We start from the raw sequence: 124655 nt of genomic DNA, 5'->3' as shown, positions 1-124655 counted from the left end.
GTTGGTATGAAATCTCTTTAAAACCTTTGTCTATGTGGAAAATGCCTTTTGGTAAACAGAGCCCTTCGCTGATCTCTCCCTCCGGAGGAAAGTGGTCTTCCCTGACAATAGATGGCACACTTTGAGGTTTGTGACTATAGCATTTGAAGCTTTGAGGCCACACACATATATTACTAGTAGTTTGTGTGTCCAGCAGTCATGTATGTGAGTCCCTACCGACCCCTGGATGGGATAAACTAGGCCTTTGGGAGGTCGAGGCCTCAAAAATAGTCCAACCCATGTTTCTCTGCATTAGGCCTCCTGGTTATAGATCTTGTGAAGAGTGGTGGGGAGTGGGAAGGTCTTATGGCCACAGGAGATGCCTGTGTGCCCTGAGCTAGCCTTGTAGGAAAGGATAAAAAGGTTAGGTTGAAAAGCTCAGGGTGTCTTTGAGATTGTTTACAGTCCCCAGCTTGGAACTTTTTCAAGTCTGAGAATTTTGAACCCCTTCTGCAAGGTTGCACTAGAGGTGTGCCGCTGTGGCCTGACAGTTTGTATCTCCTCAAATGTTTGATTTAACTACCAGAAAGTTCCTTCTTAAGACAGGACAGGACCAAGCCTCAGAGGCGGTGCATTATCGTGCAATGTACTCCTTCAGATCACCCTGTGCTGGAGGGCTGGTTTTATGAAAGGCACTGTTCCTTCTTTTACATTAACCAGAAGACCTCTTTTTTTTTTTACCTGTTGTTCACAACTAGTTTTCTTATTTACTGTATTGGACTGTCTCTTCTTGTAGAGACTGATTTTGGCCAACATGTGGCAGTTGATACAAATGCATGTTTTATGCAAAACAAGAATATGATATCAGTTGCTTTTAAGGAATTCTGGCATTGTATGTGCATTTTTGTAGAATTGTTACTGGACTTATAATTACTTAACACCAATCAGGTTTCTGTAAAATTTAAATAAAATCAATTAAAAATAGTGGCTCTTCAGATTGTTTTTAGTCATATTTAAATAATTTCTAGTTATATTTAACCTGCTGCCCTCAGCAGGTTATATGAAAATGAGTATAATGGAAGTTATATTCCTGCCCCAGGATCCTGCTCAAGCAGAGAGACAGGTTCATTTCTCTCCTCCTGGTTTATGAGATGTGGCCTGATCTGAGGTCCTGTCAGCAGGGCTCCCCTGGCTTTATGACACCTCCCAGGAGGTGGGCTCCATCTTTCCTGTTGGGGAGCAAGGACATGGGCTTAGTGTGACTGATCTGTTTGTTCGGGAACCGCTGTGTGCAGACGGACTAGGGTCCTACGCGGTCTAAGGCAGAGGGGGGGCCTACATACAAGGCAGCCATTATTTCACAAGTACATGTGGAAACAAACCAGAAAGCCAGTGTACAGGCCCATCTTTAGCCTTCTCCCAGCTCTGGCTTCTTTGGAAATCATTCATGCTCGTGGTCAGTTAAGCTCAGGTGAATGACGTGCTCCCTACAACCCTGGAGCTGCTCACTTACCCAAAAAGTCAGGCTATATAATCATCAGTGCAGGGAAAGTACAGTTTTTCCAGCTCCCCTCAAGGACCCCATTGGAGCAGAAGAAAATTAAGAGCAACCCAAGTATAGGACCTTGACAGCGACCTAGCTCAGCTCCCTGTGGAAGATGACTTTGGTCTGGGGAATATGGGAAGTATAGGAAACCAACCTAGCAGATCCCCTGGAGCCTCCAGGCTGCCTCCCAGTTCGGCCACCGTGGAGCAGCTACCAGATGCAAGCCTTGATCTCAGGGGTCACCCCAAAACCAAACTCCCTTGTCCCCCTGACCGGCTGGGCATTAGCTAGGTGTGTGTGCTCCATGCTCAGAATCACAGGATCCCGGATTGCCAGGGGCCTGAGAGGTCACCCAGCCTCGTCTCCTCTCAGACCGGGGCTGCCACCCTCACAGAGGACCTGTGCACCCCTGGCCACTTGGCTTCCACATCTCCACGCTCTCGGTGTCCGTGCCATGATTCTGTTAGCTCTCTGCCCATCTACTTTTCTGCCATATGATTTGAAGGGCACTGACCTCTCCCAGCAGCTGGCAAAACCTTGTCAGCACTGGAGAATAAGCCTTAGGAGGAGCCAACATCCTGGGAGGCAAAGAAGAGAGAATCCAGGTGTTGGTGATGCAGGCATTGAGCCATGGGATGAAGCTTTGCCTGCAGCTTGTATAGTTAATAGACTTTTCCGTAGCAGGGAACACTTCAGCGAGCTTCGGCTTCAAACACGTAGAGTGCTCAATACCGCACATGCTTTTTTCCCAGTCACCCCTTATCCTCCCGGATCTCGGTGCATTTTCCTGTGAAAAAAGGCTCAATACCGCACATGCTTTTTTCCCAGTCACCCCTTATCCTCCCGGATCTCGGTGCATTTTCCTGTGAAAAAAGGCTAGATGCTGTCCTACAGGGACTGCTCTAGATGGGAGCACCCCTAAAAAGAGCACAGAACAAAACACACAACATATGAAGAATGGAGGAGGAGGAATAAGAAGGGAGAGAAGAAAAGACTCTCCAGACAGTGTATATAACAGCTCAATAAGCGAGCTAAGTTAGGCAGTAAGATACTAAAGAAGCTAACCTTGAACCTTTGGTAACCACGAATCTAAAGCCTGCAATGGCAATAAGTACATATCTTTCAATAGTCACCCTAAATGTAAATGGACTTAATGCACCAATCAAAAGACATAGAGTAATAGAATGGATAAAAAAGCAAGACCCATCTATATGCTGCTTACAAGAAACTCACCTTAAACCCAAAGATAAGCATAGACTAAAAGTCAAGGGATGGAAAAACATATTTCAGGCAAACAACAGTGAGAAGAAAGCAGGGGTTGCAGTACTAATATCAGACAAAATAGCCTTCAAAACAAAGAAAGTAACAAGAGATAAAGAAGGCCACTACATAATGATAAAGGGCTTAGTCCAACAAGAGGATATAACCATTCTAAATATATATGCACCCAATACAGGAGCACCAGCATATGTGAAGCAAATACTAACAGAACTAAAGAGGGAAATAGACTGCAATGCATTCATTGTAGGAGACTTCAACACACCACTCACCCCAAAGGATAGATCCACCGGGCAGAAAATAAGTAAAGACACACAGGCACTGAACAACACACTAGAACAGATGGACCTAATAGACATCTATAGAACTCTACATCCAAAAGCAACAGGATATACATTCTTCTCAAGTGCACATGGAACATTCTCCAGAATAGACCACATACTAGCTCACAAAAAGAGCCTCAGTAAATTCCACAATATTGAAATTCTACCAACCAATTTTTCAGACCACAAAGGTATGAAAGTAGAAATAAATTCTACAAAGAAAACAAAAAGGCTCACAAACACATGGAGGCTTAACAACATGCTACTAAATAATCAATGGATCAATGAACAAATCAAAATAGAGATCAAGGAATATATAGAAACAAATGACAACAACAACACTAAGCCCCAACTTCTGTGGGATGCAGCGAAAGCAGTCTTAAGAGGAAAGTATATAGCAATCCAGGCACACTTGAAGAAGGAAGAACAATCCCAAATGAATAGTCTAACATCACAATTATTAAAACTGGAAAAAGAAGAACAAAGGAGGCCTAAAGTCAGCAGAAGGAGGGACATAATAAAGATCAGAGAAGAAATAAACAAAATTGAGAAGAATAAAACAATAGCAAAAATCAACGAAACCAAGAGCTGGTTCTTTGAGAAAATAAACAAAATAGATAAGCCTCTAGCCCAACTTATTAAGAGAAAAAGAGAGTCAACACAAATCAACATAATCAGAAATGAGAATGGAAAAATCACGACAGACTCCACAGAAATACAAAGAATTATTAAAGACTACTATGAAAACCTATATGCCAACAAGCTGGAAAACCTAGAAGAAATGGACAACTTCCTAGAAAAATACAACCTCCCAAGACTGACCAAGGAAGAAACACAAAAGTTAAACAAACCAATTACAAGCAAAGAAATTGAAACGGTAATCAAAAAACTACCCAAGAACAAAACCCCGGGGCCGGACGGATTTACCTCGGAATTTTATCAGACACACAGAGAAGACATAATACCCATTCTCCTTAAAGTGTTCCACAAAATAGAAGAAGAGGGAATACTCCCAAACTCATTCTATGAAGCCAACATCACCCTAATACCAAAACCAGGAAAAGACCCCACCAAAAAAGAAAATTACAGACCAATATCCCTGATGAATGTAGATGCAAAAATACTCAATAAAATATTAGCAAACAGAATTCAACAGTATATCAAAAGGATCATACACCATGACCAAGTGGGGTTCATCCCAGGGATGCAAGGATGGTACAACATTCGAAAATCCATCAACATCATCCACCACATCAACAAAAAGAAAGACAAAAACCACATGATCATCTCCATAGATGCTGAAAAAGCATTTGACAAAATTCAACATCCATTCATGATAAAAACTCTCAGCAAAATGGGAATAGAGGGCAAGTACCTCAACATAATAAAGGCCATATATGATAAACCCACAGCCAGCATTATACTGAACAGCGAGAAGCTGAAAGCATTTCCACTGAGATCGGGAACCAGACAGGGATGCCCACTCTCCCCACTGTTATTTAACATAGTACTGGAGGTCCTAGCCACGGCAATCAGACAAAACAAAGAAATACAAGGAATCCAGATTGGTAAAGAAGAAGTTAAACTGTCACTATTTGCAGATGATATGATACTGTACATAAAAAACCCTAAAGACTCCACTCCAAAACTACTAGAACTGATATCGGAATACAGCAAAGTTGCAGGATACAAAATCAACACACAGAAATCTGTAGCTTTCCTATACACTAACAACGAATCAATAGAAAGAGAAATCAGGAAAACAATTCCATTCACCATTGCATCAAAAAGAATAAAATACCTAGGAATAAACCTAACCAAGGAAGTGAAAGACTTATACTCTGAAAACTACAAGTCACTCTTAAGAGAAATTAAAGGGGACACTAATAAATGGAAACTCATCCCATGCTCATGGCTAGGAAGAATTAATATCGTCAAAATGGCCATCCTGCCGAAAGCAATATACAAATTTGATGCAATCCCTCTCAAATTACCAGCAACATTCTTCAATGAATTGGAACAAATAATTCAAAAATTCATATGGAAACACCAAAGACCCCGAATAGCCAAAGCAATCCTGAAAAAGAAGAATAAAGTAGGGGGGATCTCACTCCCCAACTTCAAGCTCTACTACAAAGCCATAGTAATCAAGACAATTTGGTACTGGCACAAGAACAGAGCCACAGACCAGTGGAACAGATTAGAGACCCCAGAAATTAACCCAAACATATATGGTCAATTAATATTTGATAAAGGAGCCATGGACATACAATGGCAAAATGACAGTCTCTTCAACAGATGGTGCTGGCAAAACTGGACAGCTACATGTAGGAGAATGAAACTGGACCATTGTCTAACCCCATATACAAAGGTAAACTCAAAATGGATCAAAGACCTGAATGTAAGTCACGAAACCATTAAACTCTTGGAAAAAAACATAGGCAAAAACCTCTTAGACATAAACATGAGTGATCTCTTCTTGAACATATCTCCCCGGGCAAGGAAAACAACAGCAAAAATGAGCAAGTGGGACTACATTAAGCTGAAAAGCTTCTGTACAGCAAAGGACACCATCAATAGAACAAAAAGGAACCCTACAGTATGGGAGAATATATTTGAAAATGACAGATCTGATAAAGGCTTGACGTCCAGAATATATAAAGAGCTCACACGCCTCAACAAACAAAAAACAAATAACCCAATTAAAAAATGGGCAGAGGAACTGAACAGACAGTTCTCCAAAAAAGAAATACAGATGGCCAAGAGACACATGAAAAGATGCTCCACATCGCTAATTATCAGAGAAATGCAAATTAAAACTACAATGAGGTATCACCTCACACCAGTAAGGATAGCTGCCATCCAAAAGACAAACAACAACAAATGTTGGCGAGGCTGTGGAGAAAGGGGAACCCTCCTACACTGCTGGTGGGAATGTAAATTAGTTCAACCATTGTGGAAAGCAGTATGGAGGTGCATCAAAATGCTCAAAACAGACCTACCATTTGACCCAGGAATTCCACTCCTAGGAATTTACCCTAAGAACGCAGCAATCAAGTTTGAGAAAGACAGATGCACTCCTATGTTTATCGCAGCACTATTTACAATAGCCAAGAATTGGAAGCAACCTAAATGTCCATCTGTAGATGAATGGATAAAGAAGATGTGGTACATATACACAATGGAATACTACTCAGCCATAAGAAGTGGAAAAATCCAACCATTTGCAGCAACATGGATGGAGCTGGAGAGTATTATGCTCAGTGAAATAAGCCAAGCGGAGAAAGAGAAATACCAAATGATTTCACTCATCTGAGGAGTATAGGAACAAAGGAAAAACTGAAGGAACAAAACAGCAGCAGAATTACAGAACCCAAAAATGGACTAACAGGTACCAAAGGGAAAGGAACTGGGGAGGATGGGTGGGCAGGGAGGGATAAGGGGCGGGGAGAAGAAGGGGGTATTAAGATTAGCATGCATGGGGGGGAGGGAGAAAGGGGAGGGTGGGCTGCACAACACAGAGAGGACAAGTAGTGACTCTACCACATTTTGCTAAGCTGATGGACAGTAACCGTAATGTGGTTGTTAGGGGGGACCTGATATAGGGGAGAGCATAGTAAACATAGTATTCTTCAGGTAAGTGTAGATTAAAAATTTAAAAAAAAAAAGAAAGAAAGAAAGAAAAGGGGGATTACTCCTTAACAGGATAAAACTATTGGTAAATCAAAGATCAACGCATGCTTTAAATATCCTTAATGTTGATCACTTAAAGGGTGTCAGATGATCAGCTATGGAGGTACTCTTTTCTGATAATATTCCTTTCTCTTAATTAAAAAAAAAAAAAAAAAAGCAGTTACTGTGTGCTGACCTCCAATGAGTTCTGCACAGTGGTATAGAGGGCATGTCAAAGTGTGGGCAAAGGGTCTGTTTGTTTCTACGCAGAAGATCAAGGCCTAGCTTGGATACCCAGAAAATGAACTAAGATACGATATGAGGAGGAGCTTCCGGCATCAGCACTCTCTGGAGGACTCGTGCCGGGGGATGATCATCAAAAAGCCTCCACAGGGATCCGGACGATGCTGCGGTTGTGGCTGCATCCAGCCCACCGTCTCCTGGACTTGCCATAAGAAGGAGGAGGGAGATGTCTAGGCTGGCATGTGCATACAGTGAGACAACGAATTTGACTGGATCTGTACTGTTGGAACTCAACCAGGAGTTGGGAGGGGTGCAAGTTGTAGCACTCCAAAATCTCATGACTATAGACTATCTATGGTTAAAAGAACATATGGGATGTGAACAGATCCCAGAAATGGGCTGCTTTAATTTGTCTGATGGTTCAAGTACAGTTGGAAAATATCCATCATATCATAGATAAATTTTCACAAATGCCTAGGGTGCCTAAATGGTTTTCTTGGCTTCACTGGAGATGGCTGGTAATTATAGATTTGCTTTGTTTATGTCACCGTATTCCTATTATGTTAATATGTGTGTGCAAATTAGTTAGTAGTTTAAAACCTATACATACTTAAGGTACTCTACAAGAAGATATGTCAAAGAAATAATCAATCCTCCCAAGTTTCCTTCATATGCTACATCTATAGCTTTTCTTCTTCCTTCCTAATTACAAACCTTAAATAGAATTCGTGCCTCATATCGAATTTACCGAGTATCATAATTCCTCCAGGTGGTAAAGATACCTCGAGACAAGTGCTGGGCATAGAAGCCACAGGGCATAAATCTGCAAAGAAGTAAAAAGCTAACCTTTGCAAACAATATGGCTTCTCTCTCACTTACCAACTTTACATTTCCCTGTATGGCCCCGGAAGATGACTGGTTAGCCAGAGACGGGTAAGATTCCTCAAGGGAGGAACAACCTAAGACAGGCACAGTCGCAGGGGGGCCATCAGGTGAGAATTTGGGGATCAACAGAGGTGAGGCTCAGAACCTCACCCCCCCTGCTTTGAGAGAAATCTTCTGCATCCGTGGATGTCTTGCTGCCCTTGTCTAGCCTGGATTAATACTTAGTCCATAGGCACACACCTGATCATCTGATCATCTACATTTGCCTTCTTACAGCACTAAACTATGTTTTCTACCTTTATCTTGCATCTACCTACCACTTCAGCATTTTATTAAAAATAAAAATAATAATAATAATAGGAGAAATGTGGGATCAACATATAAATCAAGTACAAAAATCAAATGAATATTCATATTTGACCTGATGGTTTATAGGTCATATTGCATGATCAAAACCGAAAGTTTCTGTGATGAATGCCCTTGTACTGTTCACCATGTAAGAATTTATTCACTCTGTAAGAATTCGTTCACCATGTAAGAACTTGTTCGTTATGCTTCAGAAGATTGGAGACTGACGAGAATTAGGCTTGAGATGGATTAATGATTGTACATTGAGCATTGACCCCCCTATACTGAATTTTATTGTTGTCAACAACCATTTGATCAATAAATATGAGAGATGCCCTCTCAAAAAAAAAAAAAAAAAAGGCTAGATGCTGTTTCTGGACTTTTCTGTGGGCCTCCCATCCAAATAGTTGATCTGGTCTTCCCATAATCCCCTGGCAGGAGTGGAGGTTCTTCACGGTGTTCTCTGCGCCTGCTTGGCAGCTCGGCCGTGACACTCCGCACCCTGCAGGCCCCCAGCCCGGGTTTCTCCTCAGCCATCTTGCCTCCTGTGCGGGGCCCGTGATGTGTGTTAACTGCTTCCCTCCAACTCAGCTCCCAGCCTCCTACCCTCCCTCTCTGGCCTCTGCCTCAGGCCTCAAGACTCCCAGATGCAGCTCACCTGTAGTTCCCCAAGCCAAACTGAGAAGTTCTACAATGCAAACAAAAACAGAACCAATAGGAGATACACATATCCCTACTGGTCATATATATTTAGATGTTTTATAAGGAATTGGCTCATGTGATTACAGAGGCTGAGAAGTCCCACGATCCCCATCTGCACACCAGACACCCACTAATTCTAGTCCAGGCCCGAAGGGCTGAGAATCAGGGGAGATGAGGATGGAAGTCTCAGTCCTCGTTGAGGAGACCAATGTTCCTGCCCACACAGTCAGTAAATTCTTCCCTCCTCTGCCTTTTTGTTCTATTCAGGCCCTCCTCCGACTGGATGACACCCACCCGCACCGGAGGACCAGCTCCTTCACTCAGTCTACAGATTCAAATGCTAAACTCTTCCAGAAACACTCAGATACAATGGTTAGCCAAATGTCAGCACCCCGTGGCCCAGGCAGGCTGAAATTAAAATCGGCCATCATGACAACCAGCCCATTTATTTCTTCTCATTTCAGCCCAAGCGCTGTCTGTGGAGTAAGGCAGGCCCACTGGGGTCTGGAGGGTCCTGGGCACTACCTGACCCTGGGCTGGACAGTGGCCTGGGCTCTCCCACCGTCATGCTCTTGCTCCAACAACCTGGACTGTTTCCATTGTAAGAGGGGCCAGCCGGGAGACTGCGGTGGGGTGCCCATGTCAGGGGCAGGAGGAAGTGGCTCTCATCTCCCTCAGGAAAGCTCACGCTGGCCAGCAGGCCTGCAGCTATGAATAAAATGGGGCAGCAAGGAGGAACAAGGAGCTGCTTTGGAATGAGAGGTGCACCTTCTCCACAGTATATTCACAAAAGCTAATTTCACTCCCCAGGGAGGTTTTGCTAAACCTTCCAAGAAATGACTCCAGCTTAGGCTCCCCAGGCATGAGGCTGGGAGCAGAATGGGACCCCAGAAGGAGGATGCAGCACCTTTGCCCACCAGAAGGGTCGCAATAAACAGAGGGCAAGGGATATGTGGCAGTGTGGCAGCTGGGAGCAGCCTGAGGCGGGGCGGACCGCTCGTGCAGACATGGGTCAGGGCACTAATAGCTGCTCCGGAGCTGGAAAATGGTGCCACTGAGCTGTGGGAAGTAAAAGGGATAGTGTCCTTCAGCCCCACAGCTCAGGCCCCAGGCTCCAGCCAAGCATCAGACGCTGGCAGCAGAGCCCTGGGACCTCCCACTGGCAGGTGGGTGGCAGCAGGCAGCGAGTGGGAGAAGCCCTGACTCCTGAGCTGGAGTCAGGAGCTGCTGGGCCTGGCACAGAGTAAGTGCTCACTGTCCCCCACGAACATTACTGCCCGGCAGGTGAGGAAACCCAGGCTAGAGGAGCAGGGACTAGGCCAAGGTAACTAAGCTGCTCAGCGGCAGAAACCAGGTCTCATATCATCTATTCAGTCCAGTGAGTTTTTTTTTTTTTGAGAGGGCATCTCTCATATTTATTGATCAAATGGTTGTTAACAACAATAAAATTCTGTATGGGGGGGGTCAATGCTCAATGCACAATCATTAATCCACCCCAAGCCTAATTCTCGTCAGTCTCCAATCTTCTGAAGCATAACGAACAAGTTCTTACATGGTGAACAAATTCTTACATAGTGAATAAGTTCTTACATGGTGAACAGTACAAGGGCAGTCATCACAGAAACTTTCGGTTTTGATCACGCATTATGAACTATAAACAATCAGGTCTAATATGAATATTTGTTTGATTTTCATACTTGATTTATATGTGGATACCACATTTCTCCCTTTATTATTATTATTATTTTTATTTTTAATAAAATGCTGAAGTGGTAGGTAGACGCAAGATAAAGGTAGAAAACATAGTTTAGTGTTGTAAGAGAGCAATTGTAGATGATCAGGTGTGTGCCTGTAGACTATGTGCTAATCCAAGCTAGACAAGGGCAATAAAACATCCACAGATGCAGAGGCTTTCTCTCAAAACGGGGGGGTGAGGTTCTAAGCTTCACCACTGTTGTTCCCCGATTTCTCACCTGATGGCCCCCCTGCGACTGTGCCTGTCTTAGGTTGTTCCTCCCTTGAGGAATCTTACCCGTCTCTGGCTAACCAGTCATCTTCCGGGGCCATACAGGGAGATGTAAAGTTGGTAAGTGAGAGAGAAGCCATATTGTTTGAAAAGGTTAGCTTTTTACTTCTTTGCAGATTTATGCCCTGTGGCTTCTATGCCCAGCATTTGTCTTGAGGTATCTTTACCACTTGGAGGAATTATGATACTCGGTAAATTCGATATGAGGCACGAATTCTATTTAAGGGTTGTAATTAGGAAGGAAGAAGAAAAGCTATAAAGGTAGCAGATGGAAGAAAACATGGGAGGATTGATTATTTCTTTGACATATCTTCCTGTAGAGTAACTTAAGCATGTATAGGTTTTAAACTACTAACTAAATTGCGCACACACATTAACATAATAGGAATACAGTTACATAACTGTATTCTATAGTTACCAGCCATCTATAGTTACCAGCAGATCTATAGTTACCAGCCATCTCCAGTGAAGCCAAAACCAGTTAGGCACCCTAGGCATTTGTGAAAATTTGTCTATGATATGATGGATATTGTCCAACTCTACTTGAACAGTCTGAGAGAAATCAGACTAATTAAAAAAACCCATTCCTGGGAACTGTTCACATACCATATGTTCTTTTAACTGTAGATAGTCTGTAGTTGTAAGATTTTGGATTGCTACAACTTGCATTTCTCCTAATTCTTGGTTGAGTTCCAACAGTATAGATCCAAATTTGTTGTCTTACTGTATGCACAGGCCAGCTTAGATATCTCCTTCTTCATTTCAATGGCAAGTCCAGGAACCGGTGGGATGGATGCAGCTACAACTGCAGCAGTGCCTGGATCTTTGTTGAGGTTTTTTATGATCATCTTCTGGTATGACTCCTCCAGAGAGTGCTGATGTTGGAAGTTCTTCTTCATATCGTATCTTAGTTCATTTTCTGGGTAGTCAAATTAGGCTTTGATCCTCTGTATAAACACAAACAGACCCTTTGCCCACACTTTGATATGCCCTTTATACCATTGTGTAGAACTCATTGGAGGTCACCACAAAGGAACTGTTTTTTTTTTTTTAAGAGAAAGGAATATTATCAGAAAAGAGTACCTCCATAGCCGATCATCTGACACCCTTTAAGTGATCAAAATTAAGGATATTTAAAGCATGCGTTAATTGTTGATTTACCATTAGTTTTATCCTATCAAGGAGTAATCCCCCTTTTCTTTCTTTCTTTTTTTTTTTAATCTTTAATCTACACTTACATGAGGAATATTATGTTTACTAGGCTCTCCCCTATACCAGGTCCCCCCTATATACCACTTTACAGTCACTGTCCATCAGCATAGCAAAATGTAGAATCATTACTAGTCTTCTCTGTGTTGTACAGCCCTCCCCTTTCTCCCTCCCCACTCCAGTGAGTTTTTTTTATAAAGGATGTTGAATTAGTGAGATAATCAGGTGAAAGTACTTTGAAAATGAAAACATTGTACACCACGTGCAGGAAAGCAGGGCTTGTTCCTGTCTCTTCCATTTCAACACCAGCACAGGGCCCAGCATACAGGAAGCACACAAGAAGTGCTCCTAAGTGAACGAACGAGCACCCCTGGAGCCATGTGCACCAATACACAGGGAGGTACATGAAGAGTGAGGACAGGTGCCAGGGAGCACCGCACTGAAGAGCTGAGCCGCCAGAGGAAGCCAAGGGACAGCCGGAGTGGGAGGGCCGCGTCACAGAGGCCGGGGTGTCACGGCCTTGGTGCTGCCACCTCCTGGAAGGTGAATGGCATCCGGTGAGGTCAGACAAGGCCTGAGCCACCTGAGATGAGACAGAGGTAGGATGCCGGCTTCCCCCCACCACATCCCCTCATTCCTCCCAAATAGGACTTGCTGACGTGGCTTTCTCTGCCGTGGCACGGGCTCCTGACCCTGACCCATGCGAGGTGGGCTCTGCAGGCAAAACCTGGCCTGCTGGTTCCCTAACTCCAACTCGCGGAGCCAGGAGTGCAAGGGGCACGGAAGCTGGAGAGCTCCTGGATGTGGCCCCGCCAAAGGGAGGAACCCGGGTGGGCAGTGCCCGCTCCTTTTAGCCATGCAAAGGTTGTCGTCCATCCTGGTGTCACTGTCCCACGTGCAGTGGGTGGAGGCCAGACTGCAGAGGCTGCCAGAACTGACTGCTGGAAGCGATGCGTGAAGGGGAGAGGGGAGGGTAGAGCTGGAGGATGTGGATCTAGGGAGTCGTGGGGTCAAGATCACAGGCACATCTTGCCAGCCAACACCTGTGAAGGAGGTGGCATCAAGGGACAGGTGGGGCTGCAGGGGAGAGCACTGCTGATAAAGCAAGAGCTGTTAGGGCATGGGAGAGGGTGGACGTCAGAGCTAAGGGGCACAGCGGGGCCAGGCACCAGAGGGCGTGGGGAGGTGTCGGTCTGAGGCCCACCTTGAGAGAGTGCCCATCTGAAGGCCTCCTTTGCTTGAGAGGTTGAGGAGCAATGTCGAGCTGGAGGGGGCCTGGCACACCAAGGCCAAGCCCAGGGTCCACGGGGACTGGGGCTGTGTGTCTGTCTTCAGTTGTGCCCCAGAGTGGGGCCCTGCCCAGGAGGTGGGCATGTTTCTTGTTCATGGGTTGAGAGGTGAGCAGGGTGGGGAGGCTGGCACCTAGGGAGGCTGGGCTCTCCTGGAGTGGGGAAGTTAGAGACCCAGGTCCAGAGGAGGGCACAGGAGGGGCACCTGGATGGGGTGGTGGCCTGAGAGCAAGAAGCAAGGTTAAAGTTTCAAAGTTGGAGCCCAAGGGGACGGGGGAGAAGGTACATGGAGCAGGTGGCAGGAACCGAAGAGCCGGTGGCTGGAGATGGTCCCCAGCAGCTACCCAGGGTGATGGCCATGCAGGGGCTGGGGAGACAGAGCAAGGCTGAGCCCAGGCCTCAGGGTCCAAAAGAAATGACACGGGTAACAGCAACCAGGCTGAGTGGGACCGCCACCTGGTGGGAGCCGAGAGGGTGTCACGGGGGAGGCTGCCACGCACAATCCACGGAAAATGTGAGAAGGCGCCGTTCTTGGGAGAGGACTGCAGGGTGGGTAAGAGTCGGGACTCAGCCGAGGCAAGAGGTGACAGAGGCAGAGGGGGAGGGGAAGACGGCAGCAGGTGGGAGCAGGAGCTCCGGGGGAATCTGGAGGCGCGGGATCCAGGCAGGGGGCCCGGGGATGTGTGAGCCGCTCAGGAGAGTGGGTGGAGCAGGTAGGGGTGGAGTGGGGCCCCCAGGCACCTTCAGGCTCACCTACACTGGTACCCCGATAATTCTCAGGGCTCTGGGTGGCTCTCCTGGCACATGGATAAATGGGAGGAACAAATGCTTCTGGTTCAGTCCTGGAGGGGGAGGTGTGAATGGACCTCGCAGGAGATTCCAGTAGGGAGGATGCTCACGTGGCTGGATGGGTTCAGGGTGAGTTTCAGGAGGGCCTCACGCTGCAAAGATGGGAATGAGAGACCGTAGCTCAGAGCAGGTGCTTGGCCCAGGTCGCACAAGCCTGGAGCTGCCCTCGTTGGCATGCTGGTGCCCTCCTGGCTAGGCAGGCCCTCCTCTGCCCACCAGCCTGCCTCCCTCGGGGCAGCTGTGCCTCCCTCAGCTTCCTTGCCTTCACCAAGCTTGGCCACCATCCAGCTGAGCTCACAAGCATGCTTGGACTTGACTTTGTGAATGCAGATCCTCCAAAGTTTAGAGACAAGCTGGCCTCCTAACCTAACACTCTGCAAGGAGGTGAGGTTCACGCTGCTGAAACCTTGGAGGGGGAATCTCAACCCCAACGCTGGCACACAGGCTCAGGGCTGGCTCCCCAGGACACAGACTGAATCACAGGGGCTCCACGGGCAAGAGGTGTGCAGATAGAGGGACGCGTCAGGGGTCCCCCAGGGGAAATCAAGGCTGTGGGGAGGCCTGTGGAAAATCGTAGTGTGGCTATCAATGCCACATGTAAAGCGGCGTTGAGAGCAGGGACAGTCAGGCAAGGCTGGTGGGCGACAGAGGGCAGAACCATGCAGCTGGCTTCCATCTCTTCTGTCAAAGGGAACACACCCTTTGAGCTGGACAAGCAGAGCAGATGCTACAGTCAGGGGGCCGGGAGGATCTGGGGACCAGGAGGTCACTTCCGGGGATGCTCTCGTTGGTCAGTCTGCACAGGTGACCAAATGTCTCAGTTCATCTGCTTCAGCGCTCAGGGCAGGGTGGCAGGTTCTGGTGACTATGGCCTTTGCGGTGTCCCCTCAAGGACTCTAAAACGAACTCCCAGCGATTGCTGAGTGATCTCTGAACCCTCGAAGAAAGTAGCTGTGGCTAGGAGCTGAGTCTTTTAAGAGGCGATGTGCTGCGCGGGCGCCCTTTTCCATGCTGAAGGAGCTGCAATCCTCTAGCGGGGCATGGGCCCCAGCTTGGCACACCTGGGTGCGTGTCTCCCCAGACAGGCTGGTGGAGATGAAGGGGGGCTGGCCAGTGACGATGCCACCATCCCCCCTGGTAGTCTTACAGTCACCCTGACAGCTCACAAGTCTTTCAGCTCCAGTGCCCTCTGCAGCACAGAGCTGCTCACCAGGGTCGTCTGCACCTGCAGCTCCACTGTCTCTCCTCTCACTCAGGCTTCAACCTACACCTGGCTTCTCTCCCCATCCTGCCACCAGACCGCTCTTGTCAACCTCACCGACCTCCTCCATGGTGCCAGCTCAAAGCATCTTTTGGCCTGATCCTCCAAAAATCTCTGAGCAGCAGCCACTGAGTGAACCTTTGGGGAGGTGTGGAATCCATCCTTGATCTCATACATTTAATTAACTTCAAAAATTAATGCATGCATGTAACTTAAAAATTCAATCAGTACAAAAAGTATACTTAAGTCTCCCATCCGATGGTCCCCTTTCCAGAGGCAGTCCTGTAAACATTCCCATAGGTCCTTGCAGGTATTTTTATGTGCACACGTTTTTCACTTATCTCCTTTCTCATCTTCTCCACAGATGCTAGCGTCCATGTGCACTGTTCTGCATTTTACTTCCTTCAGTCTGTGTACCCTGATATTCCCTCCTCCTTAAGCAGCGTCTGCCTGGCCTTCTGGGGACCACCCGCTGCTGGTTTTCCCCTACCTGGTAGGCTGCCTGTGGCCGGCAGCTCCCTCGAGCTGACCTGTAGAGGCTGGAGTTCCTCGAAGTTCATTCCTGGGCTCGCACTTCCTCTTAAACCTTCCCCCAAACCACCTATTCCCAAGGCCTTCAGTGGCACCCATTTATATGGACTCCCACCAAGCACCTCCAGTGTGAACCCTTTCCCCTGAGCTCCCCCTCACACGGAAATGCTGAGTGAACACGACCCATATCACATACTCAACAGTCCCCTGGACCTGACTGCTGCCCTCTGCCCCCCGCAGGCAGTCACCAAGCCCTGTAGGTACCATACCCGATCGTATTCAGAATCCTCCTCTCTGGTCTGGTGCCATTTGGGCTCATCCCTGGACGGCCGCGCACCCTCCTGCCTGGTTTTCTGATCCTCTCCTGCTCTTCCTGCAATCCAGAGACGTGGAACGTGCAAATCTGATTACATTATACCGTTTAAACCCCTTTAGCAGCTTTCCACTGCTGTTAGAATTTTCAAAATCCTTAGCCTGTCCCACGGGGGCTGGCAGGCCCAAGCGTCCCTCATACCGTGAAGCTCAGCCCCTCCTGCCTGAGGCTCTGCCTCATTTTGGAAACCCCAGAATCCCTGCTCTCCTCATCCCTGGTCCGGACTCTTCCTTCACCTGCACTTTGAAGGTCACCTCATGGGTCTTCCAATCCTGGAATCAGTTAGGCCCCAAGCCTTACCTAATTATTCTATGTCTTTCTTCCTTGGGACCCTAAGGTTGTGTCTGCAAGTATAAGTTATTAACTTATGGATAAATGAATGTTTGTCAAACAAATGAATGCCATCCTCATACCTACCTCCATCCTCTGCATCTTATGTCCCCTTGCCTTATGTCACCATGCTTTCTGGTAAAGTCCCGTCCTAAGGTTGAGAACTTGGCCTCTGGAGCCACGCTGCCTGGGTTTGAGCATAGGCTCTGCCAACTTATTAGCTGTGTGACCTTGGACAAGTTACTTGGTATCTCTGTGCTTTGGTTTTCTCATTTGTAAAAGGGTTAATAGTATGTAACTCACAGAGGATTGAAGGAAATAGTACCCAGTTAATTGATTAAAGAAAAAACAAATCAAGTGCTTAGCACTGAATCTGGTGTATTTCTTACCATTCATTCCTGGGCAATGTCAAGCCAGCCTTCCCCTCAGCCGTCATCTCCTACTGCTATGTACTGTTCTGATTATTTCTAGGATAAAAGTCATTTCCAGCTGGAGTATAATGTTTCTGCGAATTCATATCCTTCTGCTCCTCCAAATTCCCAGAATCGGAGAAGAGCAGACTCAAGAAACGGTCCTGAAGGCACTGAGAGGGAGGGCCTCAAGTGGCCGGGGAAGCTAGCCTGAACTCACTTTTCTGTGGTAATCCACAAGGACAGAAATGAAAGCTGACTTATTCAGTTTTCTTTTTTAGATTTTTAAAAGCTCACCCACGAAAACCTTGGACTTTATTTTACCTTGATACTCCACAGTTAAATATAAGATGGTTACAAAATATAAAGAGAATTGCCTTAATGAGGCATGAAGGGTGAAATGTTAGGATGGAACTTAGTAGTGAAATGATTAAGAACTCTAAATTGTTATTTTATAGCAGTTGGAACACTTTCTATTTTGTGTATGTTTTTTTCAGGAAACTAGAATCTAGATCATGACTCTATTTCCCTTCCAAATTGAAGAATTTAATGAGCCTAAGTTTCAAAGAGGAAGAAAGCTCAGAACCTGTGCCAGGTCTCTGACACTGGCAGGCCTGTGAATCTTGGGATACATGTGGTATCACTGGCGAACAGCACTTGGCACATTCCAGGTGCTGGTTCATGTGGGTGGGATGCCAAACTTCCTATGGGGACCCCTGTGCAAGTAACTTTTGCCCAAATTTGTAAAGTGAAATCTCTCAGAAATGCCCCAATGAAATAGTAAAAAACAATGAACACGATACAGATGAAAATGTGATTATGTTCAACAAAACCACAATTTTTAAAGAAGCCTCTGAGTAAGTGAAATCCAGAAACAGGGAAGTTCACCTGGAAAACCCCCAATTCTACCCTAGAGGGTATGACTGCCTCTTTAACTGAGGACTGCATGCTACACTAAAACAGACTGTATCCAACTCAGTAGGTTCTATACAAGCCATTTATTTGAAATGCCAACTATATGTAGGATAAAGTCAGTGTTACATGCTTATCAGTAACAGTAGAAAAATAGAACCAGTGAAAACCTTTGTACAACTGTAATGATACTCAAAAGAGAAATGTATCGTTTTACAATGCTTCACACAGACGAATTCAAGTTTGGAGGTACCTAAATAAAAATACTATATATTTCTTTAAAAAACACTATGTACAATTGAAGCGTAAACAAGTTTTACAAAGTACTGGTTATGCAGGTTGTAGAAAACACTTGCATAGGACATGAAATCAGTTTAAGAAAAATTTCTGAGCCTTTAGCATTGAAGGCACTTGACTTTATACCAGTAACAGCACAACCACAAAAAATGCAGTGTTGTATAGAAGGTACCACCTCTCTGAAGTATAGATGTGGCACATAAATAGCAAGTGGAGTTCAGGAATCTACCTTTCAGCCACCCCATCTCAGAGCAGGATTCCATGCCACCTGCCCACGGAACCCAGACGCACAGTCACATGCAGGTATGTGACTTAGCTGAAAGAGCTTTTCTCTTAGACAGAACCCATGTAAACACACAAACACAAGGTTACTTGCAAGACACACACTTGTAAGTAATCTTTCTATAGAAATGGCCACAGTATTATAATATTCAGAAATTCGGAGACTGACACCCCTTCTGAGGGTTTTCTAGAAGAAGAGAAAAAATCAAGACACTTGCCAATGCAACAATTATGGAAGAGCTATTGTAATCTACACGACAAAGAGACATCTGGAACACACTGCACAACAGGGCCCACGGCAAGTAGTGAAATACCTTGTAGTGTGTGATGGTGACTCTCTTAGTAAGGTTATCTGCAATGAGGTTTGAAAGTAAATTACTCAGTAGACAAAGTAAACCATGGCAGAACCGGGAATAGCACCCATTGCTGCTGCTTTAACAGTAACTTTCAGCAAAAAGCAAAAGCTGAAACAACCAAATAATAAAAAAAAAGTGAAATAAACATTTTTCTTTGAGTTCTGTCCTAAGATAAAATCATGAATGCCTCAGAATGGCAAACAAGTATCTTACAAGGGTTTCCTGGACACATTTTCCCCTAAAAAGCAGATTAACCATTAAGAAAGTATGTATTTTGCTGTGTGGTTACTGAGACATGAACCCTTTGCCCCCAGAGGCTGGCTGAGCACCCGCTGTGGCCCCTGCATGTGCTCCCTCCCCGCCACGCAGGGACGAGGACTGCCCGCCATGTGAACTTGGACAACAAATCAAAAGAAAACCCAGTAAAGGACAGCAATTGTAATAAAAAGAAGAGGTTTTGAGGAAGCAAAAATAAGAATTAGGTGAAGTTTCATGAAGAGTTTTACTGAAGGACTCAGATATAAAAACCTCATTAAAAAATCCTTAAAATCTAACTGGTTAGTGAAATGTCAGAAGAGCTTAGTCTAGGGGCATATGCATAGAAAAAGCTAAAGGGGCCTGTTAGAAAGGGCAGGGTTCAAGAAAAATTCAAATGATTTTTCAGGAATAATTTTTGCCTTTCATGCTATTTTTTTCCCCTTAGTAGTCACAGGTGACTTTAAACTTATTCATCAAAATCACAAAACTAAAACAAAAATCTAGTAAGAACACACCACCATCATCTTGAAGAAATGTGGATCTTCTCTTTCAGCTTCAGGATCTAAATGGTAATTCCCTAAACCTCAACACAGCGGGCACCCAAGGTGGCGATTGTCTGACGGCCTGATTGTCTGTGGCCTCAAGAGGAGATCTGGTATTTTTAGATTTGGTTTTCATGAAATTTCTACACCAAGTAAATGCCAGGCCCTGTGGCCTAAATTTTATATTAGATATGTTTTTTTCTTTTTTTCTGAGAGCAATGTTACTCAGACTTCACATTTACCTTAGTACAGCATTAAAAGATTTTCATGCTTAATAGGCATTAAAAAAGATTGAATAGATGGGTTCAAAAGCTAGAGGCACATAGCTATTCAACTTACCCTATTAACCATACTTCACAATACCCATTAAAAGTCCACTAACACCTACCCTAACACACACAAAACCACGTGTTTACCTTCTGCAAGTCACATCAGTCCACAATCCCACAGAGATTAAAGCAAGTTTCTCTCTATACACATGGTTTAGCCAGATAAGCCACTAAATTATTAAAATAAAACTTCATAAATTAAACTATGAACAGTGGCCACTTGTTTTTATAATTATATTTTGGGGATGTGAAGGAATATTTAATAAATTTTCAGAAAGATGAATGATTGATATCAATAGCTCATGTTTCCTTTTTGAAAAAAGGAGAAGCAAACAGGTCAGAGCTAAGAGTTTTCTTCCCACCCAAATTAGCTCTACACAACTCTTATTTGCAGAACCAGCACAGTACAGTCTGAATTCAGAACAGAAATTTAAAACTGTATCAAAAGAATTCATGTCAACACATCTATATAAATACACATTAAGGAATATGATGGAATTAACAATTTTTGTTTCTGAAGAGACAGACTGAGATTGGCTTCAAAAGACACCATCATCTGTTATAAAGAGCTGAACCTCCTAGAAATGAGAAGAGTCCTGTTTTTCTATCTTTACAAAAAGGAGCCTCAAAGGCGACGCGCAGCCGACCTTACAGTAGATTAGTGTCAGCTCTGGGAGGTCAGCGAGTGCTCAGCATGCAGCGTCGCCGACACCGGCGGATGCACTAGCAGCAGTGAACTGGTCGGGCAGCAGAGCGCGCGGCAGGGTGGGCCGGGCACACCGCGGGATCCCCACCTTTGAGACCACCTACTGTTAGGAGTTTCTGAAATTTCAGATTATTCCTGAGTGTATATCCACAGGGTAAGGTAGGAAAAGACTGTAAGAGAAACTATAATTTTGGGAGAAATCAGAGTTGTTGACACCCAATAGAAACCTACGTATTTAAAAGTGCATGTAATTCATTTATATGGTAGCTTGTAAAGGCTCTCTAGCCCTGCATAGTTTTGGAGTGTGAATGATTTATAGTTTCATATATATATACATACACAGAAAAGATGCTCCAAACATCCTTCATATATGAGGGAATGTTCAGAAAGTCTCTTTTCTTCTAAGTGCTACGGCTGTGTGTATATGTGTTTTTAAAAATACAAAGTGAATGCTCCAAAAATGTTGAAGTGATTTAAAAACTCAAATATTAATATATTTACATTGGAGAGTAAGAAGAAAATAGTCCTTAGCTCACACATTGCCCTTCCAAGGGAGAGGATCCTAAAAGATCCTATGTGCTCGGTGGTTCAGTAAATTCCCAAACCAGCATCCCCAACGGAGTTCAAGTAGGACATGTAGTGTTTCACCTAAAAAAAGGAAAAAAAAGGTTTCTTTTTCTTTTTTGGTGACAAAGCCTTATGCAGTATACAACTGTTTTTAGGACACAAAAATTCAGACACACTTTGAAAAACATTTAACAGAAAACATATGCTTACAAACACCAAATGACATCCGTAAGACTGAAGCCCTTTTGTTTGTGTTTTTCCCACAGCGAGCAAGACAACGGAAGGCAACAAGCAGTAGTTTCCCCAGCTCGGCGTGAGAGTTGATGCTCAGAACCAGAAATCCTGTAGTGCAACCTTTAAGTGACTTTGCTATTTCCACTGTGTTGGGACTCCTGGAACTCTGCTCTCTTTAGAACCTCAGCCAGTGACACCCCAGTCCAGACCACTGGAGCTGCGGTGAGTCTGACAGTGTCCACACTGTGACTAAAGCAACAGTGTCAGCCTGGCCACAAAAGGCTTTTCTCCTTCCTGTACTTTACTGAACCAGAAAACTTCAGGATCCTGATTGGACTCCCGCTAGAGGAATGAAGACCAGCTCGCAAGATGTAGTAAAAAAAGAATGACATTAGATTCATGGAGACTGAACAACTAAAACAATTACTGAAAGGAGAGAGGAGCATTTTGATGTGCTGTTCTTTGGAATTTCTCTAATTAAAAAATAAACAGAATTATTTCATAAGAAAATACATCTTAGTGTGCAATCCAATGCACGTGGAAATTGGTAGATGAAAGATAAAATGCAAAAAAGTATGAAAATACAGTCCTTTAAATGTGGCAATAAAGTTTAACATACTGGTATAAAATCAATACAGATAAAATAAATGTACAAGTGCAAAAAAATTCCATTATTTGTAAGGAGGAAAAAAAGTGCCAGCTTGCTTGCTCTTAAAAATGCTTCCCCACACAACTGTTCAAACACAAAATAGACAGGTGCAGCATTCAAAACAACCCTCTTAAGCATGCCATGTCTAATAAACATGTATATACAAAAACTAGAGTAAAATAATGTGAAACCGAGTTATCAGCTGGCACCAATGAACTGGTCTCTAAGTTGCTGGGCTACATCATACGGGATGTTTCACATCTCAGGCACAGACGACTTGGAGGCTGCTCTCAGAGGGCAGACTTTTTGTAGAGGAAGTCCGGCTTGCTCGGTGACCTCCTTCCTCTGCTTATGGAATCTTCCCTTTCCAAATCTGTACTTCGCTGAGCTCCACGGCCCAGAGACTCGCTGTCTGCCAGTCTTCTACTGGATCTCTCTTCTGGAGCTTCAGAGCTACATGCAGAATGTGAGGGTCTGTTAGGAGTCAGCCCAAAAGTCAAGTCGGTTTCTACTGCTGTTCGTCCCCTGATGTGAGCTGGACCATTGCCAGCATTTTCTGGGGCTGCCAGAGGCAAGTCTGACCGCTGGGGAGGTTGCTCCACGACATCGAGGTGGATCGGCTCATTCTTCTGCCTGTGTAGATGCCCATTAGGAGAAAGTGGATATTCTCTCCTAGCTTCTTCTTGCTTTTTAGGAGAGGTCTGGCTAGGTAGGTATGCTGACTTTAAGCCACTTGGTGATGCCTTATTGTGGCTATACAAATCGGGACCAAAATATCCACCTTGCGAAGGGGAAGGGGTGCGTCTGCCAGGAGCAGGAGTAGAGGGTCTGCAGGCGGCATTTGAGAAGTCATAGAAATCCGGATATTCCTGCTGATTTTCTCGAGCATCTGGTGTTTGCTCTAGTGTGTGTTTCTTTCGAGATGTGTGTGTATGCCTCTGCGGAATACACGAGAGGTGCTGGGGAGGCCTTAGTCCTACTTCAGAAACTGACTGGCTTAGTTCTGTGTCTACAGCAAGTTCTGGAAGCCTCCTGTCCTTAAGTGACATCGTGGACACACCCATGGCAATATCGGGCATTACATCATTTAGCACAGGTTGTGTACACTGCAAACAAAAACAAAAGCAAGGGCGGGTTAAAAGAAAAAAAAAGTCCATAGCTCCTTCTCTGTAAAAAGGATGTTCATTGATTTTCTTTCCTCATTATAAAAGAAAGATATGCTTATTTTTAAGAATGATAAAACTACAGAAAACCATAAAGGCAAAAAAAAAAAACAAAAAAAAAACCCAAGTCCCTAATCTTCCCTACTGAGATAACCATGATATATTAGCATTTTGAAGTCTTTCTCTCACCTTTTTTCTTTGCACATATAATTTCCACAAAATTAGTGCATATATTTCTCTCACTAGTACTATTTAAATGACTGTGAAATATTCCACTATATTGATGAGTTATGATTTATCTAACCATTCTCCTACCGCTGGACATTAAAGTTGTTTCCAATTTTTCATTATTATAGTCAATACTGTAATGAACATACAAATAAATTATCTTTAAAGGGAGTTTTATGTAAAAGATAGAAGTAGTAGAACTTTTATATTATAGACCTGAAGGCCATTCTGGTAGGATGGGAATTAGTTTATTAAACACTGTGAACTTTTGTTGTTTCTTCTTTTTGGGGGACTGGGAGGGACAGCAGGGTGAGTAGATAGAAGGGTATAAGGAAGGATCGTAATTTGAACCAAGGTGTACACTAGTTCAGATACCAAAAGCTCTATTTTCACAAAGATTCCCTGAACTATTACATGTATCTCTGGCTTTTCTCTCTACTGAATGTTACAGATAGTGTGTAACTGAGTGGGAAGATTTAAATATCACTACTGCTTTTTTTCAATGTACTATACTAAACAGAAATGCACCCTCTAAAAGCAGTGCAAAATCAAGCAAAGACTCCTCGCTTAATTTACCAGCTCCTAGTGCTAGTTACTGAGGCTCTCATCAAATGAGAGCCGTGAGGGAACAGATGACCAGAGGCGGAGGCAGGCACGAGGACTAACTTTCGGCCCACGTTCTGCATGGGGAGTCTGCTACCACGTTGTTTCTGGTTACTTAGCAGTAAGTAACTTCCCCTTTCTGCCCCAACAAAGCATTTGGTGAAATAGTAGATCCTACACTACAGAAGTTAGGGGGAGAGTCTAGACATGTGCCTGCACAGAACACTGTGAAACCAATAATGTCCATCACACTGCCTAGAACCCCACTCCTTCTGCACCCCTGAAAATGAACATGAAGGTAAGGTACTCGACTGCTCCTACCACCTACACCTCTCATCTCTGTTCTGTCCTTTTCTCATTCACCTCCACTTTTTCTCTTTCTCTTCCATACTCCTCAAGTCTATGCTATCAGCTTGTCAGTATCATTTCTGGGTACTCTTGAGTCCCAGTAGGGCTCTTGGGGTCAGGGGAATTGCCTCTGATATTCCATCAACATTTTATTTTAGGTGAATTACTCAAGTACTAACTTACCACTTGTTTCTCAGTTGCTGCTGCTGCGGAGGCGGCAGCAGCTACCGTCTGCCTGCCCAGTCCTGTGGCATTGGTGCAGTCGGGCGCAGCTGCTTTCACACCTGGCAAATAGACTAGAGGGGGGCCAGCTTTAGGAGCCGTTCTGGAGTGAAAAAGCGAATGATTACAAGGGTAGGAAAATGAACGTGAAGGGTGCTGACTGGGAGGTCTTTGTTTCCAGCCTGCTTTGAGTTGGTTATGGATCGGGGTAGCCGGGGGGTGGTATGGAGGTGGTGGAGGAGGTAAGGGTGGATGGAAGGCCACAAAAGAGTCCAGATCTGTAAACATGGTTTCTGCAGTGGGGGTGCTGTTAACTCGACATCTCCCAGACTGCCTCAATGTCAAGAGTGGGCTTTCATCCCCAAAACGTTCATCAGGAAAGAACTTGTGAGGATTCTAAGAAAGATCGAAAAAAAAAAGGTTAGGACATTTATTAGCAGATTTCCTAGATGGAAATTTATAAGCTGAAAGAGAGAGTGAAGTGAGGACCTAAGAAAACCACATTCAGTGAGAATAAATAAAAGGCAAACATATCTTTCTTGGCGAGAAGTGCAAGAGAAAAATACCTTAATAATAGTATGAGAGGACAGAGTATAGTCTCTGTAGCCTAAGATACGATTACCAGGCAGAGCTGCTTAATTGAATATTCCTGACAGCAGGTCAGTAATCTCTTACAAGATCATGTGATAATGCAAAAACAGGAAATAGAATGTAATTCAAGTATGTCTTTGCTAAGAAAATAAAATTAACATTAAACATTAAAGGGAGAAAAGGTATACAATGAGGATCCTCTGAGAATTTTCTGACAAAACATCTGTACATCCTTATGTGAAATGGAAACTACAAAATACTATTCCTTACTTACTGCTTACATAGGACTAAGTTTGATTACTATTTTAGTAAACATTACATGGGAATACTTAAAATTACACAACTTTCATAGAATTTAAGATATCAAATTAAGATACACTTTAGAATGGCAAAGGGAATAGAAATGAATAGAAAACAAGACTATCTATTTTAGGAATGGAAACCATAGCAAAAAATGAAAATCAAGGACCTACAAACACCCTTCTGCTTGCCTAAGAACACCACACTGAGTTCCATTTTGAAGACTCGGGCTAAACAGGTTTGGGGTCAGTGGCAAAAAAACAATTCAATCACTTGACTAGATGAAATTAAATTATATTTTAGATTCTGATTTAGTGGCTGTGAGCAGTCGACTTCACATATTTCATCTTCATTGCAAAGCCAATGCTACTGCTTTTGTACTTAATTGCTAGAAATTAGTTTTTTCCCTACAGCTAAAACACACACACACACACACATACACACACACACACACACAAAACACACACTCATTCCTTGATTCTCTCATGCTTATGAGATTTGAACAAATCATACAAAAAATGTATTATAATATGGGGGAGGATAGTGGAAAGAAGGGAATCTGGAAGGTAGTTGAGGGTAGAATTTTCTACTTCCTCTTTCACCTCTGTTCACCTCTGTTGGGCATACACACCATGAACTTTTAGCAGCCACCACTTAACATGCTTGCTGCATATGACACATAGTTGCTTACATACAGCACCTCTTCACAACAATCCATTTTACAGATAAGGAAACTGATGCTCAGAGTGGTTAAGTAACTTGGTCCAAGTTAGCTAACGATAAGCAGTAGGGCCAGGATATGGATATAAGTTTAGATCTCACCGAAGGGCCTGTGCTCTGTCCACACTACCACACTGCCACCCACCAGGTGGGTGGGGGTGCCTGCCTTTCAGGCTTTCCAAGACACCAGAGGCAGAGAAGGAGCGTGTACCAAGAAAAAAGCAGGCTATGACGGCTCTGAAACACTGCCTGTGTGCAGGACAGGCTCCAGTTCCCACCTGCAAGAGCTCTGCAGCTGCGTCAGCAAGACCAAACTCTCTCAGGACGCGAATCTGAATTTCATAGCTGACTGTGGCGCCTTCCCCACAGTTGAGTGCATAGGCTCTCTGCACCTGCTCAGTGTGTCGTAGTTCCTGCAGCCGTCTGACCATGTCTTTCATAATGAGGAGTCGAGGAACTGGAACAAGAAAGTTTGTAGGCAAAATATCTGACAAAAAGACCACCCACTGAGCACAAGAAAAAAAACATGTTTTGCATCAGAACCTGAGGAGATTCTATACACAGTAATTATATACCTCTAATTATTTTGTAAGGTCTTAAAATTTCACTGTGCCCAAAAAGCTCTTGATAATAACAAACAGCTGCTGAGCTATAGTATTAATTCACAGCCTAAATAAAATTTTACTTGCATATAGTCTCTTCTGAATCTCAGAATATTTCCTGTCTTTTAAATAATATTTTATTCAAGTAATAAATAACTCTTTTATTCAAGTAATTTCTTGAGTCCCAACTACATATCAGAGATTAAACTTGTGTATTCGGGTGCATAGTACAAAAGTCGTGATTCCTGTCCTCAAAGAGCTCTGGGTTTACTGAAGTAAACTAAGTAAACTGGGGCAGTACTGGGCCATGAATGGTTAAGGTGAGAAGTATGCAAAGGGTTGCTGAAGGTGAGACAGGGACCATGGGCTGAGACAGAGTAGGGTGAGGGCCTCTGGAAAAAACAAAGCAAGATAATCCATTGTGGGATTTGCTTTGGCCTGCTGGGGGGCCCAGCTTGTTTTTCTGACTTTACCCAGGTGCTGCTTTTCTTCCTCCAAATGATTCGCCCTAAACAAATGATTTGCAACCTGGGCAATGGAGCAAGCAAGCCCAAAACAACCTATAAAAACAGGAAGGATGCCATCTTGAAACTTAGATTGCATTTTAAAACCCAATTAGTTAAAAAGTAAGTTACTGAACATACTCTTTAACAAACAGACAATAACTCAGCCCATCTTGGGAACAAAGGAGGCGGTCTTGAGTGATATGCTCCCAGACCAGGAAGCTGCTATCCTGTGAGGAAGTCAGAGCAGTAAATTTCTTGTAAATAAACAGAAAGACTAATAAGAAACTTAATAATGTCTCTTCAAAGATAAACATTTTGGGGCCACTTAGCAGGTGCACATCCCTAGCCCTTTGTCTCTCAACAGCCTATAAAACCCCTAGACAACGCACTACCCCAGGGCTCTCTTGACCCTTCCTGGCCTGAGCCAGGAGCTCTGTCCTCTAGCTTTATCTCTAAATAAAAGCCTCTGCCTGCTCTCCTACCTTGAGTGTTTGCGAAGTTCATTCTTTGACTCCATGAACAAGAACCCTGGCATCAAAGGGATTTGGAGGAAGGGGCCCCCAACCCATACTGGAGGTGGGCAGGAAAGGCTTCCTAGACCAGGTGAACCCTGAGTGCAGTCTTCACGAATGAGAGAAAACCAGGCAGGCAAAAAAAGCAGAGAGAAGGTTTTCCAAGTGGAAGGACCCCAGGCATTTGTAAAACATCAAGTGAGAGACAGTATGGCACAAGTAGTTGGCATGGCTAGTGGAACTTTGGGTTCAAAGATACAAGCAGGAAGAGGATTAAGAGAGAAAGTTAGAAAAATGAGTAGGAGCTCATCATGAATCACCCTGAACATCACAATAAGAAATTTAAATTGCATCTTGTGTACAATATCATCAGATTTTTTTTGAATCTTAAAATGGTAACTAGCAAGAGCTATAAATTTCTGACCTCCAGATCACCGTGGATTTTCTTACCTTAGAAACTGACACTACAGCTCTTTAGTTAAAGTAAACGTTACCTGATTGTCATAACTTTCCGGACATGACAGTTATACCTCTACCTATGGCCAATTTCCTACAACAGAATTCACAGAGCAGATCTTGGGAAACTGGATCTCTAGGAAACCACTGGTGATCACATCTGGGGGAAGATATCTAGACTCAAAGAGATGTAAGTTTATAATACTCTCCCCTAAAGGGTCTTACAGTGAGAAATACCAAGTGATGAAAAATCTGAATTCCTTTAAACCAGTGGGTTCTCAACAGGAGGCGATTTTGCCAGATAGAACACATATAGCAATGTCTAGAAACAGAAACTATGTTTCCAAAAGGTTGTTGCAAAGGGAGCTGTGTGTGTGTATGCTACTGGCATCCGGTGAGCACAGGCCAGGGATGCTGAACATCCTAAAATAAGCAGGGCAGCCCCCCCAACAAAGAATTATTTAGTCATCAATGTCAAGAGGGCCAAGGTTGGGAAATCCTGGGCACAAACGAAAAACAGCATATACTTATTACTGTGTAATACAAACCAAAACAGTCTTTATTCTTTAATGAGAACAAAGCATAATAATAGGTATTGGACTGTAGAGAGAATTAGCATATACAAAAGGGTTAAACAAAATGATTATTCATTTAAATATAAATGCCTGACGCAAGGCTACTGCCTTACCTGGAATTTCATTGGCAACAACTGAAGGAGGGCTTGACTGGTTACTGCTGATCTGCTGGTGGCTGACCATGTGACAGCACTGTGGCACGGCATTACTGACCATGTAAAGTGTGTCTGGCACATTGGACATTCTCACCATTCGTAAACGCACAAGATCTGTTTGTTCCACCATCATCTCATCTAGCACTGACTGAAATAATAATTCAGTATTAACAGAATTAGTCAACCCTTCATCTCTGTTAAATTACATTTGGAGAAAGATTACTATCTTCATCATATAAAAAGGGAATTTTTTTGGGGGGGGGATTAGTTTATTGTTTCCAATGTATGAAGGTTAAAGTTAGTGGTGAACGGAGAAAATACTCCTACCTCTTTAATTTTTAAAGAATCTTTTTGGAGCATCTCTGAAAAGAAGTAATCGTCTTCTGAAAAGTTTGCTTTTAATTGGAGTATTTGAAATTTGAAAGAGGGATACAAAATTAACCAGAAGTAAATTATACATAAAGTTACTAAAAAGAAAACATATATACATGGACTAAATATCAGATCCAACAAGAAATGCTCAAAATGTAAAACATTAAAGATTGCTATTAAATTCAACAGACCTATGAGTAAACCCATTGTTAAACTAGTTTCTGATGGCTCTATCTCAACAAACTGCAGAGAGCCAAAATGAAATTATACATAAACGTTTCCACATTTACTAGGGGCAATTATCTAACTTATGAGTATCGGTACAGCCATCTGAGAAATGGAATATTCAGGATTATCTGATTAGTTTACCACTATGGAGGATAGGTCTAGTATATTAGAGACCTTTATCATGAGACTCAACATTTTTAAAGGCCTCAGTTGTTTGAGTGACTTTACACATTGAACTTATTTTAGAAAGTCTAGACCCAACCATTCTGCTTTTCTCCTGTTTTAGAATGATTTAAAGTACTGAATTACTTAATAGGAGCTGGTTATCAATATGGTCAGTAAAATAAACTTCTCACAAATCCTTTCACAGATCTTAAATTAGCAACTCAGACAGTGAAAATGAGAAACAATTTAAGGTAACTTAATTCTATACCCAAACACACAGTTTTGCCTGTTTTCTTATTTCATAAGCTTAATGGTGATTTCTCACTTTCAAAGAGCATCAATTCCTCAAAAGGCTACCCAAAAGTTCTCACGGCTGAATACATCTAATAAAAATTACAGTACTTGACTTTCACATTACCCTATTTTCTTGGAGAATTCTTTGTTATATAATATACATATGCCAATTTATACTTGAGAAGCCTGAAATTTTGTCTTAGCTTGTGCACTTATTTTAAAACTAAACACAATTTCCAACAGTCAGCCATTAACAGAAATACGTTACAGGAAATTATGGCTAAGATGTTTTTGAAGGAAGACAAAATGTGTACAATCTTCTTTCAGAACATTTTGACCATCTTGAAGATAACAAAATACTGATAATCACTTGAGTAGAATGAAACTGAACATGATTTAAGTTATAAAACCATGCCTGATAATTAAACATTTCAGAAGTCTATCCTGGTGAATAGACAAACTAGAATTTGCTTTCACTTTCCCTATTACTGGACATTTAGGCCATTTCCAATATTTAAGTAATACCACAATAAATATATTTGTGGTTATAGTTTGTAATAAAGTTCTTCAGTATCTTAAAATGGTTTCATTACCTTTGCTTCTTCCACATAGGGAGAGAATAGCCGAGGACGAACGTATATTCCAGCATTTTTTTGCCGTAACCAGGCATTTGATTTCCCACCTTCTGTCATAGGAAGCATATCTGATGGAGGAGTACTAATCAGGCCTCTTTTCATCTTGAAAAAAAATTATTTTTAGATAGAGATTTGTGTAGTACCATAATACTGCTAAGATAAAAAAAATAACATATCTGTAAGTCAAAATGTTCAATCATTTAAAAAAATTTAGGAACATATATGAAATTTTAAAATACTGCAAATGTTTAATAACATTTAAAGGATTCCCCAATAAAAAGGTACTACATTTCCCTTTTTTCTCTAAACAAAGGTATTATTTTTTAAAACAACAGCTATATTAGTAGACACCAAGAAAGGAATAGGGGTTACCAAAGGAGAAGGGTTGGGAGGGTGGGTGGGGAGGGAGAAGGGGATTAAGGGGTGCTATAATTTACAATCACAACATAGGTAAGCCACTGGAATGATAGAACAGCATGGGGAATATAACTGACGACTCTGTAACATCTTATGTTGATAAGACAGTGACTGCAATGGAGGGGATGAGGTCCTGATAATATGGGTGAATGCTGAACCACTGTTGTGTGTACGTGAAACCATCATAAGATTGTATATCAATGATACTTAAAAAAAACCCAGCTATATTAATTAAAAATATAATGAGTTGGGCCAACTTTAAGAACTTTCAATGAAAACCAATTTTCATTTTTTGACTCACTCATTTAGAAACTGACTCCATCTCCACCAACAAAATAAGAACACCTTTTGGGCCTGTTACCTACACTTCAAGGAGACAGGCACTCCGCATGGTGGTTAGGGACAGGGTTTCTAGGGGAAAACCTTAACTCCTCTGTAACTGTGGCCATGGCCATCTCTTTTTACTGGGCCTCCTTACGTGAAGGGTTTCTAGACAGCCCTGGAGATGGGACACTGTGTAACTAACTCAATGTGGTGGCCCTCTTGTTTCCTCATCTAGACAAGCAGAATATGAATCAAGTACCTAGAGTTAAGGTGGTGGTGAGGATTAAATGATGGCAATGCAAATTATAGCACTTGACCCAGCGTTCAGCACATACTAAGAGAATATTACCATGAACAGCCATTATTAGCAACCTTTTACTGGGGCCTTATTCTGTGAGGGATGAAATTAAGAACACAGATACATAAGGAACAACAAGTGCTGGTGAGGATGCAGAGAAAGGGGAATCTTCCTATACTGCTGGTGGGAATGTTAATTAGTTCAACAACTGTGGAAAGCAATATGGAGGTTCCTTAAAACACTAATAGAAATACCATTTGACCTGGGAATTTCACTCCTAGGAATGTACCCAAAGAAAACAAGATCTCAGACTCAAAAAGACATATGCACTCCTCTGTTTATTGCAGCACTATTTACAATAGCCAAGATATGGAAGCCAAGATAAGTGTCCATCAGTAGCCGAATGGATAAAGAAGATGTGGAACATACACACAATGGAATATTATTCAGCCATAGGAAGAAAACAAATCCGACCATTTGCAACAACATGGATGGAACTAGAGGGTATTTTGCTCAGTGAAATAAGCCAGGCAGAGAAAGGCAAGTACCAAATGATTTCCCTCACAAAACAGCAGCAGATTCACAGACTCCAAGAAGGGACTACTGGTTACCAAAGGGGAGGGGTGGGTGAGGAGGGAGGGAGAAGGGTATTGAGGGGTATTATGATTAGTACACATGGCGTGTGTGGGGGTCATGGGGAAGACATTGTAGCACAGAGAAGACAAGTAGTGACTCTGTGGCAATTTACTACACTGATGGACAGTGACTTCAATGGGGCATGGGGGGCACTTAATGATATGGGTGAATGTAGTAACCACATTGTTTTCCATGTGAAACCTTTGTAAGAGTGTGTATCAATGATACCTTAATAAAAAAAAAAAGAACACAGATATATATTTTCTAAGTCTACTAAACCAAAGGTCTAAAATGTTTTTCTAAATATAAATCCAGGCTCACTTGGTTTGAGTCCTAGGTTTTGAACAAAACCAAACATTGTCCAATATTATTCTTGCTAAATATAACTGTCCACATGCTGCACTAAAATTACTTTTAATAAAAATATAGCATTAGATTGGAATGTATTCCGATCTTTTCCAAATGAATTCTTACATACTTAAATACATTTTAAATTACTTATTCATAAACACATAGTAATGTTTTTTAAATATTTAAGTTTTATTTCAAAATAATTTTAGATTCACATGCTGTTGTAAAAAGATATTTTGTAAATTTGTATTTCTTTCTTTCTAAATTTGTATTTAATCTCAGCATTTTCCAGGCTGTTATATTGTCTTTATAACTATTGTTCAGGGCAACAAAAATATTTTGTCAAGTAGCCGTACTATAGTTTATGTTTATTTTCCCTATTAGACATTTAAGCTATTTCCAAGTATTTAATGACAATGCTGTCAATGTACTAGTTAATCTTCCTATATGGGACAGTAAATTATTTAAAAAATTACTGACTTAATAGGTGGAAAAGTGCTAATGTACAGTTTATTTTGGTTTCTTTGGTGTGTGATTACTACTGAGACTGAACATTCTTCTAATCAGAGATTCTATAAATATTTAATTATTTCTTCTGGTTTTCCCATGTTTCAATTTAATATTTAATTCTTCAGTCTAACAGGGACTAATTTAGTGTGCAAGTGAAATGAGTGTTTAAACCAATTCCCTCCCTCCCCCACTCCTCAGTTAGTCTGGCACCACACTGATTTATGATAGCTAGTTTATTGTATGTTTAATTCTTAATATTAATTAGGACCTTTTTCTGGGCTATTCTGTCTGTTATGCTAGCATCACAGATTAAATATTAGAGTCTTAAAATTTATTTTACATTCTGGAAGAGGTATTCTCTCCTTCATTATGTTTTTAGAGTACTTAAAAAATTTTTTTTTATCAGTTTTTTTCCCAGAAGAGTTTTATGTTTCTGTGCAGGTGAAAAGATTACTATGTTTATAAGCATTACATTTAAGTTCTTACTAGTGAAGAACTAATATTTATACTTATTTTTCCCACCTATTAATTCAAGCATTAGTTTAAAAACTTACTTTATAAAAAAATTACAAAAGTAACACAATCAGCTCCATTAATTTTTATTTTTTGGTTTTGCTTTTTTTAAATTTTTATTATTATGGTATCATTAATATACAGTCACATGAGCAGCATTGTGGTTACTACATTCCCTCCATTATCAAGTCCCCACCACATACCCTCTTAGAGTCATTGTCCATCAGCATAGTAAGATGCTATAAAGTCACTACTTGTCTTCTCTGTGCTATACTGCCTTCCCCGTGCACCCCTCCTACATTATGTGTGCTAGTCATATTGCCCCTTAACCCCTTTTCCCTCCTTTCCCCCCCACCCTCCCCAGTCTGTTTCTCTTTGGTAACTGTTAGTCCATTCTTGGGGTCTGTAAGTCTGCTGCTCTTTTGTTCCTTCAGTTTTTCTTTGTTCTTATACTCCACGGATGAGTGAAATCATTTGATACTTGTCTTTCTCTGCCTGGCTTATTTCACTGAGCATGATACCCTCTAGCTCCATCCATATTGTTGCAAATGGTAGGATTTGTTTTCTTCTTATGGCTGAATAATATTCTATTGTGTATATGTACCACATCTTCTTTGTCCATTCATCTACTGATGGACACTTAGGTTGCTTCCATTTCTTGGCTACTGTAAATAGTGCTGCGATAAACACAGGGATGCATATGTCTTTTTCAAACTGGGCTCCTGCATTTTTTTTTTTGGTATCATTAATCTACAATTACATGAGCAATATTATGGTTACTAGACTCCCCCCATCATCAAGTCTCCACCACATACCCCATTACAGTCACTGTCCATCAGCGTAGTAGGATGCTATAGAACACTACTTATCTTTTCTGTGTTGTACAGCCCTCCCTGTGCCCCCCACCCACGTTATGTGTGCTAATCGTAATGCCCCTTTTTCCCCTTATCCCTCCCTTCCCACCCTTCCTCCCCAGTCCCCTTCCCTTTGGTAACTGTTAATCCATTCTTGGGTTCTGTGATTCTGCTGCTGTTTTGTTCCTTCAGTTTTTGCTTTGTTCTTATACTCCACGGATGAGTGAAATCATTTGATACTTGTCTTTCTCTGCCTGGCTTATTTCACTGAGCATAATACCCTCTAGCTCCATCCATGTTGTTGCAAATGGTAGAATTTGTTTTCTTCCTATGGCTGAATAATATTCCACTGTGTATATGTACCACATCTTCATCCATTCGTGTACTGATGGATGCTTAGGTTGCTTCCATTTCCTGGCTATTGTAAATAGTGCTATGATAAACATAAGGGTGCATCTGTCTTTTTCAAACTGGGCTGCTGCATTCTTAGGGTAAATTCCTAGGAGTGGAATTTCCTGGGTCAAATGGTATTTTTATTTTTAGTTTTTTGAGGAACCTCCATACTGCTTTCCACAATGGTTGAACTAATTTGCATTCCCACCAGTAGTGCAGGAGGGTTCCCCTTTCTCCACTTCCTCACCAGGATTTGTTGTTTTTTGTCTTTTGGATGCTGGCCATCCTTACTGGTGTGAGGTGATACCTCATTGTGGTTTTAATTTGCATTTCTCTGATGATTAGCGATGTGGAGCATCTTTTCATGTGCTGTTGGCCATCTCAATTTCTTCTTTGGAGAAGTGTCTGGTCAGATCCTCTGCCCATTTTTTAATTGGATTATTTGCTTTTTGTTTGTTGAGGTACGTGGGCTCTTTATGTATTTTGGATGTCAACCCCTTATCGGATATGTCATTTATGAATATATTCTCCCATAGTGTAGGATGACTTTTTGTTCTACTGAGGGTGTCCTTTACTGTACAGAAGCTTTTTAGTTTGATATAGTCCCACTTGTTCATTTTTGCTTTTGTTTTCCTACCCTGGGGAGATATGTTCATGAAAAAGTTGCTCATGTTTATATTCAAGAGAGTTTTGCCTGTTTTCTTCTAAGAGTTTTATGGTTTCATGACTTGCATTCAGGTCTTTGATCCATTTCAAGTTTACTTTTGTGTATGGGGTTAGACAATAATCCAGTTTCATTCTCTTGCATGTAGCTGTCCAGTTTTGCCAACACCAGCTTTGAAGAGGCTGTCATTTCCCTATTGTATATTCATGGCTCCTTTATAATATATTAACTATGTATGATATGCTTGGGTTAATATCTGGACTGTCTATTCTGTTCCATTGGTCTATGGGTCTGTTCTTGTGCCAGTACCAAACTGACTTGATTACTGTGGCTTTGTAGTAGAGCTTGAAGTTGGAAAGAGAGATCTCTCCTGCTTTATTCTTCCTTCTTAGGATTGCTTTGGCTATTCGGGGTCTTTTGTGGTTCCATATGAATTTTAGAACTATAGCTCCATTAATTTTTAACTGAAATACAATTTTAAGATTCATACAATTCTTTTACTTTGAGCCAATATCCTTTTCTCCTGCTCCCTGATTAACTGCTGTCCTTGAAGAGTTTCCAAAGGTATTTTCTACCCTTTCTTTTCTGAATAAGTTATCTACTTGATCAACACTGATAAATGGCTGAATTAACTCCCCTTGAAGCCATCCTCTTGAAAAAGTAAGACTGATACCCCAACTCCAATTTCATCCACCAAACATTTATTTGTGCCACATGCCAGACTCTAGGGACACAATATAGTACAAAACAGACATCATTCCTGTCCCCATGGAATTTACATTTTCACAATACTGTTAGTGGTAGAAATTATTTATGGTGATTAAAAAAAAAAGATAAGCCTGTACATTTTGGTGCATTTTCTTTTCATGAAAGGGATAAATGAAGAAAGACACTTACTGCATCACTTAGGACTTCACTGTTTACAGGTAAGATGTGTTCAATTCGCAGGAAAGATAAGAGAGAAGAAAGGATCTCTCTAAGTTCTTCGATGTCCAGGTCTCGTCTTTTCACACCTCTTTTGTTCACACTGTGAGCAGTGCCACTCAGTAAGTTTGGCTCTATGAGACACAGAATGAAAAATCTCCAACCAAATCCAAACTTTCAGAAAAAGGCTTGCTTTCTTTTCTAATACTTCCGGTAACACTCTTTATGCTTACATAGACCTTCTTTAAAAAGGGCTATAAGCAATTTTTATGTCTTAAGAAGTTTATTTAACAGAGATGTTCTTGGACAAAGAAAAAGCATGGTGTCAACAGTACAATAACATACTTTTATGACTATACTAAAGAATAAAGGATTCTTTTTTGTATTCTAGCTCAAAGGAGAAAAGATGACTATCTATTCAAACCTAGTTGGACCAAGGGCTCTTTCTTAAGCTTCCTCACTTTTGTGACCAGTTTCTAGTACAGTAGGAGCACTACAAGGCAAATATTATTTCTGGTCACTGCAGGTTATCAGTATGCTCATTAGACTACCAAATGTTTAACGGCAAGTAAACAAGATATTAATCAGGTGGCACCTAAAACAGCAGAACCCAATGTTTACTGTACTTCAGATTTTTATGGTAGTCTCCTAAATTTCCATAATATGGAAATGTTACTTAATAAAAGTGAACCATTTGATCTCTGACATGTAATATATTTCCAGTGTCCAGAGCAGGGAATGAAGGTTTTCCTCATTGGGTATTAGTGAAAGGGGAAGACTTAAAGTACATCTATGCTTATGGTACTGAGGTGGGAAGAAAAATGACATACGTTTTGGGAATCTTTACTTATGTCTTTAATCTAGAGAGCTGTATTTTTTTCTTAAAAAGTAAGATTTTTATCATTCATAAATATAAATGCTGAATTTTCTGTAAACACTCCATAGGTTAACTGGTATTTCCCTTAAGTCATGGGGTACACAGACAGATAAAGAGATGTTATTTTTAAGAAGCTAAGCTCTTTCTGGAGTCATTAAAAATAAAATTGTTGTAAGTATGTGGAAAAGGGTTTTTTCCCCTTGCCTTGCTATGATTTGGTTTCATACTTATACAAAGCATTGCTTTTCAGTATTTTTTTTCTGAAAGTAGTAGCATCCTGTTTTCAAATGAAATCTTACATGAAACTCCCAAATATGTAACAGGTAAGAGCAGCCCCCTTATACATGAAGGTGGCTGAAACAAGGGTGCAGCCTGGTTGCTCTGCTTTCTTCTCATCCCTGTGTAAGAGCCTTCCCTTCTAGCTTTGTCTAAAAACTACTGTTTAAGGGAAATTTTATCAAGGACACTCATGATCTTCCCAAAATAATTTCATTTGCCAATCTTACACGAGTGAACAAGCCTTGGCCTATAATAATCATGTAGTATTTTATTCAATTAATTCTTGCTATTTGGGGTTAGTTATGTTTTACAAAATTAAAGCAAACAATTAACTGGCAAATACTAAACCACTGCTCCTAAAGGAACACAGGGTTAGGTTCCTGTGAGCCTCTGATCACATTTTTGTCAATTCTGTAAATGTACGTAACTTTGTTTTATGTGTGTTTCTGTTTAAAGGCACCTTATTCATATATATTGGTTCATTAATATCAAATTCACAACCAACAGGACTGTAACTCATGCCGGGAAGTTTATTTTTCTCCATATTTTTTCCATAAAGCATACTTGAAAGCTAATAAAAATGTGAAAAGCATTTTTCACATAAGTACTAAATAGAATGTGAAAAGGATATTTATTTACAATATGGCAGAGTGTCACCTTGTTCCACCTTAGGCTGGGAACATGTGCATCAGGGGACTGAAAGCTTTGGTACTCTGAGGATGTCTGCAGATGACCATGAAAGTACTGTGAATACTGATTTTGGGGTTACAAATAAATTTTAATAAGTAGGTGAATTTGCAAATACTGAATCTGTGAATAAGGAGGCTGGACAGTATACTGGCAGTTCAAAAACATCCCTTATTAATAGTGGTTTTTATATTAACAGAAATTCAAATCTCAGAATTGCTAAAGGCGTTTTTGTAGGCCAAAAAGAAATATAATAGGAGAAATAAAATTAGAGGACTGCTTTTATTCCTTACTGCTTGGGTAGAAGTGTGTTAAAGGAACACAATAAAAAGGTTTGGGGAGGTTTAGCTTGTTTTTTTGTGTGTATTTAAAAATGTGACAGAACAATTCTGTAAATGTACTAAAGACCATTAACTTGAACACTTTAAATAGGTGAGCTTTATGGTACATATGTAAATAAAGCTGCCAAAAAAATAACAGCAAAGGGAAATCTTTATTTAATTTTTCTAATTAAAATGTGTTTATTTGGGTTAACTATATAGAGGAACACCATAGTCTATGAAGGAAGGAGCACAGGTGGGTGGGCTAACCCTAGACATAAGCAAAAGGCTACTATAGAATCATAAGCTTCTGAAGTTGAAAGCCCACCTCCTATATATGATGCTTCAATTTCTTCTGCAGTATCCCTCGTCAGAGACCATTCAAAGTATTATTTCTCCTTTACCTTCCACAAAATTTAAAAATAAACAATAAATATGTTTTTGGGTAGTCATATATTTTTTTTGAGGTAAAATTAACATACCATTAAGCTCACCATTTTAACTGCTTTAAAGTGTTCAATCTAGTGGCTTTTAGTACAATTACAACATTGAGCACCATTGCCACTAGCTAATTCCAGAACATTTTCACCAATATATTTTTGTAACACTTTAATCATTAAATGAAAAATATCAATCTAATACTTCCACAAATCAGTGTATATTATTAAATATATGGAAAGATAACATTAAAAGTACTTTTTTCAAGTTGCAAAATAAAGACACCTTATTAATATGTATTTATACTTTGAACAAAATATATCCTCGCCACTAAAGGATTTTTTTATGTATTATAAAATTTCTATTTTCACCAGGCAATAGTGGCTATTGTCAAGACTGACACGGAGCATGCATTTTAGTAAGTTTTTGGGAAAAACTTACAGTGCAAGCTAGTTTTTTGAGCTTACCTCTGTCTGCTATTCTTTTCATCAACTGATGCTCACCCCACTTTATCAGATATTTAAGGATATCTTGTTCACTTGCCTATAATAAAAAATGGTTGATTTTAGTGAAATTAGATAAATGGTTAATTTCATTAATGACTTTTCATAGGTCATAATGTAAATACAGTTGCAACTTACCACATTCTACTCTTTACACTGGCTCTTTGAATGTTCGAGTTAAACCTATGGTCCATCAACAGCGAACATACAAGACTGCATTATATGTGTTTCAACCAGTAACCTCACTCTTGGCTCCACCTAAAATTTGTCTTCGTATTTTCATCTATATTTTTTCTTTATCCTGTTCTCTTCACCTATTTTGAATTTATTTTATCTTACTATATGGTCTCTACACAGCTGCCTTAAATTCTTTTTAGGACAAGATGGGGATAAATAAATGAAAGTAGAAGTACACAATGTGATTATCATTTCCTGTGGGAACAGAAAAAACAAGTATGGCAACTTGTTTTGGCAAAAGAGGCTACAATCTCCACAAGGTATGATGATTGGTGAAGGACCCTTCAAGCACAGTCTGTGAAATGGCAATGTGTCCCTTATTTCTTTGTGCTTTATTTAAAATCTTAGAACAAATCTAGGCTGCTCTCTGAGGTTTTTACTTTTCAAGAAGAAACACAAAGCTTCTTAAGACAATAATATTAAGAGAACTGACAAACCCTAACTCTCATAAAGTACGCAGTCTGGAGCAGGACAGTAAAGCAAGGTTAATGAACAAAGATCTTGAATAAATCAAATTAAGTTATGACAATATTTGTGCTGCAATCAAAGAAATGTATGAAGGAAAAGCACAGATGTTAAGTGGATTATTTAACTATTCACTGCATTTCTTGACTGTGGTGGAAGTGTTTCATAATTTCTCTAGTACAAATATAAAGAAGAAATGGCTGAATGGATTTTTGTCTTTACAACACTAAAACTGTTGGACAGTTTTCAGCACAAAGTTCATACAACCAATGCAAAAAAAAAAAAAAAAAAAGTTAACTTTTGGCATACTTTACCAGAAAGTACTTTTTACAATCTTTTAAATCTATTGTTTAAATTACCAAACTACATTGACATATAAGTCAAGGACAGATGAATTTGCTAAAAATTGCTTTTGACTGAGTAAGTCACTGAAAACACCCTTATACTTTGATAGGACATGTACACTGAGGTTTTGTAAGCATTTAAGTAGATCAGCAATCTAATATGATTCTTACTTGGTTGCTTAAGCTACTATCTATAGTCTTAAGTATGATCCCCCACCAAAAATAAAAAACTATTATAGTGTATCTACTATTAATGAAAGCCAAGAAAATCACTTTTGGGATATGCTTCTGATCTTGTCTACTATCTCAACCAACCCCTTTGGTGCAGTTGGTTGGGAGTGGGGCTTGTTCACAGTGGTGAGTCATAGCAGCAGTGTGCATGAAGGGCCAGAGAGCCAGAAGGCTTTTGCTGTATAAATCTGAAGAGGACACTCCCGGGCAGACTGATCTCCTTCAATGGGAGAATAACAGAGTACAGATGGGTTTCTTGGTGCATGTATGGATGACAACGAATTTGAGAGCTATATAAATGATTACCTGTAGGTAGTCAGACTGGATAGCAGTAAGCAGATGGTCTTTGCTGAGTTCATAAAAAACATCCGAAGTCATGACCTGGGAAAATTCCTCACAGAGGAAATGTAAAGCTTGTCGGTGTACCCATTTAGAGCCATATGGATGAGAGCTCCACTTGAGGATGGCAATTAAAGTATCTAATGAGATGCTCTCAGCAATGATATCCTCACAGCCTAAAAGAGAAGGCAAATACTTCTTGAGATTAATCATAAATATTATTTATTGAACATTAGTGCTAGATTCTATATTTAAAAGTAACAATAGTAAAAAAAGAACAATGAGATAAATAAAATCTCATGGAAATCACCAAGACTTGGTGGGATGGGGTAATAATTGGTAACATTAGACTATGACATCTAAAGGAAATCTGCTGTTCAGTAGAGATAGATCCACAGAAAAAGGCAGAGAATCCTCACAATTGCTTAAGAAAGTAAGTATCTATATACAAATCCAACAATCTGAGTAAAATACTATAGTGCAGAAGATTGGACCAAAGGGAAAAGAGGAGTAGGTAGAAATGATACAGCCATGGGAATTCACCAGAGGAAGGTTACGGATGACACCTGACTGAGAAGAGAATGCATGCTTGAAAAGGAGACGGAGGGCTATCTTCTATAAACTATGGGGACATCTGCCCTTTGTATCATCCTAATATAAAAACACTTGCATTCATCAGTAGATGAATGGATAAAGAAGATGTGGTACATATACACAACGGAATATTATTCAGCCATAAGAAGAAAACAAATCCTACCATTTGCAACAACATGGATGGAGCTAGAGGGTATTATGCTCAGTGAAATAAGCCAGGCAGAGAAAGACAAATACCAAATGATTTCACTCATCTGTGGAGTATAAGAACAAAGAAAAACTGAATGAACAAAACAGCAGCAGAATCACAGAACCCAAGAATGGACTAACAGTTACCAAAGGGAAAGGGACTAGGGAGAATGGGTGGGAAGGGAGGGATAAAGGGGGTGGGGGAAAGAAAGGGAGCATTATGAATAGCATTTATAATGTTGGGGGGGCACGGGGAGGGCTGTACAACACAGAGAAGACAAGTAGTGATTCTACAGCATCTTACTATGCTGATGGACAGTGACTGTAATGGGGTATGTGGGAGGAACTTGGTGATGGGGGGAGTCTAGTAAACATAATGTTCCTCATGTAATTGTAGATTAAGGATAACAAAATAAAAACTTAAAAGACACTTGCATTGTTGGTAATTCAATCCCTCAGGATACAAACATATTGTAGTTTTATGCTCATCTGGGATTAATTCTGGTGAATTAAAAAGAAATAAGTGGTTTAAGTGAAAAGGACCAAGACTGCAGAGAAAGTGACTATCGCACCTTAAGAACTCAAAGAGAAGAATAAAATTTGAGAAGAGTCAGCTATTTTCCTTAGGGAAGATCATTTTAAAATATAAAGACAAAATATAAGTAAAATTTAAGTAAAAAAGATCATGCAAGGGAATATGGCTGAAGTTGGACAGAAATTCTTCATAAGTTAGTTTACTATGAAATAAAAAAGAACCCTGATAATGGGGGAGGCACATTTAAATACCACCATTGCCCCCACAAATGTGACTAAACAGGCTGCTCTCTCATGAGCTCACAGCTTTAAGACAGCCAAAAGAAAGGGTATGAACTCCGGAGACTTCCAAAACTCCCAAGTTATTGTGAAACCAGGAAAGGCAAAAAGAGAAAAGTAATGAAACCCCATTTTCAGGTGATACAAGATCATTAGTAGCCAATACAGAGTCTGTAAAAAGTAATGCTTCATTTCCTTTTCTAATATGGTACCAGATAAGGAAAGTACCATAGAGAATCATGTAACCTGATTACTGCGGAGCTTTTAACCAAACACTTCACGGAGTCTCTAGAGTGTCAGTTCCACAGGACAGGGACTGCTGTCTTCTCTGTATCTCTAGCATCTTTTTGCACATGGTAAGCACCAAATAAAAATACGCCCAATACAAATGAGATCTTTGCAGGTAAGATGAAGAGATGTAGAAGCATGGCAGAACACTGGCTAATAGAACCATATTAATTAAGCAGCACTGGTTAACTGGGGGGATGGCATGGGGAGTCTGTTTTTGTGACGCTTATGTAAGAACTTAAATGAACATGTGGAAAGTATGTTTCAAAATCCCCAGATGACCTAAAACTGGTAAACACAGTTATGAACACACTGGATAATATGATCATAACTGGTTAAAAAGATGGGTCAAAATGAAGATGAAACTAGAAAAATCAGAAAGTTCTACATTTAAAGAAAATCAACTGCAGAGTAGATGAGAGGGGACAGCTAGCTTAACTACTGCCTATGTAAAAATAATGTCTGGGTTATTTTACAAGTGAATGCAAAATGTGACATGGCTGCTATACAGCTGAAGCAATCTCAGGCTTTGAAGATACCAGCCCTGAGTCCTAATCAAAGGAGTAATGTTGCACTGTTCTCCTGTGGTTGCTGTGTTCTAGATGGGGCACTGACAGAACTCCAGAATTCTCAGAGGGCAAAAGAATAGTGGAGAGTTTGAGACTTGTCACTGAAGAAAAGCTCTGGGCAACCAAGATTATTTGGCTTATGTAAGAGAAACCTGAGGAGAGATATAAGAGCTATCTTTAAATGTCTGATGGACCTTCATGAGGAAGAGGAGAAATGACTGACTTCTCTGCTGTTGGGGGCAGATCCTGGGACACAAAGGGATGTTAAAAGAAGGGGCAGTTTGATTCAGTATTAAGAAATTTCTAACAATTAGAATTGCTCTCCTCTCCTCCTCTCAAAAGAAGGATCCCTTTAGGAAACTGGAGGGGCAAAGGCTGGCTCATCACATTAGGGATAGAGTACAAAGGACCCCTACACAGGACATGGAACTAAGGTCAGATGATATCCAAGCTGCTTCCATCATGAACACAAAACCCATTTTAGAAAAATGGCGATAGATATACACAGACGAGCAATTAATCTAAAGATTAAAGATTAATTTTATCTAAACATTAACATGAGATTCTTAGAAGGCACATGTAGACCATCACAGGGCGATCTGCACATAAACAACACCCAAGCCATGGATATGTACTGAGAGGAGGGAGGGGAGGGAAATACGGAAAAATTCTGGATGATTCTCATGATTTGTGGTGAGCCTTGAATGGGAGGACAGCAGCTAGTGACAGACTTCTGTTAGTCTGTCCAGTCCAGCAGGTACTGGACTACAGCTGAGTAGGATGAGTCATTTACAGGAACGGCAGTCTGACAGATGTGTCTGAGAAGGAAGCAGGATGAATTAGAGAAAAGGTGGTTATTTAAAAGAAAGTTTCAAGATCCTCCTAAACCAGGATATTGGCAGAGGTAAAGAAAGAGAATTAATGGTAATACCATATAGTTAAACTTCTGAGGTTTATAGTGAAGTGAGACATGGCATGAAAAAATGGGCTTTGGAATCAGATTGGACTTGAAATCCCACTTTGGTCACTTAGCAACAAAATTACTTGGGGCAAGTCACTTAACCTCTTTGTTCTCATTTGTAAAACTGGGATTGTACTCCTAACTCAGGGTTCTTGGGAAACTACCCTTGACGTTCTTCATTCATTCCAACAGTATGGAGTCACTACTTGCCAAGTGCTGTGAATACACAGCTTTTTACTGGGCATGTTCCCGGTGATGACATCTGCCCTGATGGTCTTAACTCCTATTGCATCCTTAAGACTTCAAGTCTACAGTTCCAACCCAGAGCTTTCTCCAGACTCCCAGACTCACTCCTTAAACTGTCCATTAGAGTTCCACATGGATTTTCTGGACATCTCAAATCCAAAGTCTACTCATTTCTTGTGGGAAATTTAGCATTCCCGTTTAATCCCTGTTTTAGAGAAGGCTTTCTCATCTGCCCAGTCACCAAAACCAGACATCTGAGTACTGTTACTGATTCCTTCTCCTAAAGCCTGCATGCAGTCTACCATTAAATCTGTTCATTCTGTTCTCATTTTAAACCCATCCCCCCCTCTGAAGCTCTATCACCTGTTTCAGAATCTGAGGCTTTCTCCCTCATTACTGAAATAGCCTAAAAAATTCCCATAACCAGTCGTGATCCTTTCCAATCTATTCTCCATCCTGTTGCCAGAATGATCTTTTAAAATGTAATTTAGATTATGTAACAATTACTCAACAGCTTGCAAATGACTTCAAGATAGAATCTAAACTGTCTTCTTGGTGATAGATACGGTTCCTTCCAACTTCTCTAATTTCATCCCCTGTTCATATTCTGCACTCCAGTTATATTGCACGGCTTACAATTTCCTAGAATTCTACAAAATTCTCTTACTTCCAGGCCTTTGCATATGTTGTTCCATTTCCTGAAATGCTCCCAATTCTCCTTCTTAACTTCTCTACATCTTGCAGACTCAGCTTAGATGACTTTTTCCAAAGCTTACCTTGATCCTGGCTTCCCAAAGCCTGGGTCAAGTGCTCTTCCTACCTAAAAATGTCTAGGGCACCCTACGTTTCTATTATAAGCATTAAACTTTCATACTATTTTATCTTTCTGATCTATCTGTTTGAATCCTCTACCAGACTGAGAGCTCCTCTGGGGTAGAGGCCCCACATTATCTGCTTCTACAGTGCCTGACACCTAGTAGATAATTAAAAACAAACATAATGGTTCACATTTTGAAATTTATTATGTGCCACGTTCTGTACTTAAAATATTTAATTCTAGCACTTTTCCTTGAGGAAGGTGTATTATTATTATTATTATTCCCATTTTACAGATGAGAAAACTAAGACTCACAAAAATTAACTTGCCCCAGGTGACATAGCTAGAAAGAAAAATCATACTTAGCTCATCAGAACTTTTTCACTTAGAACTACTTCTCTTATGAACAGAAAAATATCTTATAAATATACCAAACATAGTGATACTAACTTAAAAATGTAAAAGGAAGACAATTAGGCAAAAAACTGGAATGCTGAAGGTAGGTTTTTAAAGACTTATCTAACACTGTCAAAATTATTATTTTCCTTTTACAGTAAAGGATTTCAATGAGCGATAATTTGCCTTTTGTTGAAATTATCAGTAATGGAATGAATATGTAAATACAGCAGCAAGGCTGAAGTGATGCTGGCAGGGAAAGGCCAGCAAGGGAGATGCAGAGACTTGCATCAGTATCATTTCCTTGGTAAATCTGTTCCAGTGTTGTAGACCCAAAAACGTTATTAGCACATTCAAAGATGGTCAGATTCCTGGTGACAAAGTGGTATTAACCCACATCCCAAAAGACCAATGTATAAAGCAGAAGATCCCCTTTTGTGCAGTGCACGTATTTGTTTCTAGTGAGCAGAATGCTATACTCTTCTTTTTCAGTTCTTCTCAAACTATCTGGGGTCAAGGAACAGTTGTTTTTGTTCTTTTAAAAAATTTCCAATCTGTCCTGGACCAATACTTAGAGTAAAATTCAGTAAAAATGCTACTTGAACCTGTGGCAATATCAAACTGCTACAAAAGTTTCTAAATGCTCACTCAATTTCGGTACTTATCTCACTGCAGACACACTCTAAAGAGCACTGCTCTGTGTCCCTTCTCCTACGCCAGTTTCACAACAGGTTGAGATCAAATTTATTTCCTCCCATGTGGTTCTCATCCACTTTTAGAAGGAATTCTTTTTTTCCCTACAAAGAGTACTCACTCCATTCCCTAACTATAAATAAAACAGTACATATATCAATTTCTTTAAAGATAACTAAATGATAAAATAAGAATGACTATCTTTATAAACTAGAAATTTGGAGCTTAGACTATTATCCACATACGGTGTATTACTGTTCAGACATAGTCACATCACCACCAGCCCCCTGATCTCACGCCCAACCCATGGGGCAGAGTGTATTTCTCCACCCCAGCATTTATTAGCCATGAGATCTGCTTTGACCAATGAAATGTCAGTGGATATAACATGACAACAGGCTTCAAAAGTACTTTGGGAACTGGGCTTGCCCTCTTATCTTCTGCTATTGCCATGGTAAGAACATACTATAGCTAGCCTGTGGGCACCAGGAGGATGAGTAGCAGCGGGAATGGAGCCACTCCGCCCTGCTAACCCGCAGTGGCAACCAGAATGACCCCAGTGGCTGCAAACTTAAATCTGTAACTTCAGCTGATCTGGAAATTTGTGAGAATACACATTCACTGCCATACATTACTGAGATTCTCTGGTTGTTCGTTACACAGCAATGATACTAATAAACCACATAAATTTCTCAATGAACTCAAAAGCTTTTAACAATTTCCTTGAGACAGAAAAACTCGTCTGTAGCTGAGACTTTTAATGGCTTGAAGGTGCCCATGTATTCTGTTCAGGCAGATCTTCAGTGATGCTGCTGTGAGGCTGGCAGGTAGTACAAGGCCAACTTCTTACAATCCTTTTTGCTTGTGTGATATTAGCATTTTCCAATCAATCTCCCACTTGGTTAATCCTTTTTCTATTCTCTTTCACCAGGATATTTTCTTTCTAATCGTTAATGTAGGCAAAAATGCCTCTTTTCAAAAATTTGAACTATGTAATATGATCAACGCAGAGATATAAGTAAACTAATTTGACACCTAATAACGCAAATCATTATTACTGCTTGATAAATAGGATCACTTTTTGTTTTTATTAACATTGTTTTCTCCTCTTCATGTCCTCTGATAATTAAAACAAGCGTCAATGTCGACAGGTTTCCTGAACACCCTTGTCAGATGTCTTGAGTGCCATCCTCAGGCTCTTCATTCTAGGTATACCCTCATACTTGTTTCACCAGGACAGTGGGAAACCTTTTCACTGGCTCGGGTCCATTAGGAAATGTATTAGCAGCTTCTAGATTCAGAGCTTCATACTGGGGTTGAGGTGGGAAGAGGGAAACAGGCAAGGAGGAAGAAAGGAAAGGAATGGTGGAGGGACATCATGGCTTGCCGCCCAGCATAAAACCATGTAGTAAATTTAGAGGAGGCTGACCGCAGAGCAGGTATTGACTCTTTAGTGGCACCAGAGTTAGAAATAAAGACTTCAAATGCAAATAGGCTTGAGAGCAAAGCTACTTTCTTTCTTTCCTACTAACTTGTACAGGACTGATTCCAATCCTAAGAAAAGGGATTATGAAATGAAGGAAGTGAGGGCAGCATGGGGCGGTAGAAAGAGCACACAGGCTTTGAATTCAGACAGTTATGTCACTAACTTTGAACTCACTTTCACCCTGTGCTGGATCAAAGCACACCCTCCAGGATGAGATAATCCCATCAGAATTTTGGGGATTATGTTAATAATAGCAGGGAGTCAATGAGACCATCAATACTACCCTTTTTCTAGGCTAGAAATCTGAAATCAGCTGGGCTGACTCACCTTCCTTTGACCTATATGCAGAGGACTAGTCAAGATGTCTTACTGACTCCTGCAAAGTCACTTCTGTAAGACTCTTTTCCACTCCCACTAACACCACTGTTGTCCAAGTCCTCAGTACATCGCTCATCAATCACCTGAAAGCTTCTACTGTCTCCTTCCCCCAGTATGCCAATCCGTACTGAGCACACTGTTGCAAGGTTACCACTACCAACATATTATCCCTGCATCTCTATTTGAAAAGGCAGTCAGAATTCCAGATCCAAGGCTGAAAACACGAGCCAGACATGTGGATTAGATGACAAGTCAATGTGTGCCTCTGGGGTTTTTTTTTTTTTTTGACTGGGCTAAGTGGCTTTTATTCTTCAAACAGATGGCATTTCTGATCTCCCATCTTCTTATCCCCTTCCGTGCTCTTATTTCCCTTTTGGCCCAGATAAGTAACCACATATTTGAATATCACTTATGATGTGGTTTTAAATTTGGTTGTGGTTTGTACTTAGAAAACTGCCTGATACTGGAAAGGTACACTTATGCAGTATGCAGTCTGTGTTTACCTACGAATTCAAAGAGGCCATTTTTCTTGCTTCAGTCTAATCTTCCAGAGTCTGGGTAATGCTGGACTGATGAACCTTAACTGAGGTGTTAAAGAAGTTCAATGACTTGGTATCCCATTGGTCAGTGCTGGATCCTTCACTTGATTCTCAACTCTCCCCACAGCCCAGGTTTTCAACCACTCTGCCTAAACTACAAGGTGGAAAAAGCTCAGCATTGACCAAGCCCCACTGCCTGTTTCTCCACCAAGTACCTTATATATGTTCATACTGTCTCAGATTTCACACCATCCACGGAGAATCAGGAAACCTAAGCAAGACATCCCGTATCTGAATAATTCAAGTGCTACGTGCCTCCGTGGTTTAACTGCTGAGAGCTAGGTGGATGAATGCTCCTCTGTGACGTTCTTAGGAGGACCATTCTGAAAAGATTCTTCAGAGTTCCTCAGAGGGGTCCAGCAGCGTTGAAGCCAAAATGCCTCCAGTGGGGACCAGCTCAATGGCTCACTCTTGTACTGTTTTCCCTCCTCCAGTTTCACTCCCTCCATTTTCAGTCCTGTTTGTGGGATTAATTATCAAATAAACTACCTGCACACAAGCCTTTATTTTAGGTTGGTTTTCAGCACAGGTAGTTGAGGAATGAGAGGAGACACTCACACAATGGTATTAACAGAATGGCCCTAGAGAACAAGATTCTTAAATGAGATTCTGGAACTATGCCACTCACTGGTCCGATGGCAAAAAGGACCCATGCCTCACGGTAAGTAGAGGCGGTAACAACTCGAGCACACAGCAACATGACCACACTAAGGTTTCTCACTACGTGAGGTGTTAACTTAGCAGTAGTGGTAGTGCTTGAATGGAATGGAATGAAAATAACTAGAAGGACCTGTTATCAGCTGGCTTTAGTTAATAAAGTCATGAAAAAAGGAAAGGAAAGGCTCTGGTTAGTCACCCCTCAAGGCTAGGCACTCTGTCAAAGTCAGAAGACTTCTAGGTCAGTGTTTAAAGAAACCCTTATCTCCTGCAACTGCAGAACAGACTACTAGAACTCAAGCTCAAGATTCAATTTTACGGATATCAGGCCTACAAAGACAACTTGAGTGCAAAGCCTTAACAAATCTTCTATGACAGAATCTGGGTCCTAATAGGAACAGTTGGACACAGAAATTTGGAATGGGATGTTTCGGTGGATGAGCTAGGAATGTTAAACCCCAAGATTTGCCTGAACTGCCCCCTCTCCCTAGCTCCAAACCAACAGTCAGGATGCTCACTCATGATCATAGTCTGAGTGAGAAAACAGTTTTTCATCTGAGAGGAAAGAGTGTACACATCAAGAATTCCAAGACCTGGTTGATTACATGTACTGGCAGGTTCTGGAGGAACGCCTGTGGGAGTGGCTCTGGGGAGTGCTGGACCTGGGCGCTAGGTTTGTGGCAATACAATAGGGACAGGAAGGCGTTCATCTGGAATCCAAGGATTGATTCATGGGGACATCCTTTGGTGCTTCTTACCCAGTGATACTGGAGAGAGGGCAATTGTAGCAACCACAGATAAAGCAATTAAGAGCTCAGGTACCTCTGAAATGAAATGAATGTCTGGGTCACCCCACCCAGCAGACCACTCAGACTTGCTGAAATGTTAGCAAAGGGTGACAAAAATTTAGGTTGGGTGATGGAAAAACGGAGATTATGCTGATTTGTACTGTTCCAACTTGCTCAAGTTAGAATTGTTTCCCACAGTCTCCATTTCTGTATGGCTCCAAGTTAAAGTTGGCCAAAAGAGAAACGTGAGAGATTTGCAAGGCAGAAGCAGCAGCCATTACTCTCCAAAAGTCACTGTAACTAGATGTGGTGACAGGCAGGTGCAGGGGTGCCTGTCCTTGCTCTCCTCTGCTCCACGGTCAGCTTTCCTCCCAACTGCAGCCCTGGTGGACAACAGTGGCCCCAGGTCATCACCAGATGCTTAGCTGCAGATCCACAGACACAACATTTGCTCTCCATATGCTCCGCTTTGCAGCCCCACTTCAGTGGCTCAACGTGCTTGGCTTCTCAGGTTGACTGGCAGTTAATTCCTCCTCCTCCTCCTCACTTTCAGACCTTCACTTCCCCAGGTTCCCCCACAACTGTGAGGCCCAATTCCTCTAGTAATTCCCTTATCCCATAAATCAGAGTGGCCCAGCTTCCTTAACTGAACTCAGTGATACCATTACCATAGTATCAATCATAGCCTCCCAACAGTTGCAGCAGCTGGGACTGTGGCTAATTGCACCATCTTTCCTGAATTGAGTCTTTTGTAGAGGTGTGGCTAGTTACCACCTTGAAGGTACTGTGATGAACTGGCTTTAAATTACTGTTTTCTTCTAATTAAGTTATATCACAAGAAATTGTTGATCTTAAACCATTTTGACCTATGAAAATAACAGCAGATGATTAAACAATGTATTAGTTTGTTATTGCTATGCAAAAAATTACCACAAACTTAGCAGGTCAAAACAACAAACCATTCATCTCATATCTCATATTTTCTGTGGGTCAGGAGTCTGGGCATGGGCCACATGGGTCCTTAGTCAGGGTTTCAGAGCGCTGCAATCAAGGTGTCAGCTGGGCTTGCATTCTTATCTAAAGGCTCAACTGAGGAAGAATTTGCTTCCAAGCTCATTCAGATTATTGGAAGAAATAATTTCCTTATGGTCATATGATTAAGGGCCCAGCTTTTTGCTGGCTATTAACTGGAGGGTTCACACTCAGATCCTGGAGACAGCCTGCAGTTCTTGCATGCATGCGTTCCTCTCAAAAGGCCACCTCACAAGATAGTAGCTTAATTCTTTAAAGTCAGAAAAGGAAAAAGTCTCTAGGTCAAGTCTACTATTAAGAAAAGGAGTCTTATATAATGTAATGTAATCATGGAGGTGACATTCCATCATCTTTGCCATATTATATTAATTAGAAACAAGTCGGATGTTGCACTCACACTTAAGAGGAGAGAATTGCATAAGGGTATGAACACCAGAAGATGGGGATCATTAAGGGTCATTTTAGGATTTGCTTGCCACAGTCAGTTAATGGCCATTTTAGTAATCCCTTTCTGACATATTAGACAGTCCTAGTCATTTTAGTCTGTCCTTAGTATTTGGATTTTTTATCTACTTCAGTTGTCTTTTCTCAAAACATGTCTAACTATACTACTTCTCTGCAGAGTGTTAAGAGTTGCAATCAATATTTTAGTTAAAGGTGCATCACAGTTTGGCCCCCCCAAAAAAGTAGGCAAGGGAGCCAAGAATACACAATGAGAAAGGATAATCTCTTCAATAAATGGTACTGGGAAAACTGGACATCCACATGCAAAAGAATGAAATTGGATGCTTATCTTACACCACCCACAAAAATGAACTCAAAGTGGATTAAGGATTTAATGGTAAGACCTATAAACTGTAAAGTTCCTAGAAGAAAACATCAGGAAAAAGCTTCTTGAACATCAGTCTGGGCAATGATTTTTTTGGATGCGACACCAAAAGCACAAGCAACAAAAGCAAAAATCAACAAGTGGGACTACATTAAACTAAAAGGTTCTTTCTGCACAGCAAAAGAAACAATCAGCAAAACAGAGAGGCAACTAACTTATCTGAATGGGAAAATATATTTGCAAACCATGTATCTGTTAAGTTAACATCCAAAACACATAAGGAGCTCACACAACTTAATAACAAACAATCATTACAGGTGGGCAGAGGACTTGAATAGATATTTTTTTCCAAAGAAGAAATACAAATAGGCAATAAGTACATGAAAAAGTGCTCAACATCACTAATCATCAGGGAAATGCAAATCAAAACCACAGTGAGATACCACCTCAAACCTGTTAGAATGGCTATTATTAAAAAGACAAGCAATACCAAATGCTGGTGAGGATGTAGAGAGAAGGGAACCCTGGCACACTGTTTGGTGAGTATCTAAAATTGGTGCAGCCACTATATAGAACAGTATAGAGGCTCCTCAAAAAATTAAAAATAGAACTACCATATGACTCAGCAATCCCACTTCTGGGTATACATCCAAACATGATGAAATTACTACCTCAAAGAGATAGATACCTACACTCCCATGTTCACTGCAGTATTACTCACAATAGCCAAGACATGTAAACAACTTAAGTGTTTATCAATAGATAACAGATGAAGAAATGTGGTGCATATATAATGGATTATTCATCCACAAAAAAGAAAGAAATCCTGCCATTTGCAGCAACCTGAATGGATCTTGAGGGTTTTATGCTAAGTGAAATAAGTTAGACAGAAAAAGACAAATACTGGATGATCTCACTTGTATGTGGAATACAAAAATATCAAACTCATGGAAACAAGAGAATAGAATGGTGGTTTCCAGGGGCTGAAGGGTGGGGGAAATGGGCAGATGTTGGTCAAAGGGTACAAACTTTCAGTTATGATGAGTAAGTTCTGGGGATCTAGAGTATAGCACGCTAACTACAGTTAACGGTACTGTATTGTATACTTGGAAGTTGCCATGAGAGTTCAGCTTTAGTGTTCTCACTGTAACAACAGAATGGTCATTGTGTGCAGTGAAGGGTGTGATGACCAACCTTATTGTGGTAAACATTTCACAAAATAGAGGTATATCAAATCATTACATTGTATACCTTAAACTTAACACAATGTTGTATGTTAATTATATCTTAAAGCTGTGGGGAAAAAGAAACTACATTAAAATCTATTTTCACTACAAAAAAAAAAAAAGTAGGCTTAGTTTTTCTAGATTTCTCATACCCCATTGTTAATGTGACGAATTTGTTTATTCCTAATGGCTAGAGAGGCACAGAACAGAGCTAGAGTCTTAAAGTGTAGCATACTTACCTACATGGACGTTTATCTTTAAAGTTTCTGCCCCCTTTTATAGTCTTACAAGATTTTCTTGCAACAGCTAATGGCCAGAAGGCATAACTAATATTACAGATTTACTACTTTAAGTATCTTCCTGAGACGATCTCTGGGCTGTCTACCTGGATGGATACACAATAAACTGGTAACACTGGTTGCCTCTGTGAAGGGGAACTGATTGGCTGGGGGACAAAAGTTGAGAAGTCTTCACTAAGTGTCCTTTGTACCTTTTGAATTGTCCCATTTAAATGTATTGTCAGTTCAACAAATCAAAGGGCAATTAACAAAAAATCAGGCTATGGAAGTTGCCAGTTCCTTCCTTCCCTCAGTGCTCAATATAAAAACAACCACTGACCACAAAACCCAAACAAATATTGGAGAGGAAATGGGAGGGTCTCTACTTTGAGAATTACTCCCCTCTGAAGAGAAGGCAGCAACCCAGAGACGCACACTGCCTGCGTGTGAAAATGTACACTGAGTGCTTCTACTTTTTATGCTTAACAGTTTTTGTCAAGCTGTGTGAAGGAAAAACAAAGATGTGAAATAAACTGAAAACTTCTAAGGAATAACTTTAGTAACAGTAAGCAAATGAAGAGGCTCAAGTACACAGACAGTTGATAAAAGATTAAACATTTCTCTTTAAGTGATCAAAGAAAAAGACAAGTTTAAGAGCCCTTAAGATACTGTGGGACCCCTGGAAGGTTAGCTTGACCCCCGCCTCCATTTTGTGTCCTCCATCTTGAATAATTACATGACCCCCCCTGCCTCCATTTTGTGTCTGCCATCTTGAATAGCTGTGTCCCTTACATGACCCCTGCCTCCATTTTGTGTCTTCCATTTTGAATAACTATGTCCCTCCATTTTGTTTTGTGTCCCCCATTTTGAGTTTCCTGCTCAAGCCACGCCCATTCCCACAGAAACCTTGCCCAGCAACCCTCCTCAGCCAATCAGCTAAGGTCACAATAACCCCCACCCCCCTTGGAAAGCCCCTACCTGTTTTTTGCTAACGTATAAAAGTGAAAAGGGAACTTTGTTCAGGGTCTCAGACCGAGTCCTGTGTTTTGACAGGCCACTGAGACCCTAGTTCCAACTAGCAATAAAGACCTGTTTTGCTCTTACATCTCACAACTGAGGCTGGTAACTGCGGCTCCACAAGGGGGACTCAAGGAAACGGGGCACAACAATACTTAGTTGAATACTGATTAATATTTATTTAAAGTTTACTTTATAGATTAATATTCTCTAATATGGCATTTTAAATATTTATGCTTATTGCATTTTTAGGTGAGAACAGCATAATGAAAGGGAAAAGCATTCACAGGGATGTCAGGTCTCTGGACAGACACCATATATAAACCTCTGCTATACTATTATGTGGGCAGATCTGTTTCTGGAACCTACAGGAGACCTGAACTCCCTGAAACTGAATATGTGCTATGTGCGGGCATCTTACTGGAAGAGAGACGCAAGATAAACCCCTAGAATAGGACTGGCCACAGACCAGATCCTAATTCCCTTTAGCTGTGGGATGTGTGAAAATCTGCCTATTTCCTCATCTGAAAAAATGTTTCCTAATCCTTAAACTCTACCTCATGAGGTTAGTTCGAGGATTAAGTAAAATAATACACACATAGCACCTAATATATTATTTTTGGCTTATGGTAAACATTAACTAAAGAGCAACCATTACTATAATTAAATTTCCTTGAGGAGGAGATCCACTGTACTAGTGTATTCTGATTCAAAAGCAATCAGGGGACTTGTGGGGTAGCAGAGAGTAGGAAGGGATCCACAGGCTCAAGGGAGCAGAGCAAGTCAAAGACCATAAAGTACATAGAAATAGTGACAATCTACATGTATTGTGCACTTTCACAGACCATTTATTAAAATGTTAAATAAAAATAATCCTAGTACTCAGCATTTGAAAAATTCAGGGGTTCACACATCTTAATCTAAAAACAAAAAAATACCCATTTACACCTATACCTTGTTTACTATCCTTAAATCATTCTTCCACTAGAGACAAAACAGTAGATTAGTATCCTTAATTTCTATTAGAACAATAAAGGAAAAAGCCAAAGTTTTTGGGGTAGAGCCATGTAATAATTATTTTCAGAAAACTTTTAGATATACTGGATATCTCGAATATAGTCATATGCTCCCTTCAAACAATGCATCTCATGGATGATTTCTTCTCACAGAGATCATGTTCCCTCTCCCCTCCAATGAGAAAGACCAGAATTCAATCTTGGCCTTAATACTTTCCAGCTGTAGCCTCAGGTGACAGTATTTTCAAGCCTCAGCTTATGTGTAAAATGGAGAATGGAGATAATACCTACCACAGAGGATAATGTGAGTTAAGAGATTAACATGGTACCTGGAAAAAAACAGGTGCCTGAAAAATTCTACTGAATAAATGAATAAATAGAGTAAGAAAATTCTAAAAACAAATTAATTTTTGACTAATTTACAAATTTTATCTCCTTAAAGAATATCTGTGTTAAAAAAAACACTATTCTAGAACATTTCTTATGGTCTCTACATGCAGCTGAAGGTCTCATGAGAACCATTTTCAGAAAATGCAAATGTACTCAGGCTATGCTCCGCATAAAGCCAAAGGTCTCCGCGTGTCATACCAAGCTTTGTATTACACATCCCTGCTTACCTCTGTAGCCTCACTTCCTGCCACACCTCTCACTTCTGCAACCCCAACTGCCCAGAAATCAAAAGTGCCTTGCTCTTATCTCTAGGTCTTTCCAGCTGCAGTTCCTTCTGCCTGATACGCTCCCCTTTAACTCCATCTTATATATTTAACTCCTACCAATCTCCAGGTCCTGCTTCTCTGTAAAGTTCTCCTTGACACTGTACCCCTGCCCTAAAGTTCCCATGTTGAGGTCTGGGATCCTCTTCTTATGAGCTCCCCTACCACTGGACGGTGGGGCACTCACGCTGTAACTGCCTACGGGTACTCACCATCAGACTATCTTACTCATTGCTTTAATCCCAGGGCCTCGCAGACAGCAGGAGCTCAATAGGTGTTTGCTAAATGAATAAGGTTGGAGTCATAGTATTAACTCTCTGCCAAGGGTCCATTTGAATGACAGATTATATTCTTCCCTCCACTCCATAATGTCCCAGTTTTACCTTACTTTACTTGAAAACTCAGGCTGCTGCTATTCTCAGGTTTACAAACCTGTTATGATGATCAACTGTACAACTTGTATCCATCCACTTTTAACACAGTACCTCTAAAAATGTGACATCAAAATATAGTTTAGACATAGGGTTCATACTACTGAAAACGTGATAGTTAATGTTTTTATTGTTTACACTTACAAAGAACTTTCTAGAATTTAATATGAGGCATATGAATAATATAAAGTATTTAATCACAAAGTTTAGAAAAATTTCTGAACCTCTCATAATTAGATAGGTCAGATATGAATAGGTTTAGAGAACCAATGTGATGTCCATTTATTCATATGTTCTAGTGAATCAATGTCAAAATTCAGCATTGTTCTTTAATGCAAACTTCAATTAGGAAGGAATACTGACAGTGTTAATTTAGTGTTAAAACCAACCATTTCAGAAAAGGTCTAATTCTATTGTGGTTGATGATGAATATATGTAGAAATAAAGGCATGTAAGTGTGCAAACTGTGGTTTTGTTTTCTCGCACTGCTTTCACATGTATGGCTATTTCACCTTCTTCAAATGCTATGTGTAAAGCATTTATCAGAAGTTCTATAGACATGTTAATGCTAAGTATGAGGTGTATAAAACTGTTTTAGTAAAAAGAAAACAGAGCACAAAGCCTTTTAATGTATCAAAGGTATCGCCTTCATGGATGTATATTTAATAAGACTAGCCCATGATATTCCTCTTCATCTAAATACATGAAAAACAGTGGGAGGCAAGAATTTTGTGGTCAGGTTATATTCACTGAATGGTTTAGCAGTTCCATAAATACACTCCAAACTGATTCTGTCTTTAAGAGATATTTTTAAAAGGCACTGTTTGTTGAGAGTGTTTTCACGGGGGAGGAGGTGTACAACTGAAGGGCTCTTAAACACCTTTTGTATTAATTTGCATTATCTGAGCATCCAAGTGAGTACATCTCTTATATTTTTAGAAACAAAAAATGGATTAAAATAAAGTAACTCTATATATACTGACATAATTTTTCCAAAATGTATTAAGTATGAAAAAAGGTAAGAGAGTAGTATTATAGTGTGGTCCTATTTACACTACAACAGAACAGGATATGTAGGTGAAATACATTTATTCATGCATTTGAAGTCTAAGGAAACTTGTCCAACTGTTCAAAGTAGGTCATCAACAAGGATTTGGGAAACTAGTGGTAGCAGATGAAAATACACTTTAGGTTATATTTCATTATCATTTCCTTTATTTAAAAAATGACCATGAACTGCTTTTGAAATAAATTAATTCAAATTTAAAGTTGTTAAGGAGATGGCTTATTTATGAACGTTACCAAACATTGTCTAAAGTCTTTTTAAGTACCACGTCTATAGGAAACTTTGCTACCCGGTGAAGAATAGTGCTTAGTGAATCCTTGTTTTGAAGCCTATCTCTTGATCAGTAGAAGTGGCCCTAGGGAAGTAACAACTATTTGTTTCCCCATCTCTAAAATGGGAAGAATGAAGGTAGCTACCATAGAGGTTACTGTGAAGATTGAGTATTCCACAAAATGAGTTTATCCTGATGTCTTGAACATACTAATAACTAAACAGTATCATTATTAATCTACCTTAATTCTCAGAATAGTTTCTTCCAGTCACTTACGAATCCAGAAGTACACAGACTGCCTGTACTGGCTGTTTTAGGAGACAAGTGTAATACCTGCTTTTAAGGCAGAAACTTCAAATCTGTATGTCAATACTGAGTTTGAAAAGCCACGTATTTGTATAGTGTGGCAGTTCCTCCTCCTGTCACTTTCCCTCCTCAATCACTAATGCCCTCCTCTAAATAACCACATAACCGGCACCTTGAACTGTATTACTTTTTTTACTCCTTGGATAGGTTAAAAGAAGTAGTCAAAACAATAAAAATAAGATGGGAAAAAGTATCAGGAAAAAGCAACAATTAAGCTATTTCTCTTATTAGTGTTTCTAAGTGAAAAAAAAGACTATAATTGAATCAAAGTGGAGTTTACACCAAACAGCTCACCACCATGGGAAAACTCTATGGATCATTTTCTTAATGGCCCTGTTTTGCCATCTAATGTTTAATGTTCTCCTGAATTGCAATCATGTGTATCATTGTTTATAAAACTTTTACTCTGGAAATTTGTTTAGACTTTGGAAACTTGGAACCAGGCTACCAAATGATGTGTAGGGAAAATAACACAATTCTTATCTTTAGAAATCGCCTACTAAAGAGTTCATGCAATTCAATTTTAAAAACATGTATTACAGCCCTCCTAACTGTAGGCCAGGCATAATTCTGGGTTCCTTCGCTTATATGAGGAGGAAGAAACCAGCTCAAGTTGAGAAATCTGGACAGAATTTATATGGTTTGTATGCGGCAGAGCCAGAATTAGAACACAGATCTCATTCCAGACTTTGTATTTATAAAATACTATTAAATTTGGGTATTGTTATATGCCTCTGAATCTCTCTGAGCAAATGGGAGTCCATTCTCCAAGTTCATTAGGCTATTGTGAAGATAAAATAGAAAAATGTGCCTATCATGAAGCTAGGTACATAGTGGCATTTGAAAAACATCCATTTTAATTCTCTTCTCCCTGGTATTGCATCTTGCATAGCAATGGTGTTTCAAAAATGTTAAACTGACATCAAGTCTCTATCTCAGATATGCTGCATTGGGTAGCATCACAGAGGATGTTATCTGCTATCCATCTGGTGACTAGGGTTCAATGTATTCTTTAATAATATACACACTCAACTCTTTCTTATTCCAGAGAAGTAGTACTATGGTGTTCAAAAGTCTGTGTTCAAATGGAATGTTATTCAGCCATAAAAAAAGGAATCCTGCCATTTGCAACAATATGAATGGATCTAGAGGGTATAAGGCTGGGTGAAATAAGCCAGAGGGAGAAAGATGAATACTATTTTATTATGATTTCAATTTTTAAGTTTATTTTATATATATATATATATATATATATATATATATATTTGGTGTGATTAATATGCGATTACATGAGCAACACTGTGGTTACTAAATTTCTCCCATTATCAAGTCCCCACCACATATCCCATTACAGTCACTGTCCATCAGCACAGTAAGATGCTATATAATCACTACTTATCTTCTCTGTGCTATACTGCCTTCCCCATGCCCACCCACCCCTACATTACGTGTGCTAATAGTAATGCCCCTTTTTCCTCTTATCCCTCCCTTCCCACCCATCCTCCCCAGTCCCTTTCCCTTTGATAACTGTTAGTCCACTCTTGGGTTCTGTGAGTCTGCTGCTGTTTTGTTCCTTCAGTTTTTGCTTTGCTCTTATACTCCACAGAGGTGATTTCACTTATTTTTGGAATCTAAAAACAAAACAAAACTCATAGACACTGGAAAGTGTCTGGTGGTTACCATGGGGGAGGGGTTGGCATACCATGTGGGAGGGGTTAGGGTGGGTGGGTGAGTGAGTAGCATGAGGGGGATAAAAGGGCAGAAAAATTCTCAATCATAATCTAAGTTGGTCATGGAGACGGTAGTACAGCATGGAGAATATAGCCAATGATTCTGTAACATCTTCCTAAGTTGACAGATAGTAACGGCACTAGTTGGGGTGAGGCTTTAATAATATGGGTGACTATTGAACCACTGTGTTGTATACTTGAAATGAATATAAGATTGTATATCAATGATACTTCCATAAAAAATATCAATTAACATTCTTGCCAATATATACTCATTTGTCAATGTAATCATAGGTACCTAAGGATACAGGAGTTTGGTGGGAATCAACAAAAAAATTCTGTGAGAATTAATTGGATATTTGGAATTTGCAGTAAAGAGTATTGTTTTATTTTTTTAAGTCTGTATTATATCTATACTGACCTGAGCATAGCACCTCCTCTTTTATCTGATTACATTAATGCCTGTAAAGTTCAGATTAAATCCAATTGCTCAGACCTTGATTATAAAAAACACACAATTTGGGATGGAGGAAAAAACCAAACTCATTTCCCTCCACTGCGGCACCCTTGAAATTTCAGTATCACAAATAAAAGGTTTGCTATTGTTGAGAGAAAGCTTCTAATTAAATTCCACATAATTTTAAACAAAAAGGAACGGAAGACCTTCTACCCCAAGTGAACTATACACATTTTAGAAATAATACTTCTTGCTATGGCTATAAAGCACCTGCTATATATTTATACTTAAAAAGGCATATAACAAGCTATAACATTAATTTATACCCACTGTCTTTTAACTATATTAAGGGTGAACAAACACTCTACTCTAAATAGACAAGATTATGGTAACTTCTTACAATTTTATTTTTCCTTAATAAAACAGGACAAATAAGAAGCAAAAAGATGCCTAATATATAACTATTTCCAAATTACTTTGACATTTTGAATTATATTCATATTACTATAAATACATTTTTATTACTGAAATTTTAGATAACTAGTTCTTTGATCTCAATTATAAATTAGTGCAAAAGGTAAGATTGTCCTTGGATTAAATTTTTGTGGCCTCAAAAGATTAATAGCCTCAACTGGCTTTCAAGAATATTTTAAGTTCAACTGATATCCTATTTAGTATCACTGGGCCAACAAAGTAAAGAGTTGATGAGACCATTTTATTTGAAATTTAACTTAAAACCGAGTTTAATGGCAGAGAGTTATATACCATTTAGATCACATTTAAACTTACTTTTACATCTCCTAGACTGAGGTTCAGTGTTTCCATTTTATTTGCAACCTGAAGGGTTAAACATTTATTACCTCTCCCCACCACCACTTAAAAAAGAAAAGTTACTTGTTTTCATAGGTATTAAAGGCAATTCAAAATATGTAACTGAGAGTCTATAATGAGCAAGCACTGTGCTAGGTACATTAAGTGATTCAAAGATGACCAAGATTCTGATCTTATCTTTAGGAGTATATACTGTAATTATATACTTCAGGAATATACATAATTGACAGAGGAAATAGGACAGGTACATAGGTAATTCCAAAACAAGTTAGAAGATGTAAAAACCTAAAAGAAAAATAAGTGTTTAGAAGTTTGCAGGAAGTAGAAAATACTTTAATCTGGAATTCTGTAAGACAAAACAATGGAGGTAGCATGTTGAGTTTGGCCTTAAAGAATACGTAGTATTTGGAATATTTAATATCAAAGGTAAAGATATCCCGAGACAAAAGAAAAGTAAAAAATGGTCTAAAAAGTTCTATAATAAAATATGAAATTAAATACTACATTTTAGAACTCTACTCATAATTTTGAGTAAAAAAAATTTTAAGTGCAAAGTTTCATTATGATTAGAGATGGGTAACTTGAATCATTTGAACTGCCATTTCTGAAACAGATTAATTCTTCATCGACATTGGATATTTAACTGAAATCTACATTTACTATTCTGATCCATTGATAATGGTTTTTAACTTAGCTCCATTATTCTCTAGAAGTGTATTCAGACTACTCTGATGAAGAGGGAACACGTGATCTCATTAGTTAACATTCCTGACAGATATGAAAGAATGCCCAGTTCTTTAGGACTGTGGCCTATCTAGGTTTCTCTGGTTCTTGAGCACTGATAACACATTATATTAAAAAATTTAATTTTGTAATCAAAGCACTATATGCTCACAATTTAGTCTTGTACCTAGTAGTAATAAAAAAAAAAGTTACCCTGCAAACAAAACCCCCTGCCATATTTCTTTTCCATTTCCACTCCTGCTCCCCAGAGGCAACTCTTGACTTTTTCAGTTATTTCTTCTAGAATTTACCACTATATTATCATTTTTTAAATATTCACTTTATTATCATTAATCTACTATTAGATGAAGAACATTATGGTGACTAGACTCCTCCCTTCACCAAGTACCCCCCACAAACCCCATTACAATCACTGTCCATCAGCATAGTAAGATGCTGTAGACTCACTACTTGTCTTCTCTGTGTTGCACATCCCTCCCTATGCCCCCCCCACATTATACATGCTAACCATAAGGCCCCCTTTCTTTTTCCCTGCCCCTATCCCTCCCTTCCCACCCCTCCGGCCCAGTCCCTTTCCCGTTGGTAACTGTTAGTCCATTCTTGGGTTCTGTGATTCTGCAGCTGGTTTGTTCCTTCAGTTTTTCTTTGTTCTTATACTCCACATATGAGTGAAATCATTTGGTACTTGTCTTTCGCTGCCTGGCTTATTTCACTGAGCATAATACTCTCTAGCTCCATCCATATTGTTGCAAATGGTAGGATCTGTTTTTTCCTTATGGCTCAGTAATATTCCATTGTGTATATGTACCACATTTAGGTTGCTTCCATTTCTTGGCTATTGTAAATAGTGCAGCGATAAACATAGGGGTGTATCTGTCTTTTTCAAACTGGGCTGCTGCATTCTAAGGGTAAATTCCTAGGAGTGGAATTACTGGGTCAAATGGTATTTCTATTTTGAGCTTTTTAAGGAACCTCCATAGTGCTTTCCACAATGGCTGAACTAATTTGCATTCCCACCAGCAGTGTAGGAGGGTTCCCCTTTCTCCGCAACCTCGACAACATTTGTTGTTGTTTGTCTTTTGGATGGTGGCGATCCTTACTGGTGTGAGGTGATATCTCATTGTGGTTTTAATTTGCATTTCTCTGATGACAAGTGATATGGAGCATCTTTTCATGTGTCTGTTGGCCATCTGAATTTCTTCTTTGGAGAACTGTCTGTTCAGCCCCTCTGCCCATTTTTTAATTGGATTATTTGCTTTTTGTTTGCTGAGGTGTGTGAGCTCTTTATATATTTTGGATGTCAACCCTTTATTGAATCTGTCATTTATGAATATATTCTCCCATACTGTAGGGTACCTTTTTGTTCTTTTGATGGAGTCCTTTGCTGTACAGAAGCTTTTCAGCTTGATATAGTCCCACTTGTTCATTTTTGCTTTTGTTTCCCTTGCCCGGGGAGATATGTTCATGTAGAAGTCGCTCATGTTTATGTCCAAGAGATTTTTGCCTATGTTTTTTTCTAAGAGTTTTATGGTTTCATGATTTACGTTCAGGTCTTTGATTCATTTCGAATTTACTTTTCTGTATGGGGTTAGACAGTGATCCAGTTTCATTCTCTTACATGTAGCTGTCCAGTTTTGCCAGCACCATCTGTTGAAGAGACTGTCATTTCCCCATTGTATGTCCATAGCTCCTTTAACATATATTAATTGACCAGAAATGTTTGGGTTAATATCTGGGGTCTCCATTCTGTTCCATTGGTCTGTGGCTCTGTTCTTGTGCCAGTACCAAACTGTCTTGATTACTATGGGTTTGTAGTAGAGCTTGAAGTTGGGGAGTGAGATCTCTCCAACTTTATTCTTCCTTCTCAGGATTGCTTTGGCTATTCGGGGTCTTTGGTGTTTCCATATGAATTTCTGAACTATTCTAGTTCGTTGAAGAATTTGTTGGTAATTTGATAGGGATTGCATCAAATCTGTATATTGCTTTGGGCAGGATGGCCATTTTGATGATATTAATTCTTCCTAGCCAAGAGCATGGGATGAGTTTCCATTTGTTAGTGACCTCTTTAATTTCTCTTAAGAGTGTCTTGTAGTATTCAGGGTATAGGTCTTTCACTTCTTTGGTTAGGTTTATTCCTAGGTATTTTATTCTTTTTGATGCAATTGTGAATGGAACTGTTTTCCTGATTTCTCTTTCTATTAGTTCATTGTTAGTGTATAGGAAAGCCACAGATTTCTGTGTGTTAGTTTTGTATCCTGCAACTTTGCTGTATTCCAATATCAGTTCTAGTAGTTTTGGAGTGGAGTCTTTAGGGTTTTTTATGTACAATATCATGTCATCTGCAAATAGTGACAGTTTGACTTCTTCTTTACCAATCTGGATGCCTTGTATTTCTTTGTTTTGTCTAATTGCCATGACTAGGACCTCCAATACTATGTTGAATAACAGTGGGGAGAGTGGGTATCCCTGTCTTGTTCCTGATGTTAGAGGAAAAGCTTTCAGCTTTTCACTGTTCAGTATGATATTGGCTGTGGGTTTATCATATATGGCCTTTATTATATTGAGGTACCTGCCCTCTATACCCATTTTGTTGAGAGTTTTTATCATGAATGGATGTTGTATTTTGTCGAATGCTTTTTCAGCATCTATGGATATGATCATGTGGTTTTTGGATGTTGTACCATCCTTGCATCCCTGGAATGAATCCCACTTGGTCTTGGTGTATGATCCTTTTGATATATTTTTGAATTCAGTCTGCTAATATTTTGTTGAGTATTTTTGCATCTACATTCATCAGGGATATTGGTCTGTAGTTTTCTTTTTTGGTGGGGTCTTTGCCTGGTTTTGGTATTAGGGTGACGTTGGCTTCATTGAATGAGTTTGGGAGTATTCTGTCCTCTTCTATTTTCTGGAAAACTTTAAGGAGAATGGGAATTATATTTTCTCTGTATGTCTGATAAAATTACGAGGTAAATCTATCTGGCCCGGGGGTTTTGTTCTTGGGTAGTTTTTAATTACTGCTTCAATTTCGTTGCTGGTAATTGGTTTGTTTAGATTTTGTGTTTCTTCCTTGGTCAGTCTTGGAAGATTGTATTTTTCTAGGAAGTTGTCCATTTCTTCTAGGTTTTCCAGCTTCTTAGCATATAGGTTTTCATAGTGGTAATAATTCTTTGTATTTCTGTTGGGTCTGTCGTGATGTTTCCTTTCTCATTTCTGATTCTGCTGATGTGTGTTGATTCTCTTTTTCTCTTAGTAAGTCTGGCTAGTGGCTTATCTATTTTGTTTATTTTCTCAAAGAACCAGCTCTTGGTTTCATTGATTTTTTCTATTGTTTTATTCTTCTCAATTTTATTTATTTCTTCTCTTATCTTTATTATGTCCCTCCTTCTGCTGACTTTGGGCCTCATTTGTTCTCCTTTTTCCAATTTTGATAATTGTGATGTTAGACTATTCATTTGGGTTTGTTCTTCCTTCTTTAAATATGCCTGGATTGCTATATACTTTCCTCTTAAGACTGCTTTCACTGCGTCCCACAGAAGTTGCGGCTTTGTGTTGTTGTCATTTATTTCCATATATTGCTGGATCTCCATTTTAATTTGGTCATTGCTCCATTGACTATTTAGGAGTGTGTTGTTAAGCCTCCATGTGTTTGTGAGCCTTTTTGCATTCTTTGTATAATTTATTTCTAGTTTTATACCTTTGTGGTCTGAAAAGTTGGTTTGTAGAATTTCAGTCTTTTTGAATATACTGAGGCTCTTTTTATGGCCTAGTATGTGGTCTATTCTGGAGAATGTTCCATGTGCACTTGAGAAGAATGTGTATCCTGTTGCTTTTGGGTGTAGAGTTCTATAGATGTCTATTAGGTCCATCTGTTCTAGTGTGTTGTTCAGTGCCTCTGTGTTCTTACTTATTTTCTGTCTGGTGGATCTGTCCTTTGGAGTGAGTGGTGTGTTGAAGTCTCCTTAAATGAATGCATTGCATTCTATTTCCTCCTTTAGTTCTGTTAGTATTTGTTTCACATATGCTGGTGCTCCTGTGTTGGGTGCATATATATTTATAATGGTTATATCCTCTTGTTGGACTGAGCCCTTTATCATTATGTAGTGTCCTTCTTTACCTCTTGTTACTTTCTTTGTTTTGAAGTCTATTTTGTCTGATACTAGTACTGCAACACCTGATTTTTTCTCCCTATTGTTTGTATGAAATATCTTTTTCCATCCCTTGACTTTTAGTCTGTGCATATCTTTGGGTTTGAGGTGAGTCTCTTGTAAGCAGCATATAGATGGATCTTGTTTTTTATCCATTCAGTGACTCTATGTCTTTTGATTGGTGCATTCAGTCCATTTACATTTAGGGTGATTATCGATAGGTATGTACTTATTGCCATTTCAGGCTTTAGATTCGTGGTTACCAAAGGTTCCAGGTTACTTTCCTTACTATCTAAGAGTCTAACTTAACTCACTTAGTATGCTGTTACAAACACAATCTAAAGGTTCTTTTCTATTTTTCCTCCTTCTTTCTTTATATATTATATATTATATCAAATTCTGTACTTTTTGTCTACCCCTTGATTGACTTTGAGGATAGTTAATTTAATTTTGCATTTGCTTTGTAATGAGCTGTTCTACTTCACTGTGGTTTTATTACCTCTGGTGACAGCTATTCAACCTTAGGAACACTTCCATCTATAGCAGTCCCTCCAAAATGGACTGTAGAGATGGTTTGTGGGAGGTAAATTCTCTCAGCTTTTGCTTATCTGGAAATTGTTTAATCCCTCCTTCAAATTTAAATGATAATCTTGCAAGATTAAGTAATCTTGGTTCCAGGCCCTTCTGCCTCATGGCATTAAATACATCATGCACTCCCTTCTGGCCTGTAAGATTTCTGCTGAGAAGTCTGATGTTAGCCTGGTGGGCTTTCTTTTGTAGGTGATCTTCTCTCTCTGGCTGCTTTTAGCAGCCTTATCCTTGATCTTTCCGATTTTAATTACTATGTGTCTTGGTGTTGTCTTCCTTGGGTCCCTTATGTAGGGGGATCTGTGGATCTCCATGGCCTGAGAGACTATCTCCTTCCCTAGATTGGGGAAGTTTTCAGCAACTACCTCCTCAAAGACACTTTCTATCCCTTTCTCTCTCTCTTCTTCTTTTGGTATCCCTACAATGCAAATATTGTTCCACTTGGATTGGTCACACAGTTCTCTCAATATTCTTTCATTCTTAGAGATCCTTTTTTCTCTCTGTGCCTCAGCTTCTTTGTATTCCTGTTCTCTAGTTTATATTTCATTTATTGTCTCCTCCACTGTATTCAACGTGCTTTTAATACCCTCCATCGTGCTCTTCAACAATTGGATCTCCGACCTGAATTCATTCCTGAGTTCTTGGATATCTTTCTGTACCTCCATTAGAATGTTGATGATTTTTATTTTAAACTCCCTTTCAGGAAGAGTCACGAGGTCCATATCATTTAAATCTTTCTCGGGAGTTGTATTAATAATTTTACTCTGGACAAGGTTCCTTTGGTGTTTCATGTTTGTATATGGCGCCCTCTAGTGTCCAGAAGCTGTAGTCTCTGGAGCTGCTTAGCCCCTGAAGCAATGTCGGGGGTTGCAGGGGAGTGGTACTGGTGCCTGGGGGGAGGAAAGAGCTGTTCCCTGCTTCCCGGCTGCTGTGCCTGTCTCCACTGCCTGAGCCAGTGGGCCAGGCACACAGGTGTAAGTTTTTGTCCTAGAGCAGCCGGATATGGATCCCTGCTTTCCAAAAGCAGCCGGAATCCCAGTCTCCCCAGGAACTCTGCCTGTATTAACTTTCCAACCCAGTAGTCATGAGAGTCTCATGAAAGCACCATGAATTGTAGGTTTGTGCTCTCAGAGTAGATCTCCGGAGCTAGGAATTCAGCTGTCCCAAGCCTTCCACTCCCTCCCTGCTCCATTTCTCTTTCTCCCACTGGTGAGCTGGGGTGGGAGAGCAGCTTGGGTCCCATGAAGCCACAGCTCTGGTACATTACCCTGTTCAGTGAGGTCTGCTCTTTTCTCCAGGTGTATGCAGTCTGATGCTGTCCTCTTTCCTGTTGCTCTCTCAGGATTAGTTGCTCCAATTAAATTTTCTAATTGTATCCAGTTTTAGGAGGAAGCCTCTGTCTCTCCTCTCATGTAGCCATCTTTAATCAATGCATATATTATCATTTTTTATTGAATCAGTATTCAGTGTCCCTATTATGACTAAATTCTGCTTACTGCTGAGCCATGCTGTGTATTAGAATTACATTTTCTTCCAAATGTAATAAAAAATTTTTCTTGGAAGTAATAATTTCTTTTCCCACTTGCTTCATTTTCAATAAATCTACTGCTAACTCTTCATAAAGGCACTAAAAGATCCATAAAATCTCTTTCAACATCAAGTGTTACTTCACATTCAACCATTCAGGTAACTGGTTTCTCCCAGATACCTACTTGCTGGAGCCTTTCACCCTTTTACTCCAGTCAACACTGGATGCCTACTAGACCTACTCCACAGCTGGTACCTAGGAATTCCCTTTCTTCTTCCCTGTATTGGACCCCATTTTCTGGATCCTACATATCTCTGTTCTTAGTTTACTTCACTGTTTCTAATGGAACACATCCTCAGTAACTTCCTGATTAGGGGTACAGGGGAGGTAAGTTTTTGAGGCAAGACTGAAAAATGCCTTTAGCCTTACATTTGACTGACAGTGTGGCCAGTATAGAATTTTGTGTTTAAACTAATTTTCCATCATCTTTTTGTAGGCACTAGCCACTGTACTGTAGTATTCTGTTTTTGCTTTTGAAAAGTTCAATACCATTCTGACTTCTATTTCTCTGTAGGGAACATAATTTTTCCTCTTTCCAACATTTTAGAATCTTCTCTTTTTCCCTTTCTGTAGGGAAACTTGTTAACACAGAAATTCCTCTCACACTGCTCCTTTGATACTGTCTTCTCTTCCATTCTCCCTGTATATGTTTCTAAAACCACTATTTGTTAAGAAAATACACCTTCTGGATGAATACTATCATTTTCTTTCTGGTCCCCAACTGTGGTCCATCTCTGTTACTTATTTTCTAGACTTGTTCAATTTTACCTTTCAGTCCTTCTGTTAAATTTTTCATTTCTGCTACATTATTTCCAAGAGCTCCTGTTTTTACTTTTATAGCATCCTATTTATGTCTCATTGATTCAATACAACATTCTTTTATATATGAATATTGCGATTCTACTGAAGACATCTAGTCTTATGGTCTTTCTTAACTGGGAATCCTCTTCTGAATCATAGAAAAGAGTAAGATTTTGGTGACTATTTTCTTAATTCTCTACGAAATGGTACTTAATACCATGCTGAATGCAAGGGAGAGATTCTAATTCATTATACTCAACAGATGCTTCAGAGTATTATAGATTTAATCTGCTTGCAGAACTACTGCTGAGAAGAGCTGATTGTACCATGACAAATATCCAGATACTCACAATAGTTTGATATACCAATCACCAGTGATAAAATTATATGAAAATCTTAAAACCAATAATTACCTAGTAAAAATCGTAAAATATGCTTTGTATTGGGTTTAACCGATACAATTATAGAATTAGTTTTTTTATCTTAAGTTCATTTTAGAAAAGAATGTGGTTGTGAAGGAAATATGTTAGGATGCTAATCATGTAAAAGTTGGTATTAACTGAATGCTCACTATGTATTGTGTACTATTCAGATCACTAAACACAGATGATTTCCTTTAATTCTCATAATCTTACCTTACAGGGTTACTATTCTTATTTTATAAGTAAGAAAACCGGGACTTCAAGAGGTGACTTGCTTTGAGGTCAAACAAGTTAAAACATGGTTGTGAAGGATTCAAATCCAGTTTGTCAGGTTCCGGAGCCTGAGCGCTTAATCTTTGTGGTGTAAAATCCCTCTCCAAGAGATCAAATATCCTTCTTCCCGTATTGAAGGTATGGTTTGTTTTAAACTCTAACATGAAGAGTATCATGAGTATTGGGGAAAAATAAGGCCTACACAGAGTGCAAAAAACAAATAACCCAAACTCTCTATTTCGAACAATGAAAGGAAACAGAGCCATTTACATGCAAATTTAAGGGAATATATATAATTTAAGTAACTAAGATTAAGGTAATACAAAGAATGTTGTTTTCCATTTTTCAATGTACTAAAAAAACCACACAATTTCTAGCTAAGTGATAAAAATTTTTTTAACTCATTTAACATAAAAGAACTCTAAAGTATTACCTAAGATCCAAGTGCTGGCTAACAATTTTACTTTTCATACAAAACTTAAAACAATAAAAAATAATTGAAAAACTATTAAGGGATGCTCTCCCATTTTTTATAACAGCAAAGTATATACAACACACTCTGCTTTCTTATTAAACATATCAAAAAATAAAACCAATTTGAGAAAATAGAGATTATTTTACCTTTTGGTAATGATGTTTCAAATTTTTCTGTAGAGACATTTTCTGACAAATTTGGCTTTACTGAATAGAAGAATGGTAGGTCAAGCTGTGAGGTTACTTTTGATAATATATTTTCCTACAGTCTGACATCTAAATAGTCTATTATTAATATAATGATTCTTATTTTAAGCCAGTAAGAAAATGTTTTAATGACATTTTAATTGCAGTAATGAAATAAAATTAGTACTATTACCAAAAAGAAAATGGTAAAGTAAGATTTTAGAAGATTCTTTATGTAACAGAAATCTCAGTATTTTTCATTCATGTTTACTAGTGCCTTCCTCTGTATAATTCCTCTAATTTTTATTACTGACACTGTTAACTGGAGCTTTTTTATTTTTCAAAGTCCTATTAATTTCTTGATTTAGCCATACAATACATTGTATTCAAGTTAGAAAAATGTTCTTATTAGCTTTCCACTCCTTATTCTTTATTTCTTTACATTCATGTATTTTACCCAAACCATTACATTCTCTTCAAATTGACAACTTCTAATGTTCTTTTAGCAAATACTCATTAGCTAAATTTCTCTAGTAATTTCATGTGATGTAGCTTGTTTTCTTCTAATATGAGGCCATAAAAGCAAAGAATGCATTCTGTCAAGACAGCAGATTCCCTTATGCCATGGAAGGTCTTTTTTCCCCGCTCTGAAATGTTAAGATCCTAATTACCAACACATATATAATTCTTTTAATGCAACTTTTATGTGTTTGCCAATAACACCAAAAATATGTCATAACTTAAACATTTTTGTTTAAATGAAGAAGGCATGTAAGTCTAGTACTAACTGCCTTACACACTGTAAGCTGTTGCTTGATGTACACGTTAAGCTTGAAAAGAAAATACGGAATATTTTAAAATTTAAATCAGACACACTGCCCTACTCTTTGATTCAAATTAATTTGTATCCAAATGTAAGTCTTCATTTTTGTAATGAACTTTCATTCTTATTCTAAACATTTAAATGTCAATAAGGCCCTGAGCGTAAATATGAGAATCTAAGTTATCCAAGGAGTCATAGCAAGAATAATCTTGAAATGTGGGAAACAGGGTTAGCTCAAAGCACGGGTACAGACAGGGCATAGTTGGGTGGTGGCTGGGTAATTATATATTCCCACACCTAGGGCTTATATTAAGGGAGAAAGAGATTCATCTATTGCTCTTAGTCACTAGCTGTGAATACTTGGTTTTAATGCTAAATGAACAGGCACATTAATACTAACCCTCAATTCTGTCTCAGATGTCACAACCATAGATTTGAAAAAAACTGACCTGTCACATCACAAACACTGAAATCATGGATTCTGGTTCTGTTCGCAATTTGTAAGATAAATAATATGTAATTCCAGAAACCAAAATTAAAAATTTCATACCTTGTGCAAGCATGTTAAATTCCAAGAATAGTGCTATGTGGTAAAGTTCCATGGCTTCTTCTGCCCTGGTCATGTTTGGCTTCCCTGCGACGAGAGCCTGAACTTCACTGAGACTCCCAACAGAGGGGCTACAGTGCAAAACGGAGAGGTCCACCATGTCCGTATACATACAGTGTAATATAACTTTCGCATATTTTTTTGGTATAATGGACTCATCTAATATAATTCTTGTGGGAGTCCTCAAAGTTCGGTCTGTGATTTCTTCACCAGTCCGTATCCTCCTCTGCAATAAATTTCGAAAAAATGGGGACCGTGCTGAAATGATAGCCTTGTGAGCTTTGAGCTCTTCATCTAAACAGTTCTGATTTCCACCAAAAGCTTCAACCAGTTCAGAATCTGAAGAAAAACTAAGGACGACATCATAATAACACATGTAATCAAAAAGTCCACGCATATCTACATCAAGGGAATTTGGTGTTCCAAATTCTTCACTAAGCTGAACGAGGATATCAACATTTTGAAACCTTGAGTCCTCCATTCCAAACTCTCCTGTATAAAGGTAGTGTAACAAAGCAGAAAACATGGGCATATCTATACCAGCTGTATTGATGTCCATTATTATCTCTGCCCCATACTCGGGTGAGGAAGAAAGCAGTGTTTTAAAAAATGGACACCTTGCTGCCAAAATGGCACGATGAACAGGAAAACAAGTTTCTTGAAATATTAAGTCTACATCGGTACAATATTTGTACTCATAAAGATCGGCCATATCTTTCTGCAGTGTCCGGGCTTCTGGTCTAGCCAAACTGGCTTGCAGAGAAAGTTCCTTTAAGGCTGAAGTTCCCTCATATTCCTCCACTAATGCATTAACATCTCTAACATCCCACCCAGAGAGGAGTTCTCGCATCTGCTTGGCATGATCAGCAGACCTATTAGATTTCCGACGCTTAATAAACTTCTTTTTGAGGGTGGCAAGGCCAGAGGTTCTCTTTTTTTTGTCTTGTGGTTTCTCATGGCCGTGATCAAGGCTATATAATTTTGATTCACAACCATAGCCTTGCTGAGAGTAGGATGATGTCCCTAAGAAGGAAATTAAACAAATTAAAATTTGTTTTTTTTAAAACATTAATTTTCAACATTCACTTTAACACATATTTCATGCTAACATCTTTTTTATAGACATTCCTGAAACATTCAAATAAAATTGATTTCTGTTTTTATAAAGGAAGATAAAAAGCTCAAAAAACTTATTTTTATTTAATAAGGAATAGAGATAAAAAGGGCAGATTTTTCTTAATTTTAAAAAATGCTTTTGGTTCTTCTCTGGCTATCAAGGACCAGATATCATAGAGCTTAATCATGGACTCTGAGGAAATGAGAATTAGGCAGATTTGTAATTAAGAATATTACTTCTATATAATTGTAAAGTGTTTCTTTTTTTTCTTCTTTACTACACCAAGGCTGCATTTGTATTGGGGAAAACAAATGGATTTAGGACAGAAGAAACATGTGTTTTACACCACTGGAGGTTGCTGATTTTCCTAGGGTAATTGGAAATTATGGTTAAGACAACCAAAGAAAAGATCAACTGTGCTATAGCAGCTTGGTTTAGGATAAAAAGCACACAAGCCAGATTTACATTTGTTGGGCAAGAAATCTGGATGCTGCACAGTTATTACCTACAACTTTTTCACAGCTCAGTTCTCTTTTCATCCAAACAGACCACTGAAAATACAATTCTATATATTCACAAAAGGAAATCAAGTTAGAAAAACTGAAAGTTACCTATGAAAGTCTGCTGGGCTTGAGAATTTCCCCCTACCCTTGGGGAGCATGAATGAGGATAGTTAGATGCATTAGCACCCATTTTCTTCAGTCACTCAGGCAGTCCATCTGCTGGTTCTTCAGAGTATAATCCCAGAGGCCTTTATGAACTTTCAACCCTGGATCCAGCAGCCTCTTTTCATCCATTTCTTGATATGAAACAAAAATAATTTTATTCATTTTTTCAAATGTATCACAAATTGCAGTTAAAAAAAGCAAGCTACTGAAAACTTTTATTTGCAAATAATGACATGCTGTCAAATTCACATGTAGAAATTTCAGAAAATGTAGTTAAACTTGAATTATGAATCAGTGTTAGCTGCAATTTTGAGCCATAACATGTACCAATTACTTTTTAGTCGTAGAAAGTACATATCAGACTAAAATATAGTTACAGAAAGAGTATTTCAAATCACAAGGAAAAATCTGTAGACTAAAAAGAAAGTTCTCATTTTTTTCTAATCCTTAGACACCAACATCAGCAATAATCTAACATTCTAAGCCATTTATAAACACGTAAGAGGCTGATACAAAGAGCATATAATTTATTGGTTTGTTATTTTTCTACCTTAGATAAAATTGCTTAAATTGATCTTTAATCTGTGTAACTTGGCATTTTACTGATAAGAGTGGCAAGAAAAGATGGACAGTTAAAACTAAGTACCTTTAGGCTACTTGTTCCACACATAATTTTGAGAGAAGATATAGAGATATAGAGTGAGACTCAAGGGAAAATGAGAACTTTTATTATCCTCCCTATAAGGCACTTAAATAAAGATACTACTTCCTATTACCCAATATTTTGACATAACACTGACAGGGCAGTATGATTTTAATGATTACAGACCCCACCATGGAAACTTAACTCTCAAAAGCTGCCAGGAGGAGATACATGTGCAAAGAGAAGAAACTCTGAGAACGAGTTAATATGAATACTTCTAAATCTTTACAGTATCTAGTTACATAAAACTTATCTTACTAAAAGGGCTAATGGTTTAAGAGAAAACACAATTTAAAATCTATTACTGGAATTGTTAGGACACCAACTAAAAGGCAGTTAATCTAGCCTCATAATGAAGAATGAAATGTTTTAACAAATGGAATTACACACGCATACACACACACACACACACACACACACAATATCACAAAAAACCTGCTAGAAAATAAAACTTTGTCAAGATTCTTGGAACTTTCATCTTGGTTACTGACACAGCATAACCTTAGGAATTCAAGTTTAAGAAAATCATCATTAACATTTGTACTTACCTTTAATCTTTTCCCACTACTTATATGAAAGTTTATTTATCTAAGCACAGAATTATCTAAAAGTGCTCAAGAGAAGACTGGGAAACTTTCTACTAATTAGATATTATGCAAAGTTGCAGTAACTTCGATCAACAAGCAAATTTCCTATTTGAAGCTTACCTATCTACATGGGAAAACAAAGCATATTAGATTTGTTATTTCAGTGACCCTACTGGAGTCAGAAAGGCAACCAGAGATGTGACAGTGAGTTCTGTTAAGAACTACCCAGCAAGGAATCGGAAGAGTTTAACATACTATTTTGTAAACATTAAATGGTCAAGAAAATTACTTCTTCCAGTGAAGTCAGTTTTTGTAAAATGACACTTAGTGTAAGTAAATTCAGTTTTCTATTCTTAAATATTAGAAATGTAGAAGAGTCTGCTTTTTGGGGGGTAATTCATTTTGAATGGTGTCAATTTTCATAAAATAGAAACAAAATCTTCCCATTAATTTCATTTCAAAGTTAAAAAACCATTAAGTCTAAAAAAATCTTGGTTTTCAAACTGAGCTCCTTAAAAGCTTCATAGTTCTTCAGGCATGTTTGGTGGTTCTTTAAAAGAAATTAGAGTTGTGGAAGCCAAATTTGTGTCCTCACTTAGAGGTCACATCCTATTCTCAATCACTAAAGATTTGCATTTAAAACATAAAAATGGCAGAGATAATCCTTTCTCAAATTTGAAATGTATTAAGAAAAATCCAGAATAAAAACATTATGCCAAGTAAATGCCTTTACCAAAAATGAGGGGGGAAAAAAGATGAGCAGATAAGCATTGGATCTGGAAGTAGCAGCAGTCAGAGTGCAGGCAAAGAGTTTCTGAAGGGTTACTCCCAAGGTAGTCTTTTTTTCACTTCCTTCTTTACTCATTTTTGAAATTCCACATTGCTTTTTGGTTTTTTTGCTTTTTAATTCCTAATGACTGCAGAGCAAACTAACAGAACAAGAAAGACTGCAAACTCACTAACAAAGCAGAAGGAAGAATTCAATCAACGTAATACACCACATTAACAAAATGAAGGATAAAAGTCTTACAATTTCAATAGATGCAGAAAAAGCATCGGACAAAATTCAACATCCATTTATGATAAAAACTCTCAACAAAGTGGGTATAGAGGCAATGTACGCCAACATAGAACGGGCCATACAGCTAACATCATACTCAACAGTAAATATCTGAACGTTTTTGTCTAAGATCAGGAACAAGACAAAGATGCCCACTTATGCCACTACTATTCAACATAGTACTGAAGTTCTAGCCACAGCAATTAGGCATGAAATAAGAGGCATCCAAATGGGAAAGAAGTAAAACTGTCACTATTTGCAGATGACATGATACTATATATAGAAAACCCTAAAGACTTCACCAAAAAACTATTAGGATAAATGAATTTAGTAAAGTCACTGGATAGAAAATTAACATATAGAAATTGGTTGTATCTCTACACACTACTTATGAGATATCTTAAAGAGAAATTAAGGAAACAATCTCATTTGCAATTGCATCAAAACAAATAAAATACTTAGGAATAAATTTAACCAAGGAGGTGAAAGACCTGTACTCTGAAAACTGTAAGAACTGATGAAAGAAACTGAAGATGACTCAAAGAAATGGAAAGACATACCATAGTTATGGATTGTAAGAATATTGTTAAAATGTCCACATTACCCAAAGCAATCTATAGATGCAATGCAATCCCCATCAAAATATCAAACGCACTTTTCACAGAACTAGAACAAATAATCCTAAGATTTGTATGGAACCACAGACCTCTGAATAGCAAAAGCAATTTTGAGGAAGGAGAACAAAGCTAAAGGTATTGTGTTCCCTGATTTCAATCTATAATATAAAATTACAGTAATCAAAGCTGTATAGTACAGGCATGAAGAGAGACATATAGATCAATGGAATAAAAAGCTCAGAAATAAACCTAGACATATATGTCAGTTAATCTCTGACAATGGAGGCAAGAGTATACAATGGGGAAGACAGTCTCTTCAATACAAAACTGGACAAGTATATGCAAAGAAATGAAATTGGACTACTATCTCATATAATATACGATAATAAATTCAAAATGGGAAAGACTTGAATGTAAGACCTGAAACCATAAAACTCCTGGAAGAAAACCTAGCCAGTAAGCTCTCTGAGGTCAATCTTAGCAATGTTTTTTAGACAAGTCTCCTTAGGCAAGGGCAACAAAAGTTAAAACACAATGGTATTTCATCAAACTAAAAAGCTTTTGCACAGCGAAGGAAACCATTAACAAAATGAAAAGGCAACCTACTGAATGGGAGAAAATATTTCCAAATCATACATCTGTCAAGCAGTTACTATCCAAAATATATAAAGAACTTATACAACTTAATACCAAATAAATAACCTGATTTAAAAAATGGGCAGAGGATCTGAATAGACATTTTTTCCAAAGAAGACACATGGATGGGCAACAGGCACATGAAAACATGCTCAACATCACTCTTCAAAAGGGAAATGTGAATCCAAACCACCATGATTATAGCACCTCACACTTGTCAGATTGGCTCTTACCAAAAAGAAAAAAAGTAACATGTTGGTGAGGATGTGGAGAAATGGTAACTCTTGTACTCTGTTGGTGGGAATGTGCAGTAACTATGGAAAACAGAATGGAGGTTCCTCAAACATTAAAAATAAGATGGACAGTGACTGTGAAGGGGTATGTGGCGGGGACTTGGTGAAGGGGGGAGCCCGGTAAACATAATGTTCTTCATGTAATTGTAGATTAATGATACCAAAAAAAAAACACATTGAAAATAGAAATACCATGTGATCCAGCAATTCCACATTAAATATTTATCCAAATAAAAAGAAAACAATGTGAAGAGATACATGTACCCCTATGGCTTGTTGCTGCACTATTTATAATAGCCATGATATGGAAGCAAACTAAATGTCTATCAGATCAATGGATAAAGAAGATAATATACCTACAATAATTTGCCCCACAGGGACAACTGAGGTGCCACCCTAGAGAGGTGGCTTGAAATAAAAGTGTCTTTGGGACTTACGGACAGAGTCTTTTCCTGGTAGCTCCTGATCAATGGGACTCTCCTTCAAGGTGAACTGACTTGGATAACATTCATATCTTCTCCCGGAGCTCTAAATACTAAAATAAACATAGGCCTTGGAAACACTTAATGGGAGGAATTTTTCTGGATCAGGCAGAACCCTTATATCCACGCTATGTCTCCATTTCCAAATCCTAGGGGTAATCCTGACTGTGTAGTTCCAGTACTAAAGTCATATTTTTTCAAAGTTCTCAAGGCACAATTTCATTTATTTCTAAGGCAACCAAAACCTTATGTCAAATGGAGCACAGTATTATTATGTTACTTATTTCTTAATTTAATCTGCTGCCTTTAGGTGCTGGAAATAAATCAGTCATAGTCTAATCTCTAGGGATGTTTTCATTCCAGGCAAGTTTTGGCTATTTCCTATATAAAACAGGATGAAACCCAATCTTTGCATGATATGATAGGAAAGGAAAGGGAAAGACCAGGCCTACAGACTGGGAAAGGCCCACAGGATGCAAATGGCTAAAACCCTAGAAAGCTGATGAAACCTTTTTCTAGAATCACCATTCTGGGGAGTGTGCTCTGTTAATAGCTGACATGACCAATCTCAATCAAATGATCTAACTGGCTTAAAATAAGCTTCAGTGATTGTAGCAGACCCAATTGAAGGGGAAAAATCATGTTGAATGCAACAGAGAAAACTTACAACCCTGTGAGAATTTTTAAAAAACAAAAATCAACTTCTCTCCTCAAAAACACTCCAGAGTGTTTTCCCAAAGTTTGGAAAATACAGGATTAAACAATGTATAGTATGTTTCTTTACTTCAGGACCTTTCAGCATCTTTAAAGTGCTCAAGTGCACTGTGAGCCTCCAACAGGAAGTATTCATCTAAAGGTGCCCCTTGCTCCACAATGCATTAATGGAATGGACTTGTATAACTTTGGAAAACTCTGAAATTTGCCATAAAAACACTCTTTACTACTTTACACAGGAGAGAAAACAATGGGTGCCAAGGTACCAGGGATAGTTTTCTTTCATCATCAATTGGCCACTTACATGGGATGCTCACATTAACTTCTATGGGTCCTTAGCATCTGTAAAATAAAGAAGTTGGAAATGGATCCCTAAACTTCACCAAAGCTGTATGAGTTGCTGATTTGGAAAATGAGGATGGGGAAGGGATCTTTTTCTATATTAAGTTAGTGTACACAGAAAAAAAGGTAACTGGACATTGGATTTTACACACAAATTTCCCCCTTAGTCTAATCATTAAGGATAGTTTTATAGGACAGGAATGTGATACACATGTGAATATGAAAAACAATTAATAATGAAAGAGAAATATAAAACTGGAGTAATATTTCACTTCTGTCAAATCTAAGGTAACCACATAACGTATCATTCAAACCAGGATGCTTGAGAGTCAAAACAGATAGAAAGCAGATGGGAAGCCAGAACAGGTGCATGCCAGGTCTAATGAGGCAAATGGGACAAATGGTCACCCCCATGGCCAAATCTCACATTTCCAGAGTAGCTAGAAACAAAAAGTTTTAAAAGAAAAAAACCCCAAAACCCAAGTTAACAGAACATGACTTCCTATGCCTATCTCATTTCAAGCATGTTTTACCTAACATAACAACTAACATTTACTGAGAGTTACTATATAGACTCTGTTCTACAGCTTTTATACGTATTAACCCATTTAATTCTCCCAAAAACTTTTTTAACTGATGAGGCTGAGAAGTTAGTAACTGGCCCAAAATCACAGAGATATTAAGTGAAAGAGCCAGGATTACGTTGTAACTTTCAATTCTATGCTTGGATACATTTTAAGAACAACAAAACAAAAAGAGACTGAACAGTCATCAGAAGCAGAATCAGCGACAGACCCTTGCCTTTTGAAGACATCTCCAAAAAATGAGACCAGATTGGAAAATTGGTTAGGAACCACCAGCTAGGCTCATCTGTCTCTCTGGGGCCATCTAATATACAGGCAGATGACTTTGCCCCAGCACCACAAATCCTATTCAGTCCAATGACAGAACAATCTTATGACAGCAACAACTCATTAAAGAAAGGCAAAATTATCTTCCAATAAACAAATTTATTAAGGCAGAGAAGTCAGAGTCATGGAGCTGGAAAAGGTGTTTAATTTTATTTTGATCAACCTTGTTTTAGACAGTGAATTATAATCCCATGGAATGGGAGAAAATATCTGCGAATCATGTATCTGATAAGGTATTAGGATCTAGAATATATAGAGAACTCCTAAAACTCAAAAACAACAAAGGGGGCGGAGCCAAGATGGCGGCCTGAGTAGAGCAGCAGAAATCTCCTCCCAAACCCACATATATCTATGAAAATATAACAAAGACAACTCTTCCTAAAATAGAGACCAGAGGACACAGGACAACATCCAGACCACATCCACACCTGAGAGAACCCAGCGCCTCGCGAAGGGGGTAAGAAACAAGCCCCGGCCCGGCGGGACCCGAGCACCCCTTCCCCCAGCTCTCAGCGGGAAGAGAGGAGTCAGCAGGGAGAGAGAAGGAGCCCAGGACTACTGAACACCCAGCCCCAGGATTCCAGACCAGAGCGCAGACACAGTGTATGCGTGGGGTCCTGGATACCAGGGAAACAGGGTGGCAGGACCGGTTAAGCGGGTGCCTGAGGCCGATGCCAGAGAAAAAACAAACGGGAGCGGCCATTGTTTTGTTTTTTTTTCTTTCTTTTTTTTTTTTTGGCGAGTGCTTTTTGGAAGTCTCAAAGGGACAGGGACCCCAATACTAGGGAAACAGGGAAGCAAGACCTGTGAGCGGGTGCCTGAGACCGGCACTTGAGGACAAAGAAAATCGTGCTTATTTCTTTTTTTTAAAGTTATTTATTTAATTTTTTGTTGTTGTTGATGCTGTTGTTTTGGTTTGGAGAGTGCTTTTTGGAAGTCTTAAAGGGGCAGGGCAGGACACTTAGTCCAGAGGCAGGGAATCTCAGGTTCTCTGGGCACTCTAACCCCCTGGGCAGCAGGGAGCACAGAGGCCCCTTACAGAGATAAATAGCCTCCTGGCAGCTCCCCCTCCAATGGGGCTCCACCATTCTGGAGCAGCCGCCGGAGCGCCACGCTCACAGCAATAGTGGAGATAAACTCCATAGCAACTGGGCAGGAAGCAGAAGCCCTGTCTGTGCACAGCTGCCCAGCTGCCCAGCACAAGCCACTAGAGGTCGCTATTCTCCCAGGAGAGGAAGGCCACAAACCAACAAGAAGGAAAGCTCTTCCAGCAGTCACTCGTACCAGCTCTGCAAACTATCTCTATCACCATGAAAAGGCAAAACTACAGGCAGACAAAGATCACAGAGTCAACACCTGAGAAAGAGACAGACCTAACCAGTCTTCCTGAAAAAGAATTCAAAATAAAAATCATAAACATGCTGACAGAGATGCAGAGAAATATGCAAGAGCTAAGGGATGAAGTCCGGAGGGAGATCACAGATGCCAGGAAGGAGATCACAGAAGTGAAACAAACCCTGGAAGGATTTATAAGCAGAATGGATAAGATGCAAGAGGCCATTGAAGGAATAGAAACCAGAGAACAGGAACGTATAGAAGCTGACATAGAGATAACAGGATCTCCAGGAATGAAACAATACTAAGAGAAATATGTGACCAATCCAAGAGGAAAAATATCTGCATTATAGGGGTACCAGAAGAAGAAGAGAGAGGAAAAGGGACAGAAAGTGTCTTTGAAGAAATAATTGCTGAAAACTTCCCCAAACTGGGGGAGGAAATAATTGAACAGACCACGGAAATACACAGAACCCTCAACAGAAAGGATCCAAGGAGGACAACACCAAGATACATAATAATTAAAATGGCAAGGATCAAGGACAAGGAAAGAGTTTTAAAGGCAGTTAGAGAGAAAAAGGTCACCTATAAAGGAAAACCCATCAGGCTAACATCAGACTTCTCGACAGAAACCCTACAGGCCAGAAGAGAATGGCATGATATATTTAATGCAATGAAAAAGAAGGGCCTCAAACCAAGACTGCTGTATCTGGCACAAATATCATTTAAATATGATGGCAGGATTAAACAATTCCCAGACAAGCAAAACCTGAGGGAATTTGCTTCCCACAAACCACCTCCACAGGGCATCTTACAGAGACTGCTCTAGATGGGAGCACTCCTAAAAAGAGCACAGAACAAAACACACAACATATGAAGAATGGAGGAGGAGGAATAAGAAGGGAGAGAAGAAAAGAATCTCCAGACAGTGTATATAACAGCTCAATAAGTGAGCTAAGTAAGGCAGTAAGATACTAAAGAGGCTAACCCTGAACCTTTGGTAACCATGAATTTAAAGCCTGAAATGGCAATAAGTACATATCTCTCAATAGTCATCCTAAATGTAAATGGACTTAATGCACCAATCAAAAGACACAGAGTAATAGACTGGATAAAAAAGCAAGACCCATCTATATGCTGCTTACAAGAAACTCACCTCAAACCCAAAGACATGCACAGACTAAAAGTCAAGGGATGGAAAAACCTATTTCAGGCAAACAAAAGTGAGAAGAAAGCAGGGGTTGCAGTACTAATATCAGACAAAATAGACTTCAAAACAAAGAAAGTAACAAGAGATAAACAAGGACACTACATAAGGATAAAGGGCTCAGTCCAACAAGAGGATATAACCATTCTGAATATATATGCACCCAACACAGGAGCACCACCATATGTGAAACAAATACTAACAGAACTAAAGAGGGAAATAGACTGCAATGCATTCATTTTAGGAGACTTCAATACACCACTCACCCAGAAGGATAGATCCACCGGGCAGAAAATAAGTAAGGACACACAGGCACTGAACAACACACTAGAAAAGATGGACCTAATAGACATCTATAGAACTCTAAATCCAAAAGCAACAGGATATACATTCTTCTCAAGTGCATATGGAACATTCTTCAGAATAGACCACATACTAGCTCACAAAAAGAGCCTCAGTAAATTCCAAAATATTAAAATTCTACCAACCAACTTTTCAGACCACAAAGGTATAAAACTAGAAATAAATTCTACAAAGAAAACAAAAAGGCTCACAAACACATGGAGGCGTAACAACATGCTTCTAAATAATCAATGGATCAATGAACAAATCAAAATAGAGATCAAGGAATATACAGAAACAAATGACAACAGCAACACAAAGCTCCAACTTCTGTGGGATGCAGCAAAAGCAGTCTTAAGAGGAAACTATATAGCGATCCAGGCACACTTGAAGAAGGAAGAACAATCCCAAATGAATAGTCTAACATCACAATTATTGAAACTGGAAAAAGAAGAACAAATGAGGCCTAAAGTCAGCAGAAGGAGGGACATAATAAAGATCAGAGAAGAAATAAACAAAATTGAGAAGAATAAAACAATAGCAAAAATCAACGAAACCAAGAGCTGGTTCTTTGAGAGAATAAACAAAATAGATAAGCCTCTAGCCAAACTTATTAAGAGAAAAAGAGAATCAACACAAATCAACAGAATCAGAAATGAGAACGGAAAAATCACGACAGACTCCACAGAAATACAAAGAATTATTAAAGACTACTATGAAAACCTATATGCCAACAAGCTGGAAAACCTAGGAGAAATGGACACCTTCCTAGAAAAATACAACCTCCCAAGACTGACCAAGGAAGAAACACAAAAGTTAAACAAACCAATCACGAGCAAAGAAATTGAAACGGTAATCAAAAAACTACCCAAGAACAAAACCCTGGGGCCGGATGGATTTACCTCAGAATTTTATCAGACACACAGAGAAGACATAATACCCATTCTCCTTAAAGTTTTCCAAACAATAAAAGAGGAGGGAATACTCCCAAACTCATTCTATGAAGCCAACATCACCGCAATACCAAAACCAGGCAAAGACACCACCAAAAAAGAAAATTATAGACGAATATCCCTGATGAATGTAGATGCAAAAATACTCAATAAAATATTACCAAACAGAATTCAACAGCATATCAAAAGGATCATACACCATGCCCAAGTGGGATTCATCCCAGGGATGCAAGGATGGTACAACATTCGAAAATCCATCAACTTCATCTCCTACATCAACAAAAAGAAAGACAAAAACCACACGATGATCTCCATAGATGCTGAAAAAGCATTTGACAAAATTCAACATCCATTCATGATAAAAACTCTAAGCAAAATGGGAATAGAGGGCAAGTACCTCAACATAATAAAGGCCATATATGATAAACCCACAGCCAACATTATACTGAACGGCGAGAAGCTGAAAGCATTTCCTCTGAGATCGGGAACTAGACAGGGATGCCCACTCTCCCCACTATTATTTAACATAGTACTACAGGTCCTAGCCACGGCTATCAGACAAAACAAAGAAATACAAGGAATCCAGATTGGTAAAGAAGAAGTTAAACTGTCACTATTTGCAGATGATATGATATTGTACATAAAAAACCCTAAAGACTCCACTCCGAAACTACTAGAACAGATATCGGAATACAGCAAAGTTGTAGGATACAAAATTAACACACAGAAATCCATAGCTTTCCTATACACTAACAATGAACCAATAGAAAGAGAAATCAGGAAAACAATTCCATTCACCATTGCATCAAAAAGAATAAAATACCTAGGAATAAACTTAACCAAAGAAGTGAAAGACCTATACCCTGAAAACTACAAGTCACTCTTAAGAGAAATTAAAGGGGACACTAACAAATGGAAACTCATCCCATGCTCTTGGCTAGGAAGAATTAATATCATCAAAATGGCCATCCTGCCCAAAGCAATATACAGATTTGATGCAATCCCTATGAAACTACCAGCAACATTCTTCAATGAACTGGAACAAATAATTCAAAAATTCATATGGAAACACCAAAGACCCCAAATAGCCAAAGCAATCCTGAGAAAGAAGAATAAAGTAGGGGGGATCTCAGTCCCAAACTTCAAGCTGTACTACAAAGCCATTGTAATCAAGACAATTTGGTACTGGCACAAGAACAGAGCCACAGACCAGTGGAAGAGATTAGAGACTCCAGACATGAACCCAAACATATATGGTCAATTAATATTTGATAAAGGAGCCATGGACATACAATGGCGAAATGACAGTCTCTTCAACAGATGGTGCTGGCAAAACTGGACAGCTACATGTAGGAGAATGAAACTGGAACATTGTCTAACCCCATACACAAAAGTAAACTCAAAATGGATCAAAGACCTGAATGTAAGTCATGAAACCATTAAACTCTTGGAAAAAAATATAGGCAAAATCCTCTTAGATATGAACATGAGTGACCTCTTCTTGAACATATCTCCCCGGGCAAGGAAAACAACAGCAAAAATGAACAAGTGGGACTAAATTAAGCTGAAAAGCTTCTGTATAGCAAAAGACACCATCAATAGAACAAAAAGGAACCCTACAGTATGGGAGAATATATTTGAAAATGACAGATCCGATAAAGGCTTGACGTCCAGAATATATAAAGAGCTCACACGCCTCAACAAACAAAAGACAAATAACCCAATTAAAAAATGGGCAGAGGAACTGAACAGACAGTTCTCCAAAAAAGAAATACAGATGGCCAACAGACACATGAAAAGATGCTCCACATCGCTAATTATCAGAGAAATGCAAATTAAAACTACAATGAGGTATCACCTCACACCAGTAAGGATGGCTGCCATCCAAAAGACAAACAACAACAAATGTTGGCGAGGCTGTGGAGAAAGGGGAACCGTCCTACACTGCTGGTGGGAATGTAAATTAGTTCAACCATTGTGGAAAGCAGTATGGAGGTATATCAAAATGCTCAAAACAGACTTACCATTTGACCCAGGAATTCCACTCCTAGGAATTTACCCTAAGAACGCAGCAATCAAGTTTGAGAAAGACAGATGCACCCCTATGTTTATCGCAGCACTATTTACAATAGCCAAGAATTGGAAGCAACCTAAATGTCCATCGATAGATGAATGGATAAAGAAGATGTGGTACATATACACAATGGAATACTACTCAGGCATAAGAAAAGGGCAAATCCTACCATTTGCAGCAACATGGATGGAGCTGGAGGGTATTATGCTCAGCGAAATAAGCCAAGCGGAGAAAGAGAAATACCAAATGATTTCACTCATCTGAGGAGTATAGCAACAAAGGAAAAACTGAAGGAACAAAACAGCATCGGAATTACAGAACCCAAAAATGGACTAACAGGTACCAAAGGGAAAGGGACTGGGCAGGATGGGTGGGTAGGGAGGGATAAGGTGGGGGAGAAGAAGGGGGCCTATTAAGATTAGCATGCGGGGGGTGGGGGGCGCGTGGGAGAAAGGGGAGGGCTGTACAACACAGAAGACAAGTAGTGATTCTACAACATTTTGCTATGCTGATTGACAGTGACTGTAAAGGGGTTTATATGGGGGACCTGGTATAGGAGAGAGCCTAGTAAACATAATATTTGTCATGTAAGTGTAGATTAATGATAACAAAAAAAAAAAAAAGCAGTTCCTGTGTGGTGACCTCCAATGAGTTCTACACAATGGTATAAAGGGCATATCAAAGTGAGGGCAAAGGGTCTGTTTGTGTTTATACAGAGGGTCAAAGCCTAATTTGGCTACCCAGAAAATGAACTAAGATACGATAAGAAGAAGAACTTCCAACATCAGCACTCTCTGGAGGAGTCATACCAGAAGATGATCATCAAAAAACCTCAACAAAGATCCAGGCGATGCTGCAGTTGTAGCTGCATCCATCCCACTGGTTCCAGGACTTGCCATTGGAATGAAGAAGGAGATATCTAAGCTGGCCTGTGCTTTCATTAAAGCTACAAATTTGACTGGATCTATACTGTTGGAACTCAACCAAGAATTAGGAGAAGTGCAAACTGTAGTGCTCCAAAATCTTATGACTACAGACTATCTACTGTTAAAAGAACATATGGGATGTGAACAGTTCCCAGGAATGGGTTGTTTTAATTTGTCTGATTTCTCTCAGACTGTTCAAGTAGAGTTGGACAATATCCATCATATCATAGACAAAGTTTCACAAATGCCTAGGATGCCTAACTGGTTTCCTTGGCTTCACTGGAGATGGCTGGTAATTATAGATCTGCTTTGGTTATGTAACTGTATTCCTATTATGTTAATGTGTGTGCGTAACTTAATTAGTAGTTAAAACCTATACATGCTTAAGTTACTCTACAAGAAGATATGTCAAAGAAATAATCTTCCCATGTTTTCTTCCGCCTGCTACCTCTATAGCTTTTCTTCTTCCTTCCTAATTACAACCCTTAAATAGAATTCGTGCCTCATATCGAATTTACCGAGTATCACAATTCCTCCAAGTGGTAAAGATACCTCTAGACAAATGCTGGGCATAAAAGCCACAGGGTATAAATCTGCAAAGAAGTAAAAAGCTAACCTTTTCAAACAATATGGCTTCTCTCTCACTTACCAACTTTACATCTCCCTGTATGGCCCCAGAAGATGACTGGTTAGCCAGAGACGGGTAAGATTCCTCAAGGGAGGAACAACCTAAGACAGGCACAGTCGCAGGGAGGCCATCAGGTGAGAAATTGGGGATCAACAGAGGTGAGGCTTAGAACCTCACCCCCCTGTTTTGAGAGAAATCTTCTGCATCCGTGGATGTTTCAATGCCCTTGCCTAGCTTGGATTAACACATAGTCTACAGGCACACACCTGATCATCTACAATTGCTCTCTTACAACACTAAACTATGTTTTCTACCTTTATCTTAGATCTACCTACCACTTCAGCATTTTATTAAAAATAAAAATAATAATAATAATAAAGGGAGAAATGTGGGATTCACAAAGAAAACAAGTATAAATATCAAATGAATATTCATATTTGACCTGATTGTTTATAGTTCATAATGCGTGATCAAAACTGAAAGTTTTTGTGATGACTGCCCTTGTACTGTTCACCATGTAAGAACTTATTCACTATGTAAGAATTTGTTCACCATGTAAGAACTTGTTCGTTATGCTTCAGAAGATTGGAGACTGACGAGAATTAGGCTTGAGATGGATTAATGATTGTGCATTGAGCATTGACTCCCCAATACAGAATTTTATTGTTGTTAATGACCATTCGATCAATAAATATGAGAGATGCCCTCTCAAAAAAAAAAACAACAACCCTGGTAAGAAATACTATGCAATATTCCCACTGATTATTTGTGGATGATTACATTGTTTGTCTGTGTATGCACATAGTACAATATTCAAAAGGGATTAGAAGGTGCATAATAAAGACTCAGTTTCTTTCTAATCCCCCCCCCCAAAAAAACAACAAAAGATTAAAAAATGGTAAAAGGTTTGGATAAATTTGACATTTCTCCAAAGAAGATAGATATACGAATGGCCAAACAGCACATGAAAAGACAGCATCACTAGTCATTAGGGAAATGCACATAAAAAAATGTGAGATAACACTTCACACCTATTAGGATGGCATTATCAATAATACAGAAAATAAGTATTGGCAAGAATATAGAGAAACTGGAACCTTTTTGCACTGTTGGTGGGAACATATAATGGTATATTGTGGAAAGCAGTATGGTAGTTCTTCAAAAAATTAAAAAGGGATTTAGCACATGATCCAGCAATTTCACTTTTGGCTATATACCCCCTAAAATTGAAAGAGTCTTGAAGACATATTTGTACACTCATTTGTTCACAGGAGCATTATTTACTGTAGTTAAAACACAGAAGCAACCTAAGTGTCCACCAGTGGATGAATAAGCAAAATGTGGTATATACATGTGGTGGAATATTATTCAGCAGGTAATAAGCAGAACGTAGTAGGTACATGCCATGGAATATTATTCAGCCTTTACTAAAAAGGAAGGAAATTCTGTATATGTTACAATACGGATGATCCTTGAAGACACTGTACTAAGTGATATAAGCCAGTTACAAAAAGACAAATATTGTATGATTTCACTTCTGTGAAGTACTTAGACTAGTCAAAATCATAGAGACATACAGTAGAATGGTGGTTGCCAGGGACTGGAAAAAGGCTAGAAATGGGGAGTTATTAACCAAATGGGTATAGAGTTACAGTCAGTGAAGATGGAGAGTTCTGGAGATGGTTGGTGGTGATTGTTATACAACAGTATGAATATACAATTAAACTATATACTTAGAAATGGTTAAGATGGTAAATTCTGTGTTACATGTATTTTACAATTAAAACATTGAAAGAAATTATAAACGTCACCATCAAAAAACACTGTCATCAAAAATCATACATTTTTGAAGCTTTATAGCTGGGGTCAAAATTCACTTATCTATGGAAATCTTTTCCAGGTAAAGTAAAACAGATTAGTTATTACTTACTGTATTTATCTTTAAGCCTAAAGAGAACTCACATGAAAAAAATTTAAATAGGCAAAATCTTTCCATTTCAGGAATGTTTCATTGTATTAACTGTTAATAAAATATACACAAATATTTCCATGTCAAATGAGATACAGCATTCCATAAAATTATATTTGTCAGAAATGATGTACATTTTTATATTTAGTATAAAATGTTATTTGAGCTCTTTTATATTTACACATTTCTGACTTTTAAATTGTATCATGAAAAATGAAAAATATAGAAAGGATAATAGTATACCAATCCCCCAAGCTCCCTTCACTCAGATTCCAGAATTATCAAAACTGTTTTGGCTTATACTTAAATGCCTAAATTTGTTGTATAAAGCTTATAGCTAAATTTCAATGTTTGTTATCAGCTTATTATTATTATCATTACCATCTATCAATTACTGAGTACCGATGTGAGCCAGCCATTCTTAAGCAGTTTACAGGAATTTATTCCTGTAATTTTCTCAGTAATATATTTTTCTCAAAAAAACTTCTCAGGTCTATCATTCTTCCCATTTTACACAAGCAGAGACTGGGAGGTTATGAAAATGAGGCATGGAAAGCTTAGTAACTTACCCAAGGTCAGAGTTGGTAAATGGTAGAACAAGGGTTGGTGTTTACACATTTGTATCTATGAACAATGTTATTTTTCCAATTTTTTTCTCTTAAATTTTTGAAGGAAAAATTTCCAGAGCAAGGAAATATAGTTCCATTCCAGAAATGGAAAGTGAGCACATACCTGATGGTGTTACTTTTGGGGTTTAAAAAGGATCACCCATATAAAGCAAAAAATAACTGTAAGGGTAGCTTATGAAATCAACACAAATGTGCCCTTCTGAATATTCACAGGTAGACTATATGTTCCTTGATGGCCGGATGACATGTTTCAAACTTGATTATCCGTCTGTTCACCCACCCATCCAATTCTGAGCACCTGCCATGTGCTCGGCACTTTGACAGGATTTGGGAATACAGCAGATTGCATCCTGTATAGGTTTTCTCGTGAAATTAAGAAAAAGACTATTGTTCTGGTTTCCTAGTTTAAAGCCAGACCTCCAAGAATTAACAGGAATGCATCAAGTTAAAAAGGAAAGGTCATTCAAAGTAGAGAAACTGGATGAATAAGGAATAATTCCCATCCCAGTTAGTACCCCACTTACAGCTCTCAAAACCCTACCCCACCATTATCCACTAATATTGCAGCACAATTACTTACATTTCCACTGAGCCATAGGTTTCTCAAGGGAAGGTACTCAGCTTATTTACCTTAAAATTCTTACCAACCACCACAAAACATACACACAATATTTAAGTGAATAAGTGATACCTATTATGAATGTTGATAAATAATGTGTCTAAGGCCTGTTTGAGTATATGGGTAGCACTGGATCAAAAAGCCTCAAATCCCATATTATGGTATATTGGGCCTTTATTCAGAACACAGTGGGGAAACTACTGGAGCAAAGCACAGAACAGTGGAGAAAAACACCATTATGCTTGTGTTTTAGAAAGAATACTTTGATGGCCTGAGGGCAGAAGACTCTTGATAAAGGTAAACTTATTAGAGGATCCTTGCTATAGTCCAGGGAAGTGTTAATAAGGATCTGGCTTTTGTTATATCTAAAATGAGGGTAACATTACCTACTTTACAAGGTTAAAAGCTAAGTAAGACAAAATGACTGATACTGGAAAACAGAAGAAGCCCATCACAAGAGAAGGGCTTTCATGAGGAGTCTGGTCTTGTGCCAGGTCTGACTTGGCCTGGATAAAATACATCTTAGAGACATCGAGGTATTCTGAAAAACTCAATGTCTAGACATTTTAAAGCTGAGGACCAGTTCCTGGAAAGTGATGGGTGAAGGACCTATGTGGCCACACTATGAAGACAGTGGACCCCTTGCTCTACCACCTTTACCTCAGAGCTCACACTCAAAATGCTTCATCAGGACATAAAGCCTGAAAGTAAGAACCTCCTGAAGTAACCAGTAGAAAAACAGGAACAGAGGACTCAAAAGGTTTGGAAGCCAGAGCAGGAGCAGCCTTGGCTCAGCTATCCCCAACACCAAAGCCTTTGTTATCTTCTCCTAGCAGCTATATCCCTCAAAACTGTGGTAACTCTGGAAGGAACAGAAAACACTTTCTCCAACAGCTAGGAAAAAAGGCCTATAAGCACAGGGTAGCAATGATTATGAGGCCCTCTGTGGGTAAAACTGTAAAATTTCCAGAATATCTCGCCTGGCTTTAGTACATCTGCATATCAACAGGCATTTAAAGGTGGAAAGAAGTATGGCTTTAGTGTATTTGCATCATTCCTCAGGGGTGGAGAGAAGTTCATCTCCGTATCAGTGGGTAATTACCTGGGCAAGGAGGGCTTATCTGTACTCGAGAGGAGAGAGGGCTGGTTTTGCTTTTCCTGGAGGAGAGAGAAATGGCCCCAGATTGCAGTTTGTAAGCAATAAACGGATTTTAAACTTTGTAAGTCCATGGAGAGGAAATCCCGAGGCAAAATACCTCTAAAAACTGAAATCAAGGGGAGAAATAAAGTTTAAAACCTGTTTATTGCTTACAAAACTGCAGTCTGGCCCATTTCTCCTGCTCCAGCAGCAGCAAAACCAGCCCTCCCCTCATCTCTCTGGTACAGATAAGCCCTCCTTGCCCAGGTAATTACCCATTGATAGGGAGATGAACTTCTCTCTACCCCTGAGGAATGATGCAAATGCACAAAAGCAATACTTCTTTCCACCTCTGAACGCCTACTGATATGCAGATATACTAAAGCCAGGTGAGACATTCTGGAAATGTTACAATTTTACCCACAACTTTATTTCTCCCTTTGGCTGATTTTAGTTTTTACAGGTGTTTTGCCCCGGGATTTCCTCTCCCTAGCCTTACATCTGGTGCAGTTGGTAGGATTCCTCTGAACCCGAAATCTGTCATAATGGGTGTGACCTTTGGGAAGGCCGCCCCAAGAAACGATGGGGAGAAGTGGCACTCATGCCGAGGGAAGTGTGCCTACATTCCTGCAGTCGTGGAGATGCCACCACTGCTGCTGCCCGCAACAACCCCGGCCTGTGGCCCAAGCCTAAGGCAACTGCTTCTGCCACTGCTGCTGGTCCTGCTGCTGGCCAGAGCCTGATCACAACTATGGAAAGGAGCAGAAGTCCGGGTCACCTTAATAGAGAGGCAACTGGCTGCTGTGCTGTGCACCACGCCTTGCTGGCTTTGGAGCCCATCGCCAGAACACCTCCGACCAAGGTAATAACCACCTATCCCATCACAGGGTGGGTGAGAGACTGGACCCAAAGGCCACAGAGTGGTGTGGCACAGATACCTACTGTATGTCATGTGACTGGCCATTTGCCTTTGGCATCCCCAGGGAATTATGAAGCCGATGCATTGGCCCAGGTGCGCTGCCTAGAAGGAAAGACTGCCTCTGATGTGGCCCAATGGCTGTATCAGCATTTGTTGCACATGGGGCAAAGACAATGCGGGCTGTAGCCCTTCAGTGGGGCTTGCTATTGACCTTTGAAGAAGTCAGCCAAGCCCAGAAGGAGTGCACTGCACGTTGTGCACATCAGCAAACCACCAAGAGGGGCCTACAGCATCTTTTTCCTGCCTATGGCCGGCCACAAGTGATTAAAAGCAATCAAAGCACCCACTTTATTGGACATATGTTACAAGGATGGGTGCAGCAATTAGCAATAAAATGGACGTGGCCTTGGACATTTTGACACATGGACCAGCGATGGCTGGCTCTTCTGGCTCCTTGGGGTAAAGGCCTGGAAGCTGGCTTCCTGTGTATTCCTGGAATAACAGCAAAGTGGCCCCCCACAATCACCATTATTTGCTTCTACAGTCCTTGTATCCTGAATGCGTCCCCTGGCTGCAGCTGCCACGTGATGGCTGGAATGGATGAGTTCAGGATTTATTCTGCATGGGACTTGGAACCTAGCTGAATCCTCTGGCTTGAGAATTATCATGATTGTGTTGCTACTGTCAAGAGAAAAATGCTTAAAGAGAGGCTTGACTTTGTCTAATGTTTGGTAAAAGTTTTGTGAGCAATCTAGCATGGTTGTTAGGAATGAGTAAACAAGCGTAGAAACATATTTTGTGCTTAGTGAGAGATTGCTGTAAAGTATATTTACTTAATCCTCTGCCTTGAGGATTATCATGATTTTATTGCTGTTGTTGTTGTATGTCATTAGTTTGGTCGGAAGATGGGGAACGAGTAAATTGTAATGGGAGATTTCTGGAGGGGTGGTCTGTGGGTAAAACTGTAATATTTCCAGAATATCTCACCTGGCTTTAGTACATCTGCATATCAACAGGCATTTAGAGGTGTTAATAAGTGTGGCTTTAGTGCATTTGCATCATTCCTCAGGGGTGGAGAGAAGTTCATCTCCATATCAATGGGTAATTACCTGGGCAAGGAGGGCTTATCTGTACCAGAGAGATGAGGGGAGGGCTGGTTTTGCTTTTGCTGGAGCAGGAAAAAGAGAAATGGCCCCAGACTGCAGTTTGTAAGCTATAAATGGATTTTACACTATATTTCTCCCTTTGACTGATTTCGGTTTTTAGAGGTATTCTGCCCAGGGATTTCCTCTCCCGGAACGTACACTCCCCAAGACAGACTGAAGAATCTGCCCAATCAACTGTCTTAGAATGTAATGGTGCCATATGGAACTTCTGTGTTCATGAAGCCTGGACCCTAACAACAGGAAGACTAGTTTTGAGAGAGGCACATACAATTTCTGATTGAATAAATGAAATCACTGCTCTAATTGATGACAACTGTCTTTACTTTTGGCTTAGTAGGGAATTAAAAAAGCAGCTCTGGATGACTTAGAGAAGGCAATGAGAAATCTGATTCTAGATTTGAGTTTACAGAGGATCTGCAGACAGGACTAGTTCTGAAACCAGAAATACACTTAAAGCAACTGCTCTTAAAAGAAAAAAGATGGTATTTCTCATAAACTTCATTCAAAACCAAAATATTCACATTTTCTGACACCAGCTTAGCAAGCATTAAACAAATACAAGCAGTATTTCTTATTGATTAGTTTCAGTGGGGTCCTCTGGTAGAGTTGGAGAGAAAAAATACCAGGCTGAGTGAACCTGACAGCAAGCCTGAGACTATGGCTACACATGAAGAACAGAATAAAGAACAAAACAGAAATATGAATACACTCAAAGTACCCTCATCTAAGGCAGTCTTTGTAAGAACATCAAATTCCAAAGTACTGGATCATCAAGGGAATAGTTATATGAGTGGTCCCATTAATTACTTAAATTCTTATAAATAGAAAGAAAATAATGGTTTAGTAATTAGATATAATTCTGTACAATTTTTTCTCACATTACCCAGACTAAATGAGGCCAAATAAATACGGGAGAAAGCCCTACCCCTTCAGACTTTCAGTGAACAGGAAGAGCAAGCTATATGTAATGGGTCATTAGCCTTAAAAATGGCCACTCAACTCCATTCTGATGGGTTCCTGCCCATCAGAAAACCTGCTGATACTTACAGAATCTTTGTTGGCACGTCAAATGAAGATGTGTTTCTCCTCAATACCTTCTGAACTCAATAGTTAGAATCTTTGCACACAACAATTACAATGAAAGTAGTACTGGTGGGTTTGATGATGAACAAGTTTTGAGAAACTTTTAGCTATGAAAGGCCTTTTTGCAGGATACCAGTAAGGCCTCTGTGGCAAAACCAGAAGTAGAAAACCAGACAAAACACTGCCGTAAGAATCATTAGAGGCCTTTCTTGGAACTATGATAAGCATTTTCCCTATCTCCTTCCTCAATCCCACTGCTCATACTGTGCTACCCAGTTACTGTGGCACAAACAATGGAAGAGGATATTACAGTCCAAATATATGAGACTGGAACCATATTCTAGATCCTGTTCATGCAACATAAGCCTGCAAGTCAGAACACTATTTTGCATTTCTTTAGGGCATCTATAATAAAAAATTAGGATAATCCATATGAAATACTATTCATAGAACACTTACTGAATGCTCACCAAATTAGTGAGGTGGTGATGGAGAGGAAGAAGGGAATGAGGATGAGGTCTCTGCCTTGTATAACTGGGATGTGATGCTATGAACCAAGAAGAAACACAGGAAACACAGTTGATGGGTGCACTGGGGGAAATAAGGGTAATGGGTGTGAGGTCTCAGAAAGATATGCAAGGAAGAAATAATGCAAACAGAGCATACAAATTAAAGGAAGAGGTCTAAAAACAAGAGCTTCCTTCATTACTAAAGGTAACAGACATGTAGTACAATATAGCATTCTCTCAATACGATAATTCATCTACTTCTATTTGAGGATATAATTTATGTGTTCCATCAGTGTTTGCAAAAGATAAATAAGGAGTCTAAGGAGTGACACTGTTCATTTCTTGAGACTCAAAGCCATTTCTGGCATAACTTTGCATTATGCACAGTGCCCAGAGAAACAAAGGTGACATCCAAACTCTCCTCCAATCTTAAACATTCGTATTACTGTCATATATACTATTTGTATATATGGATATTATCATATATTGGATATAAAAGTATTTTATCAATGAAGATTTTTAGAGATCACTTCTTGAAACTGAAATTCTCTTTATCAGTTGTCTCATTTCTGCCTTCTCTGAATGGAAGACAATACCGTTTGGTCCCACTGTGCCAAAAAGATTACACCTCAGAAGAAGAGGATATATCTTCTATGTGGTAATCAATATTGGACTGTCCTGTCAGCAGTAATATCTTGGCAGCACCTCCCACCCCACAAATGAATAGACGTATGCTGTCTTCGAGAATCATTAACAGAATATACAAATAAATTTCCCTTACTTTGCTTTCCAGTGAGATATCTTAAAGACCTGTGGTTGAGGCACACAGGTAGTCTTCATTTGACTCCTGATTTGTCTCCTTGAAAGGCATTTGCAGCTTCCACCTCAGGGCCTGCTGTTCACTTTTCTACAGTCTTCACATGGTTCATTCTCTCATTTTATTCAGGTCTTCGCTCAAATGCCATCCCCTCAGAGAGCTTTCCCTAATCATCCTCGATAAAAATAACATTCCATCCTGTCATTCTCTTTCACCTTTCTTGACTTTATTTTTCTTTACAGCACTTGAAATTATATACGTTTACTTGTTAATTGTCTCACACTACAATGTAAGCTCCATGAGAGCCAGAACTTCATTTATTCCATACTAAATCCTCAGCACACAGAACAGCGCCTGGCATATATACCAGGCACTGAGTTGAAAACTGCTGAATGAAGCCAATTTTTAAACAATAAATATTTAATAAGGGAATACTTGTTTGTGATCATTGTTTACAGTTTCCAGTCCAAAAATTGCTTCTCAGGATCCAATGTATATAGTCTAAGTCTTTTATATAGTCTAAGTGTCATAGAAGAGTAGGACTGTATGAATTCTCTGGAGGAAAAAAACATTTCCTAGAAAAAAGACTCATGGATTACAGTGTACATACAGCCTCAAATATGTATGCTGAAAGACTTCAAAAAGCATAAGAAATAAATTATTTTAAAAAAACCACAGTCCCCAAAAAAGTAAACATAGAATTGCCATATGACTCAACAATTCTACCTCTGGCTACACCCTCTCCCCACCAAAATAAAAGCAGGGACACAAACAGGTGTTTGTACACCCATGTTCATAGCAACACTATTCAAATAGGCAAAAGGTGGGAGCAATTAATTATTCCTTGACAGATAAACAGATGAACAAGAAATATACATGCATGATGATGGAGTATTATTCAGCTTAAAAAAGGAAATTTTGATACATGCTACAACATGAATAAATCTTGAGAATAAATTAAATGAAATAAGCCAGTCACCAAAGGACAAATACTGCATGATCCTACTTATATGAGCTATCCGGAATAGTCAAAATCATACAAGCAGGAAGAATGGTGGCTGCCAGGGGCTGGGGGAGTTACTGGTTAGGGCACAGAGTTTAAGTTGAGGACGATGAAAAAGTTCTGGCCATAGATGGTGGTGATGGTATATACCTTTTTTTAAATTAAGGTATCATTGATACACAATCTTATGGTTTCACATGAGCAACATTGTGGTTACAACATTCATCCATATTGTCAAGTCCCCACACACACCCCATTGCAGTCACTGTCAGTGATGGTACATACTTAAAGCCACAGAACTGTTCACTTAAAAATGGTTAACGTTATATATATATTTAACGATAATAGAACAAAGTAAATGGGAAAAAAACCCCTCTAAAACAGACAGAAAAGCAGTAACTATCTTCCCTTTTTTACATTCTTATAATGCCTATAAGTGGGAATATGACAGGGATATGCAGTTTACAAAGCGTTTTTTCACACATTAAGTTGGGACAGGATCCATTCTCTAATCTCTCAGTGAGGCAATTGAGATAGAAAGTTGAAGTGACTGACCCAAAGTGAAATATATAGTAAAATGGTCAAGCCAAAACTAGACCCCAGGCATTCTGATCCCTAATCTAGTGTTTTCTCCCCTAAACAAAAACACCTCAAAAGTCTTCAGTCTTATACAAACTCTTCTGAGAACAGCCATGCCTTCCTTATGCTTCTGTATGTCTACTGCACTGTTTTTGTTTTTTTAATTTTTTATTAAGGTATTATTGATATACACTCTTATGAAGGTTTCACATGAAAAAACAATGTGGTACTACATTTACCCGTATTATCAAATCCCCACCCATACCCCAATGCAGTTACGGTCCATCAGTGTAGTAAGATGCCACAGAGTCACTATTTGCCTTCTTTGTGCTACACTGTGTTCCCTGTGATCCCCCACACCATGTGTACTAAACATAATACCCCTCAGTCCCCTTCTCCCTCCCATCCCCACCCACCTTCCCACACCCCTCCCCTTTGGTAACCGCTAGTCCCTTCTTGGAGTCTGTGAGTCTGCTGCTTTTTGTTCCTTCAGTTTTGCTTTGTTGTTATACTCCACAAATGAGGGAAATCATTTGGCACTTGCCTTTCTCCACCTGGCTTATTTCACTGAGCATAATATCCGGACCAGCTCCATCCATGTTGTTGCAAATGGTAGGATTTGTTTCTTTCTTATGGCTGAATAGTATTCCATTGTGTATATGTACCACCTCTTCTTTATCCATTCGTCTACTGATGGACACTTAGGTTGCTTCCATATCTTGGCTATTGTAAAAAGAACTGCACTGTTTTTTATACTCAAGTTTTACATTGCTAAAGTTTCTACTTTATTACTAGACTAAGGTTAAAGGGACAGATCTTAATCTCTAGTGTTCTGCATTGTTGGTGAACAATAGTTTCTGGATTGTGGATTCTACTCCATGAACATCAAACCCCCTAGCAGTTAAACACCAAAACAATTAGGACTGTGTGTCTCTATTTTCACTCCTTCCTATTACTTGTTTTTCCCTCCTCTACAGGAGACTTTTATAATTCCAAAAATTCCCAAAAACTTTCCAAAAATTCTAATAACTTCCAAAAATAGGTACAAAATGTCTAGTTCTCAGTCTGTGACATTATCAATGGTCATCAACTAGAGTCATTACTTCATTAAGGGTTGCAATATAGTTAATGGTGATGTTCTATAATCCTTTATTCATTAGCTAGACTACGTCTGTAAAGAAACTCATCAAGTACTCAGCTATCTGATGCAGTTTGTATAGAAGGCCAGAACAAATGAATGATTCTTTACCTTTGTTTACTGATTTTCAAAAACAATTAACTTCCCAGCACCCTCCAAAGATGATCAGTGAGTTATAAAAAAAAGTATTCATGGATTTAAACAAATGTGATGGGTTTCAATCCTTTGTATTTATCCTTATTTAGCCTCAAATCATCCCATATTTGGACAGTGGAAATAATTCAAATTGGCTAAGACCTTATGACACAAACCTGCACATCTGATCGCTTCTTTGCTTTTTAGGGTTACATCTTACCAGACATATCTTATATTTTTCTTGTATTAGACCTGGAATCAGCCATCTCTTTAAAAAAGCCCAAATCCCTTTCAGTGGGAAATAGTATTTAGAAACGACAATCTGGGTGCTAGGAGAACTCACTGCCTTTTTAATACAAAGAGCTAGGAAATTTTATACACATATATAGATATACAAACGTGTATCATGAGTTTATACTGATGCTTCTAACTCAAATTCGGGTTTATAGGCCTTTTACTCAATCTCTGATCTTTCAAGTGTTTATCCCATGATATATATAATAGACACTCGATAATCAAGAATTAAAATGTCAACACTACTATCAGCAAAATGAAAGTCATTTTATTTTGTTTTTTGCAATTCTTCCTACCCTTAGGATATACCCAACTCAAGATATCCCATAAATAACTGTGTATTTAAGTCACTTGGAATAGTTTGTGTGATTGTATCAGCAACTGGAAGTATACTTTATAAGTTTTATTTTACTCTTTTTAGGTATTGCATTTTTAATTCAACTTTGTTACAAAATTTTGTAAAATATTTGGGTCTGAAGTCAAAACCACAAAACGAGATATTCAAAGATGACTAGCTGTTCTCCCTTTCTACTCCCTCCCTGCCCCATAGGTAATTTTACTAATATTTTTATATAATACCTCAAATCCCCTTGTCTTGCCAATGGGTTTCAGCCCCAGGCAAGTTCACTATGGATTCAGTGAGTCAGAGGAATGACAATGGAACATTCTTGGAGCCGCCCCCACCCCCCCAACCAAATAGTTCTGCATCCAACAATCTGCAGATCTGTAAACCTGTCTCTGCCTCCTCCCAGAGCACTGGGCAGAGCTCTTTAGTGACTCAGTCAATAACAGCTTACTGCCTAGGGGTATGCTAGGGGTCCAGCAGCAGGCCAGTTACATCATCAAGTAGTTTAGGTTCAGGTGAGGATCCTGGCCATAAGAACCCCAACTTTCCCCACACCCCTCTTTTTTGGTTGCTATCCATTGGCCCATACTGAGTAATATTAAAATTAGCTAATAGCTTCTTCCTCCTGTCTCTCCTTGAGCATCTAATTTTAAGTAATATATTTTTATTTACAATTAATATCAATAAGGTAATCAGTGGGCTTATTTCACTTTTCATATATTCTCCCCAAATTTTTGAAAAACTTTACCTACAGGATTAAACTACTGAGTATTACATATTATACAGTCTTTCAATCTTAATTCTACCAATAAAAAATATATTTAATGTTCACCGGTTTCAAAGTGTGATTCACAATACAGTAGACTAGTCTCTTATCGGGTAGAAGAAACCTTCCTACCTAGATATGTTCTAAAATTCAGACTTTTTTCCTTTTAAGAAAGTAATATGGCATATGGAACATTTACTACATACTATGTAAACATTCCCAGTGAGATTTGGCATAACAATTCATAACCAAACAAATTAGTACTTTGCAGTAAAATACACTAAATACTTAAACTAAGCTATGTTAGTTTAGGTCACTTTTTGTTGTCAAATGAATTTAGGTCATTTTAGTGTTTGCCATCAAGTGAGTCTCCCTAAAATATGATTTTCAGAACTTTTGGGATTTCAAATTGTAAATAAGAGTGTGGACCTGTATAAGATGATGTATAAGAACATTATTTCCCTTACTCACCAACACCAAAAAAAGTCAAGTCAGAAACATTTTTATTCATATTAAATGAAGACATCATTTAAATTGGCATTTTTCTATACAATTTCACTGCATTATTGCAAATAGAGATGACTTGTTAGAGTTTTGCTTAGGAGAATCTTATTAAGTCCATGTGGGCTTTTTCTAATATAACCTGTTAGAACTCAAAACAGCTGTCAGTTCCCTGCTGATACTTTTTTCCCCTATTAAAAATGCATTCTTAAAAGAACATGAAAGCATACCACATTCCACTAATCTATGCAACATTCTCTTAAATATAACCATTAGAATTTTTTAAAACTAGAAAATGAGGGAAAGAATGCAGAGAAATGAAGAGGTGAGCCTGGTTCTTAGAACTTTGGCTATACTGCAGAGATTCATAGTTTAATTCTGGGGGCAGGAGGTATTTGAGTTTTTTATACTAAAATGAAACTATATATTCTTAATGTTCTCTTAATACTTTTTGTTATGAAGTGCTTCTTAACTGAAATATATACTTAGCATGAAATCTGTTATTTCTTAACTGTTTAAATGATTTAAAAAAGAAAATCTCTAAGAAGTCATGACAAACTAGGAATAGTCACTAGGGAATCCTGTAGATCATCATTCTAAATAGGCTAAGAAAACCCAAACCAGTGAGAAAATCATTAAAATAGACACTCAATTATTAGAAGTTATTTTTAAGTGTAGCTATAGTAACTACAAATTATTGGATGAATTTTAATATATCTGACTTAAGTCAGCAAATGGTGAAATGTACCAAGTCAGGAATTTTAACTCTCCTTCCCCATTCTTCCTCTGTCAAACTTTATTGCTGAAGCATGTGACAGAACTATGACTTTGTAATTAAGGCTGTAATGAGATTTCTCTATCATAATCTACTACTAACATTTGCTAGACACTCATCTAGTTCTGCCACAAAGCTTTTTTGCTTACCAGAAAATTCTCATGTCTAGTTTTAAGCAAGCAAGAAATATTTGGGGAAAGTCTAAAGACAAGAATAATTAGGTCTCCTGAAGCATATTATGGAATTTTTCTCTAAAGAACTCACAAATAAGTCCCAGGTAAAACAGACTTAACTATAATTTCAAAATAAAGAAAAAAAAAAAGACATACTTAATACTTGAAGTTAGTTCTAGCATTTAAGTCTCCCCCTAAAGAACAAAGGAAACTGAACAGTAATAGCAAAATTCATTATTGCTCCTTCCAGGACTCCTTTTAGTAGGTAAGATTTTTCATAAAATTTAAGAGACTGTGGCCAGAGGAGACCATCAAACTTTTTATCTGAATGAACATTTTTAGAAAATGATTAGGGGCAAGAAAGAACACTTTGCATGTCTGTGGTAACTGATTTTTCCATTTCACTTTAAAGATGTTAGCATACCTCATATTTATTAAAAAATTATTTACAAAGCACTTTTTCATATTATTTTGTCCTAACAACGTACTTGTTATCTATATAATGTAGCAGACACTGTGCTACATCCTGTAGGCTTTGGGTCAAAGTATACGCTTACGTGCAGGAGTCAGATATACAAGCAGGTGATTACAGTATAGAGCAATAAGGGCTGGAAGAGAAGTCCAAAGAACTAAGGGAGGGAGTGTATGACTAGGTAAAGGTCACATTTGAACTGGGTCTTGAAGAATAAATACAACTGTATCAATCAGGAGATTTTTGATGGCAAATAACTCCATCTGAGTTAAACTGTGAGTTGGCTTGAACAGTAAGGAATTTATCTGTCATGAGGAGAAATCCCACGGCAGGGAAAGCCCCAGGCCCAGTATAGTATGTGTCTAAAATGATGTTTTATGGACCTAGGTTCATTCTCTGCTCTGCCATCTTCAGGGCACGTTTCATTATCCCTTGTGATCACAAGACAGCAGCCAGTGGAAATGGGGGCAAGTGTTTTCTTGTTCATATACAATAGAAGATAAAATGCTCCCCCCGCCCCCTGGAAACAGAATGTCTCTTTCTCTTCAATCTGACTGGGACAAATAACAGTTTACAGGGAAATGTCTTCAGCTGACTGGCTTGGAGTTATCAAAATCTACCCTTGGGGAGGGTGATTAATCATCTTCTCAGAGTCTCCTGGAAGACAAAGAAAAAAAGGAAAACTCTTAAGTACTAGCATAAACACACAAAAGACAGAAGCACAGGGACAAGAAACAAATTAGTATGTCTGGAGTGATGGAAAATCTAAGGTTGAACATAGCCTGCAAACTCTTGTGAGTCTGGACTTTATCTTACAGGGAATGGGAAGGTAACACAGGTTTTTTAAGTAGGGAAGTAACACACTCCAGTTATATTTTTCAGAAGTGTAAGTATGATAGCAATAAAGAGAATAGTTAAGAAAATGGGTGAACAAATGACAGACTTGGTTGGTAGGATGATGTTCAAGAACTAAGCCAGATTAGTAAGGAAGTGGTAACAGAGAGGGAAAGGATGGAATCAAAACACACAGAAACAAGACGGCAAAGCTGCTATATAAAACATTGCTATATAGATTAAAAAAAAAAAGATGAGGAAAATTAAGCTTTGGACAGGTAATGGCTTGCTTAAGATCACCAACCTACAAACCGTAGCTAGAAAACTGAGTGGAGGTTTTATTCTCAGTCCAGTGTTCTATTACATCACAACTGTATCTAAAAATTCCAACAATGCTAAAAAAAAAAAAAGTGGACTTTAAAAATCCTATCAGTTAAAGAATGTTCTGTGTGTTATGGATTATAGTGCTTCCTATTTATTCCAACTTTAACATTATGTTCACTACATAGATTTAATAGCAATTTATGAAACTTACTACATTACATGTTTTTGAAGTTTCTATATTATTTGAAATAGCAAGGATGTCATGAAAGACTTGATTTGTAATGCTCAACTTACAAACTGTCAAAAAATTTTAAATAAAGAGAAACAAAACCACTGTGGCTTGCATTAACAATTTGTTCAACTTATTTTGCAAATAAATTAAGTACTGAATGTTTTAATTTCATATAAGTCTGCAGTCAATAGGCACTTGAAAGTTTATTCTAAGTTATGATTCCCTTTGAAGTTTTGGATTTTGATTAACATCAATTTAAAAAGAAAGATGTTGCCTCACTTTTAAAAAGTTAGCTCACTTTAAAAAAACAGTCATCTGCCTGCTTCTTTTTGGAATGGAGAAGTCTGATTTTGTCTTATTACCACTGTACCAAGAGTGGGTTAACAGAGAAGATGGTTTTTAAATAAGATAATAAACACTATTCCATACAAAATTATAAATATACTTTATAGCTAATTGGGTTAAATCTTAGTCTTCTGCTTAATTCAGTTAATAACTTTAGTGAGCACCTATGTGCTTGACAGTATGCTAGATGATGCTGGCAATAAAAGTATGAGCAAAATACTACAGTTATCCAGGCACATATTTGTATGATTATTTGATCAGTGTCAGCCTTCCCAACTGAATAACTGCAGTACTATTTTTTCTTCAGCCAAAATATGACTGCAAATGTACAGAGATGATGCCTAAAACATCAACTTGGCAATAATATATTCTGCCAATGACAGAATTTTCTGTTTCACAGGGGTAGAAACTCTCAACACCCATAACTTTTTTTTCCCTTAAAACATATCTGCTAACATACTCAACAAACCAGGAATATATGGAAACTATCTCAACTTAATAAAGGTTGCATATGAAAAACCCACAGCTAACATCATACTCAATGGTCACAGAAAGGATCAAGACAAGGATGTGCATTTTTACCACTTCAATTCAATATAGTACTACAAGTAATAGCCAGACAACCAGGCAAGACAAAGTACTAAAAGGCACATAAATTAGAAAGGAAGATGTAAAATTATCTTTGAAGACAACATTATCTTGCATGTAGAAAACTCTAATGATTCCACACACCTCCCCCGACGCCAAACATAAAATTGTTGGAACTTATAGATGACTTAGTAGAGTTGTCAGATACAAAATCAACCACAAAAATGAGTTGTGTTCTATACACTAACAATGAATGACCCAAAAAGGAAATTAAGAAATCAATCCCATTTATAAGAGTATCAAAAAGAATAAAATACTCAGGAATAAACTTAACCAAGGAGATGAAAAGACTTTTAACGGAAAACTACAAAATTTTATGGCAAAAAATTAAACAGACAGATTGAAAGTCATCTGGCATTCATTCATGGACTGGACATTCATGGACATTCATTCATGGCTTAATATTAACATGTCACTACTACTACAGACAATCTAGATTCAGTGTAATTCCTACCAAAATGCCTATCCAATGGCATTTTTTGCAGAAATTGCATTACATTTCTATATACAGAAATCATATACATATAATAGAAAAATCCATCCCAAAATTCTTATGGAATCTCAAGGGACCTCTAACAGTCAAAACAATTTTGAAAAAGAAAAATGGAGGTCTCACACTTCCTGATTTCAAAACTTACTGTAAAGCTACAGTAATCAAAACAGTATAGAATTGGCATGAAGACAGACTTAACAGTGGAAGAGTGTTCAGAAATAAACCCTCAAATGTATAAAGAAGTGATTTTTGATTAGGATACCAAGATCATTCAATGGAAAAAAGTTTTCAACAAATGATGTTGGGAAATCTGGGCATTCACATGCAAAGACCAAAGCATAAGTTTTTTTAGGTGGGAAAAACTAATAGTTTTAAAAGGCGAACACTTCATGACACTGGATTTGGCAATGATTGCTTCTGACGCCAGAAGCATAGCAACAAAAGAAAAATCAGGTAAGCTGGACTTTATCAAAATTAAAAAGTTTTGTGCATCAAAGGACACTCAAGAGAGTGAAAAGGCAATGCATGGCATAGCAGAAAAAATTCGCAACTCATATATCTGACAAGGGATTATGCTCAGAATATATAAAGAACTACAACCCAACAACAAAAAAGCAAACAATTTGATTAAAAAATGGGCAAAGAACTCAGATATTTCTCCAAAGAAGACATACAAAAGGTTGATAAGCACATGAGATAACATCACTAGTCATCAGGGAAAAGCAAATCAAAACCACAATGTGAGACCATCCACACCCATTAGGATGCCTATTATCAAATTGACAGAAAACAAGTGTTGTTGATGATGTGGAGAAATGGGAGCCCTTGTGCACTGCTGGTGGGAATTTAAAATTTTCTGGTTATTTACCAAAAGAAATGAAAACATGGACTCAAACAGCTGTTTGTACACCCACGTTCATAACATTACTCACAAAAGCCAAAAGGTGGAAGCAAACCAAGTACTGACAGATAATGGATGAACAAAATGTAGTACATACATACAATGGAATATTATTCACGTTAAAAATGAAGTTGACAGATGCTACAACATGGATGAACCCTGAACATTATGCTAAGTGAAATACGGCAGTTACAAAAGGACAAATACTGTATGATTCCACTAATATGAGGTACTTAGGGTAGTCAAATTCACAGAGACAGGGTAGGCTGGTGGCTACCAGGGGCTGGGCAATAAAGGGAAACGGAGTTTTTAACAGGCAGAGTTTCAGTTGAGGAAGATGAAAAGTTCTGGAGATGGATGGTGGTGATGACTGCACAATGTGATGTACTTAATGCCACAGAACTGTACATGTAAAACTGGTTAAAACAGGAAATTTTACGTTATGTATATCTTAACACACACACACACACAAAAAAAAACCCAACACCTGCTATGCATTCTTCCTACAGACTCTATCCTAGTCTAGAATTTCATCTCTTTATGCCAAGGTAACTGCAACAGCTACTACAGTGCCTGGTTCATGCCATCTTTTCTCATTTTAACTCAATCTGGCAGGTAGATCACTGGCAGTAGTTTACCACATTAATGTTTGGCCTCCAGACTTTCAAAGGCCCCCCATATCTTGCACAAGAGGATAAAAATCCAAATCTCCTCAATCCAGTACTTCTCCAGCAGATACCCTTCCAGCTGTCTAGTTTTCCTTTTAGTCTCCTCCAAGGAAATTCAGTTGTTGGCTCATCCTAGTTCCCCTTTATTCCCCTCTCCCAAAGCTAATCTCCACATTACACTCTCACTTTTCCCTCACAAAGTAACTGCTCTAATCTCTCTGTAAATCTAAACCCTCATAGGCCAGCTCAAGTCTCAAGTGTTCCAGGAAGTTCTTTACAGACTACTGAGGCCTCACTCATCTCCCTCTAACCAGAAAACCTACAGCATTCTTTGTACTGGTAGACCTTACTAGATTGTCTTCTAGACTCATAAGGTACATCTTATCTTTCCTGAGGGCAAAGTCTATATATTACACTACTTTCTTTTCTCCTGAAGCACCTAGTAAAATGGAATATCTTTCCTGAGGGCAAAGTCTATATATTAACACTACTTCCTTTTCTCCTGAAGCACCTAGTAAAATGGAAAAACACAAAGCAGATCTTCAGTAATACCTAAGTGAACGCAAGTACAATGTTGGTGAGTTTCATTGACTAGAATATGAAATGAGAATCCTTTGCTATTGTTGTATTTCTTAAGGTTAACCTGTGACACACAACAAAGAAAACTGCTGTGACTCAAGATACATGGAAACTAGGTGGTATAACCTGGGAAACACAAGACAGGTGTTTTAAATCCTAAAATTAGAGCTCATACAAAGAACTTGTTCAAATGCTGGTGTTGGGGCACAGAACAATGTACTAGGTTTTGTGGTACAGAATAGTGACCTATGAGTTTTACCAAATGCATGCAAGAATGAGCCACGTTATAACTGAATGAAAATGTAGTCACAGGCCTATGAAAACTATAAATGAAATGTCAGCTAGTTTTTATTAAATCCAGGTTAGGAAAAAAAATTTCCATCAGTTACATGAGGTAACTGAGGCTAGCTGTCAGAATCATGAGGGGTCTCTCAACTTTGCTTTCAACTTTATTGCACAAGGACCCAGAGATGGGCATGGATATTGGTGGTAATGAATGCAATCAACGAAAAATAAGAGGCTCAGAAGTATAGTGAAAAGAGGTCTTTAAATGGGGCCTAGAGGGGGCCTAGAGCCTAGATTTGGTCCAATCCCTGGCCAGTTGTAGGACCCACAGCAAATCACTCATCTCCTTTGGGCCTAGCTTCCTGGCTCTAAAACAAGTCACATTAGATCTCTAAAGGTTTGTCTGACTCTAAAAATTCCAGGACAAGTTTAATCACAGCTCCCATTAACATGTATGATTCTTGCAATTTCAAATCTCCCTTACACATTTCCAGAAAAAAATAATTTATCTCAGTAATCTAAAAGAAATGGTATCTATTCAGAAACAGAAGATCTTTTAATTGAAAAACTAAGTAATTCTATAAAAATGCCTATTTTTCTCATTACAGTAAGATGTTTTAGCAGAGGGAACAGTTCTCTGGTAAATAGAACCAAGACTCTTCTGTAAACTAGGCCTAATCCAGAGTACTTATTATCTATGCTGGTATGCGAAGAGGTGCTATTGTAGTTCAAAGCTGAAGCAACACTCCTCAAAGCTTCTCCAAAAAGAGAGTTAGAAAGTTCTTGTCCCGGGGGTAAGGCGCTTAGCAGATAGCTGTACAAATGACAAGGCGGTGAAACATGAACGCTTTTTGCCATTCAAGCAATCCATGCACAGGCATCTTCATCAAACACTCGGTATTGTCTCCCTCCCAACCTGTCAAAACGCAATTCCGGTTTGATTTCCGAAACAGTAACTTACCCGGACAATCTCACTTCTCCCCCTGGGAGCAGCGGTCCACAGGCCTACTCCCTCCTCAATCCCGGCCCGCTGCCTCCGAGCCCACCCCGGGGCGGTCGCAGCCCCAACGCCGGGTAAACACGCGCGCGCCTCCCCGAAGCGGTTACCCGGCGTCCGGGGAGCGGCGGGTCCCGCCCCTTGGAGCCCGGAGCCGGCCCGGCCGCGGCCACCTCCGGACACTCTCCCCGCCCCGAGCGCCCCTGCCCCCGGGCCGGCGGCGAACGGCACAGCCCAGCCCGCCCCTGGGAGCGCGCTGGGACCGGCCAGTCCGCCGCCGCCTGAGCCCCGGACGGACGACTGCGCCTGCCCCGCCGGCACCCGGGGTCTCCCGCGGCGGCCTGGCCCCAGCCCGTCGCCTCTACCGCCCCGGGGCGGCACCTTCCTCGCCGGGACGCCCCGTGCCGCTCCCGGCATAGCCGCGGCTCCCGGGCTCAGCCACACGGAGGGACACTCACCCCGGAGGCTCCTCCCGCCGCTGCTGCCGCCCCTGGGACCGCGGCCGTCGCCCCCGCCGCCGCCGCCAGCACCGCCGTCCGCACCGGCGTCAGCACCCCCAGCCATCCTCCTCCTGCCGCCGCCGCCCTCTCCGCTCCTGTCAGTGGCTCAGGCTCCGGGGCTGCTCCAGGTTCCCCTCGGCGCCATTTTGACTCCTAAAGGGAGCAGGAGGGGCTCAGCTCGACGCGGCCCTGAAACGCCTGCGCGGCGCTGCGGAGCCGACCCGAGCCCCCGCCCGCCCCCGCCGTCGCCGCGCCCGGGGTCACGTGGGCCGGCGGCGCGCGCGCCGGGCCAGATCCGGGAGACGAGTTCGCGGGAGACGGTTACTGTCGGAGCCAGGTGCGCGCGCATCATTCTGGCTCCACCTGGGGGCTGGGCGCTGGGCTGTCGGAGTTGGAAGTTGATTGCAGCGTCCTGCTTACTTCAGGGAATTGTGGCAAATCGGTAAATGTGTTCGAATGGAATATAGCAACTACCTTACTAAACCACTAGTTCCACCAATTCATTTCTTCATTCGGCCGTCGGCATCCTGATGGATCGCGCACACAGTGAATCATTCGCAAAAAACGACCACTTCCGCTGTAAAGTTAGTGTTGTCATTTTGGGGGCTTCGTGGCAGTTTATTTTAAGCCCTATCTGCGTGGTATTTTTACACCACCTTGCCTTTTGTAGGTTTAAAAAAAAAATCTTAAAGACACCGAAAAGTTTTCCTCACCAAGCTACCCCATAAACGACAAGAGAATCACTGATGAAAGCACGCGATCTCCCTGTGGTAGAGCGAAATAGTTCTTCCCTACATGCTCTTGTCTGGGAATTTGCAACAATTTCAGCGATATAAAAGACACTTTATGGAGAATCTTATAGTTCTCAAAATTCCATGAAATAGATGGCTTCGTTTGAACACCGAGACTACCCTTTGAGGTAGTCAGGACGAATATTATTATTCAGGGGTTACTATTACAGCTAAGGAAACAGTCTCAGAAATAAGCCCAAGGGCACACAGACAGCATTAGTAGTAGGCAAGCCAAGACTAAAACCCGACCCTTGTTACCAGGCACATTGCTCCTCACAGTTCTCAAATAGGCTTTCGTAATATCTGAGGTATTTGTCTTCTGGGAATTTATTTAAACCCTTCTTTAAAGTATTTGCATTTTCAATCTCTTTGAGAAACAAGTTTTCTAAAGTCACACGAGTCTTTCTGTTGTTCTCCAACCACCTCCAAGCGTCAAAGGACAGGGATAATTTTCAATTTGGTGATGTGTTTTTAACCATCTCTTTGTCCTTCACTATTTTATACATTACATATTTGGTTGGAGGATTTAAGTTTTTTTGACATTGTTCAATGCAATGACTTTATCTCTTTTAACGTCATCATACGTCATGGTTACTTTTCTCTGGACTCTCATATTTTTCTTGTGCTCATTCATTACCTCTTTATTTATTTGAAAAGGCATTTCTTCCCAATTTGTATTACTTCATTTTTCCCCCCTTTCACTCCATGTTTTTTCCTTTTCACCCTTTCACCCTTCCCTAATTCTTGAAGGTTTGGAGGTTGTTGTAGAAATCATAGTATTCACTTGTCCAAAATAGGATTTCTCTCTATGAGGGTAAGGTTCTCTTCAACCCCTTCTCTATTGGATAAGGTTCTTGTAGGCAGTGGACCAGAACTGCATGGAAAAGTGAGAAATAGAAGGAAAATAGGCCCATTCAGTTAGAGCAAAGACACTGGTGGCTACCTCCTATTACCCACATCGTTATCCTTCCTCTAAATGCATAACTGAACCTCATCTAAATTCAAGCCACTTACCATTATTTTACTTTTGTTGTCATCAGCTAAATACTGCATTAATTTAAAGAAATTCCACTGTCCACACCACCTTTTGATAATTTTTTTAAATGTTGATTAAGACCAGTTCCCAATATTTATACGTTCTCCCTTATTCCTAACCTTCATTACTTGATTTTGGTTCTGTTTCCTAGACATAATTTTAAAAACAAAATTGAAACAATACCAACAATAAAGCATTCTAAAAGTCCAGGGTAACACCATTTTTCTAAAAGCCTTTGATGTGGAAATCTATCAAAAAGGTCTTTTTGAAAAGCCAAGTAAGGTCTGCTGGTTCACCCTTGTCCTTTGATTATCAGCACATTCAGAGAACTCTAGTAGACTAGTTGGGTATGATTTGCCTTCACAGAAACTGTGCAAAGTGTTCCATTATTTTTTCTACCCTTTAATTCATCCAGCTTGTGTTTTCTTATTATACCACTTAGCTGTACATTCGAGATACTGAATTAACTTAGTTTACACATCCATCATAGTTTAGATCTGTCTATTTCAGTTCAGTCCAATACATGTTTTAAAGCATCTAATACATGTTTTAAAGCCAAGCATAGTGCTAGATGCTCAGGGTAAAAAATAAATGATTCTTTGCTCTTGAAGACAAAGTTTAGAATCTAAATAGGGAAACAGACTGAAAATAATTTTTTTAAATTGAACACAGTATTACATTAGTTTCAGGTGTACAACACAGTGATTCAACATTTATATACATGATAATTCTAGCTACCAGCTATCACCATACAAAGTCGTTACAATATTTTGACTATATTCCTTATGCTATACATTACATCCCGGTTACTTATTTATTTTACAATTGGAAGTCTGTACTTTTTTTTTTGTTTCTTTTTTTGAGAGGGCATCTCTCATATTTATAGATCAAATGGTTGTTAACAACAATAAAATTCTGTATAGGGGAGTCAATGCTCAATGCACAATCATTAATCCACCCCAAGCCTAATTTTCGTCAGTCTCCAATCTTCTGAAACATAATGAACAAGTTCTTACATGGAGAACAAATTCTTACATAGTGAATAAGTTACATGGTGAACAAACAGTACAAGGGCAGTCATCACAGAAACTTTTGGTTTTGATCATGCATTATGAACTATAAACAATCAGTTCAAATATGAATATTCGTTTGATTTTTATAGTTGATTTATATGTGGATACCACATTTCTCTATTATTATTATTTTTAATAAAATGCTGAAATGGTAGGCAGATGCAAGATAAAGGTAGAAAACATAGTTGAGTGTTATAAGAGAGCAAATGTAGATGATCAGGTGTGTGCCTGTAGACCAAGTGTTAATCCAAGCTAGTCAAGGGCAATAAAACATCCACGGATGCAGAAGATTTCTCTCAAAACAGGGGGGTGAGGTTCTAAGCCTCACCTCTGTTGATCCCCAGTTTCTCACCTGATGGCCCCCCTGTGACTGTGCCTGTCTTAGGTTGTTCCTCCCTTGAGGAATCTTACCAGTCTCTGGCTAACCAGTCATCTTCCGGGGCCATACAGGGAAATGTAAAGTTGGTAAGTGAGAGAGAAGCCTTATTGTTTGAAAAGGTTAGCTTTTTACTTCTGTGCAGATTTATGCCCTGTGGCTTTTATACCCAGCATCTGTCTTGAGGTATCTTTACCACTTGGAAGAATTATGATACTCGGTAAATTCGATATGAGGCACAAATTTTATTTAAGGGTTGTAATTAGGAAGGAAGAAGAAAAGCTATAGAAGTAGCAGCCGGAAGAAAACATGGGACGATTGATTATTTCTTTGACATATCTTCTTGTAGAGCAACTTCAGCATGTATAGGTTTTAAACTACTAATTAAATTGCACACACACATTGACATAATAGGAGTACAGTTACATAACCAAAGCAGACCTATAATTACATGCCATCTCCAGTGAAACCAAGAAAACCAGTTAGGCACCTTAGGCATTTGTGAAAACTTATCTATGATACGGTGGGTATTGTCCAACTGAACTTGAACAGTCTGAGAGAAATCAGACAAATTAAAACAACCCATTCCTGGGGACTGTTCACAGCCCATATGTTCTTTTAACAGCAGATAGTCTGTAGTTGTAAGATTTTGGAGCGCTACAACTTGCACTTCCCCTAATTCTTGGTTGAGTTCCAACAGTATAGATCCAGTCAAATTTGTTGTTTTACTGTATGCACAGGCCAGCTTAGATATATCCATCTTCATTCCCATGGCAAGCCCAGGAACTGGTGTAGAGTGCATCTACAGCTGTAGCAGCAAGAGGATCTTTGTTGGGGTTTTTTGATGATCATCTTCTGGTATGAGTCTTCCAGAGAGTGCTGATGTTGAAAGTTCTTTTTCATATTGTATCTTAGTTCATTTTCTGGGTAGCCAAATTAGGCTTTGATCCTCTGCATAAACACAAACAGACCCTTTGCCTACACTTTTATATGCCCTTTATACCATTGTGTAGAACTCATTGGAGATCACCACACAGGAACTGCTGTTAGTCCATTCTTGGGTTCTGTGATTCTGCTGCTGTTTTGTTCCTTCAGTTTTTGCTTTGTTCTTATGCTCCACAGATGAGTGAAATCATTTGGTATTTCTCTTTCTCCGCTTGGCTTATTTCACTGAGCATAATACCCTCCAGCTCCATCCATGTTGCTGCAAATGGTAGGATTTGCCCTCTTCTTATGGCTGAGTAGTATTCCATTGTGTATATGTACCACATCTTCTTTATCCATTCATCTATCGATGGACATTTAGGTTGCTTCCAATTCTTGGCTATTGTAAATAGTGCTGCGATAAACATAGGGGTGCATCTGTCTTTCTCAAACTTGATTGCTGCGTTCTTAGGGTAAATTCCTAGGAGTGGAATTCCTGGGTCAAATGGTAAGTCTGTTTTGAGCATTTTGATATACCTCCATACTGCTTTCCACAATGGTTGAACTAATTTACATTCCCACCAGCAGTGTAGGACGGTTCCCCTTTCTCCACAGCCTCGCCAACATTTGTTGTTGTTTGTCTTTTGGATGGCAGCCATCCTTACTGGTGTGAGGTGATACCTCATTGTAGTTTTAATTTGCATTTCTCTGATAATTAGCGATGTGGAGCATCTTTTCATGTGTCTGTTGGCCATCTGTATTTCTTTTTTGGAGAACTGTCTGTTCAGTTCCTCTGCCCATTTTTTAATTGGGTTATTTGTCTTTTGTTTGTTGAGGCGTGTGAGCTCTTTATATATTCTGGATGTCAAGCCTTTATCGGATCTGTCATTTTCAAATATATTCTCCCATACTGTAGGGTTCCTTTTTGTTCTATTGATGGTGTCTTTTGCTGTACAGAAGCTTTTCAGCTTAATTTAGTCCCACTTGTTCATTTTTGCTGTTGTTTTCCTTGCCCGGGGAGATATGTTCAAGAAGAGGTCACTCATGTTCATGTCTAAGAGGTTTTTGCCTATATTTTTCTCCAAGAGTTTAATGGTTTCATGACTTACATTCAGGTCTTTGATCCATTTTGAGTTTACTTTTGTGTATGGGGTTAGACAATGTTCCAGTTTCATTCTCCTACAGGTAGCTGTCCAGTTTTGCCAGCACCATCTGTTGAAGAGACTGTCATTTCCCCATTGTATGTCCATGGCTCCTTTATCGTATATTAATTGACCATATATGTCTGGGTTAATGTCTGGATTCTCTAATCTCTTCCACTGGTCTGTGGCTCTGTTCTTGTGCCAGTAACAAATTGTCTTGATTACTATGGCTTTATAGTAGAGCTTGAAGTTGGGGAGTGAGATCCCCCCTACTTTATTCTTCTTTCTCAGGATTGCTTTGGCTATTCGGGGTCTTTGGTGTTTCCATATGAATTTTTGAATTATTTGTTCCAGTTCATTGAAGAATGTTGCTGGTAGTTTCATAGGGATTGCATCAAATCTGTATATTGCTTTGGGCAGGATGGCCATTTTGATGATATTAATTCTTCCTAGCCAAGAGCATGGGATGAGTTTCCATTTGTTAGTGTCCCCTGTAATTTCTCTCATGATCGTCTTGTCATTTTCAGAGTATAAGTCTTTCACTTCTTTGGTTAGGTTTATTCCTAGGTATTTTATTTTTTTTGATGCAATTGGGAATGGAATTGTTTTCCTGATTTCTCTTTCTGTTGGTTCATTGTTAGTGTATAGGAAAGCCACAGATTTCTGTGTGTTAATTTTGTATCCTGCAACTTTGCTGTATTCTGATATAAGTTCTAGTAGTTTTGGGGTGGAGTCTTTAGGGTTTTTTATGTACAATATCATGTCATCTGCAAATAGTGACAGTTTAACTTCTTCTTTACCAATCTGGATTCCTTGTATTTTTTGGTTTTGTCTGATTGCCGTGGCTAGGACCTCCAGTACTATGTTAAATAACAGTGGGGAGAGTGGGCATCCCTGTCTAGTTCCCAATCTCAGAGGAATAGCTTTCAGCTTCTCACTGTTCAATATAATGTTGGCTGTGGGTTTATCATAAATGGCCTTTGTTATGTTGAGGTACCTGCCCTCTATTCCCATTTTGCTGAGAGTTTTTATCATGAATGGATGTTGAACTTTATCAAATGCTTTTTCAGCATCTATGGAGATGATTATGTGGTTTTTGTCTTTCTTTTTGTTGATGTGGTGGATGATGTTAATGGATTTTCGAATGTTGTACCATCCTTGCATCCCTGGGATGAATCCCACTTGGGCATGGTGTACGATCCTTTTGATGTATTTTTGAATTTGGTTTGCTAATATTATGTTGAGTATTTTTGCATCTACGTTCTTCAGGGATTTGGTCTGTAGTTTTCTTTTTTGGTGGGGTCTTTTCCTGGTTTTGGTATTAGGGTGATGTTAGCTTCATAGAATGAGTTTGGGAGTATCCCCTCCTCTTCTATTTTTGGAAAACTTTAAGGAGAATGGGTATTATGTCTTCCCTGTAGGTCTGATAAAATTCTGAGGTGAATCCATCTGGCCCAGGGGTTTTGTTCTTTGGTAGTTTTTTGATTACCGCTTCAATTTCATTGCTGATAATTGCTCTGTTTAGATTTTCTGTTTCTTTCTGGGTCAGTCTTGGAAGGTTTTATTTTTCTAGGAAGTTGTCCATTTCTCCTAGGTTTCCCAGCTTGTTAGCGTATAGGTTTTCATAGTACTCTCTAATAATTCTTTGTATTTCTGTGGGGACTGTCGTGATTTTTCCTTTCTTGTTTCTGATACTGTTGATTTGTTTTGACTCTCTTTTCCTCTTAATAAGTCTGGCTAGAGGCTTATCTATTTTGTTTATTTTCTCAAAGAACCAGCTCTTGGTTTCATTGATTTTTGCTATTGTTTTATTCTTCACAATTTTGTTTATTTCTTCTCTGATCTTTATTATGTCCCTCCTTCTGCTGACCTTAGGCCTCATTTGTTCTTCTTTTTCCAATTTCGATAATTGTGACATTAGACCATTCATTTGGGATTGTTCTTCCTTTTTTAAATATGCCTGGATTGCTATATACTTTCCTCTTAAGACTGCTTTTGCTGTGTCCCACAGTAGTTGGGGCTTTGTGTTGTTGTTGTCATTTGTTTCTATATATTGCTGGATCTCCATTTTGATTTGGTCATTGATCCATTGATTATTTAGGAGTGTGTTGTTAAGCCTCCATGTGTTTGTGAGCCTTTTTGCTTTCTTTGTACAATTTATTTCTAGTTTTATGCCTTTGTGGTCTGAAAAGTTCGTTGGTAGTATTTCAATCTTTTGGAATTTACTGAGGCTCTTTTTGTGGCCTAGTATGTGGTCTATTCTGGAGAATGTTCCACGTGCACTTGAGAAGAATGTGTATCCTGTTGCTTTTGGATGTAGAGTTCTATAGATGTCTATTAGGTCCATCTGTTCTAGTGTGTTGTTCAGTGCCTCTGTGTCCTTACTCATTTTCTGTCTGGTGGATCTATCCTTTGGAGTGAGTGGTGTGTTGAAGTCTCCTAAAATGAATGCACTGCATTCTATTTCCTCCTTTAGTTCTGTTAGTATTTGTTTCAGGTATGTTGGTGCTCCTGTATTGGGTGCATATATATTTTTTATCATTATGTAATGTCCTTCTTTATCTTTTGTTACTTTATTTTGAGGTCTGTTTTGTCTGATACCAGAACTGCAACACCTGCTTTCTTCTCTCTGTTGTTTGCATCAAATATCTTTTTCCATCCCTTGACTTTAAGTCTGTGCATGTCTTTGGGTTTGAGGTGAGTCTCTTGTAGGCAGCATATGGATGGATCTTGCTTTTTTATCCATTCTATTACTCTGTGTCTTTTGATTGGTGCGTTCAGTCCATTTACATTTAGGGTGATTATTGAAAGGTATGATCTTATTGCCATTGCAGGCTTTAAGTTTGTGGTTACCAAAGGTTCAGGGTTAGCTTCTTTACTCTCTTACTGTCTAACTTAACTCGCTTGTTGAGCTATTATAAACATGGTCTGATGATTCTTTATTTCTCTCCCTTCTTTTTCCTCCTCCTCCCTTCTTCATATGTTGGGTGTTTTGTTCTGTGCTCTTTTTAGGAGTGCTCCCATCTAGAGCAGTCCCTGTAGGATGCCCTGTAGAGGTGGTTTGTGGGAGGCAAATTCCCTCAAGTGTTGCTTGTCTTGGAATTGTTTAATCCCTCCTTCATATTGAAATGATATTCGTGCTGGATACAGCAGTCTTGGTTTGAGGCTCTTCTGTTTCATTGCATTAAGTATATCATGCCATTCTCTTCTGGCCTGTAGGGTTTCTGTTGAGAAGTCTGATGATAGCCTGATGGGTTTTCCTTTGTAGGTAACCTTTTTTTTCTCTCTGGCTGCCTTTAATACTTTGTCCTTGTCTTTGATCTTTGCCATTTTAATTATTATGTGTCTTGGTGTTGCCCTCCTTGGATCCCTTGTCATGGGAGTTCTGTGTACCTCTGTGGTCTAAGAGGCCATTTCTTCCCCTATTTTGGGGAAGTTTCCAGCAATTATTTCTTCAAAGACGCTTTCTATCCCTTTTTCTCTCTTCTTCTTCTTCTGGTACCCCTATAATGTGTGTATTGTTCCATTTTGATTGGTCACTCAGCTCTCTTAGAATTCTTTCATTCCTGGAGATCCTTTTATCTCTTTCTGCATCAGCTTCTCTGCATTCCTGTTCTCTGTTTTCTAGTCCATTAATGGTCTCTTGCACCTCGTCCATTCTGTTTTGAAGCCCTTCCAGAGCTTGTTTTATTTCTGTATTCTCCTTCCTTAGTTCTTGCATATTTCTCTGCAAGTCCATCAGCATGGTTATGACTTTTGTTTTGAATTCTTTTTCAGGAAGACTGGTTAAATCTATCTCCCCAGGTTCCTTCTCGGGAAGATGTAGCAGATGCCAAAGCTGTCTGGGTTAGTCTTGTCTGGATCATATTTTTTTGCCTTTTCATGTTGATAGGTGCTATTGACTGTTGGCTGGGAGGGCCAAACTTTTCACTTGCTACTGGCCTTTCTTTACTGGGACAACTGCTACCCCTACTGGCTTGTGTTGGGTAATTGCGTGTAGACTGGGTCTTTGTGTCTTGCCCGGCCAGTATGGAGGAAGCTCCCTTTCTGAGGGCGGGGCCTACCTTAGGCTGCTTCTCTGTTTTCACAGCGCCCGGAGGGGTAATGGACTGGGGGGCTGTTTGGTTGTTTACCTCCGTGAGGGGTCTCAGAGCTGTTGCCCAGGGGGTTAGTGCACCCGGTTTTCCCTGTAATTTCCAGCCACTGGGCTGTGACCTGTGTTGTCCAGCTGTTACGTCCCTGTCCCTTTAAGACTTTCAAAAAGCACTCGTTTTTCTTTGTCACAGGGGCATCAGCTTCGGAACCCACTCAGAGTTCTTGCTGCCCTCTTTCCCTAGTTTCCAGCCCTCCACACATGCACTGTGTCTGTGCTCTGGTGCGGGTGGCTGGGCTGGGTGTTTAGCAGTCCTGGGCTCCCTCTCCCTCCCGCCGGGAGCTGGGGGGAGGTGTGCTCGGGTCCTGCCGGGCTGGGGGTTGTATCTTACCCCTTTCACCAGGCACTGGGCTCTCACACATGTGGATGTAGTCTGGCTATTGTCCTGTGTCTTCTGGTCTCTCTTTTAGGATTAGTTGTATTTGTTGTATTTTCAAAAATATATGTTTTTGGGAGGAGATTCCCACTGTCCTACTCATGCAGCCATGTTGACTCCGCCCCCTGAAAATAATTTTTTTTTAAAAAGGCTTGTGCTTAGTATTCAGTGGTGGTGAAGACAAGAGATTCTAGATCTATGTGGGCATCTGACACAAGCCAGGCCAATCAGAACCTTTTGTGGAAATTTCTGCCAGGCTATACTAGATGTTTCCTTATAATCTATTTCTCTAGGATTACGATCTTAAAGGACAATGTAAATTGTCTTCCTTAGCCATGAGCAATTGAAGAGAATGAAGACCGCAAACAGAGAAAATTAAGAGGAAGGGAAGCTATGACATCATTTGAACACCAGTGTAGCTGTGCCCTAAACCAACTTATGCCTGATCGTTCAATTTCCATGAGCTACTAGGGTGCCTTCACTCCCTTCCTTACCCACCTCCCTTTAAAAATTACTATTACATTTTATTGAAGTATAGTTGATATACAGTATTGGTTTCAAGTATACAATGTAGTAATTTGACAGTTAACTACATTATTAAATGCTCACCCCAACTAGTGTAGTTCTATCTATCAACACAGAATGGTGTTGTAGAATTACTGACTGTATTCGCTATGCTGTACTTTCATCCCCATGACTAATTTATATTATGATTGAGATTTTGTGCCTATCACCATCACCTGTTTTACCCCCCCGCTCTTTAATCTGGAACTGTTGGAAGTAATAAAAGCAGTATGTTTCTGTCACTTGCGATCAAGAGTTCTGAATTAATATTCAGTTCCTTTTCCTGCTTCCTCCATCAGCGAATAGCACCCCATCCACCCAGTCACCTAACCTGAAAACCGGAGTCATTTTCTACATTAACTGTATATTTCATTTTTTGTTACTCCAATTTGTTCCTTCCTTTTTCTATTGCACATAAACATCCACCAAAGCCCCTCCTTAGGCTCATCTTTCTGGAAATATAATATGGAAGTTAGGTTTTTGAAATCATGAAGAAAAGAAAATCCTATTTCCTCCTATGCTTTGCTTATAATGATATGGTTTCCAAGTTTTTTTCTGAATCTCCTGGAATCTAAAGGGGAAGAGAAACTAAAACACATGTGTCAGAGTGCCCAGGACAGTAATTGGTACCTTGAAAGATGACTTCCCAATACCAGGAGACAAGAAACATCTTTGGGTTTTCACTTTCCTAAGCGTACCCTCCTCCATGTAACATAAAAATCTGTACACTTTACTCTTGTTTATCTGTTTATGTGAATTTAATTCTCTTATAAATAAGCACTAATTTATATAGAAAAGCAAGAATGAGTAATGGTGATCTCAAGTATTTAAGATACTATGGAAAATTCTGGAAGTCTAATTGGCAAAGGTACCAGCCAACCCTTAATTTTTCAGAAGGATATGCTTCCCCCACAAAGCCTAGAAATGGGATTCACCTCAATTTACTCAGCATCCTACTTCAAGACCATATATTGTCACGGTCCCTCACCCAATCCTCACCTCCGTTTTCTTCATAATTCCTCACCTTCCCAATCAAGTGGTTGGGGTAGAATTGACCCCATGTTTTATACCTGGTTGACTGATTTAAGATTTTCAGCAAATGCTGTTCTCCTGGCTTTAAATATTGGTCTCTCGTTAAGAGCCAGGATTTGGTGAAATGTGTGTTGGAACAAACATTTTTCTGGAAGAGAACATCTTTTCTTCCACAGAAGACACTAGAAGAGTCTTCTTCTCTTTCATTGAATATGACTGCAAAAAGGATGTAGCCCCAGTAGCATCTTGCTACCCAAGGGAAGCATGTCTCAGGGTAAAGCTAACTTGTACTTTAGAAAAACTGATTCCCTAATCATTGGAGATGCCTAATCAAGCTTCTCCTGAAATGAGTCGTACCTCTGGCCTTTCCAATTACATGAGTCAATCAATTTCATTTATTATTAGGTTTTCAGTAACAAACCTAATTCATCCAAAGTAATCTTAACTGATATATACCCTATCTCATTTAATCTCCCTATCAGCATTCTAAGAGAATGTTATTATAAGGACTTTGTCAGAGGCTCTCCAGCTAGTAAATGACAGTGCTGAGGTCTGACCTTTGATCTTTTGGCTCTGGCAATGTCTGTTCACTCCAGCATAACAGAAATCCACTGAAGAATTTCTGGGTGTAGTTTGGGAGAAGAGGAATGTCAAATTTAGAAACAAAAAGGTGATGTAAGAAAACTTAAACAGTTTCATTGCATGTATTTTTTTGATCAATTTTAACAAATGTTATACAAGTTCAAAAGAGTGAACTTGGAACACCAAAATTATCTTTTGAACTGCCTGAAGGAATGTCTTGTCTGAGGGTTTCAGCCCCCGGCAAGTTCACTATAGATTCAGTGAGACCAAGAAATGACAATGGAACTTCCTTGGGGTAAAAGGGTTTATACCCTTGTCTTGCCAATGGGTTTCAGCACTGGGTAAGTTCACTATGGATTCAGTGACACCGCAGAATGACAATAGAACGTTCTTGTGGTGAAAGGGTTTATTACCCGGTTTGTTCTTCTGGCAATAGGAGGAGCACTAGAATTACATCTGCATCTAACAGTCTGCATGTCTGTAATCCTCCTTGCCTCTGCCTCTGCCCAGAGCTCTGGGTAGAGCTCTTTATACAGTGACTCAGTCAGTAATAGCTAATTGCCTGAGGGTGTGGAAGTAGTAGCCTAGTAGCAGGCCAGTTAAACCATCAAGTAGTTTAGGTTCAAGTGAGGATCCTGGCCATAGGAACCTTCACTTTATCCACCCCAACTTTATTCCCATGGTGGCAGATCAAGCAGTAGAATCCCGTCCAGCTCAGAGCAAGTCTGCATGCAGCAAGCATGTCTCTGCCTCTGGGCCTTTCCACCCCTGCAGCCCCTGCAGCCATTTCAGTCTCTGTCTTTCACAGTGCCACCCCTCCAGCCTCTGCTCTCCTGCAGCTGTGCAGCCCAGAGCACTGGGTGGAGCTCTTTATTATATATAGTCAATAATAACATACTACCCACATGTGTGTAGTGAGCAAGTCCACCAGGAGCAGGTGAGAATCCTGGCCATAAGAGTGTGGGGAAGTTGAGGTTCTTATGGCCAGGGTCGTCACCGAACTTAAACCACCTGATGATGTAACTGGCCTGTTGCTAGGCTACCACTTCCACACCTTTAGGCAATAAGCTATTATTGCACTACATAGAGAGCTCGGCCTAGTGCTCTGGGTGGAGGCGGAGTTGCTAGTGCTTGCCCTACTGCCAGGAGAACAAGCCGGGTAATAAACCCTTTCACCTCGAAGACCATTTTGATGTCAATTTCTTTGGTCACATTGAATCCATAGCGAACTTGCCCGGGGCTGAAACCCATTGGCAAGACAAGGAGCTTTCATTTTCTCTACCACCTGGCTTTTTTCTCCCAGCAGTAGACTAAGCAGTAAAATCATGTCTGCATCTGAAGGTCCATAATCCACCTCCATCTTTGCCTCCACCCAAAGCACTGGGCAGAGAGCTCTTTATTGAGTGGCTCGGTCAATAATAGTTCATTGCCAATAGGTGCGGAAGCATTAGCCTAGTAGTAAGCCAATTATATCATCAAGTAGCTTAGGGTCAGGTGAGGTTCCTGGCCATAGGAACTTCCATTTTCCTCACACAGAAATTCTGTCTCAGGCTTCTTTGTAATAACGGGTAGCAGCTTTTGTTGGATCTTACATTGCCATTGCGCTGGCAATTCAAAAGTGAGTTACTGATATTACCAGTTGCATAACTCTGAATGTTTCTCCCACCTTTACAACTTTTCTCCTTTGGCTGCTTACTTGAGTTTCTCTGTCTTTGAGGTCATGCAGTTGTAAAGACACACAAGAAGACCCATAAGAGGCATTGGATTCTTCCAAGCCCTTTGGTCCTTGAACAGCAATTACATGTTTTTCTAGAGAGGAGAGAATTCAAGATGTTTGAGCCTGAGGTAGTGCAGTCTTAATTCATTATATAATTTTCTAGAACCCTAACACCAGTTTATTTAGATCATGGATATTTGTAAAAATCACATTAAGAAGTGTAAGTGGGCAAGTACCTTTCTTACTAGTTGTGTACATAAAGCTCTATGGATAAAGAAGGTTCCTGGGGTCAGGATTCTCACCTGGCACCAGTTGGCTAGCTCACTACACACATGTGGGTGGACAATGCATTGTTATTATCTCTACATAAAGAGCCCTGCTCAGTGCCCTGGGTGACATGG

The 124655-nt window shown here is 39.4% G+C and overlaps 2 protein-coding genes across 6 annotated transcripts in view; one reads left to right on the top strand and one right to left on the bottom strand.

Moving 5' to 3' along the window:
• UBR7 (ubiquitin protein ligase E3 component n-recognin 7) overlaps positions 1 to 963 on the top strand; it is a 15160-nt gene extending 14197 nt beyond the window's left edge. Inside the window, exon 11 of the mRNA XM_017680578.3 lies at positions 1 to 963. This exon is cut by the window's left edge and continues 1311 nt beyond it. The gene's annotated coding sequence lies outside the window, so the exon portion shown is untranslated.
• A 17274-nt stretch (positions 964 to 18237) lies between these two features.
• BTBD7 (BTB domain containing 7) lies at positions 18238 to 113063 on the bottom strand. 5 transcript variants are annotated; one of them, XR_005053973.2, is made up of 12 exons: positions 110447 to 112867; positions 74785 to 74972; positions 73000 to 74079; positions 41633 to 41841; positions 40014 to 40089; positions 36919 to 37079; positions 31020 to 31163; positions 29326 to 29515; positions 26840 to 27018; positions 24912 to 25346; positions 21714 to 23492; positions 18238 to 21584 (listed from the first exon to the last, which is right to left on the bottom strand). XR_005053973.2 is itself a non-coding variant. In XM_036991571.2 (12 exons), the coding sequence occupies exons 3-12, from the start codon at positions 74864 to 74866 to the stop codon at positions 22677 to 22679; spliced, it is 3372 nt and encodes a 1123-aa protein (XP_036847466.1). In that variant the 5' UTR covers positions 74867 to 74972; positions 96645 to 96765; positions 110447 to 112868; the 3' UTR covers positions 18238 to 22676. The 5 variants fall into 5 exon arrangements, 4 of the variants coding, with proteins under 4 accessions (XP_036847466.1, XP_036847465.1, XP_036847469.1 ...); XM_036991571.2 differs by adding an exon at positions 96645 to 96765 and having other exon boundaries at positions 18238 to 23492; positions 110447 to 112868; XM_036991570.2 differs by having other exon boundaries at positions 18238 to 23492.
• Positions 113064 to 124655: the final 11592 nt, after the last annotated feature.

The sequence above is a fragment of the Manis javanica genome, chromosome 8 (genome assembly GCF_040802235.1).
Source record: "Manis javanica isolate MJ-LG chromosome 8, MJ_LKY, whole genome shotgun sequence".
Lineage (NCBI taxonomy): Eukaryota > Metazoa > Chordata > Mammalia > Pholidota > Manidae > Manis > Manis javanica.
This window is presented reverse-complemented; position numbering and strand designations above follow the sequence as displayed.

What these genes read in the sequence shown, in the direction of transcription:
- BTBD7 (XM_036991571.2), bottom strand. Translation starts at nt 74,866, where the DNA reads ATGGGTGCTAATGCATCTAACTATCCTCATTCATGCTCCCCAAGGGTA. An exon ending in ATTTAACATGCTTGCACAAG is followed by an intron (nt 41,842 to 72,999) that starts GTATGAAATTTT and finishes CTTCTCTTTTAG; the next exon opens with GCTGTGAGGATATCATTGCT. An exon ending in CAGCTGCAGAGCTCTTGCAG is followed by an intron (nt 25,347 to 26,839) that starts GTGGGAACTGGA and finishes GATCTTTCTTAG; the next exon opens with AATCCTCACAAGTTCTTTCC.